This window comes from Scomber japonicus, chromosome 6, assembly GCF_027409825.1.
Source record: "Scomber japonicus isolate fScoJap1 chromosome 6, fScoJap1.pri, whole genome shotgun sequence".
Classification (NCBI taxonomy): domain Eukaryota; kingdom Metazoa; phylum Chordata; class Actinopteri; order Scombriformes; family Scombridae; genus Scomber; species Scomber japonicus.
In genome coordinates this window covers 30,881,276-31,025,454 of record NC_070583.1, presented here as the reverse complement: position 1 = coordinate 31,025,454, position 144,179 = coordinate 30,881,276, and the positions used below count along the sequence as shown (strand labels likewise).

The 144,179-nt window shown below is 40.4% G+C and overlaps 8 protein-coding genes across 11 annotated transcripts in view; 5 read left to right on the top strand and 3 right to left on the bottom strand.

Moving 5' to 3' along the window:
• The window catches only part of cwf19l2 (CWF19 like cell cycle control factor 2), a 30,263-nt gene extending 15,652 nt beyond the window's left edge, over positions 1-14,611 (bottom strand). For 2 of the 3 annotated variants that reach the window (XM_053320889.1, XM_053320891.1), the window contains exons 1-10: positions 14,515-14,611; positions 12,165-12,275; positions 11,674-11,799; positions 10,737-10,865; positions 9,761-9,880; positions 9,238-9,331; positions 6,961-7,079; positions 5,599-6,187; positions 5,181-5,424; positions 2,568-2,685 (exon numbers count right to left, since the gene is read on the bottom strand). In XM_053320889.1, the coding sequence (XP_053176864.1) occupies positions 2,568-2,685; positions 5,181-5,424; positions 5,599-6,187; positions 6,961-7,079; positions 9,238-9,331; positions 9,761-9,880; positions 10,737-10,865; positions 11,674-11,799; positions 12,165-12,275; positions 14,515-14,607 (1,743 nt within the window). In that variant the 5' untranslated portion in view covers positions 14,608-14,611. The remainder of the gene's footprint in view (positions 1-2,567; positions 2,686-5,180; positions 5,425-5,598; positions 6,188-6,960; positions 7,080-9,237; positions 9,332-9,760; positions 9,881-10,736; positions 10,866-11,673; positions 11,800-12,164; positions 12,276-14,514) is intronic. The other variant, XM_053320890.1, reaches the window with a different exon arrangement.
• Positions 14,612-16,575: 1,964 nt separating this feature from the next.
• On the top strand, positions 16,576-18,219 carry LOC128359958 (tripartite motif-containing protein 16-like). The gene is made up of 2 exons (XM_053320270.1): positions 16,576-16,587; positions 17,140-18,219. Exons 1-2 carry the CDS (start codon positions 16,576-16,578, stop codon positions 18,217-18,219), a joined length of 1,092 nt encoding a protein of 363 aa, XP_053176245.1.
• A 5,173-nt stretch (positions 18,220-23,392) lies between these two features.
• On the bottom strand, positions 23,393-40,374 carry alkbh8 (alkB homolog 8, tRNA methyltransferase). Its single transcript, XM_053320894.1, has 12 exons — positions 40,237-40,374; positions 38,351-38,484; positions 38,150-38,250; positions 37,250-37,381; positions 36,406-36,501; positions 35,570-35,674; positions 33,605-33,675; positions 29,825-29,931; positions 29,290-29,450; positions 27,850-28,130; positions 24,789-24,938; positions 23,393-24,181 (listed from the first exon to the last, which is right to left on the bottom strand). The coding sequence occupies exons 1-12, from the start codon at positions 40,372-40,374 to the stop codon at positions 23,465-23,467; spliced, it is 2,193 nt and encodes a 730-aa protein (XP_053176869.1). The 3' UTR covers positions 23,393-23,464.
• A 7,411-nt stretch (positions 40,375-47,785) lies between these two features.
• Positions 47,786-48,056, top strand: LOC128359957 (sarcolipin). Its single transcript, XM_053320269.1, has 2 exons — positions 47,786-47,869; positions 48,021-48,056. The coding sequence occupies exons 1-2, from the start codon at positions 47,786-47,788 to the stop codon at positions 48,054-48,056; spliced, it is 120 nt and encodes a 39-aa protein (XP_053176244.1).
• A 1,341-nt stretch (positions 48,057-49,397) lies between these two features.
• kbtbd3 (kelch repeat and BTB (POZ) domain containing 3) lies at positions 49,398-53,118 on the bottom strand. Its single transcript, XM_053320895.1, has 8 exons — positions 52,953-53,118; positions 52,045-52,227; positions 51,204-51,377; positions 50,799-51,089; positions 50,456-50,698; positions 50,079-50,369; positions 49,781-49,930; positions 49,398-49,520 (listed from the first exon to the last, which is right to left on the bottom strand). The coding sequence occupies exons 1-8, from the start codon at positions 53,112-53,114 to the stop codon at positions 49,398-49,400; spliced, it is 1,617 nt and encodes a 538-aa protein (XP_053176870.1). The 5' UTR covers positions 53,115-53,118.
• Positions 53,119-55,930: 2,812 nt separating this feature from the next.
• fam168a (family with sequence similarity 168 member A) lies at positions 55,931-84,778 on the top strand. 2 transcript variants are annotated; one of them, XM_053320901.1, is made up of 8 exons: positions 55,931-56,135; positions 72,752-72,859; positions 73,705-73,796; positions 78,212-78,292; positions 82,251-82,396; positions 83,056-83,242; positions 83,707-83,833; positions 84,114-84,778. In XM_053320901.1, the coding sequence occupies exons 2-7, from the start codon at positions 72,798-72,800 to the stop codon at positions 83,817-83,819; spliced, it is 681 nt and encodes a 226-aa protein (XP_053176876.1). In that variant the 5' UTR covers positions 55,931-56,135; positions 72,752-72,797; the 3' UTR covers positions 83,820-83,833; positions 84,114-84,778. The 2 variants fall into 2 exon arrangements, with proteins under 2 accessions (XP_053176876.1, XP_053176875.1); XM_053320900.1 differs by having other exon boundaries at positions 82,251-82,402.
• A 31,093-nt stretch (positions 84,779-115,871) lies between these two features.
• On the top strand, positions 115,872-118,168 carry LOC128359956 (P2Y purinoceptor 3; the record flags this gene model as incomplete). The annotated part of the gene is made up of 2 exons (XM_053320268.1): positions 115,872-116,197; positions 117,209-118,168. Coding segments are annotated over 2 exons (999 nt in total), but the record flags the coding sequence as incomplete, so codon positions are not given.
• Positions 118,169-122,289: 4,121 nt separating this feature from the next.
• LOC128360453 (rho guanine nucleotide exchange factor 17-like) overlaps positions 122,290-144,179 on the top strand; it is a 73,491-nt gene continuing 51,601 nt past the window's right edge. Inside the window, exon 1 of the mRNA XM_053320888.1 lies at positions 122,290-128,054. Within this exon, the coding sequence (XP_053176863.1) occupies positions 122,769-128,054 (5,286 nt within the window). The 5' untranslated portion in view covers positions 122,290-122,768. The remainder of the gene's footprint in view (positions 128,055-144,179) is intronic.

The following is a 144,179-nucleotide window of genomic DNA, read 5'->3' as shown; positions in this document are numbered from 1 at the left end:
CTACATCTTTGTATATATAAGCCCTTGAGTATCAGTGAGTCAACACACAAGAATAACAAAGACAAAAGAGTCAAAGGAAATATACGAATTATTAGGAAAAGGAAATAAAAAAAACACAAGATTTTTGTTTCATTTTAAAATGACATAAAAGCTAAAGACAGATACAGTATAACAAACAGCAACTTATACTAAATTACAGTTAACCGATGGACACGTATACAGTATATGTCTATGTATAGTATATTGTATCAATACACGGGCGCTAGGTATCAATCTTTTATTATAGAAATTGTAAATGAAAACTGAATATTATATTATTATAATGAATTGCACTATATCGCAGCATATCGCAATATATTTAAAATCGTAATAATATCGTACCATGACACAAGTATCGTAATAATATCTTATTGTGAAGCCTCTGCTGATTCCCAACCGTTATACAGTACAAACACATAAACCTCCTCTGCTGTGACAGATATGGTTTCCGTCATCTACTGAGCATCACATGCTTTATATACAGACCATGACTGTTAAAGGCACTTCTCACACACACACACACACACACACACACACACACACACACACACACACACACACACACACACACACACACACACACACACACACACACACACACACACACACACACACACACACACACACACACACACACACACACACACATTTGGGAATATCAGCTTGATTGCTTTGTCGTGTAGGGAGATACTGGATGTCAGGTTGATAACACTTAGTAGTATAGGTGTGTGTGTGTGTGTGTGTGTGTGTGTGTGTGTGTGTGTGTGTGTGTTTGTGTGTGTGTGTGTGTGTGTGTGTGTGTGTGTGTGTGTGTTGTAACAGACAGCCTTTTAACACTCTCCATAAGAGATCCCAGTAGGACTCTTAGCACTGACATGGGGAGGAGTGGAGCGCACAGATCAATATAAGCTATAAATGAACAGATGCTCTGACGTGCATTGAAATCAAACACTAAGGAAAGAGTTGACGCTAACCTGCTGAACCATAAAGCTCCAGCATTAAAAACATAAAGTCAGTTTAATGAGAGTCCTAATGAATAACCTAAATAAAACCAAGTTATAAAGGTGAAATTATAAATAAAACTGGAATACATTTGGAGTTATAGTATTGCCTATACAGTACATGCCACTGTGGGTAAGAGACTAAATAACACTTGTGGGATTTGGTACAGACATTTATGACACCCATGTGGTGAGCCCTTGACTCTATGGCCCTTTTATTCATTTTATTTGGACAGTAAAAAAGCTATACTTTATTTTTCCACAGTGCTTTCTATGTTGACTTAATTTTTCTCACATTATAAGTAGGGGTGGGCAATTAATCGAGAAATAATCGAAACCGACATTTAGAAACTCTAATCGACTTAATCTTGCTCGTGTCAATTAATCGTGGTGTTCACTGTTGCCATGACAGCAAAGGTTGCATATCTTTAAAGGAATTTGAAAACTTGTCTCCAGTGATCATTTTAACTCAAACCATGATCTTTAACCACAGCTTCCTTCCTCTTTTCCTTTCTTCCTTCCTCCTTCCTTCTCTCTTTCGTCCCTTCCTCTCTTTCCTCCCTTCCTTCTGTCCTCCGTCCTTCTTTCCTTCCTTCCTCTTTTCCCTTCTCCGTCCCTCCTACCTTCCTTCTTCTTCCTCCCTTCCTTCTTCTTCCTCCTTCCTTCCTTCTTCTTCCTCCCTCCCTCCTTCTCTTTCGTTCCTTCCTCTCTTTCCTCCCCTCCTTCTTTCCCTTCCCTCCTTACTTCCTTCCTTTCTTTCATCTGTCCTTCTTTCCTTCCTTCCTCCCTTCCTCTTTTCCTTTCTCCCTCCCTCCTACCTACCTTCCATCTTCCCTCTTTCCTTCCTTCATTTTAACCCAAACCATGATCTTTACATAGTTCTAATCAAGTAATCTAGACATTAACCACAGCGTCACACCTTAAAACATCATTATTTTCACTCCCTATAGATCCTCATGTGTGAGGGCAGCAGTGGAAAATACAAAACTAAAGAAACTGTGAAAATACATCATTGTTCATCAAGGGAGGAGATAATCGTTCATTAATCGTAATTGAGGTGAAATGTTCAATTAATCCTGATTTAGATTTTTGCCATAATCGCCCAGCTCTAATTATAATATAATATAATATAATATAAGGACTTTAAAGATTACATCACATATTGAATGAAGCTCAGAGCCTTAACTCTCCTGTTGTCCTCGAGTCAAGGAAAGAAGGGAGGAAGGAAGGAAGGAAGGAAGGAGGGAGGGAGGGAGGGAGTAAGGAAGGAAGGAAGGAAGGACGGAAGGAAGGAAGGAGGGATGGAGGGCACAAAGGAAGGAAGGAAGCAAGGAAGGGGGATGGAGGAAGGAAAGAAGGAGGGAGGGGGGAAGGAAGGAAGGACGGACGGAAGGGAGGAAGGCAAGAAGGAACAGTCAAAACAGACAGGGTCAATATGACCCGGGAGGACGACAGGAGGCTTAAGAACAAGTAGTATCTGAACTGAACATTGGGAGAATAACAGAAACATACTGACGGCCGACTCACCGTGTTACCCATGATCTCTGCCTTCACCAGCTTGGCTCCCAGTTTGTTCATCTCCTCGTCCGACAGCAGTGGGATCTCTTCTTCTTCCTCCTCTTCTTCCTCACTCTCACTCTCACTCCTATGTAAACATGAAGGACGAGAGTATAACCAACCAAAATGTTTCACCCTAAGCAATGTGGTGTCTTCTTGTTCAGCGCTTCTTTATATCTTCTCCTACAGATTTCACCCATAAGACACCTCACCCTAATAACAGTCCTAAACCCTCTAATGGCAAAATTATTAAGGAAGGAAGGAAGGAAGGGAGGAAGGATGGAAGGGAGGAAGAAGGAAGGAAGGATGGAAGGGAGGAAGAAGGAAGGAAAGGAGGAAGGAAAGAGCGAAGGAAGGAAGGAAGGAAAGGAGGGAGGGAGGGAGGAAAGAAAAGAAGGAAGAGAGGAAAGTAGGATGGAGGAAAGAAGGAAAGAAGGACAGAGGAAAGAAGGAACGGGGGAAGGAAAGGAAGGAAGGAAGGGAGGAAGGAAAGGAGGGGGAGGAAAGAAAAGAAGGAAGAGAGGAAGGTAGGAGGGAGGAAGGAAGGAAAGAAGGACAGAGGAAGGAAGGAAGGAAGGAAGGAAAGAAGGAAGGAAGGAAGGAAGGAAGGAAGGAAGGAAGGAAGGAAGGAAGGAAGGAAGGAAGAAAGGAAGGAACAGTCAAAACAGACAGGGTCAATTTGACCCGGGAGGACGAGACGAAGGTTAATGAAGTTTTTAATTGAACCATTCAGTTGTTTTCATCCAAGCTCTCTCAGTGTTTATCTGTTATGATTCATTTGAGTCTCTGAGCCCAACCCCCCCTCCCCTGGCCCCCCTCCGCCCCTCCCTCCTTCCCAGACTGTGAACTGCAGTCTGGGAAGCATCATTCTCGGCTATTACACCTCTCACAGCCTCATTTCATTCGACTGCGACACTGCAGACTCATTTCATGCTGCAGGGGTTCTGGGCGCTGCTTTACCCAAACAACTTAGCCTAATGAGCCAAGACACAGAACAACTAAGAAGGGCTTTACAAGGCATCCCATACCCCTGACATCTGGCCGACAACATCGCTGCACATCGGAGCGGAGCGCGGAGAGGAAGTAAGAACACATATAAGCTTGTGAATCAGCTGACTGCCAAGAGTTGCTCTACTTTTTTTGGGAGGAAGAAAAAGCGGCATCAATATAATTAGAAGGAAAAAGACTTGTGTAGGCAAAGGGAAATGAGCTATGTTACAGCAATTTGAGTATCTGTAATACTCTGATTGATATCTAATGCTTTGTAACGACTGGAAAACATTCATCCACTGGCTGACGGATGAAACTAAATAAACTGTGACGGAGACAATAAGAGGACGAAGGCAACAACAACCTTTAAAGTTCTAGGTTTACACTAAACTTTGTACTTTTAGAACATGTGACGCTATATGATTTACAGTAGGGGGGTCAAATATGCGGCACGTGGGCCAGAACCGGCCCGCCGAGTGGTCCATTCTGACCCACTTTCAATCCTTCCTTCCTTCCCTCCGTCCTTCCTTCTGTCCTTCCATATTTCCTTCCTCCCTTTCTTTCCTTCATGTCTTCTTTTCCTTCCTTCATTCTTGTCTTCTCTTCCCTTTCTTCCGTCCTTCCATCTTTCCTTCCTCCCTTTCATCCATCTTTCCTTACTGTCTTCTTTTCCTTCCTTCCTGCCTTCCATCTTGTCTTCTCTTCCTTCTCCTCCTCCTCCTTTCCTTCCTTCCTTCCTTCCTTCCTTCCACATTTCCTTCCTTCCTTCCTTCCACATTTCCTTCCATATTTCCTTCCTCCCTTCTTTTCCTTCTATCGTTCCATTTATCCTTCCTTCCATCTTTCCTTACTGTCTTCCTCATGTCATTCATTCTGTCCGTCCATCATATCTTTCTTCCCTCCTTCCTTCCTTCCTTTCATCTTTCTTTCCTGTCTCCTTTTCGTTCCTTCCTTCTTTTTTTTTTCTTCCCTCCTTCTTTTTAGTGGTCCGGCCCACATGAGATCAAGTTGGGCTGTATGTGGCCCTTGATTGAAAATGAGTTGACACCCCTGATTTATAGGCTCCAAAGTTCAGATAGGGAGAGACGGGGAGTTTTCCTGGGAATATCAAGACTAATGTTCAGAAACAGATAAGAGGTCTTGCAGATCCCTTGAAACTTATAAAGTACATTTGTGAAGACACAGTGATGTTTTATAGAAGGAATTACTGTGAGAAAGTGTCTGGTAAGGTTGTAATGTGAACTCTTATATGTATAGATATAGAGATGCTGCCGACCCAGTTAATGATTTCTTGAGTTCATGAGTTCTGAATCCCAAAGAAAAGAGGGAGAACAAGACTTTGGAGAGATTCCACTGCTTCAAGCTTTAGTCTTCTTTAAATAGAAAACAGCTAAATATTGATTTCAATGGGGTTTTTTTTTAAAAGGCAGTTACTGAGAGGTTTAGGGAACACGCTTATATGCCCATGATTGAAAAACCTGATTCTTTCTACTGCTTTCCTGAATACACCAGCATCCCAAGTAGACAACCATGACATTGAGTAATTTGGTTAATCCGCCCAAAACAACAAACACAATTGAAATATATTAAAACCTTGATGCCGTCAAAGCAGCTTTGTCACAGTGCAGACTCTCTGGAACAGCAGGTACAGTTTTCACAGCATCCCTCTCTTTCTCCTGTTGTGGTTTTTCCACAACGTCAGATTCCCGGGAAGGGTTGCTGTTCTTCTTCCAGGCCGGGACGCCGGTGTTACGTGGACCTGAGTCTTCATCATCAGAGCTGGGTTTCAGGAATCTTGCAGATGGCCGAACTGGAGGAGGAGGAGGAAGCTCTGGAGCTGCAAGGGCAAAGGAATTAAAAAGCATGTTGAGATTTCAAAATTGGGCACTGAAATTGAGCAGAAATGTGACTTATGTTGTTGCGCTTTAAAAAAATCAAGGAGCAATGATCACTAAATAACCATTTCCTGCCAAATTAGATAAAAAAATCAGTTTACTTCTGCCTAACTCACCACTGTCATCTTCTGCTGAGGGCTTGAGGAAGCGGCCTTTCATTGATGAAAGAGAACGTTGACTCCAATTTTGCCCCGGTGAAGATGATGTATCGCTGGGTCTATCTGCATCTCTGTTTCTCCCCCTATCCCTCTCTCTGTCTCTTTCTCTGTATCTGTCTCTTTCATCATCCCTATCTCTTTCTCTGTCTCTTCCTCCGTCCCTTTCCCACTCTCTTTCTCTTTCTCTATCTCTATCTCTATCTCTATCCTGGTTTCTGTTTCTATCCCTCTCACTAAACCTGTCTCTGTCTCTGTCTCTGTCTCGGCCTCGATACCCTCCCCTCTCCCTCTCTCTCTCCCTCTCATCTCCTCTCTCAGAATATCTGTCCCGGTCGGTGGGTGATGACTCTCTTTCCCTTTCACTTCTTCTCCACCGATCTCTCTCTGTCTCATCTCCCTCCTTTCTCCTCCACCTCTCCCTGGCTTCATCCTCTCCTTTCCTCCAGCCGCCTCTCATCATGCTATCCCGTCCTCTTTCTCCTCCTCTCTTCTTTTCGTACGCAGCTTCTTCGGCCTCTGATAATTTCTGCTGAAATATTTCCATCGACTAAAAAAAGAAGAAGACAATTACAGAACATATTAAAACATTTGATCAGTGAAGCAATCACTCCAAGGTTGTTACTAACAGAAAATAAACACTGAATATCTACACAATTCTGCAAAGATGGTTGCTCAGACTAGACTATCTGTGCTCAATATAGTAATACACAATCACCCAAATAGTCATGCACATATGATAAGGCACAAAGACAGTATTTAGGATGTCTCTGCTCTACTAGGAGAAACATAAATAAAGGTGCACTGCTGAGTCCTGACAAAGGAAAAAAGACACACACACACATACACAGAGATATACACACACACACGCACACACACACACACACACACACAATGTTGTGACAGTCTCTATGGAATCAACTCAAGTCACAAATGCTGACACTGCTGAAAGAGACTGAACACAAGACACTGGGCTGAAAAGAGACAGATCAATGATAGAGGGTCTCTCTCAACACACATTGCTGTTGCAGTAGTGAATGAGTGTGTGTGTGTGTGTGTGTGTGTGTGTGTGTGTGTGTGTGTGTGTGTGTGTGTGTGTGTGTGTGTGTGCTGATAAACTTTACGTTCCTTCAGAGAATATCTCAGCAGGGTAAGCATGTGTGTGTGTGTGTGTGTTACCTTGACACACTTTCTCATCCAAGTTAATGAGAAAGTGTGTCAGAATAACAGTGAATCAACATCCTTCTCTTTGACCTGGGTCTATGTGTGTGACCAGATGTGCTGTATGTATGTTAGTGTGTGAGTACTAGTGTTGGTCCTCACTCCGTATCTTTCAGCCACCACATCTTCGAGGTTGCGCTGCTCCCTCTCTGCCTGCTCCTTCATCCTCTGGAAGCTCTTCCTCAGCCAGCTCAGGCCGCCATCATTCACCACTGTATTGGCTGGATTGGAGGAGAGAGGAGAGGAGAGGAGGAAAGACAGAGTGTGAATATGACAGATTATTTGTAGGTTTCTCAACCAAAAAATATACAAAGGGAGGATAGGAAAATGGGATGCTGTTTGAATTATTTACTGGGATTATGTAGGGTTCTTGTTTTCTTACTTATATATTTTTACCTTGTTGCTTATATATTCTATTTTGTTCTTTCTTTTAACAAAACAACCACCTAAAACTAAATTTTTTTTTACTTCAGATAGACTGTAATAGTATCTTTCACACGGGTCAAAACATGTGGAATTATATAAATTCAAGTAATGTTAATAGGCATTAAATATCACTTTTCCATTGAGCTTACTGTAAATAACATGCAATTAAGTTTTCATACAGATTACAACAGAGAAGATGAGTAAAAGATGAGAGAAAAAAAGAAAGACAGTGAAGATGTAGGCACCTGAAATCCTTTTCAAGTAGAAAAAAAAGTAAGTATGGAGTTAGTAGAGAATACACTGTTTGTGGGAAAAGATAAAACAAACCTGAAACTAAATCAGCAAACAGTGATAAATGAGAAAAATGTCCAAGGGAAAAGCATGAGACAAAAAAAATGGTAAGAGAAACGGAAAAAACAGAGATCAAAATAAGGTCAAGAAATTCAGTTTTAAATTTGTGGGAAAGAAAAAATGCTCTGACGGAAACCAAATGTCTCTCTGGTTAAGGTCAACACTGCACACTGCACTGATTTTGCATGTTTAATCATTACTAGCTTTTGTCTTGACTTTAAAGTGGCCAAAAACACTGAGAAAGAGAAAGCTGCTCAGGGATGAACTTCTCAAACATTTATTTTTATGCCCACTGAGACACGACATGTGGACAGTGTGTGTGTGAGTGACTGGAAATAGTCTGTATTTCACAAGTGTGTTCTGTTTATCAAAGGATCATCTCGGGGCTTCCAGCAAACCTCTCCTTGACTCTAAAAAAAAAAGTGCATCCAGTGTTAAAAATACACAAAAAGACTCACAATCACACAGCAGTCTGTACTTCCTGTGACCCCACAGCCATAACACAACATGAGGTAAACAACATTCCCATCTGGCACACAGTTTGAAGGGGAAAAGTAAGCAAATGTGTGTGTGTGTGTGTGTGTGTGTGTGTGTGTGCGTGTGCGTGTGTGTGTGTGTGTGTGTTACTCTGTATTCTGCCTTGCTGTTAAAATTAAGCTTACAACATAAAGGCCATGCCAAGTCCAGAGGGAACTCTACTTACTGGGTAGAGATAAGAGACACATGCAGCTTAACACGGCTTACTCTCTCTCACTCTGTTTGCCTCTCTTTTCCCCAAATCCCCAACTCAGACGCTCTTGGTGCTATCTGTCCTCCCAAACACCAGCGTTGTTGACTTTTCAGCACAAATAATTGTATTCATCTCCTCTGTTTCCAAAAAAATTCAAGTCTCCTTTCAACTGCACTCTCTATCCACTATGAGACATATTAGACCTTGTTTTTTTTTTTAAACAGAGCAAAAGTCCTCAGGGGGTCGATTGTTAGTACAAGGAAGAAAGAAAGAAACTTATTCAGAATACCTGGATTACTCGTATCTGTCTAACTTTTTAAAAAACAACAACAAAATAGTGACAGATAAACAGAGAGAGGGAGACAAGAGTGAATATAAGAAAAGGAGAGGAATGGCTACTGAAAGATTAAAAGATGAGGGATGAGGATACAGTCAAGTACTTTAACCCTCCTGTTTTCCTCAAGTCAAGGAAGGAAGGAAGGGAGGAAGAAGGAAGGAAAGGAGGGAGGAAGGAAGAAAAGGAGGGAGGAAGGAAGAAAGAAAGGAAGGAGGGAGGGAGGGAGGGAGGGAGGGAGGGAGGAAAGAAGGAAGGAGGGAGGGAGAAAGGGAGAAAGGAAAAGAGGAAGGGAGGAAAGAAGGAAGAGAGGAAGGTGGGGGGAGAAAGAGAGAAGGAGGCAGGGAGAAAGGAAAAGAGGAAGGGAAGAAGGGAGGAAGGAAGGAAGGAATGAAGGGGGGAAGGAAAGAAGGACAGAAGGAAAGAAGAAAGGGGGATGGAAGAAGGAAAGAAGGAAGGGAGGAAAGCGAGAAGAAGGAAAGAAAGAGAGAAGGAGGGATTTGAGTGTGAACAGAATTTGCTCATCTTTTCTTTGTACCTTTCTTTACTGAAGTACCAGCAGTCTCCTCTGGGGGCAGACCCTTTCCTCCATCCTTCCAGTACGGGTTTAGCTCTAGTTTGTGCAGACCAGCCTGAAGAAAAGAAACAAAAATATACACACACTTGAATCATTTCTGTATATGCACAGTAGCACAACAGGGACACTGATAGTAGAAATGCAGGGGGGTGGGGGCCTGCAGAAACCAACGAGAACACTCACACACACACACACGCTGCAGTGAAATGATGTCCAAGAGGGGATAACCTCTGTTGCCTTGGTAACAGAGCAGTTGGTAAAAGGAAAAAACTGACTTCCACACTTTTTCCCCCCCATGTGGTATGCACTGCATGCACACACACCAACATGATCACTATTTATCTTACTCTTAAACACACACACGGGTCATTTTGCATTTAAATTATGTTTATAAGAGGAGGAACAACTTGACCCTCTGCAACTTCCCAAACCAGAACTGAATTACAAACAGGAGAGAAAAGGTGAAAAATCAATCCACACACACCTGTTCGATGGCCTGGGCCTTGGCTCGCTCCTCCTCCTTCAGTCGTTCTTTCTCAGCTCTCTTCTCTGCTGTGGACGTCGTTCTCATGGTCAGGAAGTCAAAGGTCATCCATTCGTCTCTCTACAGCACAGAGACAGACAGACGGAGGGTGGAGGGAAAGATAAGAGGAGATCAATGACCACTTAAAAGCAACTGAACACATAACATCACTGCTCTCTTTGGAGAATAAACACCTCTCTCAATAATGATGGATGGTGCCATGAATGAATGAGTATGTTTGGTTGTAAAGCAGAAGAAGCAAACAACATGGCTGACTATTGTTTACATTACTTCTTTGACATCGGCTCTATTTATTCATTTCGACTGTGGAAAAGAAACTTTACCATTTGGAGGAAAAGAACGGACTTTTAAAAACACTTTGGCGAAGCTGTCTTAACCCTACTGTCGTCCTCCCGGGTCAAACTGACCCAATCTCTTTTGACTGTTCCTTCCTTCCTTCCTTCCTTCATTCCTTCCTTCCTCTTTTCCTCCCTTCTCACCTTACTTCCTTCCTTCCTTCCTTCCTCCTTTCCGTCCTTCCTTCCTCCCTCCTTCTTCCTCCTTTCCGTCCTTCCTTCCTTCCTTCCTCCTTTCCGTCCTTCCTTCCTTCCTCCCTCCTTTCCGTCCTTCCTTCCTTCCTCCCTCCTTTCCTTCCTTCTTCCTCCTTTCCGTCCCTCCTTTCTTTCTTTCTTTCCTTCCTTCCTTCCTTCCTTCCTTCCTTCATCCTCCTTTCCGTCCTTCCTTCCTTCCTTCCTTCCTCCCTCCCTCCCTCCCTCCCTCCTTTCCTTCCTTCCTTCTTCCTCCCTCCCTCCCTCCCTTCCTTGACTCGAGGACAACAGGAGAGTTAACAGAAACATCTTCAGAGACAGATTACATTACATCAAACACTACTCACATTATAACTCAATATGTGTAGTAACCAGGAGGAGGGCATTACCTGGGCATTGTGAGCCGGGCTGGAGTTGCTCTCTGTGCTCTCTGTCGGCTTGTTGGGCTCATCAGAAACCTGCCAGGCTTTAACCGCCTGCTGCTGAGGTCGAGCTTCAACCCACTCGCTCTCTGAGTCCTGACACACACACACACACACACACACACACACACACACACACACACACACACACACACACACACACACACACACACACACACACACACACACACACAACACACACAACACACACAACACACACACACAAAAGAGAAGAGGGACAAAATGATGATGATGATGATCTTTTCCTCCCTTCTCTAGGAAGGGAGGGAGGATGGAAGAAATAAGGAAGGAAGGAGGAAGGAAGGTAAGAGGGAGGAAGGAAGGAAAGAAGGAAGGGAGAGAGGAGGAAAGGAGGAAAGGAGGAAAGGAAAGGAGGAAATGAAAGAAGGAAAGACGGAAGAAATAAGGAAGGAAGGAAGGAAGGAAGGAAGGTAGGAGGGAGGGAGGGAGGAAAGATGGGGGGAGGGAGGGAGAAAGGAAAAGAGTGAGGGAGGAAGGAAGGTATGAAGGAAGGGAGGAAGGTAGGGGGGAGGAAAGAAAGAGAGAAGGAGGGAGGGAGGAAATAACGAAGGGAGGAAAGAAAGGAAAGACAGAAGGAGGGAAGGAAGGAAAGAAGGAGGGAGGGAGGAAGGAGGGACAGAAGGAAGGAAGGAAAGAAAGAGAGAAGGAGGGAGGGAGGGAGGAGGGACAGAAGGAAAGAAGGAAAGAGAGAGGAAGGAAGGAAAGAAAGAGAGGAGGAGGGAGGGAGGAAGGGTAGACAGAAGGAAGGAAGAATAACTTTCACTCAGTTACAAATCAACATGAAGTCAAACCAAATCTTTACAACTTTGACTTATTCATTAACCATCGTAGCTTTAAAAAGACCCCCTAACCCTAACCCTACCTCTGAGCTCTCACTGGAGCCATCTCCTGCTTCTTTCGGCTTCTTTTCCTTCTTGGCCTTCTTCTTCTTTTCTTTTTTCTTTTTAGATTTCTTCTCTTTCTTCTTCTTGCTCTTCACTGAGCCCTCCTGTGGGAGATTCAGATTTCAACCAAAGAGTCAGTCCTCACATGAGAAGGTAACCAGGAATGCCAGATTTTGGTTTGGAGTTAATACAACTGAGAAATATTAAAGCAGCGAAGAAGATAAATAGATGTTTTATATTTTACACTGCTGCCCTCACACATGAGTATCTTTAAGGAGTGAAAGAGAAAACTCATTTCTCTTTTTTTTCAAACAATCTAGTAATAGCGTGATAGAAGTGAAGATGAAGATAAATGTTTCATAATGCTGTCATAAACAACAATGTTCAAAGTATAAAGGTGTGACATCATCATAAAACGCTGCAGATTGACAATACAACACAACTCTGAATGAATAACTTTGCATCTTACATCCTCGATCTCCTGAAGCCTCTGGTTGATCTCAGGCAGCATCCACGTATCCTCTCCTCTCTGCCTCTTCAGCTCCTTCCTCCTCTCCTCTTTCTCATACTTCTGCTTGGCCTGAACAACGGGATGGGAATGAGAGGAATAAAAAAAAAAGAGGAATAAAAACAGTGAGAGAGGGAAAAAAAAGTGCATTTTCAGACATATCCATCTCATGCCAGTCCACTTGATCTGTTGGTGAGAACTGTGACCATATCTGATAAGAGGGACATTTTTTCTCATTATGAAAGGAACACATCGCTATGGTGATAGTGCTGATAAGACTTTCAAATATTTGAGCATGTCTTTTATCTTGTGAAAGCAATAACAGCAACATTAATGAGTTGTGGAGTCATAATGAGCCTCCGGCAGAGTGTATGACGCCAGGACCCTGAAACTCAAGAACGACCTGCCAGAAGAGAGATCAGATAGACTATAAACTCTGTTTCTTCTTTCAAATGTGTTTTTACTCTGTGTTTTAATAACTAATACCTCACTTGGGCCCAACTGATTCTGATGTCGATATATCGGCCGATTATCTTATATATACACAGTATGAACATAAAAAGCACATTTTTTGTAATGTGGTTATCAAACACTTGTATCAAAGATATGTAATGGAAGAATGATATTTTACATTTTAACTGTATTATTGCAAAAAATGACTGAAACACTCAACTTCAAATATATATATATGCATTAGTACTGTGCAAAAGTCTTAGGCCACCATCATCTTACAAACTGAAAATACAGGAAATATGTACGCAAAATGTAACATTAATTATTATATAATTATCAATTGAGGCTCCATTTCATTTAGTTTTAAGAAAGCCAGGTTCCTGCTACTGCTCAAGTGTAAGGGGAGGTCTGAATACTTACACACTTCGGCCTATATTTTCTTTTCTATTACATTACAATGCTGCCTATATAACTTTTTTTTTTTTTTAAATATCAGTGCAAAACGGACATATATGCCAATAGCGATGCATCAATAATATCGGTTAACCTATATATCTGTCTTATTTTTATGTCTTTGTAAAACACTCTGTAACTCGTTTGTAAGCAGTGCTAAATAATAGGGCTGGGCGATATGGATAAAATACAATATCACATTATTTTTGACTGAATAACTCAATATCAATATCACAACAATATTGTACAGATGACTGTTGATGCTTTCACAAAATATTGACACAATGTGATTTTTGATAAATAATCATCAGTTAAGTGGATATAATGACTAGAACAGTTTAGTAAGTTCAGAAAATGACCTTTTAAAACCAGGAAAAGACTCTTATGCCACATCACATTATTACAATATGCCAAACTAACCAGTCAGTTAAACCTAAGGAGGGCAGAATGATGACAAAGTGAATAAAAGGTAAATAACAGAATAGCTAGAAGACCAGGAAAAAACACCATAGCTATTTTACAACATCCAAATTCCAAGTCGATATGTTGTCTCATATCACAATATCAATATAATATCAATATATTGCCCAGCCCTACTATATACATAAATATAATACCAGTACTAATAGTAGTAATAGTAATAATAATAGTAGTAGTTGTGGTGGTTTTAGGGGCCAAATCTTCTCCAAATTGAATCAAACCTTGGCAAGCCAGCTTTATTTATATTTATTTAGCACATTTCATACTCAGGAAGGGCAACTCAATGTGCTTTACATAAAAACAAACAATAAGAATTGGTAAATAAATAAAACCCAATTATAGTAAAACAATTGGAAACATTAAAACATACAATAAAAGCTCAATTGGTGCAATACATTTATGACAAGTGCAATATTATTAGCTGTATGCATGCTGCTGTTTTAATGTTTTTTAATGTTTTCCTCTGCTACAAAAGGGGAAACGAGCACTTTAATTTCGTTGTACTGTTGTGCAATGACAATAAAGGTATTCAATTCAGTTATTACAAACATAAAACAAAGTACAGATAAATAGAAAGAGAGGAAGACAATAAAAAGCTAGACTAAAGTAGAGCCAGTTTGAGCTAGCAGATAATGTGTTTACAGTCTCATCTCCTTTCTGTGACTCAATTTAAACAAAGCTGTGAACATGTGTGATTATTACTGTGTGTAGCTTTAACCAGGACATAAAAACACATGTATATATATATATAAAACACACATTTCAATATATATAAAACACAGTCAGACATTAGCAGCTTTATGAGAATACACCACAGATAAACTTTAGCATGTTAGCTGCTACTTGCTCTGATTTCAACCGTTTCCGCCGCCGTTAAAAATAAACTCTGACTAAATGTAGATGTGTAATTTGTTTTAGTTCATACCTTTTCTATCGCCTCTTGTCGTGCATTGCGTTTACTCTCTTTTCTGTCTTTGATGCTGCTCACACTCTCGAAGCTGATTCCGTTTGCCTCCATGACACTGTCGTCAATGTTTTTGGGTTAGTGTCGTAAAAGTGCTGCCGGTTTACGTCAACTGAGGAATTGTGGGTATTGTAGTTTTTTTGTTTTGTTGGGTTTTTTTTATCGATAGAAACTCATAAGAAAATAAACATCCCTTCATATACACGACACATTACATTAGAAAAATGAATTAAATAAATAAAACAAATATTCTGTAGAGGTCATCAAATATTTTCAGTTTACACTTTTTATAAGTCTAAGTAGCCTACTGAGATGATTGTTCATGAGGTGTTTGATTGTCTAAAATAAGCTATTCGTTTATTAGTCCCAGTTCATTTTTTCCACAGACAGGAACATCACTGTTATGAAATTATTAAGTAAATCTTCAAATCATTTATTTTAAATTACTTGGTTGTATGAAATTATATCATGTACATTTTGTTCATCTTCTATTGATAAATGTTGAATCTTTTTATATACCACGGCACAAATCATATAACTACAATACAAAACAATGAAACTATTTATTGTGTCCACAGTAAACATGAATTAATCACTCCATTCAAATGAATTAGCTCAGTTAACTGGCAAAACAGACAGGCAGGTAGAATTAGGCAATCACAAAAAGGTAGCTCAGTTTAGCCAATCACAAAAAAGTAGGTCAGATTCTGCCCAGCGACAGGTTGCCAAGGTCAGCTAAGGCCTGCGGTTGCTACGGCGATTTCAGGATCTGCTTGGAAAAAAATCTGAAAGTTCTGAAGAATTTGTCTTCTGACAAGGTCCCTAACAATTGCAAACTGTGAGAAAACCGTAACTGGACTCCAAAAACCGAAAACACCGTGAGAGACACAGAAGCCGGCAGATTCTGACAGTGTTTATTTTATTCAGATATTCCTTAAAATGAGCGAGTAAGCTCAGTGTGAACACAGAGTGAGATTCTTTTGAAAAAAGAAGACGATTACATTAGAGTCAGTGGGGAGTGAGACAGGTATTGCCGCCGGTCTCGGCCCCCCGTTTAAATTTTGTGCAGACCCTGCCTGTCAACTTCACATTTTATGAATCCCAACACCTATGTCTACATTTTGACCAAAAATTATTTGTCTCCTTTTTACGGTTTGGCCGTGAGCTCGAGTTAAAAACAAAAATTAAGCTTATTTTTTACTGCTTCTCACACTCTAGCTAACTGCCGCTTCCACTTTAACTTTGAAGAAAAAGTGATTTCCACTCCTCGTTTGACTGCTCATAGTTTGAAAAGTTTACATGTTATGTAAAAACAGTTTGGTGTTTTGGAGAGAGCACAAGTTTTCCTCCGTTTTAAAGTTTGAATGACGTTTCTACATGCACGTATGAGAGAGCTAGATGACTCTGAAAAAAGGTGAAATTTTGTATTTTTAAAAAAAACATCCCATTCATTTTCAATGGAGAAATCTCCCGGTTTTTTGGGAATAACTTTGGGGAAAATTGGAATTTCAACACCAAAAGTCATAGCACCCCTCCCCCGGGCCCCGATCGAGACGCACGTTTTGATATATATATTGTTGTGGTTTTCGCAAAGCTGTGGGAGGAGTTACGTGCCGAAAAACGGCGGAAGAATAAGAAGTACTAGAAAATTCCAGGGAAATTTTGAGTGCCACGGGGCTACTGCCGGGACGAGAACACAATTTATTTTTTCTTTATGAATGTACTTTAAATAAATAAATAAATAAAATTAAAATGTTTTTAAAAAAGTACAACTCCATCATTTGGATCACTGTGGAGCCATCTCAGATCCCAAGAACAATGTAGAATTGTATTGTATTGTAGAAAAACACAATGAACAAACTGCACCTCCTCCTGAAATGAGTCAAAGTCCATTCAACACCGCCCTCATCTCTCGCAACCACCACCACTCTGGAATCATATTTCCTTGTTCCCTCCCCCTCAGACACAAACCAGTTTCTATTACAGTGAAAACTCGGGCAGTCATTGCCACTGAGAGGTAAAATGGAGCAGCAAGTATGCCTAGCTCTGCTCGACCGAGAAAGCTTCTCTTGTTCGATCTGTCTGGATCCACTGAAGGATCCGGTGACTATTCCCTGTGGACACAGCTACTGTATGAGCTGTATTAACAACTTCTGGGATGAAGAGGATAAGAAGGAAATCTACAGCTGCCCTCAGTGCAGACAGACCTTCACACCGAGGCCTGTCCTGAAGAAGACTGGACTTCAAGCTGCTCCTGCTGATCACTGCTATGCTGGACCTGAAGATGTGGCCTGTGATGTCTGCACTGGGAGGAAGCTGAAAGCCTTCAAGTTCTGTCTGCGGTGTCTGGTCTCTTACTGTGAGAATCACCTCCAGCCTCATTACACTGTTGGTCAGTTTAAGAAACACAAGCTGGTGGAGCCCTCGGAGATGCTCCAGGAGAACATCTGCTCTCGTCATGATGAGGTGATGAAGATATTCTGCCGTACAGATAAGAAGTGTATCTGTTATCTGTGCACTATGGAGCATCATAAAGGCCATGACACAGTCTCAGCTGCAGCAGAAAGAACTGAGAGGCAGAGAGAGCTCGAGGTGAGTCGACTAAACATCCAGCAGAGAATCCAGGACAGAGAGAAAGATGTGAAGCTGCTTCAACAGGAGGTGGAGGCCGTCAGTCACTCTGCTGATAAAGCAGTGGAGGACAGTGAGAAGATCTTCACTCAGCTGATCCGTCTCCTCCAGAAAAGAAGCTCTGATGTGAAGCAGCAGATCAGATCCCAGCTGGAAACTGAAGTGAGTCGAGTCAAAGTGCTTCAGGAGATGCTGCAGCAGGACATCACTGAGCTGAAGAGGAAAGACGCTGAACTGAAGCAGCTCTCACACACAGAGGATCACAACCAGTTTCTACACAACTACCCCTCAGTGTCACAACTCAGTGAACCTGACTCACCCAGCATCAATATCCGTCCTCTGAGATACTTTGAGGATGTGACAGCAGCTGTGTCAGAGCTCAGAGATAAACTACAAGACACTCTGGGGAATGAATGGACAAACATCTCACTGACAGTGACTGAGGTGGATGTTTTACTGCCACATCCAGAACCAGATCCTAAGACCAGAGCTGGATTCTTAGAGTATTCATGTGAAATCACTCTGGATCCAAACACAGCACACGCATATGTGTCACTAACTGAGGGGAACAGAAAAGCAACATCCTCAGGTCAAAATCAGAAGTATCCTAGTCATCCAGAAAGATTCACCACATGTCTTCAGGTCCTGAGTAGAGAGAGACTGACTGGACGTTGTTACTGGGAGGTTGAGTGTAAAGGGGGTGGAGTTCATGTAGCAGTAGTATACAAGAATATCAGCAGAGCAGGTACCAGGAATAAATGTGGATTTGGATATAACAACAAATCTTGGGCTTTACATTGTCAGGGTTCTCTACATTTACATGACGGTATTACAACTACTGTCCCTCTTCTTCGGTCCTCCAGAGTCGGCGTGTACCTGGATCACAGAGCAGGTGTTCTGTCCTTCTACAACATCTCTGATCATAAAACCATGACTCTCCTCCACAGAGTGCTTACCACATTCACTCAACCTCTCTATGCTGGACTTTGGTTTTTAGATTATGGAGACACTTCTGAATTCTGCAAACTCAACTAAACAGATGCCAATTCAGATGCAATGGGTAACCTATTGTGCTGTAAAACGTTCTGTTGTTATGATGATTGAGATTTGAGATTTTTTGCAATATTTTTACCTGTCAAACCACATGGGCAGAACATCATTGACTCGTCATTTACTGTAAAATCAGCTGCTTTTGACATGTCAATAGAGTTCTGGTTTAATTTGTACCAATTTTACACTGTGCTACCAGACACTGTTCTAGAAAAGTTCACGTTGGCAATGACATGTTTTAGTTGTATTCATGGGATTGTTTTATTTCATTATGATGACTTGAAGTAAAAAATTGTTTTGACACTGATCAGTAAGAATTAAAGGCTAAAGGCTAAAGTGCGATTCCTGCTGGTTCATTGTTACAAAACTAAATATATATATAAGGATTAGGTGCACACAGACACACACACCACACACACACACACACACACACACACACACACACACACACACACACACACACACACACACGCAAATACCAGAAGAGGAGAGTGTACTGCACTGTATATGATGCTGTCACTGGCTCACTTAAAACACACAGGGAGCATAACATGATGGGAGTAGTAGTTCAGTAGGATGATATCCTTTAATGCAGGGGTCTCCAACTTTTACTTTTACAAAATGTAAATGTTTTTCTAACATTTATTCTTGTAGCTTATTTCAACCTAAACAAACTGAATAAGCTTGTTTTGCCATAACATTTACAAAATGTTGGAGTCCACAAAAAATATTTAGTTCACCTGCATGTGCATTTTGTATGCCTGTATGCATTTCATTCTGATGTATCTCACAATATTAAATCAAAACATGAATGCTGTCAAAACAAAACAATAAAATTAAATTACAAATACACAGATATTACTTATTCACTTGTCATTTCGTTATATATCTGTCCACATGTCACTGTATCACTTCACAAGAGTATTCACATGTCCAGTTGTATGTGTTATGTGTATTCAGTGAGATGACTGGCACTGTATGGAGTCAACAAGAGAGGTGTATGGTGGAGTGTAGCCACTTAGGTTCACTGTTATGGAGTCACTTAAATGTTCATCTGTCAGTCTTGTTCTGAACTTTGATTTCATGACATTCATGTCAGAAAGGGCCGACTCACAGAGGTATGTAGACCCAAACAAAGCATACATTTCCAGAGCTGTGCCTCCTGGAATGGAGTGCCTCCGAGCTGAGCACCCGTGGCACTAATAAATAACAAGTACAAGAACAATAAGAACAATACTGCTCCCATGTGCCTGACATCTAGGCCCTGCTAAGGCGGGGTTATTATAGTTAACTAAAACTAAGACTCAAACTAAAACTAGAAACTATCAGTGAAAACATAAAAAAGGGAGTTTTTTGGGGGGGGTTTTAAACCTGAAAACTAGATAAATACTACAATGCAACAATGCAAAACTAACTAAAACTAAACTGAATTGCAGATAAATCAGCTTACTTTTCTTTTCACTTTCTCATTTTTACTGTATTCTGTTCAATTTGACTTCTTGAGATAATGGGTTAATACCAGGGAGACCACAAACACAGCAACTTTTACCTCAGTATCAGGCATTATTTCATCCTTTACAGCTTCTACTAATCAATGCTTTCCTCCTAATACCTGAAAAACTAAAACTAAGACTAAAACTAAATAAAAACTGAACTAAAACTACTTAATCACTTGTTAAAGTAATTAAAACTAAACTAAACAGAATGCATTCCTTTATCAACCTGCAGAGCCTTCACCAAACTGTTGACGTAGGGTCATCTATTGTATGCTGTGTCATTAAGATTTCTTTAAATTGAAATTAAGAGGCCTCAATTAAACCAAAGGAAAGTGTCCCCAACTTTTGATCATATATAAAACACACAAACACACAGACACACACAGGATTGATCTTATACTATTACTATTATTCTCTTCAGTGAGGAAATTATTACATATTAGTTAAGTATTACTGTCACTTGCAGCCTGTCGCATCAATAGGTCAAGCCTGGGGGCAGCGCACTTTAAAAAATGTAATTATCTCTCCAAATGTCAAACAAAAAGTCAGCTGATAGACACAACACCAATACCAACGCACTACTCTCTCTCTCACACACACATACACACACACTCCAGTCTGCTTCACCTTCATCAATAATCCACTGTCAATAAAAGCCACCAAATCATCTCCTGCCTGAGCATCGCCATCGTCTATGTGTGTCCCAGAGGACTGAGGAGCCACAGACGTAATTTACCCAGAGCCCAATTACTAACCTGCCACAGACGGGCCACAACAAATAACCAGGCTCCACTCTGCCGCCATCAATACTCCATTATCCCACAATTCATTCTGTCTTTACCGCTGTCTGGTGAAACTTATCTTGTTGGGTTTGTGCGGGTGTGAGTCTGAGGAGAGAAAGACTGATGGGAGTCATACTTCAGTGTTACTTTATTACTACAATCTTAAAAACTAATATATGAAAATCAAACCTCACTTACAGTATTGATTCATCATGTGTTGATCCAACAGTAAAATGGATTGGAAACAACACAAAAAGAGCTATTTGTGTAAAAATGTCACTGATTTGAAGAACTCGTTAGTATCCTGAAACTCATGAAGCAACATTAATATTGTTACTCCAATATTTATTAACTGTGAAATATAAATTATTACATTTAACCCTCCTGTTGTCCTCCAGGCAAGGAAGGAAGGGGGGAAAGGTGGAAGGAAGGGAGGGAGAAAGGAAGGGAGGAAGGAAGGAAGGAAGGAAGGAAGGAAAGGAAAAGAGGAAGGGAGGAAAGGACAGAGGAAAGAAGGAAGGTAGGGGGGAGGAAAGACAGAGAAGGAAGAAGGGAAGGACTGAAGGAAGGAAGGAAGGGAGGGAGGAAGGAAGGGAGGGAGGGAGGAAGGAAGGAAGGAAGAAGGAAGAAGGAAGAAAAGGAGGGAGGAAGGGAGGAAAGGAAAGAAGGAAGAAAGGAAGGGAAGGAGGGGGAAGGAAGGGAGGAAAGGAAAGAAGGAAGAGAGGAAGGGGGAAGGAAGGGAGGAAAGGAAAAGAGGAAGGGAGGAAAGAAGGACAGAGGAAAGAAGGAAGGTAGGGGGGAAGGAAGGGAGGGAGGAAGGGAGGGAGGAAGGAAGGAAGGAAGGAAGGAAGGAAGAAGGAAGAAAAGGAGGGAGGAAGGGAGGAAAGGAAAGAAGGAAGAAAGGAAGGGAAGGAGGGGGAAGGAAGGGAGGAAAGGAAAGAAGGAAGAGAGGAAGGGGGAAGGAAGGGAGGAAAGGAAAAGAGGAAGGGAGGAAAGAAGGACAGAGGAAAGAAGGAAGGTAGGGGGGAGGAAAGAAAGAGAAGGAGGGAGGGAAGAAGGGAGGAAAGAAAGGAAGGAAGAAGGGAAGCACTGAAGGAAGGAAGGAAAACTGTCCTTCTATGATATGTGTAAAGTTACCTGCCTTTAAGCTTTTTAAAATCCTAATATTAGACATGTTTATAATGTTTATCCTACCTTTTCCAGACAAAACCATTCAGGAGAGAAGTAATGACGCTGGTAAAAAAAACTTTATTCTGCATCATGGAATAAAACCTGTATGGTCTTTAGAAACAAGGTCTGAGATGTTAAATCCATGAAGCAGACACATTTTATTAACAAATAAGAAAACAGAAAATCCCCCACAGCCTGAGATGCCATGTTACTCCGGGCCCTTTAACTAGAAAAGGTCAAGCACACACTGTTTATAGCTTAGTTCCAGCTCAGTGGATTCACAGCAGACACGGAGGTCAAAGACGGTGGAAAGAGTAAGATAGTGAGACAAAAACAGCAGGGTAGTTGATCTGTTACAGTAGAGGCTTTTCAGATTCCTCCTCAACACCTTCAGAGAGTGCATTTCATTTTCAGATTCCTGTTCAGGTCATTTCCAAACAGTCCACCTTTACCTCTTGCTCCCAGCATGCAAGGTTTCAACAACTGCCTTCTTTCATCTGTGTAATATTGCAAAAATTAGACATATCCTGTCTCAAAATGATGCTGAAAAACTAGTCCATGCATTTGTTACTTCTAGGCTTGACTACTGTAATTCATTATTATCCTAACAAGTCTCTAAAGACTCTCCAGCTGGTCCAGAATACAGCTGCTCATGTTCTGACAAAAACTAGAAAGAGAGATCATATTGCTCCTATTTTGGCTTCACTGCATTGGCTTATAGAATTCAAAATCCTTCTCCTAACTTCAAAGCTCTCAATGGTCAGGCTCCATCATATCTTAAAGAGCTCATAGTACCTTATGTACCTACTAGAACACTGCGCTCCCAGCATGTAGGTCTACTTGTGGTTCCTAGTATCTCTAAAAGTAGAACAGGAGGCAGAGCCTTCAGCTATCAGGCTCCTCTCCTGTGGAACCATCTTCCAGATTCGGTCCGGGGGGCAGGCACCCTCCCTACATTTAAGAGTAGGCTTAAAACTTTCCTTTTTGATAAAGCTTATAGTTAGGGCTCCTAGACCTCTTAGCTTATGCTGCTATAGGCTTAGACTGCCAGGGGACTCCCATGATGCACTGAGTTCACCTCTCCCCCTCCCTCTCTCTCTCTATCCATCCATCTATATCCATTAACATTCATGTTCTATTAATGCATTCAATAACCTAAACTTCTTCCCCGGAGTTGTCTGTGCTTTCTCTTCTCACAGGTAATATGGGCCTGGAGACGTCTGGATGACAGATTCCAGTCCCGGACCTTCTAACGTCATTGTTGATTTTCATTGTGCTTCTCTCCTCTATCCTTCCTTCCTTTCTCCCCTCTCCTTCCTCTCACCTCTATCCTTCCTTTCTCCCCTCTCTACCCCAACCGGTGGAGGCAGATGTTCTCCCACTCTGAGTCTGGTTCTGAGGGTTCTTCCTGTTAAAAGGGAGTTTTTTTCTTGCCACTGTTGCTCATGTGGGAATGTTGGGTCTCTTTAAAGTTAAAACCTGAAGAGTTTGGTTTAGAACCTGCTCTATGTGTAAAGTACCTTGAGATAACTCTGTTGTGATTTGGCGCTATACAAATAAAGATTGATTGATTGATTGATTGTAAACAAATTATGCTGGAAATAAACACACAACAATGGCAGATATTTAGTAAAAATCTTTATATTTATTTTAAGTCACTTGTATGTTCAGGTTTGTTTTGTAAAATCCTTTAATTTAGTCTTTAGTTACATAGCATTAATTGTCATGATTCATAAATTGTTCGAGCAATCATTCATAGATTCATCAGTTCATTCTTCTCCTTCAGTCTTTCTCTAATATGACGCACCAGTTTCCCTGATCGTGGTAGCTGCTCTGCACTTTGACTCCAGCTACCTGAACACACAGCTGCTCCAGCTCCCCCTGCTGGAAGACGTGGTAATAGCGGTGGAAGACCGGTGGCGGGACGCTCTCGGGCTCGGGCTCTGACTTTACACTGCAGCTGGACACCTGAGTCGTGTCGCCACTTGGACTGGGTTTAGATTTGTTGATGTCAAAACCTGGACTGGAATCAGAGTTGGAGTTGTGACCGCTTGGGTGAGATTTATCTTTCCGTTTATCCTTCTTTACACCTTCTCCTGACTCTCCCTCCTTTTTTCCTCCTCCTTTTTTCAGATGCCAGGGAACTAACAGATCCTGAGTGTTAAAGGCGGTGCGATTCGTGTGCACACTAAGTTTCCCATCAGTCACTTTGCTGACATCTGATGTGTTGTCTGCAGGCTTGTGGGTCGCTGTGTGTGTTTCGCTGTCATCTTCTAAATGTCCGTCGGCATGTTCACTTTTATTCCCATCAGGCGTCTGGCTGTCTTCTGACATGCTGTCGTTCGGGCTGCGGTTCCCAGGATGCTCTTTGTTGCAGTCTTTGAGGTACTTGGACTTCTGCTGCTTGTACTCTTGTTCAAAAGCCCAAACATATATGAGCGCTCGACCTCCAGGCTTCAAGAGTCTCAACAGCTCCCTCACTGCTGCCAGCCGACGCTCCTACAACACATTCACACAAACAGTATTTCAATCACATACTGCTTGTTAAACTCACAAATTTAAACAGGCAATATTGGACAAGACTTTGAAGTTACTAGTTATCTAAAAATACTTCCATGAATATATTTTCTAATTATTCTGTATATTTTGGGTTTTTATGAGTTGTATCTCGTCCAAGATACGTTATTCCTGTTAAGGTATAAAAATGGTCATAATGGTAAACAATTGAATGCTTTAATTCCCTGGTCATTAATATCACACATACTAGTTTCTAAACTCAGTTTTATCATTTCTATCAAAGTATAGACCCACCACAAACTTCAATTCTACCAATTCAGTCCTCACAATTTAAGGCACATCTAACTGAACAACCACCTTAACCAATCATGCTCCTAGCAGGGAGTCTGTATCTACTGGTACACCTTGACTGTTTAAGGGTTATTAAGGTGGAATTTTCTCAATTGTGGTTTTTGATCAACGTTGGAAAGAAACTGCAGAGGGAAGAGATAAATGAAGGACAAGTATGTGTGTGTGTGTGTGTGTGTGTGTGTGTGTGTGTGTGTGTGTGTGTGTGTGTGTGTGTGTGTGTGTGTTGTTCTGTACGTACCTGTGTGGAAAAGTGGTGTATGACAGCTATGGAGATACAGGCATCGCAGGAGGCTGTTCGTAGCGGGACACTGAGCGCATCCGACACAAATGCCTGGAAACCCCTCTCTGCACAGATTTGGATAAGAGCACTGCTACGATCGCAACCCACCTGAAAGAAGACAAAACACACACACACAGACATGGAGACCAAAATGTCTCAGTTAAAGAGCGGAGAAAGACGTGTGTTCATACAAAACTACAGTTGCATCAACCTTCAAACATTGTGGTAGAACAGAGGAGATGTTTTAGTTTAAGGGTAGTAAAAGAATTAAAAATAAAGAAGCTATAGGAGTATATGAGGAAGAGTAAGTAGGAATATGAATTAGATAAAATGGAAGAAGAAAAGAGAGAAGAGAAATGGTTTAAATGGAGATAAGAGAAGGGGATTGGACGGGATGTGGGAATTTCCAACACATTTTGCCTCATGGAGGAATTTCAGTCAAGCTTCATGAGTCATATGATGTCTTCCCAAAAGAGACAGAGGTGATAAGAGAAAGTGAGAAATCCTACGCACACACACACACACACACACACACACACACACACACACACACACACACACACACACACACACACACACACACACACACACACACACACACACACACACAGAGAGACACACTCAATCTGTTGCCGACATGCAAACATACAAAAGGTCAAGCTGTTTCATTTCAATTAAAGCTGTGCAGGTTAACAGTGTTAATCAGCGAGGGGAGAGAACGAGACATAGAGAGAAAATGTCAGAAGAAAGAGGGGTTAGACAAGCAGAGAGAGAGATGAAAAGAGAAAGCAGAGGTGGGGAAAGAGAAATAGAGAAAATAGAAAGAGAGAAAAAAGCAGGTTGCAGAAAGTTGGAGTGTGATCTGCATGATCACAGTGTTCTCAGTAACGATTTATCATGGTTACGGTCTGAGTCAGGATAAGCTGCTTACACGCACCTCCCAAATCCCAAACATGAATATCCCAGTGTGCATACGTAAACAGAAAATTTAGGATATTACCATGGAAACTGAGCTAATGCCAACAATGGCAGCCAGCAGAAACTGGAGAGAGAGAGAGAGAGAGAGAGAGAGAGAGAGAGAGAGAGAGAGAGAGAGAGGAACATGGGCCTCAGTACCAAGGAAATGATCCCTAAGTGTATTACTTAGCCTATTTTAAATGAGGCACAGTGTTTACATGAGTCAACTTAAAAAAAACAAACTCACTGATTAAACATATTTATCTTCATGTGAACGATAATGCTTACTGTAGTACCACAATATTATCCACATCAGCAGCCTGACTCACGCTGGGAGGTAAATAAGTAAACAGTAGCTTCTTGCTCAGGCAGAGTGTAATGATGCAAACCTCTCTTTGTCCTCTTGACTTCACTCCGGTGCAGAAAGATGTTTGGCTTAGGCAACATCTGCGACTGAGAGCCGAGGTCTTGCCACAGCTACTCTGTCACCGTTTCATTTTATATTTATGAGAATAATGAGGACAGAGGCTTTGACCTTTGCAGTGCTTTTTTGTTGTCGGTAAGCCTGAAAAGGAGGGGAGCTTTACCTGAATGTCTAAAAATACAGTATGTAAAACTGTACACCCATAAATGATGGGTTCAGATTTGGTTCGCCGATCTTAACCCTCCTGTTGTCCTCAGGTCAAGGAAGGACAGAAGGAAGGAAGGAAAGGAGGAAGGAGGAAAAGAGGAAGGAAGTAAGGAGAGAAGGAAGGGACGAAGGAAGGAAAGGAGTAAGGACGAAAAGAGGAAGGAAGTAAGGAGAGAAGGAAGGGAGGAAGGAAGGAAAGGAGTAGGGAGGGAGGAAGTAAAGGAGGAAGGAAGGAAGGAAGGATGGAAGGAGGGAAAGAAGGAAGGAAAAAATTAAAGAAAGAGGGAAGAAGGAAGGAAAGAAGGAACAGTCAAAAGAGACGGGGTCAATTTGACCCGGGAGGACGACACAAGGGTTAAAATAAGGACTGAGTGCAGGAGAAATCAGCTAGCCTAGTTCTGTCCAAAAGTTTAAAAAAATACACTAATGCCTCTAAACCTTTCTTTCTTTCAATAAACTATTCCTTAAATCTTACCGAATGTGTTTTATAACTAAGAGGAGGCTTGTGGCCTTGTCAGAGTAACATTACTTTGTAAAGTCATTAGGGCTTTGGGATAAGTAAGGCTTCCTCATACAGTACATGCACTTCAGTAACCGGGCTACAAGTCAGCTGATTTCTTAATTGTTTTATAATTGGGGTAGGTGATTAGAGAAACCTAATTTCTCTGCCATGTATATATGCAACTGGGCTTTAAATCAGCCTTTTAAAAGTATGTGTGCAACCCATGTGCATACTAAAAAAGCTCAATGCAGAGCGGCTGGATGAAAGGAGAGATCACAACACAAATTACTAAAAACTACAATTCAAAACTGACGCCTGTAGATGTCTAAAATAAGTCAGTTTCCACGTCCGTCTGTCTGTCTGTCTGCCAGTGTCTCTCTCACTGCTTTCTCAGGCGGCTCCAACACAGACACAGACACAGACACAGACACACACACACCAAAAAAACAAGAGAGAACAAAAGTCAGGAAGCTAATTATGGTTAAAATCAGTAAGCCATGCTTCCAAAATAACCAGATTACTACAGTGCATGTAAACACATTTTCCAAATTACCCATGTAACCTGGTTTTCTCTGAGTAACCTGGTTACTTACTCAGGTGCATGAAAACACACCGATATTTACAGAAGACTGGTCTAAACAATGTCCTCCTGAATTTGTTTACATGTGAGGTAGCAGCAGAGGAGGCAGAGTTTATACCTCAGATGAAGATTCATTGTTTGTTATCTCTGCCCATGAAACAGCCCTTTGCAGTTATGACATGTTCCTTCACATAAATGACCGTTATGAAGCCGTGTGGCATTTCACAATGATAGTAATCTCTCGAAGCGCTCGCAATAAAAAACTGAATGAGAAAGGAAATTTCCCTACAGGGATCGATAAAGTGACGCAGGATTACAAGACATTATTGTAATATACGACGACACTCACAGCAGTCACTTCTGGGTTGACGCCGAGGTATTTCCCATTCCCGCAGCCGACGTCAGCCAGCACACTTCCAGGTGGGAGCGAGGACAGGAAGTGGCAAACGCGAGGCCAGGGGGAGTGTCGAGTGCTGCTGAAGTGGGAGGCGATGGTGTTGTACACCCGGTGCACATACTCTTCCTCCAGACGGGCTGCGTCGGCATGGCAACCTGGAAGTGAGGGGGGAGATGGCGGAGAGGTCGACGGTACTGAGGAAGCTCCCTGACTGTCACAGGCAGAGGGGAAGGCTGGAGAGAGGGAGGAGAAGAAGATATAAATGGGATAAATGATGAGGACAGAGTGATATACAAGCCAACAATTATTACTCAGTGGAAGCATGACCATAATCACTTTGACCACACAGTGAACAAGCTGTCACTCTTTGCTTTACACATTATCCAATCCATATTAATGTTTCAAAACATAGAAAACTACAATTCATTTGATACTTGCTAGTTAGCTAAGTGGCTACAGCTAGATGAATACAGTTAGGGAAGTTAACCAAACGCTAAAATATCCGACACAAGATATAACATTTCTCTCTTCCATCAAACATGAAGTCGATAATTTAAGAAATAGTTAGGCATCAGACTGAGCTGGGCTATGTATTTCCCAGTTTTTAAATTTCATGCTAAGCTAAGCTCAGCTAAGCTAAGCTCAGCTAAGCTAAGCGGCAGCGAGCTTAGCTTAACCGCTCTCATCTAACTCTCAGCACAACAGTGAGTAGGCATATTTTATAACATTTTAAGCTTTAAATGACCATAAGTCTTTCAGAAATGGCTTTTCAGGATTACTTTCAAAACTTTTCTATAATATTTTACCCCATTTCCATGACTTAAGGGTCCTCCCCCAGAAGATTTTTTAACAGAGTAGATGTCATTTCCTGTATTCTGGTGCCTTTTAACAACTGTTTTGACATTTTGGTCTGACTATACTGTGAGAAAAATGATCAAGAGCAAATGTTTGATCACAAATTAGAAGACATTAAAAAGCTAAAAGTATAAAGATTGATGATTAGTATATTCATATTAAATGAATCTACTGATTTTTGACATGGTAAAAGTGTGGAGGGGTTCCAAGTTCATTCAGGTCATCCCTAATTCAAAACTTTCCAAAACATTCACCTACTTCCAAACCATTTCCAGTTTTTCTAATTTCCTAACTTTTCCAGGAAGTTCATGACTGTGGGAACCTTGGCTTTTATCAAGTTTTTGTTGACTGTTTGCCTTTATTTGGTCACAGTAGAGATAGAGATAAGGGTGAGCGAGAGAGGGGGATGACCGGAATTGAACACAGGGCATTGAAATCACTATATATGGTACTACGCATCTTATCCATTAGACTGCAACACATATGAACCATCAACTGGTGGTACACAAACAATCAAACAATCACTCTGAATCTCACCACAGCGGCACGGTTCATGTCTGATCCTGCGGAAAGTGAAGGAAGTGCGGGTGCCCCTCTTGCTCAGGGTGAGATTGCTGTGGATCCCAGAGTCAGATGTTGCATCAGTAGGGGATTGTGGGTTGCAGGTTGGCACCATATCAAACTTTCGAGGAGTAATCCTTTAAAAAAAATAAAAATCAAAAATCAGAAAGAAGGAAACCGTGACGCAGCAGTTGTGGATATTCATTAAGAAGCTTATAGCAGCTGATATGTGAAGTTGGTGTATTTTTGTATGAACACAGGAAGATGTGGATCTACTCATCACCAAAGCCTAAAGCCTGCCTGGTTTTATTTTTACATGAGCGGATTGAGACGTGGAGAAAAGTTGATTATACAGTTCTACTCTGCAAAAAACCCCAAAAAAGGTCTGAATATTCAGCATTCCTCCCATTTACTACAGAAAGAGAAAAGCTCTGTCTTTTTGTGAAATGACCCAAAGCTCACATCATCAAGATAAAACTGTCTCCTAGCAGCAGAGACAGTCCGAGCTCACCCATGGGTCCAGAGATATCTACTCTCTCCTTTCATCACCAGAAGGCTGCGTCCTGGCAACAACACTGGAACAACACGGCCGTCAGGATGGCGAAACTCCATCACCGTCTGTAATAACACACACACACACACACACACACACACAGCACATTTAGAAATGATCAGTCATCCAACTTACAAAAAGTGTGATGTGGAAACTTGAAGCCTCCAGTTTACATACTGTCAGAGTGGACTTGGACAGTGAATTAGGAAACATCTTGTGTCCAGTAGTTCATCTTTTTTTTTTAAACAAATAATATTAGCATTTTCATAGATTCTGGGTTTTTAGTAAGAGAGATGTAATTTAGAGAATTTTACACAGGTAGATAAACCTTGTATGTGTCAAGGTTATTATAGTTTTGAAATTTTCTTTAGTTTTTCTTTTTCTTTAGTTTTTCAGTTTGCTTTTGAATTTCAGTTTAGTTTTAGTGAGTTTAACAAGTGATTTAGTTTAGTTTTATTTTGAAGGAATTGACTAGTTTTAGTTTAGTTTTATTTTGAAGGAATTGACTAGTTTTAGTTTAGTTTTATTTTGAAGGAAATGACTAGTTTCAGTTGAGTTTTTATTTAGTTTTATTTAGTTTTAGTTTTTCAGGTATTCAGAGAAAGCCTTGACTTGTAGAAGCTGAAAAGGATGAAAGAATGTTTGACACCAAATATGGTTTATCATCAAGTCCTTTTTAATTTCATTCTTTAACCACGGCTGCTGCAGGACAGGAAGTAATCGGGGGAGAAAACGAAACATTGCTAGTTTTAGTTTTAGTCTTAGTTTTCGTTAACTATAATAACCCTAGAATGTGTTTCCAAACATGTCTCTGATCCGATACTTCCTTTACTATGTTTGTTTTATCACATTTAATTAAAATATTTGTTAGTTTGTGATGTGTAAAGACAAAAAATAGTATAAAAATGCATATATATTCAGCAAAGTGTCAATAAAAGTGTAATTTCTTGCATCAATATAAAACTCAGGACTGAAATCAGCATCATAATATTGTTAACTATGCCCCACATACAGCAAGTAATGGCTTATTTGGGCTTCTCAGTGTTTATGAGTCAGCTATGTGTCACATTATTAGTGATTTAGCTTCACTGCTGCAAACAGCTGACTGACTGTACAGCAGCAAATGTTTTCTCCTGAGCCTCGTCTTTACTACGCTACTACACGACCGTAACATCAAATATTAACAAAAGCATTAAAAAAAAAAAAAAAAAGAACAACTCCTTCCTGTCACTCAATATTTTTTGATGTTACCCAAAGACAAAAGAAACAGATAGTGCTCACTGTGTCACTTACTAAAAAGCTCTGCAGCAATGCTGTTTGATCCTTATGTTTCCTCACAAGACAGAACAGTATAAACTCTGCTGGGAAATTACATCCACACTATTTCAAACTGCTTCTCTGCAACTTCTGACAGCAGGAAAATTGGATTTTGTGAAGACGAGGCATATGTGTGTGTGTGTGTGTGTGTGTGTGTGTGTGTGTGTATAAGTGAGAGAGAGCCATATGTGTTTGTGTGTGATTGTGAGAGAGCTATGATCATGTAACATCAGCAAATTAATGAAATCATACCCTGAAAACACAACTGAAATCTATATCTTACATACACATAAACACACACACACACACACACACACACACACACACACACACTACGGACAGGAGGAGGAGTATTAGCTGATCAATGAAACTGGTGGAATGTGACTAAATCGATGGTGACGCTGGCGGCTATGCTTTACAACAAAACTATACATCATACTTACACATGTGCACCCCCCCTTTCCACACACACACACACACACACACACACACACACACACACACACACACACACACACACACACACACACACACACACACACACACACACACACACACACACACACACACACACACACACACACACACACACAGACTACAACTGGTTCTATTTAGTCAAGGAAGGAAGGGAGGGAGAAAGATGGAAGGAAAGGAGGGAGGGAGGAAGAAGGAAGGAAGGAAGGGAGGGAGGAGGAAATGAGGAAAGGAAAGAAGGAAGGACGGAAGAAATAAGGAAGTCTGTCTTTACAACTCTTATTTTATATAAGTGCCTAAAGGCAACTTTTCATTAACCCTGTGTAGGTCACACCAAGAAAATTGTATTTAAAAATATATTTCTTTGCTTCTCCGACCTGTTTGGGGCCATGACAACATAAAACACTGATTTTTTAAAGAAGTTTCTGTTTGCATTCAGTGTTTCTCATCAAAATCCCCTGTGGTCTAACAGATGTGCATTCTTCTTCTTCTTCTTCTCTGCCTTTTTTGGTGTACTGAGTGGAGACTTTTTGGTGCATTGTTCCTTTACCTCAAATAATCCAAAAAGCTCAGCCAAAAAATACACTGCACTCACGCTGTCTGCCGGTCTGTGTGTGTGTGTGTGTGTGTGTGTGTGTGTGAGGCAGATGCTATGACAGATGACAGGTGATTGCTAATAGAGCTCCTGTGTTTTCAGACAAGTAGAGACAGATGGGTGTTCCTCTACATCGATCGGTCACCCTGCGAAAACTAAAACAAGCTCGTATCACCTGGTCACACACTCAAGGACACAGCAACACACACACAGTGAGCGAGAGAGTATGATAACCAGAGAGAGAGAGAGAGAGAGAGAGAGAGAGAGAGAGAGAGAGAGAGAGACAGACAGAGGGAGCGAGAGAGAGAGACAGAGAGAGAGAAACAGAGTGAGAGAGACAGAGAGAGAGAGACAGAGAGAGAGAGAGACAGTGACAGAGAGGGAGAGAGAGAGAGAGAGAGAGAGAGACAGACAGAGAGACAGAGAGAGAGAGAGACAGTGACAGAGAGGGAGGGGGGAGAGAGAGAGAGAGAGAGAGAGAGAGAGAGATAGAGAGAGAGAGACAGAGTGAGAGTGAGAGTGAGAGTGAGAGAGAGAGACACAGAGAGAGAGAGGGAGAGAGAGAGAGAGAGAGAGAGAGACAGAGTGAGAGAAAACAATGACATGTAGCAAGCACGGTCACAAAACGTTCTCAGTATTTTGGACACACACACACACACACACACACACACACACACACACACACACACACACACACACACACACACACACACACACACACACATCTGAAGAGTCTCATGGGACCGGCGAATCACAGCAGACAGTGAAGTGCATCTGCTTTGTTTGATCCAATGCAGACAAACAAAGGTTATTATAGTTTTTCCATTTTCATTAGTTTTTCAGTTTCTTTTTATTATTTCAGTTTAGTTTTAGTTAATTTAACAAGCGATAGAGTACTTTTAGTTTTGTTTTTATTAGCTTTAATCTTAGTTTTAGTTTTCCAGCTATTAGAAGAAGTCAAACTGAACAGGAAACAGTAAAAAAGGAGAAAACGACAACAAAAATAAAGCTGATTTTATTTGCTATCAAAACTATTATTTTTATTTCAGATAACTAAATGATTTTTCCACAGCTAGTTTTATTTTAAATCTTAGTTTTAGTTAACTATAATAATGCACCTGATGCACACACACAAAAAAAAGTGAATGAAAAACACTTCAACTGCTGCTTTAACTGCTAAACTGCATGGTGTTTTTGTATTGGTGTTTTAAGATCACTACTTTGAATGTTTAACTGTCTTTTTTAATTATAGATGACTACTGAGGTCTACTGGTCGATAATGGCTCTACAAGCTGACTGATGGGTAAATTACTGATCCACATTATCCGCAGTCTGCTCCCTAGAGTTCATACCTTTGCACCCAGGCTCAGTGACATGATGGTGTCCTCGAAGGCAGAGTGGGTGTCAACATGAGGAGGAATACCTGCAAAAATAAAAAAAAACACACATATGAACAGAAAATAGTCTTCTCAGTTGAAATACAATAAATTGACCTTTGACTAGGGCTAGGCGATATATAGATAAAATCAAATATCACAATATTCTTTAACCAAATAACTCGATATCAATATAGCAATGATACTGAAGGGATGACTAGTGTAGTGATGCCTTCACAAAATACCTGCACAATGAGATTTTTAATAAATAATCATCAGTAATGAGAATATAATGACAAAGTGGGTAAAAGGCAAATAACAGAACAGCTAGAACAGCGTGGTATTTTACTGTAATGCCGCCTTTAAAACCAGGAAAAGACTAAACTTCTGCCGTATCACGATATTACGACATCCAAATATCGATATACTGCCCAGCCCTACATTTGACCCTTTTGTAATGTAAGAAACTTAATAGCATTCTTGACATTTAATAACAGAATTAAGTTTATGTGATTGAGCTAAAAATTAAAAACAAGCATAATTAATAGCAACTCCTTTATTTAAATCCTTATTTCAGGGAAATTCATCATCTTGTCAGGCTTCACTTTATGTGCTTGGGCCTTAAACGACCAGTGATTCAGACCAAAATGCTCCCTTTGAGGTGGTAAGACAATGATAGACAGGTGGTTCATCCAATCATGTGTCAAGTTTTTGGGGGGTTTCCAAGGACGACCTCTCGGATGGTTCTGATGCGTTAGGTTAAAAGGAACCGAGGACTTTCACTCATCCTTCATTTCAAGTGCATGTTGAAAGGGTTCTGCTGCCGCCTTGTGGTATAAATCAATAAAATCTACTTCTAAGTTTTTATTTAGTTTGAAATATTTGACTAAACAGCTGTAGAGACTTTTGAGTAATGTCTGAAATAATCTATCTTTACTTTTATTATCTCTACACACATACAGTCTAACTCAGAGGTGTCAAACTCATTTTCATTCAAGGGCCACATACAGACCAATTTGATCTCATGTGGGCTGGATCATTAAAAAGATGGAAGGAAGGAAGGAAGGGAGGAAGGAAATAAGATGGGAAGGAAGGAAGACAGACAAAAGGAAGGAGGGAAGAAAGGTAGGAAAGAGAGGTAGTGAAGGACGGACAGACAAGGAAGGAAGGGAGACAGGAAGAAAGGAAGGAAGGACAGAAGGAAGAATGGAAGGAAGGACAAAAGGAAGAAAGGAAGGACAGATGGAAGGAAGGACAGAAGGAAGAAAGGAAGGAAGGAAGGAAGAATGGAAGGACAGATGGAAGGAAGGACAGAAGAAAGAAAGGAAGGAAGGAAGAAAGGAAGGAAGGAAGAAAGGAAGGACAGATGGAAGGAAGGACATAAGGAAGAAAGGAAGGACAGATGGAAGAATGGAAGGAAGGACAGAAGGAAGAAAGGAAGAACAGATGGAAGAAAGGAAGGAAAAAAGGAAGGAAAAAAGGAAGGTAGGGAGGAAGGACAGATGGAAGGAAGGAAAAGAGCACTGGATGGCAAGTGGACCGGATCGCACCCCTCAGCGGGCCGTATCTGGCCTGCGGGCCGCATGTTTAAAATACTTTCATAAATAAAACAACCTCACATTAACGTTTGTATTTTTATCTTCAGACTCTAAGTGTGTTTGAAATTCCTCCACAGCCCACATGATTAAACTTTATTCAGTATTGATTAGGTATTGACTGATCATGCCAAGAATCAGCTACTCCACCAAATATTGATTGTTGAACCTCCCTCGGTGGACACATTGACATATTTGTGGATTATCATACTCTTTAATTTTTAACAGCAGCATGTTTTTAGTATTCTGACCAGCTTTCTGCATTTGTGATCAATACTCTGAGGAATATCAAAGGTTTCATTTTAAATATAAACATTACTGTTGAGAGTGTGACAGAATAACAAACCCTGTCCCGACTCGTACTGGTTGACAGTCAGTTGGTCTGGCGTGACGTCCATGTGTCCGAGCTTCACACACCGCTGCAGAATAGGCTGACACTCCTCGGGTAGACCTGGACACACACACACACACACACACACACACACACACACACACACACACACACACACACACACACACACACACACAGAGACAGACACACACACACAGAGACAGACAGACACAGACACACACACAGACACAGAGAGAGAGAGAGAGAGAGACAGAGAGAGAGACAGATAGACAGACACACACACACACACACACACACACACACACACACACACACCGAGAGAGAGAGAGAGAGAGAGAGAGAGAGAGAGAGAGAGAGAGAGAGAGAGAGAGAGAGAGAGAGAGAGAGAGAGAGAGAGAGAAAGAGAGACACACACACACACACACACACACACACACACACACACACACACACACACGTTAACCTCCTCTGTTCCTCTTTTTAATTTTATATTGATTTATTTTTTCCTCCACTGTTACAATGTCAGATCAAAGTCACAACATTTAACGACACACTAAGTTATAATTAATAAAATATCAGCCTGCAGAGATGAAAACAGAAATGTAATGTTGACAAATGGAACATTATAGTACATAACATAATATATCACTAAATAATAAGCAATATAATTTGTACTTTTTGGCACACACTGTCCCAAAGTCACACAGGAGGATTAAAATCAGTGTATAAAATATTATTAGAAGTAATAAGACTGACGGCCAATGAAACTATGAAAATCAGAAACACATAAATTCATATTTCTTAAAAAAACTGTAAATGAAGATACTGACCTGCAGGTAACGGCTTGTCTTTGTCCACGTTGTTGTTGTCATAGCGAAATTCAAATCCATAATGTTTGACTCTTCTGTGCTTCAGAGCTTTTTGAGCTAAGAGACATTATGATGATGGGTTAGTTGGAAAATCAACCAAAACAGATCAATTACTTGTACTTGTATAACAATATGATGAAAAATAAGAATTCATAACTCATTAAGACTTGAGTGCACTTTTACCACAGTTAGTATACTTTATTACTTTATTCAACCTAACTTTATATTTTAAGAAGACTTTTCTGCTACTGCCTATGTACTGTAACACGTCGTTTTAATTTAATCCCCTCTTTTCAATTTATTTGTTTATTTTTTAATTAATTATATAACTTTTTTTTATTTATTTTATTTATTTATTATTTTTTAGTATTTTTCAATTTATTTGTTTATTTTTTAATTAATTAACTTGTTTTTAATTTACTGTACTTAACTCCTTACCACTCTTATAATTATCCACCTTTATTTATTTATTTATTTTATTTCATTTCACTCATTTGTTTATCATTATGTTTTTAATATATTTTATTTATTTATTTTTACTTATTGTGTTTTTTAATTTGTTTGCTTTTTGTGGGAGAAGTGATAGATTAGTTGGGGAGGGATGGGGGTGTATTTCTCCTGTCACAAATATTGCGTAATGTCAATGTATCTGGAAAAAGTCAATAAAGATATTGTTAAAAAAAAACAAAAAGTTAAGACTACTTTCGATCAGTACTGTATAATCTATAAAACTAGCTATAGGATGAGTTCATGCATAGCAGCTTAACATGCAGCGATAAACTGATGAAAGTACGCAGACCCTCACCGGTGACATCATCATTAGCGTGCGACCAGTCTACGGCGGCTAGCAGCAGAGCCTCTTCCTCTAGAGACACGAAGTCCTCCACCAAGACCAAACCCTCTGGCAACGGGACGGACGTCTCCTCCTCACAGGTTACTGCATACACACAAGTACAGTAGAAACAATGAGACTCCCTCTACTGCAGGGAGGTCAAACTCATTTTCATTCAAGGGCCACATACAGACCACTTTGATCTCACGTGGGCCGGATCATTAAAAAGATGGAAGGAAGGAAGGAAGGAAGGAAGGAAATAAGATAGGAAGGAAGGAAAGACACGCAAAAGGAAGGAGGGAAGAAAGGAAGGACAGGTGGAAGGAAGGACAGAAGGAAGAATGGAAGGACAGATGGAAGGAAGGACAGAAGAAAGAAAGGAAGGACAGATGGAAGGAAGGACAGAAGGACAGAAGGAAGAAAGGAAGGACAGATGGAAGAAAGGAAGGAAGGACAGATGGAAGGAAGGACAGAAGAAAGGAAAAAAGGAAGGTAGGAAGGACAGATGGAAGAATGGAAGGAAGGACAAAGGAAAGAAAGAAAGGAAGGAAAGACAGATGGAAGGAAGGACAGAAGGAAGAAAGGAAGGACAGATGGAAGGAAGAAAGGAAGGAAGGAAGGAAGGAAGGACAGATGGAAGGAAGGACAGAATGAAGAAAGGAAGGAAGGACAGATGGAAGGAAGGAAAAGAGCACTGGATGGCAAGTGGACTGGATCGCACCCCTGGGGGGGGGGGGGGGGGGCGTACCTGGCCTGCGGGCCTCATGTTTGACACCCCTGGTCTACTGGCCATAAAACCATGTGGAAGACGTGATTTGTGGAGCACATGTGAGGTTAAACGCTCGTATGTGTGCAGATGTTTAAGACGAGTACCTGAGTCAACAAAAATGAGATAGAGTGTGACGCTGTTATCTCCACACTGCAGCTTTCGGCCATTAAGGTGGACGTGAGCTTTCCGAGCACTCTCCTCTGACCTGCATACAGAATAATAATAACAATATCAGGAGGCTGCAGCTGATAAGAGAAACAATCCTAAAGATGTAAGATATTGGTAATGCAACACCACCTCTCTACCTGTATGAGACAAAAGCATAAGGCTTGTGAGATGGCATAACCAGAGTCTCCACCTCTCCCATCTCTTTCAGCACGGCAGAGAGCTCCTCCCGGCTGACGCTGTTCCCCAGGCCGCCGTTAGCCACCACCAGACTCTGCAGGGGAGACAGAAAGGTAGACTTGGTGTTAGAAAAAAGTAAAGGTGGCCAAATGAACACTGAGGTAGATTTATAATGGACACAAGCCTCCTTTATTTGTATCTGCAGATTATATGAAGGTTCAGCAGTCTGAGTTAGTCCGCCTTAAAACCGCCTTAATTACATAACTGCATTACTTTATAGCACCAAATTCCCTCTTTGTGTTTCTATGTTGAGCTGTTTTGCAAGTACAGTAACAAACACAAGGACTAAAACAGGGATGTCAAACATGCAGCCTGTGGGCCAGATCCGGCCCGCCGAGGTGTCTAACCCGGCCCACTTTCCTTATTCCTCCCTTCCTTCCTTTCTGTCTTCTTTTCCTTCCTTCCTTCCTTCCTTCCGTCTTTCATTCCTGTCTACTCTTCCTTCTCCTCCTTCTTTTCCTTACTGTCTTCCTTCTATCTGTCCTTCCTCCCTTTCTTCCTTCCATCTCTCCTTCCTTCTTTCTTTCCATCCTTCCTTCCTTCCTTCTTTTTAATGATCCGGCCCACGTGAGATTAAATTGGGAATTATGTGGCCCTTGAATGAAAATGAGTTTGACACCCATGGAACGTTGACAGATATCTACTTCATTTCAGAAAGGCTTCCTTTTAAATGCATTCGACACTGAAAGCACATTTAAAAGGGATGTTTTCAGGAATGATTACAGTAAGGTTCATATGTTTAGTTTATTTGGATCCCCATTAGCTGTTACCCAGGCAACAGCTACTCTGTTCAGTGTGCATATGGGCACCTGATTGTGTATTTTAAGACAGACTTGAAAAATTGTGAACCTATCCTTTAATTTCATTGCATTAAGTCCTGCACCACCAGAACCAGCAGCTTCTTCTCCTTCCTGTCTGAGCTCTGAACACCTTACAACCTCGATCGTCACTTTACAATGTCTCATGTTTATGTCTTGGTGCTTTTTTTGTTGTTAGTCTGACGTTGATGATGACAAACTCTAAACAAATGCAGTTGATTGCAAAAATTATTATTAGTAATTATTATTATTACCCTAATATGGAGTCAATACAGTCCAAGAACATCATACTAACTTTACAGATAACATTTTGTTCAGATTCAGGTGTTATGGCAGCTGGGAAAGATTTTTTAAAATGATTATACTAGTGCTTCAACTAGCCATTATTTTTAATATTAATTCAGCTGTTGATTGTTTTCTCAATTATCCGATTAGTTGGTTGATGGTTTGATCACAAGTCTTGATCTTTAAATGTATTGCTCTGTCTAAAACCCAAACATTTTCATTTTACTGTCATAGAAGACTTAAAGAAACCACAAAAATATTCACATTTGAGAAGCTGGAATAAAAATAAATGGCAATTAATTGAATTGATTGCAACTAATCGATTGGTCACTGCAGCTATAAACTATACTCAGAATAAAACTAAAATATATATTACAATATGCAATGAAATAAAAAGAATATAATGCAGATTTTCATGCAATATTTCTTCGTTTGCTACCTTGTTTTACTTCATTAACGTGTTGTCAGATACAATTTATAGCTGATATTAAAGCAATGACTGACCGTTTGATTGTATTTTAAGCAGCTAGCTATCAGTAAACTAACACGAGTTGAAATAAACATAACTTCATCATGCATTAAGTTTAATTTCATGTGAGAAGAAGTAGCAGAAGGTGTGTATGTGAGCTATCCCTCTCCACTGACAGCTGTCTCTTTATAAACATGGTGTGTTTCTGCGTCACCTTGGTCGGCTGCGACGTCGTGCTGATGCCTTCATGTTTCAGTAAAGTGTGACTGGCTTTTATTTGTTTTCGGAGAACTTTCTTCTCCTCTTTGCTCCTCTTGACAACATCAGCCTTGTTATCCACGTTAGGATCCATGGTGCGACGTTTTATTCCGTCCGGGTGCAACAAGGACTACAGACCGGAAGTCAGGACCAGTGTTACACCGTATTTGGTGACCCATCATATCTTGTGACCTGAAGTTCGCTGTTTTAATTAAGTAAAAGTTTCCCTGTCAATACTACAATGTAAAATACTTCATTGCAGGTAAATACATATGTATATTGCATTTAAAAATCATATTTACATAAAAAATATAGCTGTATTACTAATTTAAGCTACTTAAAGTAAGATAAGATATTCCTTTATTAGTCCCACAATGGGGGTTATTACAGCAGCAAGTGGACAGTAAAAATATAAGAAGAAAAAGAAGAAGAAAAAATAATAAAGAACAACAGATTAAAGTGAAATAAATATGTATATTATATGTATATTGCACACAACTCAAATTAGTAGATTTTTTTTTTAGTTTAGCAGCTTTATTGTCATTACATTGAGGTGTAGACAACAATATAACAAAAATTTAGATAGCACTCCCTGCGCCATAAAAACATGTAAGACAATTAAAAACAATTTAAGACATACATAAAACATTGATAATCTATAAGAGCAATAAAGTGCGATATAAAAATACTACTATTGCAGAGTATTGGACATTAAAAGTGCAGTGTGTCCGATTGTCCAGGTTGGGGGTGAGAGGTGGAGGTTTACTAGGAGCAGTGCTGCAGGGTGGAAGGACCTGCGATGTCGATCCTTCACACACTGTGGATGAAGGAGTCTGTTACTGAAGGAGCTCTCCAGTGCAGTCATGGGTGCCCCTCTAAAGTAGACTTCTAAAGTAAAAAAAAAAAAAAGAAAAAATTGGGCTGTGAGTGATAAAAGGCAGTTTGTTAATTGTATTTAATATATCAGATACTTTTACTTAAGTAAAGCATCTGAGTACTTCCAACACTGCAGGTCACAGAATCTCATTAGTTATCAATAGTATAATAGTAGTATAATAGTATATAGTATAATATAGTTATCACCGGCCTTATGTTGGTGCACTAGGCAGGATTTTAGATTGGAGACCCCCCCCCCCCCCCCCCCCCCCCCCCACCAAAAAAAAGTGCAACAATAGTTTCTCCAGTGAAATGAAGTGCTGCTTCAATGGTATAATTCCTCCAGCCCAGACAATGTCCTCCCAGTCCTCTGAGAAAAAAGGAAAGTGGGGGTTGAGGTTCTGTTCAATGAGTGTTTGGTGGCCTGAGGTCACACATGACGTTTGGTGGCTGTCGGGTGAAAACTGACCCACTAATCAGGCTTTGAAAGTCAAACCAGAAGAAAACCCATGCAAGTGAACAGGGAAAAAGAAAGGAAACTAGATAACAAAGATAGATAAGACATAGGTAAGGTAACTACAGATCTTCCTCACGTCTTCCTTTGCATGAGTTAGACTTATTGTGTGATTCAGTGTATGGCCACTCCTCGCATGCAGTTTAATTGTTTATTTGTATTCCACACCTATTAAGAAAGAAAAACAAGTTCTATTTATAAAAGCTATATAAAAGCAAGCATGTCAAAAAACCTATTAAGAAGGGAAAACAAGTATAAAAGCAGTATAAAAGCAAGAATGTAAAAAGTCTAGTAGTAGTCGTAACCTAAGCAACCGTCTTGGTGACCATACCTGCTGGTAGATGAAGACTATCCTAACAAGACAGTTTGCTCTGCTTGCTTGGGTTTGGGGATTATTTTATTAGTCATACTGTTATACTTTTTATTATTGTTGCCTTATAATATTCCAGCAGGGCAGGACATATTGTTCTGCTGGTGGTATCTATCTATCTATCTATCTATCTATCTATCTATCTATCTATCTATCTATCTATCTATCTATCTATCTATCTATCTATCTATCTATCTATCTATCTATCTATCTATCTATCTACCTACCTACCTACCTACCTACCTACCTACCTACCTAGCTATCTACCTACCTACCTATCTATCTATCTATCTATCTATCTATCTATCTATCTATCTATCTATCTATCTATCTACCTCTCTATCTCTCTATCTATCTATCTATCTATCTATCTATCTATCTATCTATCTATCTATCTATCTATCTATCTATCTACCTACCTACCTATCTATCTATCTATCTATCTACAACATCAAGTTAATAATAGGATTGCTCTGGTTGTTTTTGTGTGAGTGATCCTTCTGTTTTCTGTTCTGAACTATACTCATGTAGTATCTAGCCCTTACTGACAGCCAGTGTTGTGGTCTGTGGCTTGATAATATAGGACCTAACTAAACCACAATGGCAAATCCATGGTGCATGCCTGCCTAATCTCCCAACAAAAGAGACACAAAACTGCTCCAGGGATCCCTCCATAGGCCCCGCTAATTTGATACTAAGGGATAAAATGTCACTATATAGTATGTCTATCCTGGGGAGAGCCATCCTCATCCATCCTAAGACTCCACTCAGATTTTGGCAACTGTGGATAATCTTTTTTTTTTTTATACAAGACAAGAATGAAAAAAATATTATTACAACAGGCAGATGAGAAACAGCATTTTGGCATGTTGCTGAATTATAAAACAATGTATTTGATCAGTTTGGCTTTTGGTGCAATGTCTTCTGTGGTCCCTGCACTCTGTCTGCATCCTCCCTCAAAGGAGCCAATTAGCTCAGATCCTGCATTTGAATTCCTCCACAGCCAGATTAATGACTCTCCAGCCCTCCGAGTGTGAGTGTGCGTTCCAGCAAGCGCGTGCACGTCATAATATGTGTTTGTGTGAGCATGAAGCATTTTTTTTTGTGTGTGTGTGCATCTGTATGTGTATGTGTATGCGTGCATTTATACACTAGTGTGTTGTGTAAATGAAGCCTTCACCTGTCCTCAACCATCTCGGTAATTACAGCGCCAGGCAGAGTTGGCCAGTGGGAACCCTTCGTCGTCTTAGCAGCACGCTCAGTTTAGTCTACAAAACAACAGCTGGTCAGACAAGAGAGCAGGAGACAGGCTGCCCTCGCCTCCATGATAACAACACTCTGCTCCATCTAGTTTTTCACAAGACTCTAATAAAATTGACACTCTTTTTTATGAGCGCTGGAAGATAACCTTAAAACTTGGACATGGGATGGGATGATTTAATGGGCAGTTCTACTCCTATTTTTGTCCGTGTTATGACATTGTAAATCAATTACTGCTGGCAGAGTTGCTTGCACTTTATCACCCTCAGTCGACCTGACTTGAAACATTGTTGTTGAAAAATGTCTCAGAAATATTCCAGTTAAGAAAACAATCTCACCATGTTGTCCATTTAGAAGCTGGTGAATCATTTGCTTGATTTAAAGATGCACGCCAGCTTCTCATCTGGTGTTTTCCAAAGTTAAGAATGAACTTTGAACTTAAGTCTCATCTCTTGTCACTTGTCACAGTTATGGACTGGAGATTAGGGAGATATTTCCCTTCCCTGTTGCTCAAGGGCAGCTTCACCTCACACATCAAGCTTTTGAAAAAGCAGCGTAATGGTGAGAACTGCAGTGGAACCACTCATGTACCCTGAGGCATACCATCACCCTCTGAAATGCTGGGCCAGTAGCCAGAGGCCAAACTGCTGCTGCTGTTGCTGCTGCTGGCATCTTTGTATTGCAATTAGCTGGAGGCTGCTGGATGGAGATGGGCAGATAAAGAAACCAGATCCTGGGTTTTAAAATAGTGGTTCTGATCTGTACTGCTCCCAATGGACGGTGTAAGCAGATATCCATCTGTTCTTGGAGAAAGATGAGTCTTTTAAAATTGAGGCGATGAAACAACCAGGCTAAAGTGCAGAAATGTGAAAGCCAAAACTGCAGGTGTTTTTCCATTGCAAGATGAGCATGAAATAAAATGTGCAACATGAACAAGTCAGAACAACACAGTGGGTGATTAGATAAAGCTGACGAGATACAATAAACAACATAAAATATTGTATAAGTTAAATAAAGGGACCGAAGATGCTGTTTCGATGTGGTAAGAGAGTAGGAAACTAATATATGTCTCCAATCTGCTTCCTGTTTGACAGATGTTGATAGACAAGCATGTATTTACCAAATCTCAGTATACTAATTTACTGTTCTCCTGGCATCTGCTTGACATGATGTAATTCAAAGAGGAAATAAAGTTCATCTTAAAGCTTTTATGTTATAAAACGTGTATTTATCTTGCTTTCCACGGATAGCAACGAGAGAAGACATGTTTTATTCATAGACTTGTGGGCAGCAGACACAGTGGTAGAAGTTTCTGGCAACAGATCTGATGTTCAAACAAAATATTTCAACTGGCCAAAATATCAACAGGGCTGAGATTTGTGTTTGGCAATCCTTGTATGTGTGTGTGTGTGTGTGTGTGTGTGTGTGTGTGTGTGTGTGTGTGTGTGTGTGTATCATTTCTCTTCAGGATGAGAGTCAGCTGAGGTAAATTCCTGTATCTCCTCCAATCTCTCTTGCTGTAGTGGAAAAGATTTTGACACCAAAGCTTAATAATTTTTCACTGCCAGCCATTTGAAAACTAATGTGCGGGACAACTGGTGTTAATTGAGTTAAGGGAACACATCGCTAAACGGCACATTTCGGCATCAAATCGTGCATTTTACTTATTTTTTCAATATTAGATAGAAACAATATTGTCAACGTACCTTTGAAATGTGCACTATGAAGCTATGATGTTTCTATCACTGCTATAGTAGTAGTTAGTATATGTAAACAATCACTTTTGCATAGATTGAATTCAATGTTTTAACCATACAGTCTATGGTTTTAACTTTAAGATATCATTCAGAACTTTCATAGCTTTCATAGAAACATCAGATTGAGATAACTGCTTTAAAATGATAGCAACAGTTTACATTTGGGAAATAAACTAATTCACTCTCTGAGGTTTGTTTTTTTCCAGTGGTTAAGCTAAACTAGACTAACCACCCCTCCCCCAAACACACACACATTCACACACACAGAGAGAGTGTCCCAGAATGTGTGGTATGGTGTCTCTGAGGCCTTGTTGACACCCCTCTGTCTCTCCACAGATTTAAAGGGCATCACTCTTCTATCTTAAACACACACACACACATACACACACACACACACATACACACAGCTGTCAGCATGGGCTGTGGTCCACCCCACCAGAGATGCCTGTACACCTCATCCTGCTTTATTCAATCACTCCAGCACTGGATCTCCATGACAATGAGAATCCGTTGGTCGAACAGCTATTTGCCTGACACTGGCAGAGCACACAGGGAGATGAAATGGCACCCGGTTTCATCTGTTAAATCCTCTTGGAATGACCTTAGAATCTTGTGATGGAAAGATTCAAGAGAGCCATGCTCGTACACAGTTTGTCCTACTGTGACCCCTCCGTGTGCACGATAGAAGGTGTGTGTGTGTGCAAAAGGGGGTTTAACACCCGCTCAGAGATAACACTGTTCTAAGCAGCTGTCAAGTGTGAGATGATCTGAGGTGACCTGTCAGAACCAGTTTCTTAGCACCAAGATAGATGGGATATTTGGCAAAGACTGTAAAGTTCTGTTTGAAGGCAGTTCCTATGGGCAGTGTTGACCAACAGTAGCTTTTCTCATACTCAGAGCAAGAAAAAGCTAGTGCAGTATATTATTATACAGTATCTGCCTGCCAGCACTCCACAGAGGGGAACAGAATCTGATTCTACCCCCGTGTCTGCATCTGTTAATCCATTTGAACCTGTGTAAGCCAGGCGGACAGTTCCTCTGTAACCTACACATCCTCTTGTGGTCATCCATCCAGTTGTCTTTCAGCAGTCAGGAAAAGAGGTGGAGTTAACTGAAGTGCAGCAGCAGGCGATATTTTATAATACGATATTAATTTAAGTACATTTCACTGGAAACTACTTGATGTTTGCTCAAATTTCATCATAACACCTCTATATGTTGCGTATTAGACCCAAATCAGCTGAGGACTAATTGTGATGTCACAAACTCAACCATTGAAATCAGATTTTCAATAAGCACAGAAACTTTCAGCAGATGAATGTGAAAACCTTTAGGTGTCACACTCTGCACAGTGAATATCAAACATCCATATCATGACATAACAATAAGCAAAACACAATGTGGAGTGGAGGGGGACTTAAGGATCATATTAAAGTAAACAGCATGAAGTGACAGAACAGAGTGCATGATGAATTGTGGCATCATCTGCATTTGAACCTATGTGCGTCATATGTTGCAATTTTCAAGAGGTTGCTCTGTTATTGCTCATTTGCATATTTCCCTCAAGTTACACTTTCAGTTTCCTATATCAATCAAATGAAGCAAGTATTGCAATTGGGACAACTGTAATCCACCAATAATGTTTTATAAATAGCCCCTGAGAGAGAGAGAGAGAAAGACAGAGACTCTGTTTGGTTAAAGATGGGAAACACTCCAATGGACCTGATTGTGGAAAATAACACACTCTATTGGTCATTGAGTTGGTGTGTGACATCACTGTGTGTGTATGTGAATCATGGGCGGTCCGTTGAGGTTGACTACTTTAGGAGCGGGCCCTGCCCCTGACGACCGCAGAAGCTGGGCAACGGGCTGAAAAGATCATCTGCTGATACTGTAAGATTCTGCGGAGAGGAAGTGAAGAACTGCCACAACCAAGAACATTTTCAGACTGAACACAAGCTGCTGCATCAGAGGTCAAGACTACGAGAGGCTGGACTGCTGGAGCACATAACTACATCTGCTGTCTCCTCTTGTTTATAGTGAGTTCACAGTCAACTAACTTCATCTTCATTTAGTGATCACTCTGAGAAATGTTGTCATAGTTGGGAGGATAATACTAACGCTGTCACATCCAACTAACTTTATCTTCATTTAGTGATCATCCTGGGAAATGTTATCATAGTTGGGAGAGTAATACTGATGCTGACAGCTGATCAGGAGTAAATATTTGCAACTGCCAGTCATGAACAGAAGTGAATTCAATGGATTTAAATGGATTTGGTCAATGTAACTAAAAAAACAACATTGCTCTGCAGTACTTTGTATCCTGTAAGTGTGTGTGTGCATGTGTATGTGTGTCATGTCCCATACGTGTATGCAAGGGAATATTGTGCCCCCCCCCCCCCCCCCCTGCTCCATGTTGAGTAATGGTAACTGTGAACAGATATAGTGACCCAACTGAGACGTGACCGATCCCTCCAATCTATGATAACAGCGAGGTCATACATGCACACACACACACAAACACAGCCACTGACACATATGCACACACATACTGTCAAGCCACACTTTTACATGTCTACTTACTTGCCTTGCTTAACATATTGTGGTAATCTTTTTCTCTCTCCACTTCTGCAACCTTCCTCCTCCTCTCCCCCGGCCTGCCGCAGCTCCCTCTGCTCCTCGTACACCTATTCTCTCCGGTTCCTTTCCATCTGGGGAAACAGCCATGGACCGCTCAACGCAGGAGCTGTTCCTCAACTTCATGGTGGTTTTAATCACCGTGCTGCTAATGTGGCTGCTGGTGAAAAGTTATCAGATCTGAACCATGGAGAAAACACACGCCTCTCATCTCCTGGCTCTAGAGAGGCCGAGGAGATGGAGGGAAACGTGCGGAGGGAAGCCGGCTCGGTTACTGTAGGACTGATTCTTATTGTTGTGTTTACATCTTTTCATTCTTTCAGTTTTATGATCACCTCTCTGGTCCAGAGCTGCAGTAGTAGTAGTAGTGTAATATTTAAACTGTGACAAACAAGTCTGAGATGGGTGTTTGTATTCTGAGATATTTTTAAATGTGGCCTTGACTTTCTGGCAAGAGCTGAAAGGGTAGAGATAAGACTAATATAAGAAATGAATAGGGGTCTCAAGTGTTTTCATTGAGCCTACCCTTCAAGTGAAAATGCTGTAATGTCACTAATAATAGTAATATATAGCAAATGTTTCTGCGACATCTGAACCGTGCTGTTGTCTCTCAGTCTCTAAGGTATATTGTTCTGTATTTTTCTAAGGAAATGACATTGTCAAAGCGTTGTATATTTTCTGACAAAACAGGACATCAACACATGATAAAGCATTATGTTTATGTTCACTTCTTGCCATAATACAGACTTTCATTTGTTGCATTCTTTTTTTTTCTGTTTCAAAGCACAAATACATTCTGCATTCATTCGCCATGATGGCCATCCTCATGGTTTCTGAGAGTTAATTTACTATTAATAGACTGCAGCTACAGCATGTTTCTCTGTGATACAAGTGCAAGACAAGAAAAGTCTAGATAAAGTTGTACATTTGCACTTTTCAACAGAAATGAAGAGATTCATCTTTTGGTTGCATATTGGGTTGTGTATATGATGAGAGGACAAACAGGCCATGCATAGACATGTGTCAATCTAAAACAGAAGAAAGGCAAGTAGCTTAAAGTGAGAATCCACCCAGATTATTCACATAGTATTACCATTAAAGTATTTTACTTTAACCCAGTTTAGTGTACATGCGCAGTTCTCTTTCAGCTGAACTTAAGAAGAGAAAATCAGACATTACACATTAAGCGTAAGCTGTGTACAGTAAATGGAGTCTCAAGAGCAAATTCTTCTTGTCATTATTCTTGCTGTAAGAGAGCTGATACATTTAAAGATATAGTGAATCTTCTTTGAGTGGATTCTGTATTTTAAACACATGTGTCTGACAAAAATATTCAGGTACTAAAATAGGATTTCTATAATAGTCTTAAGCTCAGCTGGGTTCCTCCATAGGAGGGACCACATTTCAATTGACACAACAAAGATCCTATGACAGGTGCTTCAAACATACAAATTTAAGGATCAGATCTTTAAATAAAAAAATAAATTATTTGGCTCAGGTGGTCTTGTGTAATGGTGATCTGTGAGAGGGGATGTGGTGTTAGCTGTTGACAAACTTGAATGACATTTTCTCTGGAGGTGTTCAGCACAGCTGTCCTTCATGCACAGGAGTTTGAAAGCCAAGGGAGGCTCATGGGTCCATGCTTACATCAGTGATTCATCCACTTGCATGTGTCCACGTTGATGTCTGTCTGCTGTGTATCATGCTGCGTCACCCCATGGATCTCTGTGTCTGTTGAAGCTGATGAGCTGGCAGTGAAATTCAGTGAGCGCTCTGGGCATAGGCGCCACTTCCTCCCATTGACTCCTGCCACTGTAGTACACCTGCACAGGTAACATGAAACACAGATAGTAAAAACAGTGTCTAAGCCAATCTTAGTCGATAAATATACTGCCCTTAAAAATAATTTTCTAGTTAGTTAGGACCACTTTACATTGCATATTTTATTTGCAACTAAATTATTTTCAATGCACTGTAAAATGCAGCCAATGTTTCCTTCAGATCAGATCACTGAAAGAGGCCTCTTGAAAGTTAGTAAATTAGTTAATAAGTTAGTTTCAATGGATAAAATGTTCTCTTGTACCTGAACTTCATCAGTGATCTCGTCAGGGGAATAGTCTCCACCCAGGATGTAGATTCTATCTCTCATACCCAATGCTCCAGCATTAAAGCCAGCACATTCAAACGATCCCTCACCCTTCCACACACAGGTTTCTGGACAAAAACTGTAGACCTGGATGGAAAATAAAGGCCAGAGAACAAGATGAATCTCCTTATGATTTCAACTGACACATCCTGCACAATATCCTATCTATTCATTACATAATTTACACACTAATTGATTAATTAATTAAGTCATTAGTGCTCATCTGATAGCTCACCTTATAAGTGGACAGGTCACAGAGGTGCAGTGTATTATGAATCGACACTGCCTTGACCAGTGTAGCATGGAAGAACTGGCCAAATTCTGCCACCAGGCGGCTCCACTGGTCCTGCTGGACATCGTAGCTAAAGAAGCAGTCCAGTGAGGGGTTGAAGGAGTCCGTGATCTCCACCTCCGATCCCAGGATATAGATAACGCTGCCACAAGCACTGGCCTCAGGGTAGAAGATGGCATTGGGCAGTGGGCTGACTGAGCACCAGATCTGGGACAGAGGGTTATAATACTCCACCTAAACATAGATAAGACAGAGTGGAGCAGAGTTTGTCCCGCACATGAAAACATTTACACCAACATACACTGCTTGTTTGTTTGTACCTCCAGCAGAGTTGGAGCACCGCCTCTGGGTCCCTTGGTTCGTCCCCCGATGACATAAATTCGGTCCAAGCAGGTCACAGCTGTGTGCATGGTTCGGGGTTTCATCATTGCTGGTACAGGTGTGCAGGTTAGAGTCACAGGACAGAAGCACCAAACCTCATCTGTAGCATCATGGAATGGCTCGGCCACATGGAGACGTACAGCTCGGCAACAGTTTCCCCGGCAACCACCAGTGACAAACATCTTGAACAGTAGAGAGGATAATGAGATGTTTCAAACTCAAAGCAAGAGCATGATTTAAAAAATGTTTTTTTTATCCCAGGATGTCTATCCCAAAATGTACCTTCTCAGCATAGCCAGTCAGGTAGGAGCCTGGCGGGTCTGGCATTGTGGCCGTCCCCTTTCCATGCACTGTCCCTAGCTCTTTCCACTTGTCTGTTTCTAGACAGTAGCAGAAGGTGTGGCAGATCTCTCCGTTCTCCTCTGTCTTGTGGATGTAAATGTAGCTCTGTGTGGTGGCGGGCCTGGCATCGGAGAGCAGGCCGCTGTACTGACTCTGTCTGCTCTGAGCCTCCGACAGCAGGTTGAGACAGGACTCATCATTGCAGAGCAGAGAGTCTGATTTACGCAGACTCTGAGAAAAAAGGTTAGAGATGATATGAGGAGGATAAGGCAAGAGCAGCAGTGTGAATGTGTATATGTATGCCTTTGTATATGTGTGTATACAGCACATTCTGCGTGTGCATACCTTTAGCATGGGCACAGGTAGATGGTGGAGTCTGGTTAGAGATAACATTTTGGGTAACAGCTTCTGTCTTGCAGGAAGATCATGGCGTATCCATTTCAGAAGTGACATCACCACAGCCTCCTCCCTGGGCACGTTTAGGGAGTCTGACTTTAGGCATGCCTCCAACACATTCGTCTGTAAGAAGCAATTAATATGGTGAATACTGAGCAAGTTCTTTTAGCAGTTCAGTCAGGCTTTTTGACGTAAGTGGGGTGAAGTACATTTCACAGATTAAAATTGTCCTTTGGAAGACCATCTCAGACATCCAGGGCCAGATTTAGTGAATATTTGTAATGATAACAAAGCTTGTTACACACTTCAGACTCAAAATCTGCATGTCTGAGAGTTGAGCCAGACATTGGAGAAAATTAGTTGTAAAAGAAGTCTGTGTTCTATCCACAAATTTGCTGAGATCATTACTTTAAAACATTTTATGAAAGAAAATATGTGTCTATCATTCATCTACTTAAAATGAATGAAATGTATTGTATTACTGTGCACTGTTCTGAGTATGTTCATGCAGAGGGAAGGTTTTCTCTGCTCTAGAGTATCATATGCTACAGACAAAATCAACAGAAGGTGAATCTTAAGTTACTATTTAGCAAACTATTTGAAATTGCCATATGAATCACTGAAAATGAGCAAAAATAGGTGTAATTGTTAGTTAGCTCAGGCAGACAGAGTGTATTCTATGCAAACACAATATACTGTACAGTCAGATTAGAAATTATTCAAAGGACTAATGGATGGTTGTTTAGTTATTTTCTTCATGCAAACAACCCTGTGTGTCCTCAACTAGCACCTGCATGTCCAGATAGTCCTGAGTTTCGGAAAGGTCGTTGAAGTTCTGAACCACAAATGTATTGGCATTTTGGAGGAGAGAGTTTGATCCATAGGCCTCAGCAATGGACAGGAGGGACAGACAGTTGCAAAGATCCATGGTTCCTATCAGGAAGTCACTGCACGCTCTGGACAGGACCGGCACCTGATGCAATGATAACGACAACAGGAAAAACAGAGTGAAATAACCGATTTTCATAAAAACAGAGTATATATAGGTTTTAGAAACTTTGCAATCCACAGATAATTTAAAACAACCTTTAACACATGCATGGAAACACAAATATTGTATTAATCTCCTTGAAATCCTTTATATGTGTTGTCCTTACAGCTTTACCACAAACTAAGCAGAATAGGAATATGTCAGTAAAGCTTCGATGTAGTAAACTCACACACTCAAAATGCTGGTTTCTTTTTGCTTTGTCATCTCAATTTTAAGGGTTGTAAAAAATCAGAGATGTGGGGTTAGGGTTAGAGGTCTGGAACCACATTAAACTAACACCAGGTTAAGAGATAAAAGGTATTATACACGAATACACAATCACACACAATGTAACTACACATGAATTTAATCAGATGTTTTGACCACCAATGACCAAGAAAATCATTTGTCAACCATGACACCCTGAAACATGGTGCTATATTGTGTTTTATCCTCTTGTGTAAGTTTTTTTTCTTTCTTTAAACCCATTTCTCTGCAACAGCTGAGCTTTTTCATGTTTTATGAGGGTGTAACCAGTTCTAAGACATAATTTTCTCCCAGAGGTGGTTTTCTCCATTTTGTCTTCACTATTGTAGACATAATATGTGCTTAAGAGAAAAGAAAAAAATCTATAGGTATTCTGTGAGTGCTATTGGTTGTATTTTTACCTGTAGAAAGGAGGCGAGCTGAAACAGCATGTCCACATTTCCATCCGTGATGAGAATCTCTCCAGAGTACGCAAAATCCAGGAAGGAAGTCACCGCCGCCAGAGACTGGTTACCCAATGTTACTGAACCATCATCACGCTCTCGCATATCCACCTCAAACATGGCCCTAAACGTAGAGCAGTTACACATTATATTTAGAAAGAGATCATTCTAAGGAAGAGATAGATAGATGGATGGATAGATGGATAGATAGATACATAGATAGATAGATAGATAGATAGATAGATAGATACCTGAAGAAATCACTGCATGCTGCAAGGACACAGCGGTGACAAGGAAAGCTGTGCTCCTGGACCTTAATGGTGAAGTCAAACATTAAACCATGCTCCCTAAACGATCTGAGCACGCCCAGCAGCTGAAGTCCATGTGACTCAGACACCCGCAAGTGGGTACGGTGCTCTGGGACCCCGTTGCATTCTGGACTGCTGCCAGCTTTACTGCTGGGAGGACGGCTGCGGGGGTTGAGGGCGTTGGTGATGCAGGAGGATGACTCTTGAAGTTCATCCATCGTGCTAAATTCTGACAAAAACATATAAAAGCAAAGGTTAAAATGCATTTTATAAAGAATGCTGTATGTCTGAGCCTGTCTTCGTGTATGAAGAGACAAAGATGAAGTTAAGTAGGGATAACAAAATGGAATACATGATTAAAGCCTTGAGCATATAGTGACATATATAGTGATATAAAGGTGTGAAATATCCATAGACTACTACTGAGAACTGTATAAATATAGTTTGGTGTGTGTCTGACACATGTTAGCATACCAATATTCCAAATTAAAATATATTACACCATACCTCAGATCACGTATCACTGTCAAAAGTCAAACATATATAAGTAACAAAAACACAAGTTATATACAGCAGTAGGTAAAGTGAAGCAGGAGCAGCTCTACTTACTGTACAGTGTCAGCACCCTGGACAGCTCTCTCTCTCTCTCTCATGCCATCCTAACTTCCGGGCGCGTGAATTCACGCGAGGTCTCGGACAGATATTTGTTTTTTTTGTGGTCACACTGGTCGCAAACTTTATCTTTGCTGAAAACACGCAATTACTAATGATGTTTTAAAAAATAATAATAATAATACGATGTTAATCTGGTTTAAAACCCTCGTATTGTGAGTGCGCATATGCAGCTCTTTGTTTGCGGTCCAGTGAGGCGCAAAGACTGCTGGGAACTGTAGTTATATGTAATTGGTTGCTTACTGATAAGTCTTGGCTAAAACAAGATGAAAGTAAGCAGTTCAGGGTCGTGTGAGGTTATAGGTTTAACCATTATCAGTTGCAAATTATATTAACACTAGTTCACAAATACCTAGCTTATTTATGTGTTTGCTGGCTGGAGCTGTTGGTGTGTACATGCTCTGTAGATAGCATAGTTTTGTTTTTTTATTTATTATTTTCTAACCAAAGTGTACTTTCAGTGGTACCTGACATAGATACATTACCAGAATCAGAATTACAGCCAATAGGTTTGCACAAACAAGCCTTGCCTTTGCCTTGGTGTTATGGTGCATAACAGTCAATAGTAGCCTATAGAAAAAAGAAAGAAAGAAATTTACAATACATGGAAATGTGAGAAAAGCTGCAACATGTTTAAATTTTAAATTTAAGAGAATAAAATAAAATTGAAATACTCTGCAGGAATGTGCAAATATACATAGTGTATACAGTATGTGCAGTCTGCTATTAATAATAATGCAACTGAACTAAATGCAGCAATCATGCCACTGGATTTTATATTTAAAAATGTGTTTTAATTAATGAGTCATATATGTTTATATAATATTATTTGAATATTTAAACAAACACTTTATATGTTTTTTATTAATGTATTTGCGTTAGTGAGAAGTGAAGAGCTCACTTAATGTCTTACAACTACTAATAAAATGGGCCATACAAACACTGTATATGTCAGTCTATTACTATTGGATGCGATGTACTTCTTCACCATTGGGTGGCGCTGTCTTGCAGTAAAACTCAATTTGTGGTTGTGGTTATGTATGAAGCGAGAGGCACTGAATCTGAATTAGTGAATTTACAGCTATGCTGCAGTACTGTTTAACCACCACAGTGCTGCTGACCAAATAACACACTTTCCTGTCTGGAAATGTTGATCACAAACATATAAAACTGCTTGCTTTTGCAGTCGTGTTACTACAGTATTACTACTACTGCAGCGTGTGTGAGTGTGTTAGTGTAACTTCTATTTAATTAATATTGATACTTACGTGCTGCTACGCCATACTGATCGATACAGGTCATTTTGTCATCTGCACAAAACAACCCCCGTGGTCTCAATCATGAATAAAGGGGCCAAAACACACACACCAAAAACAGAACAAAGACTCAGTAGTATAATTATGCAACGACATCCTAAATATCTCAGCATGTGTATGTGCATCTCCATCAATAAAATAATAAAATAATAATAATAATAGTCGATTTTCCACTGACCTTTAAACACAAATACTCCATTGCTGACTGAATGAGAGTATAATAGTATGATTATGCAACAACATCCTAAATATCTCATCGTGTATGTGTGCATCTCCATCAATAAAATAACATAATAGTCTATTTTCCACTGACCTTTAAACTCAAATGCTCCATTACAGACAGAGAGTATTTAAAAAACACCAGGAATGAGTGCAACGTTGCTCATTAACTTGTTTTAATATAAGGTTTCTATATGTAAAGAAAATTATTATATTAAAGCCCTTGCACTGTTTGTTATCGGTGGGTCATCCATGCATGCACCCCCCCCCCCCTCCCTCCTCCTCTCCTTGCATCCCTGCATCCCTCCCTCTCTCGCTCTCTCTCTCTCTTTCCCTCTCTCTAGTGCATCCCCCATCCCCCACTCACACGGTGGCCATCTCTCTCTCCCTCTCCCTCTCTCTCTCTTTGGTGGGTGAAAGCTGTCTTCCTATAACCCAACACACCACCACCACCACCATCACTGCACTGGCCCCCACGACAAAACGTTGTTGTAGCTGAGCCAGTCTGCACCGACACCGACACACACGGGACAACCGACCAGAGCAAGCACGCACACGCACGTACACACACACGCACACGCACGCACACGGGAGGAAACCTTTTGTTGTTCGACCTAGTGGCATTGGTAAGTCTCCTCTTCTGTTTATTATTATTAGTAGTGGTATTATTATTATTAATATAAAGCAAGGGGCAGGATTGTCCTTATGTAGTAGACTTTACTAGTAGTTATTTTCTATCTTTCTATCTTTCTTTTCTTTCTTTCCATTTCTTCCTCCGTGGTTGCTATGGTGGCTAAACGAGCTAGCTTTAAAAAAAATAGCCGATGCTACTTTAGTTGTCGTGTGTTTTTGTGCGTGTGTGGCTTTTTAAAACATTATAGGTAGGGTAAAATAAATAAAAAATGAAGCTGCTGTTGTTGTCTTGGTTTATATCATGGCCTGTGTGTTTTCCCCACAGTCATTTTGCTAATGTTAACCAAAGCTAGCTCGCTAATTAGCACTTTTTTTTGGAGCAGCGTGTTGCAGAAGGAGGGATGCTGTCCTTTTTTTAGGGGCTAGCAGACAAGCTAAGCTACCTTTAGTATTATGTTGACCCTTGCACAGATTCCTGCACATGCATGCTTTTAGGGGGGAGTGGGGAAGAGAGTATATCTATGCTAACAGCGGCTAATCTGACAATAATTGGCAAGATGGCATCTCGGAGTTTGTTATCTCTAGAAAAAAACGGTGGATTTTTCAAAATGGTGTCTTAAGCTTGTTTGAGTGTGTGACCATTTTTGTCCAAGCGAGGCTGTTTTTTAGCGTTGCTTTGCTATCTAAGGAATGTGGTGCAGTGCCAGTGCATGCCACACTCCTGATGGATATAAGTGCATATTAACCCAATGATGATAATGATGTTGTGGTTGTTGTAAATATAAAATGCTTGGTAAATCCAATCCCTCATCTGTTATGGGCAAAACATTTTGGATTTCAAGGGGGGAGGTGGATGGAAAGGACATGCTTGTTTTGAGTTTTGTTCTCGGGTCTGTGCACATTTTTTTTTTTAGACAACAATGAGGAGATATGTCTGCTCCTGCGTATGAAAATGCTTGAACGCTGACTTTTAGGTGGTTCGTATTCACTACATCCACGCACATCACTTATTCACAGGTTCATAACATAGCATAGTTTCAGCTCAGGCTAGAATAGTACTACAAATGCGAAATATAGCAGCAAACTAAAGGTGATTTTTTTTAATAATCAGTTTTTCTATTATTTATTATTCAGTCTAGTTAGAAATTAATGAAAAATACCCACAGTAACCATGTCAGATTAATTTGTTTTGAGTTTGGTTCTGGGTCTGTGCACATTTTATAGCCAACAATGAGGAGATATGTCTGGTCTGTGTATGAAAAGGCTTGAACACTGATTTTTAGGTGGTTCACATTTAACTACATGGTTCATAACATAGCATAGTTTCAGCTCAGGTGCCAGAGTAGTGTAACAAATGCGAAATACATTAATTTAAAATTGTCTCAATGTGTTTGATTAGACGTTAAGGCAGCAAACTAATGTCTTTCCTTTAGTTATCATTCAGTCTAGTTGGAAATTAATGAAAAATACCCACAGTAACCTTGTCTGTGTACTTCTGTGGTTAGATCAACTATCCTTAAATCCAACGATTATTCAGTTTACAGTCACATAAAACAGAGAAAAACTGAAAATCCTCACATCTCAGAAGCTGGAATTGGTGAATGTTTGGTAGTTTATCCTGATAAACAATTAAATGATGTGTAAAAAAACTCAAATCATTTTCTGTCCATCAAATCATCTCAATTGACAGAAATACAACTAACAGTCAAACCGGATATCTAAATGCACTTGCACTGAATTTGAACCTCACATAGTGCGACAGAGACAGGATTAAACAAAATGCTTAAGGCGTAGTTTTCTTTTTCTCTCCAATGACTAGTCTTATCAGTGAAATGGATCCTTGCCATCATCTTTTTTTTTTTTGGGAGGGGGGGCGGGGGGGTGGGATTACCTGCTTCTGTCATTGACTACTAATCTCATTTAATTCAAGAAGTCTTATCTGTCTAAAGGGATTTCTGAGATACTACTGTTCTTGGCCCTCTACTAGAGCAACACAGTTTACAGTTCAAATATTATATTCTGTAGAGACCATAAGAACTACTAGTAGGGTTAAGTTTAAGTTATTCTAAATTAAATAGCTTTTCTTTAATGATTTCACCAAATTTGAGGATTAAAACACAGGTTCATATTGATAAAACAGATTAAGATTAAGACTGTGCATGATATTTAAGTGTAATCGGCTGTATTAAAGGCAAGGACAATGGTCATCCTTATGAAATCCGCTCAAAAACTATTTATATTATGGCGTAAAAGTAACATTTAAAGTAGATTTAGTTTTCTGCTTATGGATATAAACTAAGATAATTGGGGGAAAAGAGCCAAGTTTTGCTTAATTGAGCTAAATGTAAGTATTTCCTGGTTTAATTTCATCTTCAGTCTAAGGTGACCCCTGCCTGCCATACTAGAGGAAGGGGAGGAGGAGGAGGAGGGGGGGGGTGACGTGGGTTTTTTGGCATGTGTTGAGAGCAGTCTCATGTGTATGAATGGTGGGCTGTACAATGCAGCCATAAAACTGTCAGACTATAGAAAGCTGGAGTCACTTAATGTTACGAGAGTCCGTGGTTCTATAACAGTCTGTTGTCTATCCAGCACTTCATTCCCATGTGGTCGAACCACTTAATGAGTTGTTCTTCATCAGAGATCAGTGAACGAAACACTTACAGACGGCAGCTCCCAGCTTCACCTTGCTCCGATACCCTGCGCCCAATACACAGCAGCATATGATAAGCCGGCTATATGACGACATGCATGGTGTACAGATGACAATGTGTTACTGTGAATCATAAATGTCAAGTCAAATATAACTGTCAATTATATCCACTTACAGTTAATTTATTAAGTGAACTGGGTAAAACTATCCATAAGCTGTTTCTTAATTAATTTTCCATTAAAATTAGTAAATCACAAGATATTTAGATTTTGTAATATAGAAATTAAACATACAGAAATGGAGAATTTTATCCATATCCACCAAGCTTTTTAAAATGCTTGGATGCATGCTTGGACAGGCTGGGAGGTCAGTCACATCAGATTAGACATTTTCCATCTTTGAAGGGTTAAAATACAGAATTTCAGCATGAAAACTTAATTATTCAAGATTTAAGATGCTTTATTTGTCAGTCATCATGTCAGACATGTGAGCGAGATATAGTACTCAGGTCTCAGATATTAAAATAAATTAAATCTAATTTAATAAAAACAAGCTAAAACATCATATACAAATAAAACATAGTTAAAGTGACTGGTATCATTGCAGTTCATTCTTCATTCACTTATCCACTTATTATAACCAGTGTACCACCAGCTACTCTTCCCCACCAGCTACTCTTCATCGAATTCAAATAAAAACAAACAATTTAACTCAGATTAAGAATATACCATACTGTTATCAGCTTTCTCTGTAATTATATAAAGTCATTTTAGTTGTACTTTCTTTGTAAGGGTGCAACACTGATGAAGGAGTACTTTAAAAACCTTGCCTTCACTGGTTCAGGCTGACTGACAATAAGCAAATTTGCACATCTTATATAGTCAGCAGAGTTTTATACTTTATCACCAGCATCTGTATTAAAGCTGAAATCTGCTTTTGTTTTAATATGTACGTTGCTCTATCGATCTGTACTGTGAGGTGTGATTGAATACTGAAAGGCTCTCCTACCGCAGCAGGAGGTGCTCTCTGTTTACTGCCATTATGAAATGTGGATCAGTTTTTCAGCTGTGTTTAATTTGAATCAGATCAATGAATCATATACTCGCCTTCACATTTACCTGGCAGGTGACATTTCCACTGCACACTAACAGTAATAAATCAAAATGATGTCACACACACAACGCTAGGATCTCCTTCTCCTCCTCCTTCTCCTCCTCCTTTCTTTACTCTAGTTGGAGCACCTGATGTCACAGATTGCATCTTTAATGACTGAAGACTGTGAAGTTTGTCTGAGCGTGATGCATTTATAGGTTGCAAACATCCAATTCATTTAAATATAATACATTGTGCAGATCTTACAGACACACACACGCTCACACACTATCCAACCATCTTAAGACCAAGCACTTTTTTGTTTTTTTAGCATCATGAATCCTCCTCCTGCAGCCTCAGGACTCTGGTGTCCAGCTTCATGAAAATAATGTGGTGTGCACTCCAGTATTGATTTAAATAGTTTGTCTATGAATGGTTCGGTTGTAGGTGGACTTCTCCATTAGTCACTTTCAGGCTTTGCTCTCCACAACAAAGGATTGAGCAAACTCTGCCATGGCTGCTGAGGTCATAGCTGCCACGATACAGTACACGTCTTTTTTTTTTATATATATATATCTTGTGTGTGTGTGTGTGTGTGTGTGTGTATATATATTGAATTCAGTCTCATATTTGGTAGTAGGTTTATTAATAGAATCTATTCTTCAAGTATAACGCTGTTTTTTGTTATTAATGTGATGTAGCAGCACTTTGTAGCATCACCAGCGTACCACACTGAATGGGATGAGCTTATTGTTTGATCAGCCCTTTTAACTTGTACCTCCACACATTCCTGACTAGCTTTGTCTGGATACGTCATTGCTTGGTGATCAATCTTTGATCTGTGTGTGTGTGTATGTGTGTGTCTGTGTGTGTGTATAATGGCAGGTAAGATATGTCACACAGTATAAACGACCAGGGGAAAAGCTTGTCTTGATCCCTGGAGGCTAAGTTGTAATACATTAATCTGTCACTCATATTAAAGGTCTGCAACTGGGTGCATATGCAAACACACACACACACACACACACACACACACACACACACACACACACACACACACACACACTGTTGTTTTCAACTGTGTTACCTACAGCTATGATCAATAGTATTTTCTCATGCTGTGGGGGCTGTAGCACTAGCAGTGTTCATAAGGGTCATAAATGGGTTTTGAAATTCACTACAAAATCATAATTTTCATCCTTTGTCCTCATCAAAGGACATTTTCTCCCATTCACACTCCCTCTATCCCAGCTCTGTTGAGTGAGGTGAAGTTACAATCGAGATCTGAAAACTGTGATGAGATGTGTTTTTGTTATAACACCCCAGACTTCACCTTTTATGGATATATACTGATTATAACCAGCAGTGGCAGGCAAATAGTGACCCGCAGGCTGAATCTGGTCCTACAACTAAAATATTTTGCCCTCCTAATAAAGGTGAAGTTTACCTTTTTTATAGACATCGAATCTTTTACATCACTTAGCAGATAACAATTTAAACACAAGGCTCATATTCCCAATTAATATGACCTGTAACATTTTAAAAAAAACAAAAAAACTGCACAACACCGGTATATAAAATAATTTGGCCTCCAGTGACATTGAGACCAATCTGTTCCAGTCAGATAATGTGTGTCTGTTATGTACCTTTTTTGTTATTTACCACCACTCTTCATTAATCTACAGCAGATAACAATGTAAACACACAAGGCTCAACTATAAATGAGTAAAGGCCGCTGTTGATTGTGTGTGAATGAGCTCTCGGTTAAATTTCTAGTCACAATGTTATTGTTCACATTTATGAGTGTTTAACGTAAGCTGCTGTGATTCTGTTAGCTTTCATTCACTGTCCTCAAGTACAACCCTATAACTCTTTTTATAGATCAGTTTTATTCTTGAATGAATCAAAAGAAATAAACAGTGCTGAAAAAAACTGGAGCATGGTTGAATCTAATTGCTGGAGCACTGATATACAGTTTTAATAGATGCTTAAAAATCTGCTGAAAAGGTGCAATTTGTTTTTTTTCCTTTTCAAACTTTTTTTTTTTGCCATTTTGTCCAAAAGTAACAACTATCTTTACAAATAAAACCATCTTTGCTTGTTTAATTTTACAAGTCTAAACATCTGACCCGCATTGAAACGTTGCTGTAATAACAATTCCTTTCATTAATTTAAGCCACATTTGGTAAAACATCTCCCAAACAAGACAGAGAAAGAAAAAAACCCAGGCGTGGTGTTATGCTATTATCTCATCTAGTTGGTTTGGCTTTTAGTAAACAGTCTGCCAATCACACACCCAGCATCAATTTATTTGGACTGGGAAAATATCTTTAAGTTAACTTTTTAGGCTTCAGTTTCTTCAGCAGCCACTGAGCTGGACGGTGAGGTAGAAAACAAAAAGCAAAGGTTCGATCTGCGTAGTGACAGCAGCGGGAAACCACAGCGAAGTTTCATGGGAGTAATTCATGGCTTAAAAAAAATGGCCATCGAGGCAAAATACATGCAAAAATTGGTGTTTATGAAAAAGCAAACACTGTTATCAAATGACGTCGTTTCAGCTACGTGTGAAGAACGCTCTCTGAGCTCTGGGCAGTTCAGGGACAAGTTTAAAAAGCTGGAAATCTCACCGCTACACCCTTGACATTGATCAGACACACTTCCAAGCCACTGCTCATTAATTACGGTCATTTCGTCAAAAGCGACAGTAAAATGTTCCAAATGACACTTTTCACTACAATATGATCTTTTCTTCGTCTCCTCTCGTATGTCTCGCCCCTCCTCCACCGCAGGCAATAATGTCTGTCTGCTGTTAATATTGCCTGAATGTATTGATTGTTTGTCATGGGTTTAACTGCCAAGTCCTGCCTCATAAAGCTGTCTGTACTCTTTGTGTCTTCTCGTTTTTATCTGCCGGGCTAAAATTACTCAGAAAAATGAACGCAGCAACACTTTCACAAAGGAAAGGGTTTTCACAATCTTTTAAACACCGGTTAGTGCGTTTTTAATTAGTTAATTATATGCTATTATCCCGGCTTTTCTTCAAGATTATGACTCCGTAGTTGAAATCAATTCTTATTGTACAGTTATGACACGTGTTACTATTTTTTTCCCCCCCTCTCAAAATCAGCGTTAAAAATGTTTGACAGGTTATTAAAATCCAGAATTAAATGAATTGCGTCCTGCCCAGAAGCTCATTATTTAACTATCCCTTCTTATTCTGGCTGATGTGGCATTTGGAAGCAATCAATAATATCTGACGCTCCTGTTTTCAGGCGGTCAGTAATTTGGGGCACCCTTTTTTTTTTTTTTTTTTTTTTTTTTAGCTTTATCCAACATGCAGAAGTAACCAAAAACAGACTGTGGAGGCACTTCTGGCTGTGATCCATCTAAAATCACATATTTACTGTTAATGAGAGTTGTGCAGTCCTGGGATTGTGGTTTCAGTTCAGACTTAAGAGTAAAATTACCTTGCGACGTGCTAAATGCTAGAATGAACATTTTAACATTTTCTCTCCACTTGAATACATACGAAACTTTTAAGCTTGTTTCCTTGACTGTTTAGCTCAACTAAATCAGGGTTGTAATGCTCTAGTTGCTGCAAGAGCTCATTAAAAGTCATATTATTTAATGCCCCCATCTTGGAAAAAGTTGGACAGAGTCTTTATTGGATCCAATTATTTATTCTGTCTAGTCACTGTCTAGTCTTTTTAAACCGTGGTGCAGGTGACTTTATATTATGACTTTCTTTCTACGTAATGATATTAAATAAGAAGCTACATCACAAGTTTGTCTCCTGGCACTACAAACAGGATCTTAACGAAGGCAGCAGCTAAAGATTATTTTCTTGTTTGTTTTATTAGGACTTCATTTCACAATACAAATCTTTTCGATATGAATATAATCATGTCCAGTTTTATATTTTTTGTAGGAAGAACAGACAACACAAGGATATAACACCCACACATGCCAAAAAAGAAGAGACAAAATAACCGAAAACCAAAATCCTCCACCCACTCCCACCACTCACTAAAGATTATTTTCATTGTTGATTAATCTCGATTAATCAATTAGTTGCTAAATCATTAAATTGTGAGAAATGTTGATTGCTGTTTCCCAAAATCCAATGTGACAGTTTAGTGTCAAAGAAGATTAAAAGAAACCAGAAGATATTCTCATTTGAGAGGCGGGAATTACAGATTTTTGGATTTTAATTAATTAAATAGGTTGCAACTAATTGATTGAGTCATTGTTGCAGCTCTAATCTTGGCCAATACTACAATTTAATGGGTCACCAATCTTAAACTTTACAGAGAGCTTCTGAAACTGGTTTAAATCCTTTTCAGACGTATTTTTCATCTCTACCAATCTCATCTGACTGTCATCAACTTTCCATTCAGCACACAAAATGATAAATGATAAATAGAGTTATAAGGAGTCAATATTTTTTGGGGTGATGTGATTTACCCATAATGCATCTCTTCTATAATGTCTCAGTTTAGTAAGTGGAGAGAACAGCAGAGGAAGAAATCACCATAGACGGATGATGTTGTATAGATACTTCACCCATGGAAAAAAAAAAATACATTTCCATTTTCAGTGTCCCAGCACATAATCCAGGGATGCAGACCCATGAGGTGTGTGACTGATGAGATGATTTTGGAAAGGAGAATAGAGGAGGAGGAGGAGGAGGAGGAGGAGGAGGAGGAGGAGGAGGAGGAGGAGGAGGAGGAGGAGGAGGAGGAGGAGGAGGAGGAGGAGGAGGAGGAGGAGGAGGAGGAGGAGGAGGAGGAGGAGGAGGAGGAGGAGGAGGAGGAGGAGGAGGAGGAGGAGGAGGAGGCCGGCACAGAAAAAAGGGAAGATGCTGTCCCAAAGTGTATAGCGCTGTCCTAGATCTAAAATAGCCCAGAGCTGTGTGCTGCTCGTTGCTTCGGGGCAGGTCTGATTATTTCTGATTCCATCACACTGCCCTTCAGTATCACAGCGAGGTGGATTTGGTCTTGGTGCTTGATTATGGATGTTTTTGATCGTGAGGGCAGGCGTTATTAGTCAGTCTGTTCCTCTGAGACTTAGGTTAGGGTTTTTTTAAGGTGCTATATTCATCTGTAACTTGATTTTGTTGGTAAATGATTGATGTTGGTTATGTTTGGGATTGGTCTAGTAGTTGTTTTGGGCAATAAAAGGTCAGAAAATGGATGAAATCAGCAGTCTGAAACCCAAAGATGTTTAGTTTCTGTAATAAAATGGAAGAAAACGACCCCAAACCATCTCCTGTTTGGTGTTTTTTGCAGTGATTTCATTGTCAAATTAATTTTTAGAGCTGAAGCGACGAGTTAATCAACAGAAAGAAGATTATTCAGTAACAATTTTTATAATCCTTTTTTTTTTTTTTAAAGCAGAAATGGCTGTCACCCACTGGTCAAGGCTGCTCGGATGTGAATATTGTCTGATTTTCTTTCTTCTGTCATAATAATTTAATTTGGATTTTTGAATTTGGCTCGTCAGCCTCTGGAAAGCTCTGAGGCATTTCTTTACTGTCTGGTGGCATTTTACAGATCATATGTTAATGATTGGAGACAATTAGGGCTGCAACTAATCATTTACCTTATTGATTAATCAATGAGGTTTGTCTTCAAAATGTCAGGAAACATTGGAAAAATGTCTCTTTGTAGATTCCCATAGCCCAAGTTGACATCTTCAGACTACAGAAAAAAAAGAAAACCATGAAATTACTCGTTTAAAAAAAAAAAAAAAAAACTGGAACCAGCAAATATTTGGTTTTAAAAAATTAGCATTTAACGATTTCTTGATTGTCTAAATAGTTGCTGAATAATTTTCTATTGATCAAGTCATTGATTAGGGGACAAATCTTTTTAGCTCTTGAATTAAGTTGGCGATCATTAGTATAATACGTATAATGAATGTAAAATAATATGCTGTGGAATTAAAATAGTCATTAAACATCACACTCATTAGTTACTTAGACTGATTGACGCATCAAGCTACACTCAGCATTTTATTGTCTTTACGATCTTTGTCTTTCTTGGTTTCCTTTCTGTTGTGACCTGAGTGAAATGCTGCCTTCTGGAGGATTAAAAAAAAAAAAAAAAAAAAGATCTGTTCATTTCTATTCTCTCCTGCGCTCAAGTGTGATAACGCCCACTGCTTTTGATTTGTTGCTTAAAGAGTAGAAGCCTGGTGAGGTATTATGTGGGAGGATAGAAACGGTGTGGGGGTTGTGTGTTGTATTGTGTTGTATTGTACATGTTCTCCAGGAATGGTAGCTCTTTGTGTGTGTGTCTCTCTATGTGTGTGTGTGTGTGTGTGTGTGTGTGTGTGTGTGTGTGTGTGTGTGGGGTTTATTCTCTCACAATCCTTCCCTCCTCCTCCTCCTCCTCCTCCTCCCCCTCCCTCATTATTACCTTTCCTGGTCCCCCTTAGGCTGCGGGAATCTCTATTTATGGAGTGAAACCAACATTATTGTTTTCAAACAGACACGTAAAACATTAACGTACACAAATTGAATATGTGGGCATAACGATCTGAAACAATACAAGACCCGACTGTCACACGGTGTGTTTACAATACAAGAGAGAGCCCAGCTGCGTTAGCATGCAGGCTAGCTAGCTAGCTGTGTTTTTTTATGCCTTAGCCTTCAGGGCTACTGCCTGGGAGTTCGACCCAAATGAAGTCCCGCTAATAGAGTTTAAGCTTAACAAAGTCCTGAAGAATGGCGCAGGTTAAGCCAGGGAGCAGGGAGGACTCCTTTTTAATAATGTCAGTCAGTAGTGAATGAGTCCGAGCTCTGTGTGTGCTTGTGTTTGAGAGAGCCAGAGCTCCAAGTTACATTTCAGTGTTAAGCTTCGTAGTTCAAGCTAAAGCAGAAGAGCAGTCGATTTATGGTGTTAGTCAATCAACAAAAAATATATCAGCTAGTTCTTTGCATCTTAAATGTTGAATATTTGCTGCCTTTCTTCTGAAAACAGTAAATGAGAGTCAGAAATGCACACATCTTCTCATTTGACAGTTTGTGTAGCCGAGTCAGTTTTCAGTGCAAATCCAATTTTCTGATAAATGTTTTCCATCCTGGCCGTGTCAGAGAAGAGGTAGCAAGGGAGGGGGGGGGGGGGGGGGGGGAATGAAGTGAGACCCAATTCCACGTTGAGAGTGGCAGGCTGCTACAGAGTCAAACGTGCTGCAACACGGTTACTGGTTTGATTGTCATAACCGAGAGAAAGGTGTAATAGCTGTCAGCGGTTAAGTGAAAAAGCCTCGGGGTCACATGTGCTGGTTCATCTCCCGTAAGACGCAACCCTCCGACACATCAGGAAATGTTACGCTGTACTGACTTTGAAGTCGGGTATGCTTGTATCAAAGAAAGACGAGAGAAAAGACAAATAAATAGATTTTTTTTGCATGTTGGGCAAACAGACGGTGACATGACATAAGCAGGAATTGTGAGGTAGACACCCATAGCACAAAGTCAAAATCTGGGTTCCTGAGTAGTTAGCTCTCAGTAGCTAACGGCTAACACATCATGTACAAGCTGCTCTTTCACAGCTTTCTGCCCATCATTATTATTATTATCATCATTATTATTATTATTATTATTATTATTATTATCATCATTATTATTATTATCATCATCATTATTATTATTATTATTATTATCATCATTATTATTATTATTACTATTATTATTATTATTTTATTATGGTGCTACTTCAGTGACAGCCTCAGTTTATCAAATTGAATGGATTGTCTTTATATCTGTATTCCTGAGCAGCTAGCTCTCAGTGGCTAACGGCTAACACATCATGTATAAGCTGCTCTATCACAGCTTTCTGCTCTCTGCCCATTATTATTATTATCATTATTATTATAGTGCTACTTCAGTGAGAGCCTCAGTTTATCAAATTGAATGGATTATCTTTATATCTGTAAACATATCACAGTTTGAAGAGATTACTCGGGCTGCGATAGCTTCGGCATTTATCATGATTTTATTTATTATCTATAGAATAACTGAGCAGAACAATCTTTCTTTATCTCTTCAGTGTCTTAATACATTTAGATGGATCATTCAAGACTCTGGTGGTCATTTGATAATAAGTAATTTAGCAAATTAAGTACTGTTAAACATTTTTGTGATGAGTAATTACAGTTCTCCAGTAACTTGTGATCGATATTTATCATTATGTTTTTACACACGTGCAGATTACTTGAAGAATCGATGCACTTAATAGATTAATCTGGAATGACGACAATCATTATTTTATCATTTGAGAATAGCTTTTTCCCAAAATGGTAGCTTGTTCCTCTGCAGGGAAAAGTGTTAGCAAAAACAAAATCAATACAAGTTTGTATTTCAGTTTGAGCACCGAATATAAAACCTCGCCATGTTCTCAAGCGCTGGTCGTCGTCTGTAAGAAAACATAGATTTCTGTTTTTGATATTTTCATGCAGCCAATAATACATTTTCATTTTTACTTCTTAGCTCTATGAGGCAGAGCTCCCCCCCCAAAAAAAAAAATCCTCCCAAAACCATGGATGAGATGTGTAGACTGGTCTCTTCTTGTTTCCCCTCTGACATACAAATAGATGTACAATCTCCGTCTTTGTGTCTGTGGCGTACGGAGAACAGGGAGAACGTCCTCCGGAGAACGGCCTCTTTCACAGTCATGGATAGTGGTGTGTCTGCTCAGAGAAAAAAAAAAGAGCTTCTTTTTTTATTTTTAGGAGTGGAGAGCCTGAAGCGCCTCATCATCACCTCCCTCTGAAAACAAAGGGAGCTGTGGTTTCGACACATGCATCTCTGCCGTCCTGTGTTCCTCCATGACTTACCTTCATTAGACACATTGTGGTACCTCTCTTGTTCTCTCCCATTCACTTTTCATCACCTTTTGCCTGCCCTCACACACACACACACACACACACACACACACACACACACACATGAACACACACTCCGTCTTTCTCTCCTCTCTATTCAGACACAGCTGTAATTGGGTTTGAGCTGTGTGTGCAGGATAGGACCTCAGGGTTAGCTTAGCCACCTGTCCATGTGTTAATGGGTAATGTTCCCTCACTCTAGTCTGGACAAGTACATGCATTACATTACAACTCACTTCATGGGAATGACATGCAATAATATTTTGATTACAGCTGCATTGATTAGCCACAAATCAATTAGTGGAATCATCGCAATCACAAATTTGATGATAGTTGGATTTTTAAAAACAGCTATTTGTGAGGAACTGCTGCTTTGTTTAGTCTTTATAAAATACTGTTGCTCTAACAACTAGATTTTAGGAAACAGACTGTTTTTTTTAGATGTTTTATAGAACCAGTGATTAACATATGAATCAAGAAATCAATCAGCAGATGAACTGATAATGAAAAAACATGATTAGTTGCAGTTTCATGATGATATGTTTGATCAGTAATGTCTGTATATCTTTAAAAATGCCACAAAACAGACATCCAAAAGAGATTTTTAAGGTTTAATCTAAGAAATTCTTATTTGGTTAATGATTATATGATGATAACTTCAGTGAGTTGACTTCATAAGGGCAGCAACTAACAAATACTTTCGTCATCAATTCATCTACTGATGGTTTTCTTCATTACGTATCGGATGCATGGTTCATATAAAATGTCATTAAATGGTGAAAAAAAGGTTCATCCCAAGTTCCCAGAGCTCATGCAGATGAAGTGATAATGAAAAAACATGATTAGTTGCAGTTTCATGATTATATGTTTGATCAGTAACGTCTGCATATCTTTAAAAATGCCACAAAAAAACATCCAAAAAAGACTTTTAAGGTTTGATCTAAGACATTCTTATTTGGTTAATGTTAAATACTTTCGTCATCAATTCATCTACTGATTGTTTTCTTCATTACGTATCGGATGCATGGTTCATATAAAATGTCATTTAAATGGTGAAAAAAGGTTCATCCTAAGTTCCCAGTGCTCATGTTCACTCTTCAAAACGTCTTATTTAGTTAAAAAAACCCACATGTACTCAGTTTATCAAAGATGAGTTGAGAAAAAGCAGAAAATATTCAAACTGCTGAATCTTTTCCATATTTGGGGAGAAAAGCATGCTGAAACGATTATTCAATCTTTGAAATTGTTGCCATCGTATTGGTAAAAACATTAAAGCTCCTGATTTCATTTCTAAGTAAATTTAGCACCAAAAAAAAAAAAAAAGTATGAGTATTACGGTTCTTAAGCAGATCAGTTGCACTGAACTTTACAAAAGCTTTGAAGACTTTTCAGGAGAATCAGGGATTTCAGTTTTTTAGGATAATCTCTACTCAAGGTATTTTTCAAATCTGTAATAATTAAAGTTTTTGCTTTAATGTTATTCCTAAAACTGCTGAAGAACAAGAGGAAAAAAAGAATGATAAATTGAAAGAAAGAAGCAGTGCTGGAGGAAAGGGATTAAAGCCACAGAAGAGATGGAATAGATTAATGAGGAATGTACGCTGAGGTGTGTTCGGTAAAGGGTTAATCAGCCCCCATGAGACGACCTGCGTCTATTGTGAGATATGAAACTGAGTAATGAACCACAGTTGACACATCGACACCTTCTTTGTTGTTTTACGCCCACGCAGGTTCTTTTTTTTCCCCTCTACATTTCTTGGGACATGTGTCAGGAATTCATTTGTAAAATAGTGTTAAAAAAAAAAAAGAAAGAAAAGTGCACCCACGTGTTTTTTTTTTTTTTGACGTCAGTGTTCTTGGACTTAATATGAAGCGTCACTGAAGCTGTCGTTTGTCATCACCTCGGTACAGTATGTGTGTGTGCTCTCTCAGGAAATGACAGAAAAATGCTGTAATTGTGGAAAAGGATTTTGTTGACTGGCTATAAAGCATCGGCTCAGGATGTTTCTGGACAGATTAGAGTTTTGGAAAAAATCGTGTGTTTGTACAATCCTCCGTTTCACCAATGCAAGAATCAGACGAATGGGGTGTCATTTTCTGGTCTTCTTGGTGAATGAGTGGGTGATGTGTTGTGTACCGAGAGCTTTCAGTCTTCTACATAAACACATGACAGAGCCGCACTTAAATCTAAAGTGCACACACACACACACACAAACACACAAACACACACAAACACACACACCTTCTCCTCTTTGTTTATTCCTCAGCTTTCCGCTTGGTGTTGTGCAGTGCTCGTGTGTGTGTGTGTGTGTGTGTGTGTATGTCTGTGTGTGTGTGTGTGTGTGTGTGTGTGCTGGATCATGCTTACACGTGGCTCGTTTGCAAGACCGAACTCTTATATTTTGTGTCCTGACCTGTTGTGTTGCTCTTTGTCACTTGCCCGCTCACTGGGTGTGTTGTTTTGGGGGGGGGGGGTTATTTTTTAATTTTTTCTTTTTTTCATCGTGTCGATGTTTGCTTCGCTGCTCATATTGGATGTTATGTACGGCACGTCGCACCAGATACACCAATCATACTCATGCTTCACTATCTCTTACACTTACACACACACACACACACACACACACACACACACACACACACACACACACACACTGTAAAGGCTTCATACACACACACACACAGAAGCTGGAGGTGGGATTTAGAGCTGGGCAATAAATCAATCTCAATACTGGATCGCAATAAAACACACGTCGATAATGATGAGAAACTTTGGATATCTTCCGCCTATCACATAGCGGGATTAAACGTGACAACAACCAATCAGCCGGCAGCACACACGCATCTCCAACCTATTGACGAGTCTACTGCCTGATGTCTAAAAAGAACATTAGCCCCGGCCCCAGAGGGAATATTTGGTTATCTTTATGATTTAATTATTTCATTCTCGGGTTTTACAAATCAATTTAGACCCGTCAATAGGAAAGTAGAAATATTTTTAGGCCCCCGTAAACTCAAGAGCCAAACCAATCAATTGTGTGTCCTTTAGTCCATTTAAATGCAGTGTGAGTTGTAACTGACAGTAAAGCTTAATGGTTTTAATGAAGGTCGTCGTCTGATGAATAGGAAGAAAAAGAAAAATCTGGAAAAGCTTTTTAATTTAAAAATTGCAATCGCTTTTATTTTGAAAGCATCTTCCAGTATGAGAAAAGAGAAATTAAAGTGTAATTTTTCTGGCCAACATCACTGGTTAAATATATTTTGTTAAAGCAGGAGTTTGTATGTGTGTGTGTGAGTGTGTTGGGGTAAATGGTGAAAAAAAAGGACCCCCCCAAAAAAGGTGAGGTACCTTTCAGAGCTGTGTGAAGTTTATTTTGTAAAATGCTGCTGTGTGTGTTGGTCAGCCTGTTGGTTAATAATTCAACTTTCAAAGGGTATTATTAAATAATTTCATCCAAAAATATGTCCAGCGCTTTCACTGAAGATGAACTATAAGATTACAACATTTGAGCTCTGCCTTCTTCATCCAGTCAATGCTATTAAATCAAATTGTTTGGCATTCGTGAGTCAAGTTAAGAATAACAGAAATTAAAAGTCAGGTCAGTGATTGAAAGGTGAATCTTTTTTTATTTTTCCATTTCCTGAATAACTACCTCAAAGCTCAAACAGTCCATTTCTCACTGTCACATTTACATAAATAGTTGTGAGGACTGTTTGTATTAGCGGTTATTGGTGGTCAAAGACACAGCAGTGACTACAAACACACACACACACACACACACACACACTCACACAATCACCGTCTCTCCCCTGCTGCTGTCACTAATCATTTGCTGTTGCACTGGTGCTTGCTTTTTTTGCTGTTTTGTTGTTGTTGTTGTTGTTTTTTAAATTAATTTTATTTTAATTTTTTTTTTTTCTCCCCCTCTTTTTTCCTGTGTTCGTTGTAATCATGACCTCTCGCTGTTTTAATTTCAGATTTGCATATCCACTTCCACTCCTTCCTCATTTGCATACAGCAAGAATGGCGAGCGGGCATCCCACAGACAAATTCAGTTTCATGTATCAACCAGACACGCACAAGAGGTACGGGGCACGCATGCACACACACTCACACTCCAACACACACACACACACACACACATACTCATGCCCATTTTCTCGTTGACCAGGTAAGTTGAAATAAGCTCGAGCAGGTCCTCAGGTCCTGTTTCATCTACACTGTGAGACCGCTGGAGAAAGATGCTTTATTGGGGGAAGTAGTCTAACCAGCCAGCAACTTAAATGCTCAGTGGCCTCTTCTCTGTTGAATCCTGTAGTCGAGATCAGGCCGGTCAGTAAACCTCGTCCCGCCTTATGTTTTTTTTTTTGGTGCAGTAGTGTAAATGACGTACCGCCACACAGGAAACCAATCCATTGTTTTCAGTGGGTCCATGCGTTCTTGTGCTTTTCTGTCAGTAGTCGTCCCCTCTTCTTTTTTTTCTTTTTTTTTTATTGCACCAGTCTGTGTTTTTAAAAAAACATGCTTATGCTGAGCTTACTTGAGGGTGAGGATTCACGGGGCTTGATTTTGTTGCATGCTGGCAAAATCCTTCAGCTGGATGTCGCCTTAAGAATCTTGAGTTTGGGATTAATGTGTGTGGCGGGTGTGTGTGTATGCTTGATAATCGTAACAATTTTCTTCCAATTTACACGGCTTACGTCTCTCTCCCCTCAATTTTTCTTCTATCTTCTCTTATCCCACCCCTTCCCCTCTCTGTCACATCTTCTCGCTCTCTCTCTCTCTCGCTCTCTCTCGCTCTCTCTCTCTCACTCACTCTCTCTCGCTCTCTCCCTCTCCCTCTCTCTCTCTCTCTCTCTCTCTCTCTCTCTCTCTCTCTCTCTCTCTCTCTCTCTCTCTCTCTCTTTCTCTTTCTCTTTCTCTCTCTCAGTAAGAACAGGTTATCTTCAGCCATGAATCCAGTCTACAGCCCTGTTCAGCCTGGCACCCCATATGGAAACCCAAAGAACATGGCCTTCACAGGTGAGATGAATTGGCACACACATCAACCATTTTCTATAGCTTAATTTCACTATTTTGAAAATGTTTCTGACAGAAGTCAAGTACAGTATCAAAGTAGAGAGGGGCATATGCTGTTAGATGTGATTGACAGCTCTCTCCAGCACTCAGCAATACTGTTTGCCACTTAGTTCTCCCACTGGAGCGCTACTCACTCCCAGCTGCCTATATTTTGACCTTCTGCTCTGATAACTAACTGAGATGCTAATGAGCAGTTTGCTCAACTCAGGCTTCAAAATGTGCTACCACAGGCTACCAGGGATTTCCTTTAAAGAGTGCAACTATGGTGTTGCACCATCTTTTCCTACTGTAACATTAAAACTTTCCACTTGCAAAACTGGGAGTTAAATGTATGTTGTTCTTGTGCAATTTTAGCATAGAAGAAACAAAACGTACCCGTATTTGGGGTTTAGCCCTTTTAAAAATAAGCTCTAATAATGGAACCAATCTAAATTTCTTGGTTGCAAAAATCTACAGTCATTAGCGAAACATTTTCAGTAGAAATTGAAGACGATGCAGGAATACAGTGAGTCAGACAGCAAGAAAGGCAGAAAGGAGATAATAGTCACACTGAGTGATGTTTGAGAGGAGCAACGTCTTCTCTCAAACATCAGTCTCCGTCTGAGGGAGCAGCAGAGTGGAGGCTCTTTGGTGGAGTCTCTAAAGGGAGGCTTTTCACCCAGGTAGAAGCAGAGCAGGTGCGTAAAGCTGGACAATGACCTACACATGTCATATCTTTTACAGTACGAAGCTTATCATTGAATAAAAGCAGCTACAGGCTTTCAGTGTGTGCTAGGTGATGAAATATACCAAAAGACTGATTAAAAAGAAACGCTGCCGCCTGTTAGAGCCCACCATCACACACCCCCTTAAAACAACTTTATAAAGAGGGAAAAGGGAAGAAACATTAAGATGAGGTATAATGCATCATCATCATCATCATCATCATCAGACGTTGTGTGTAGAGAATACATAAAAATGAAAAGATGAAAACATTACGTTATGGAAAAGCAGGATGAGTGAAAAACATTTATCTTAGCACACGCCAATAATTTGAATATTTTACCAGCTACTTTGCTTTTCGCTGATATGAACCCATCCTCCCTGCTCTTCGTGCTCTGTACATTTCCCTCTCTCTCAAACTCCCTTTTTAATATTTATTTCCAAAACACAGGGCAGAGTTTTAACTGTAGTCCAAAGTTGGCAGCAGGAATGATAAATGTTAACATTATTTATTCGCTATCAAGCCTGCACATTAATTCCCATACTTACTGTTATGCTGCATTTATTACTGTTGACATTTTTATGTGAGCTAAAATTCCTATTTGACAAAATCTGTGGAGTCTTTGCAGGATTATACCCTGGCAGAGTATCACATTTTTCCCCCATTGGTGCCAGTTAGTAAACAGTCCATCTCATGTGTGTCCACTGCTGCAGAAACACTCGATACAGACATGTTGAAATTATTAAATTGTCAGTAAAAGTAGATTTTTTTCACGTGTGAGAATATAACTGGTGGTAAATGGCCTCTTCTGGATATCAGAGAATGACCCTGATATGTATCTCTTAACTATAATTACAGTGAGTAGACACAGAGCTAATAGCAACATCCATTCAACAAAAATAATAACAAATTCATTCACATTATTTTCATCAACAAAATCACCTTCTGTGTTGAACCAGAAAAAGGCTGATTATACCTGGTTTGTTTGTCTATTTTGGTCTATAAGTTGAGTAATGATGTTTTTAATGATCAGGTTGTTTTATAACCCTGACAGACTCTCAACCATGCAAACATCAGTGTGAATACAACAAAACTGTGTACAGCAAATAAACAACAAACTGTTCTCCAGTGGATTTCCAAACCTTTGAGTTGGCACAGCCGCCAGTTTATCTTTTATCCCAGTTACCAGGTTGAGTGCAGAGGGGTTAAATGTTACTCAGGTCAACGATTTATCAGATTTCTGTCTAAAAAAAAAAAAATGGTGAAAATCAGAGGTGTCAAACTCATTTTCATTCAAGGGCCACATACAGACCAATTTGATCTCATGTGAGCCTGATCATTAAAAAGATGGAGGAAAGGAAGGAAGAAGGGAAGAAAGGTAGGAAAGAGAGACAGAAGGACAGATGGAAGAAACGGAGGAAGGAAGGGAGGAACGAAGAAAGGAAAACAGGAAGGTAGGAAGGACAGATGGCAGGAAGGAAGGAAAGAAAGAAGGAAGGTAGGAAGGACAGATGGAAGGAAAGGGAGGAAGGAAAGAAGGAAGGACAGATGGAAGAAATGAGGGAGGAAGGTAGGAAGGACAGATGGCAGGAAGGAAGGAAAGAAGGAAGGAAGGTAGGAAGGACAGATGGAAGGAAAGGGAGGAAGGAAAGAAGGAAGGACAGATGGAAGAAATGAGGGAGGAAGGTAGGAAGGACAGATGGCAGGAAGGAAGGAAAAAAGGAAGGTAGGAAGGACAGATGGAAGGAAAGGGAGGAAGGAAGGAAGGAAGGAAAGAAGGAAGAAATGGAGGGAGGAAGTAAGAAACGAAGGAACGAAGAAAGGAAAACAGGAAGGTAGGAAGGACAGATGGCAGGAAGGAAGGAAGGAAGGAAGGAAGGAACAAAGGAAGGTAGGAAGGACAGAAGGAAAGAAAGAAGAAAGGAAAAAAGGAAGGTAGGAAGGAAGGACAGATGGAAGGAAGGACAGAAGGAAGGAAGGAAAAGAACACAAAGGAAAGTGGGCCGAATTGCACCCCTTGGCAGGCCGGTTCTGGCCCACGGGCCGCATGTTTGACACCCCTGGTGAAAATGATTTGATTTCATAGAGCCCAAGGTGAAGATATTCAGGTTAATACAACATTTAAACAAATGGTTAAAATCATCACATTTGAGAAGCTGCAGACAGGATGTGTTTTGGTATTTTCCTTTAAAACAAATATTAAATGATCATAAGTCATTGTAGCTCTACGTGTGTTCATAAACATTAAAAACAGACACAACTTGGCCTCCTCTTAAACACTAATGCCAGAACTTTGAGGTAAAGACAAAGTTATTTTTATTAGGTGTAATTCAGTTCAGGCTTTTTGGTTTTCAATAAGTTTCATGAGCACATTTCTTTGCTTAGGCCATAATAGTTGAATGTGTTTTTACATAACATCTGCTGTTTGTCATTTAATACTCTGGATTAGTGCATAATTGAACAAGTCACCAGAGATTTTGTTTAAATCTTTCAACCTGTGAAGTTTCTCCAGCTGTTGAGTTGAGATGATATTGTCTGTTTTGTTTGGTTTTATTTGATACAGACTGTTTTACTTTTATTTTCCCAAGTGAGTTTCTAAAGTCTCTATGATGCGTTGTTCAGGGCTGCAGTTAAAGATGGTTTTCATCATTGAACAACGTGATCTAGATGAGATTATTTTTCAACCTAATTGTTTATTTGTTTCATCTAAACAGTTTCAAAATGGTAAAAAAGGAACATCATCAGATTGCTAGTGTTGACTGACCAATGGTCTAAAACCCAAACATGCTTGATTACAGTTAAGTAACACATCCTCAAAGTAGAGAAAACATATTGAGAGGATGTTTGCCTTTTTTATGATGAATTCTTAGTAAAATTGTATTTGAGCTAATATATAAATGAGGAAATATTGAATTGAAACTGTAGTTTTATTTACAATGTAGTCAAAGGAAACCTATTTCATCTATAATCTTCTTTTCCCTCTAACCTGTAATAAAAAATGTATTAAACTCAACTCAGTGTTGAGGTTTCACATTGCACAGCAGTGTAAATGTTAGTATATATTAAACCTGTTACATGTTACTGTAGGTCAACCTACAGCGGCCGATAGCAGCCACAGCTAGATATAGCAAAGGGCTCAAGGCTACAGAGCAGATAGTCTGAGATCAACTGCCAATAATAGAAAGCCGTGAGCAGCACTTTGCTCACCCGCATTCTTTCTTTTAGCCTCCTGCTTTTCTCCTCTCTTTCTCCCCTATCAGGAAAGCTTTTCTCAGGTCAAATCTGCTTTGTCTGCTTGGCATGTAATTGATGACGCACAAATGCAGTATGTGTGTGTGAGTGTGAGTGTGTGTGTGTGTGTGCGCTCACCCCCTTGCACGTGTCTTTGCGCATTGCTAATGTTTCTGAATTTATCTCCTCCTACACCATATTGGCAGGTGTGTCTCGTCTGCCAGATTGGTGTATGTGAGACGCATTCAGCCGACTGTGCTATTGGCGCAGACATTTTTTTTAATGAGCGCCATCTGTGCACATCCTGCTCCAAACCAAACACAGCCCTACCTGTGTGTTTGTGTGGTCCTCAGATGCCTCTTTGTTTGTTAATCTACATTTCCTGATATTTTCCTCTGTCTAACATCTGTCATGTGTCCTGCAGGCTATCCAGGGGGTTATCCTGCCACGGCTCCTACTTATACACCCAACCTCTATCAAACAGGCAGTCCTGGGTATCCACCAGGTGAGCTGTGACACACACACACACACACACACACACACACACACACACACACACACACACACACACACACACAGACAGACACATACACACACAGCTTTACAGTTGATTAGTGAGATGTTTTGTCGTCTTTCAAGGAAGAAAAATGGCAGAGAGTTCAGACATTCATTGAAGTTTTGTGGATTTGTGAGGGTTGTCACACAGATGCAGAAACAAATCATGTGTCACATTCATACTTCTGCAGTGTATGTTTTTATTCTGTCTGTCTCCCTGCCTTTTGTTTTGGGTGCTTTTTGTTGGTGGTAGAGTACTTCAGACACTACTCGTTTCTTTTGTATAATAGAAAACAAACATGGAAAAATACAGAGCAGCAGAATAATAAAGTGTTATAACATAAAGGCAGTAAAAGGCTTTCTCTTTTGAGTAGTAGATATTTCAGAAGTAAATAACCATAAACAACAACCATGCTAAAGCCGTTTGTGCAAAATCTAATTCTACAATAATGTTTGTAAATTCTGGATGTAAATGCACAATTTTTTTAATTTAGTGTTGGCAAAGAGGAAGTTGGCTAACAAAATGAATTGACTGAGCTCCCAGTTTGAGAAGCAGCATCACAAAAACACATTTTTTAATTGGGCATTTGAAGCTGAGGGACTTTTTCCTACTTTGGTAGCTTTGAATAGCGCCACAGTTGCTGAATTAATGATTAAAAATGATAAAATAATCATCTGTAAACTGTAAAACATTTGTCTCAAAATCATTGAATCCCCAATTAAACTCTGGAAATCAGTTGAGTAATGTGTTGGGGTTGTATGAAAGTTACTCAGTGTTTCAGTGTTTCGGTGTTTAGGCTGCAGCTTTGCTAACACTTAATATGCTGAATAAATTACACACTGACAGAATTTAATTTCAAGTCAAGAGGATCCATTACTGCTGCCGCGTTGTATCGCTGCATGACGATGCATTGAAAGTATGTGTTAATTAATGCATAATTATCCTAAAGCAAATGTTGTTTTCCTACATTTTTAATAAGTCACTTGTGAATATAACCAACGCAGCAGCTGAGAAAATGAATGTAAGACAAGAATCACTCGTGCTTTTCCTTCATCACCACCACAGTTTGTTTTTTGAGTGAGTCAGAAGGTCGTTTTCGGAGCCGCACACTGGTTGCATTAATGCGAAGGCAGCATGGATTAAAAGTGATCCCAGACTAAAGAGCATTGATGGTGAAGGAATGGGAAGCTAGCCAGTAACAGCTGCCAGTGGCCTTATAGCAGCAGATAGGTACTCTGCTGGGGTTCAGCGTCTGGTCCCCACAGCAGATGGGAATAACAGTTGTCTCAGTGCTTTCCAGACTCGGTGTGTCTGTATTGATATAGTTTAGTGTGACGGGGGCTTGAACTTTTTTAGCCTAAAAACCCAGATTGAGTGAACCGCACAACCTCACTCTGGGTTTCCGCCATGAAAGCTGTTATTTGGGGGCTATTCCAGAAACGGTAGGGGGAAGGGGGGAAGGAATTGATAACTGCTATTTAGTATACTGTTGTAGTTCCTGTGTGTCAGGTTTTTAAAAAGAGATTTGTTTGGTGTGTGTTCGCTCAAAGCATCATAATGAATATCTAAAGAAGTTGCTGAGGAGGTGAAAAGAAGCCAAGGAGATTCATACAAGGTCAAACTCAGTAGGAAACCATTTGAGTCGAGTATTCAACGTCGGCTATATGAGCTGAAAAGACATTATTGGTGAACTGACCATGAGAAGGACAAAAGAAACCTTGAATAATCTAAAACATTGAAACGATAAAGGAATAATAATTTGCTGCTGTCGATAAGATGTTTTTCTAAACGGCTTTTTGAAGACAATGAAGTTGACCGCACAAAAGATGCAATACTATAATAGTGAAAAGAATAAATAAAATAAAGTGAATTGAAAAATTGAAAAGGAAAATGAGTAAATATCTTGAGATTGATTTTTAAAAAATGCTTTGTTTTTGGCAAAAATGATGAATAGTAACTAGACTCTGAAAGAAATTATGCTGAATTTGAAGTATTTTACCAACGTAGGGTGGGTTTGTAGATTGGGTGGGTTTGTAGATTTCATCTGTGCTGCTTTTGAAGCCCCTCGCCTCTTGTCCCCTCCCCCCAGTGAGTGCTGTTTTATCTTTTGGGAGGGAGGAACAAATATATATCAGGTATTCTTTGGCACTCAGCTTTCCTTCCAACAGACATTGTACCTAATTATTGAGTTTAAATCAGCAGTATTGTTTCTTTTCTTGACGTATGGGTGAGATTAAAACATGTGTATCTAGACAAGAATGAGTCTGAAACAAACCAGCTGGGATCTGATTTAGAAACATGTCTTGGGTAAATGTCATTATTCCTCAAGACCATTGAATAGACAAACTGTTTTTCTATCAGCAGGGCTTTTGTGTAATTGTCACACACCATTGTCCTCTAATGCCCTGCATGCATGTTAGAGCAAAGAATGTGTGTGTGTGTGCATACTCTCTCTCTCACACACACACACACACACACACATACACACACACACAAACGCACTTTTAGACACACATAGCAGCTCCAGCATCTCTTTGTTCCCCTTGTCCTTGTGTGAGAGAAGCGCTTTCATAAGCTCCGCAGCACTAGCTAGTAGCATGTTTGACCTTCAGGCTCCTCCGAGTGGCGGCTCAGAGGAACTGCACCCGGCAGCACACATGAATGCAGATGCCTTCACTCTCCTTTTCAGTCAGTCATGTTCGGCTGGTTCAAAGGAGGACGCATTTAAATTAAGTCAGAGTTGTACGTCTCTGTGTTTCTGTTTTATAAAAAGCAGCTTTAACTGAATTTGGTGAAAATAAAGGTTGAATATACTTCTTATTCTCATACATTGACTTCACAAGTACTGTTTTAAAGCTGTAAACAGTCCAAATATGCCGTCATCATCATCATCATCATCATCAGTCGTCATGGTGAGACTGGCTGAACGAAGCTTTTTTAAAACGCACAAACTCAAACACAGCACAAAATGTTGTTTAGAGAGTCCCATGACGAGGCGGCACCAGTCCCCCATCTGGTGGATTCTGTAGGTAATGAAAATAATTAAGGGGCTGTCATGGTTTTATATATATGTGTGTTTTGTAGTTGATGCATATTGCTGACTCACATCTTCTTCTTTATATACTATATCTAAAGACACTTTTAATGTCCATTGCTGTGCAATATCAGTGTTTCATGTATAATACCAATTTCAATTCATACATTTAATATACATATATTCTTTCTTCACTTTAATCAGTGCAATAACAATATCATATCTGGTATATTAGCACTCAATACCAATATTACTGTTGTGCTGTAATTAATGTGACAATATTTTTTTTATTTATTATATATTTCTACTCTTATTGTTATTGTTTTTCGTACTTATTTATTCTTTATTCTCTCTTATTGATGCTCTTTTATTTTTTCTTTCCACTAGCTACTGTAATAATCCAAATGTGTGGCACTAATAAATTAATATCTTATCTTATTAAATCCCACCGAGGTTTAGCTCAGAAATGCCTTTACAGCTGGTAGTGACATGCTGCATTGTAATAACTATAAAAAGATGATGTGGTATGGAGTAGTGAAGTCACATATAATTAATACCTGGCTTGACAGTTTCACTCAACTTTTAAGCATCTTTTAACTTGTTTTTAGTTGTTTGGTCCACAGCTTTACTGTTTTAAGGTTTCTGCTCACAGTTCTTCTCACTCATGGGTTTTTATCTCCAGTTGCAGCAGGAAGTCGATAAAAAGCTCTGATAAACTCTAATGCACACTACCTGCCCAGCATCAAATGGCAGATAAGAGTTAGCAACTAGCTTGTGTTGTTGTAGCATTTAGCTGCTAAAGAGTTAAATCTAATCAATCTATTTATAAAACTAATTTATTTCTAACTCTTCCTCTTCTTTTCTCCCCTATAGGATATACTGCAGCAGGCACTCCATACAAAGTGCCCCCTACTCAGTCAAATGGAGCCCCTCCTCCCTACACCCCTACTCCGACCCCATACCCAACAGCTATGTACCCCATCCGCAGTGCCTACCCTCAGCAGAACATATACGCACAGGTAAGGGTACGGATACTCTCAGTCTCCTCTGATACTCACAAATATTGATCAGGATTGTTGTCTTACAGCTTTATTTTAGGAAATGCAGCTACGTTGTTTGGATAGTCGATATTTTAAGGCAATTCTTAAGCAATGTCACAGATTTCGTCTTTGCACTAGTTTCATTTTCAGCAAACCATTAGATTGTAAGGACAAGACGGTCAGCTTTGCCTTATGTGCAGCTGTGTTAAGTACCAACTGTAGTTTAATCAAGAATGAAGAATTGGTCGAGGGTCAGTGTTGTTTTGTGTTGAGAATCAAGTTTTGATTTACAAAAACTTGATATACAAACAAAGGGAATTCATGTTTGTGTTTCCACAGCATGTAAAGAGTTTCTGGTAAATTAGACTGACAGGAGATTTTCATGTTCTGGGTAATTTACTGTTGATCAGATGGTTAAAAAGGAAAGTGCAGAGGCAGGAAGTGAGATGGAAAATGCCAGAAAGGCAAGATGCTCAAGTCCAAAGTAATGATAGTGTGCTGAGTGTTTTGATTTCTACAAACTTTTTCCACTGTAGAGATGCAAAAAGTCCTTTCAAATGATCCTGCTGTGCAAAATGATGACCAATAGTAGATTTTTAAATGTAATAAACTTTATATATCATCATGTGTTTCGACAGGGAGCGTACTATACCCAACCAGTCTATGCGGCCCAGCCACACGTGATCCATCACACCACCGTGGTTCAGCCCAACAGCATCCCCTCCACAGCCCTGTACCCGGCCCCCGTCCCTGTACCTGCTCCACGCAACAACGGAATGGCTGCCATGGGGATGGTAGCCGGGACAACCATGGCCATGAGTGCAGGTATGAACTCCAAATGTTAGCTTATTTCAGGTTTTATTGGCAGTAATGTGTACTTTTTATATCATTTATTTATCCTGAAGATGGTTTGTGTCTCTTGTGCAGACATGTTTTGTTTTATTTTAAATGTTGTTCATTATTTATTTAGAGAGAGAAGCTTTCACAGGTTAGATTTAATGTGCTAGGCAAGGTCTCGTCAGCAAAACATACAGACAGTGTTATAACTTCTATAATTTCTGACATTCAGTAATTCAGCCAGCTTCTTTTAGTAGAAACTTGATGGGTACAAGGTCAGTAGGAAAGTATTTTATTGAGCATTTGATTTAAAAAAGGAGGGAAAATATACAAACACACTTAAAGAATGATGTCGATGTCCTCTCTCTGTACTCGAGCCTTAGTAGCTGTTCAGCAGATGGATTAATAAATGACTAAAGCTCATCGTTAACTGTGTCATTAACTTTGCGTAGGGACCCTGCTGACAACGCCCCAGCACGCCCAGATCGGAGGACACCCAGTTACTGTGCCAACCTACAGGCCCCAAGGGACACCTGGGTACAGCTACGTACCGCCTCACTGGTAGAGCCCACCCATCATGTGAGTGTCTGCACCTCCTGCTGCTCGCTGTCTTCTCTTTCTTGTTTGAGATGTTCACCGCCACCCCAATTCTCTCTCCTCCATCTGTTTCCTCCTGTCTCCCCACACACACACACCCCCCACCCTCCCTCCCTCTTTTCTTTTTGTTCCCGTGTTGTCTCTTTGACTTGAACAAACTGCTCTCCCTCACATTTCTTTCCCCCTCCTGCTCTTCAGAGGTCTGAGGTCCGCTCTTAAATCAATCACCAATGTGTACCTCCGCTTTTTCTTTTCCCACCAGATCTGGAGTCCACCATCGTATGCAACTGCTCAAATCTTACACGGGCTCCCTATGGTAACCATGGGAACTCGGCACCTGTCTGCAAGAACAAAACTAAAGTGCAACAGCCACTTTACCATTATTGTTATTGTTATTATGCGACATTCTCTAACGTTTTTACAAAAGCTGCTTTTGTTTTTATTTTTTTTCTCTGTTCATTTGCCAACCAGTCATTACTTTATTTTTTTACGGTTGTTATTTTCTTTTTTCTTTTTTTAAAGGATTTTTTTTTTTTTTTTTTTTCTTTCCTCATTTTCTTTTGCTGTGTCTGTCATCGGATCTCCAGAAGGACTCTTGACCAATCACGGGTGTCGGTCGCTCCTGTTTGTGTTGTGCTGGTGTGTGTGGTCCTGCCTGCTGCTCAGTTGGCTGGGAAATATCGGGCACTTATTCCTCATTATCATCTCCATCAGTCACTACAAAGACTTATTGACTTATGCTGCCAAATTTTCTAACGAGTAGATATCAGCACAGGGTTTTAACACAATTAGGATTTTTTTTTTTTTTCATTTCTTTTGCAGGTTATTTAATTTTTTTAATATTCTTTCTTTTTTTTTCCACACTCAGTTGAATGACCTTTGCTTTTTTTTTTATCCTGTAGACTTTCTCCTTACTTTTGTTCCTCTTTCTTCATCCTTTTTTTAAACTTTTTTTAAAAAAATTTTAATCCACTTTATTTCAATTTCAGTTTAATCTCAGTCGTCTTCCAGCACGTTTGCTGTCTGTCCGGCAGTAGTGAGTCCGTCATCCCTGTCGTTACGTCTCAATATAAGTGCTGTGTCGCTACGAACAGAGCACTTACCATTATCCCATCATGCTGCGTGTCCCAGTGTCCACATTAGCATAATACCCAGTGTACACTAAGGAAACGTCACCTACTTTATGCTACATACTATGCAGGCTAGTATGTTGTGACACTATCGAATCTTAATCTAGCTAGAAAAACATTTGGGGTCGTCCGGGTCATGTCAGCTTTTTATGTGGTTAGCGTTAGGTCAAAGCATTTAGAAAATGTAAAAATATTTATAATAACCGTGTCAACAGCATGGGTGGTTGTGCACACTTTTCACACACATACACAAAATACATGAACATGCACAGGGGCTCCTGTGACGTGTCGAGAAACACATGATCACTTAGTGGCACTTACTGTACAGTACCTCCAGTTATGTCGTTACTGATCAACACACACACACACACACACACATGAGCAAACACACACACACACACGAGCAAACACACACACACACACACACAACATGGATCCTAGGGGTGTGCATGGCAGACACAGCCAGCAGAGAAGGAGTTTAAAGGGATTGTGTTGGCACAGAGAGAGGAAGAGCAGGATGAGACAGAGAGAGAGGGGCAGACAAGGTAGGATGAGGAGGAGGAGGAAGAAGAGGAGGAGGAGGAAGAGGAGAAGGAGGAGACAACGTGGTCACAGTCATTTCAATTCAAGGCACAAAGATATTTGAGTTTGTGACATCTCACCTGAAAGAGACTGCACAGACACATTTGCTGTTTTGCACTACACGTGTTGAACTGTGGTTTCTCACTGTGATTATGTCGTCTCCTCCCCTCTTTCTCCCAGAAGAGGACCAATAACCAAACACTCGACAAACAATAAACCCCAGACTCTGAGCATACAATTATAAATGGACAAGTCGAATACATGAGCCCCGGCAGCTGGAAGGGGATTTAATCTCTTAGCTCTGCAGGAACATCTGGATGCTCGTTGCAGGCAGGAAATTGTGTCCAACAAGCCGGCTGCAGTGTACGTACACACACACACACACACACGGTCCATATCATAAAGTATGTTTTATTGTCACAATTTAGGTCAAAACATTTACAGTTACAGACGCTCCTGTGTGAGAGTGCAAAGAGCTAAATCGGAGTGCTGTGATCAAAACAGGGCAGCGGTGATGCAGTGTCACTCAGTCACTGGCTTTTTAAACCAGTTCAGTCCCTCTTCAGAGGATCAGAGGCTAAGCGGCATGACTCCCCAGGGACTTTTAGTAGTTTTTATGAATAAAGAATGATACATGCGTTCACTGCGCTCATTTCTGCAAGAAGCTGTTATTTACACACATCTGCTTTTACTTACTGCATGAAAACATCCTCTACTACTTTAAAAAAAATAATATCCAGCATTAACTTGATTTGAAGCAAATAGTCATTAGATGAGGATAATATTTAAGACAATGGGACCCTATAGAGCCATTTACTGTTTCTTTATTGCATTATTTCTGCTCCTACACACAGTATCATGATCCATCTTAATTGAACTCTGCAGTGAGTCTTTGTTTATTGGTTCTTGCCTTGAGAAAGGGGGCAGGGGTGACAAAGGGTGGTGACGGTAGGGGGTTTAGTCTATATAGGTGAGGCCTGTGGCATTTTTCAGGATTTACACAATAACAAATAAGACTCAAATCACAGCTTCATAATCTGTAGAGAACAGATCGGTAGAACAAGAGCATTTACTGCGCGGGTATGTAGATGACGTGGTTTGATATTGCAATAAAATAAAGAGGGAATGCCTCCAACTGTTTGACGAACAGTAATTATTTTATCAGCGTTTTGAATTGATTTTGAAAAATGCTTATTGTTGTAATCTCTAAACATGGACGACAGGCTGTGTATTGCCCTCCATTCAATAATTATTACCGCTAGGAAAGAGTAGAACATATCAGAAATTTGGGTATTGAATAACTTTGTGAGGAAATATTGCACAACATAACGACGGAGAAAAAAAACAAAACTTGATGACTATAATTTAATGCTAAGTAACAGGTACCTAGAATTTTTAGTGCAAGAGGGAGGAAGAAGCAATTTATATTGTAATTAAAAATAAAAATAAGGTCGAGTGTTTGAGGTATTCTTAGTCCAGATGTTTGTACACTAGTAGGTTAATTCTAAAGAAAATATTGCATAATGCCGCTGTCGGATGAAAACCTATTTTTAAAATATGACCCCTTGTATTTTAGAAGCCTGGATATCAAGTGGATGTTATTTAGGGTCATTAAATGCTCCCATCATTTAAGGATCTTGTACATTTTAATCCCATTTAAAAAAAATAAATGAATAAAAAATAGAGATTAAAAAAAAAACTGGATTTTCTTGCGACAGCAGTAATGTTATTTGTCATTAGGATTTATTTAACCAACCACTACTTCTGTCAGTATTTCTCAATTAAACCTTTTTTGTTTTTCTTCTTCTTCTTTCCCTCTGGTCAATTGAGCATAATGGGTATGCATAATATTCAGGTGTATTTCACTATAGCATTGGATCTCTAAGTTTAAAAAAAAAAAAATGCAGTATATTTATACAGCAAGTGGTACAGTAATGTATTTCTAGCTAAGCATGGTTGCATCAGTGTGGCAGCTACTGTTTGTGCTTTTAATATATATTTTTTTTACCTCCTCTTCTGCATAATTGTCCTTTTTACATATCTGTTGCTGACGGGGGGAGAAGTTAAGATGAGGTCTGTAAATGAAGTTAGGACGTAGGAAAGCATTTTTGGTTAGCTGAAGGGAGGATACCATTATGTTATGCTCCTTTTTTAAAAAAAACCATCTTTGCTCTCTGTTTCTGCTCTGTGGGTGCAAAGATATTTTGAATGATCAGTTGAAACCCCGAGCCTCCTCCTCCACCCCCCCCCCCCCCCACCTTTGTTCTGTGCCATATTTCACTAACTGTTGTTCAAGTAAATAACTTTCTTTTCCTAAGTAAACTGGTGAATTCTGAGTCCTTGTTAAAAATCTAGCTTCCTGTGAATCTTGTTTTCAACGTGCTGTTCTCTTTCTCACATTGTTGTTGATGCATATTGCCTGTCTCACTCTTCTCTTTCTGACTGTATCCTCCCGTGTGTATCTCCCCCCCCCCCCCCCACCCTTGTTTTCTCTCTCTCTGTGCCACGAGCCCACTCAAGAGGACATTTTGCATCCCTCCTAGCATTACAACTTTTTTTGTTTTTTATAACATTCAGGGATGCAAAATGTCAGATCATGTGTACTGCTCCCTCTGGTATCCACTCCTCTTCTTCAGCTTTTTCTTTTTTAACCCTCTGCTCTCTCTCTCTCTCTCAACCTGTCATCTTTTCTTGGCCATTACGCGCGATCAGTCTGACCTTTGCAACCCTCACCACCCTGTCTAAGTAGCAGTCATATTAAATGATATGATAAGTCATTAAATTTGAGCCAGCAATGGTTATAATAATAATAATCTGCTGTATTGCCTGTTTAAACACTAGAGGTCACCAGTGACAAAGTCTGGGATTGGCATCACAAAGATTTCAAGGCTTTAGGCCAACATGAAATATTATCTCATTTGATTTCAGTGACTATATGAGCAGCAGCTGTTTTGAGCACTGAGATATTTCCAAATTAAAAGTTTCTGTTAGATTTACAGAAATAAGACAAGATGCTAACTATTATTTTATTTGTGGTGTAAACACTTCCTAATAGGGAGGAGTCAATTATTTGAGATGGTAATAAAAAGGGGGATTTTCCCTTTTTTGTGGGCAAGTGGACCGGTGCTCCAAAAAAAAAAAAAACAGTAATTCAGTTTGTTTTTTTTTAAATGGGGAAGCTCCGCAGAGATGTTGGACCCACAGAGCATTCGGAGTAGTTTTAAAGGGAAAAACGACTCAGAGGGAGTTTGTTTTTCAGGGTGGTGAAACTACAAAATCTCCATTTCACTCCATTCCTCGCCTCTCATTTATTTAAATTTGCACTTAAGTGAAAATGGACAGTCGAACACTTCAAAGTGTTCAGGGGAGAAAAAGCAAAGTTGTCTTAATCATGGTCCTTTTTATAATTTTTTTTTTGTAACTTTCCTTTATCTACATTTCCAAGCATTTGAAAAGCGGTAACTTTAATGATAATTTCTGACTTCTTTTGGGGTTTTTTTTTTTTTTCACTATATTTTTTTACTATATTATTTCACTTTGATAGTGAAAATGCGACAGAACCATTCATAACACCTCTCTCTCCTCTCCTTCCATCATCACTCTCTCCCCCCCTCCCCCCCACCTTTCTTCTTTTTTGCCTTGCAGTTGCTAAGTCTTAGTTTTTTTTCATGAATATAAATTAAAACACTACTATCACAGTGAATAGTAGGCTCTTAAATGTCTTTGATGTTCTGCTGCAGCTTTTTAATTTCAATTTGTCAGAGATATTTCTTAGTTTAATTTGACACTAAATGTGATGCAAAAAGTGGAAATTCCTTGTCTTCCAAAAGAAAAAAGAAAAAAAAGCGTACTTGTATCCCCCCCCAACCGGATCAAGTATTAGGAACAACCCCATCTTTGGAAGTTTTAGTTTGGTACCCAGTTTGCACATGCTATGGTATATCTGTTACCGTAAGGTTGTGTTTGAAACTGAAGCCCAACGTCTGTTCAGCGTTGAGAGAAGTGAATTGTATGTTAGCTATTTGGTCCAGAGTGAAGGACCTGCGTCAGGCTTGTGATATGAAGTGTAAATCTGTTTTTAATTTGTTTTTTTATGTTATTTTTTTTTTTCTTTTTTTGTTGTTGAGGGTTTTTTTTTTTTTTTTTTTTTTTTTAAAGATCAGTTAGTGATCTTAGTACTATAACTAAGCCAAGTTTGTAATTGTATATTTACTGTAAAATGTAGAACATTGAATAACTATTAAAATTTTCCTATAAAAGGAAAGACTGTCTCTTGGGTGTGTTTATTCAGAAAGCTCTGCGGTATCGTGAGTCATTATATTTACTGTCAATCTGATTAAGAATACAAATATCTGCATGAGTCACAAATATAGCCAGAGTTTGTTGTATTAAGGTTGAATCCTGCCCTAATGTTTATAATTCACAAATGATACAGTTGTGCATCTTCGTGAGCTGAATGACAAAAAGACGTGACGGAGTGATGCAGAGACAAATCCAAGACCGGGTGATTTATTTATGTCCATTTCTTCAGATTCATAGTTTTTTACAAGCACAGAAATAAAAGAAGCAACTCTTCATGAAAGTGGAAAGTTTTACCTGATACCATCATTTAAAGTACTCATGTTTTTGATTCAGAGTGCTGCTGCCAGAGTCCTGACAAACACCAGGGTCCTTACAAACACCAGACTCTGGTGTTTGTAAGGTGCACAAGGCGGGGGGGGGGGGGGGGCTCCCTCGTGGCCCAATTGTTGAAAAACGTGCGCTAAAGTGCCCTCTTAGGAGCCAAAACATATGCGAAGGTGCCCTCTTAGGAGCCAAAACGCGTGCTAAGGTGCCCTCTTGGGAGCCAAAACGTGTGCTAAGGTGCCCTCTTTGGAGCCAAAACATATGCGAAGATGCCCTCTTGGGAGCCAAACGTGTGCTAAGGTGCCCTCTTAGGAGCCAAAACGTGTGCTAAGGTGCCCTCTTGAGAGCCAAACGTGTGCTAAGGTGCCCTCTTGAGAGCCAAACGTGTGCTAAGGTGCCCTCTTTGGAGCCAAAACGTGTGCTAAGGTGTCCTCTTAGGAGCCAAAACGTGTGCTAAGGTGCCCTCTTGAGAGCCAAACGTGTGCTAAGGTGCCCTCTTTGGAGCCAAAACGTGTGCTAAGGTGTCCTCTTAGGAGCCAAAACGTGTGCTAAGGTGCCCTCTTGAGAGCCAAACGTGTGCTAAGGTGCCCTCTTGAGAGCCAAAACATGTGCTAAGGTGCCCTCTTAGGAGCCAAACGTGTGCTAAGGTGCCCTCTTGGGAGCCAAACAAGTGCTAAGGTGCCCTCTTAGGAGCCAAAACGTGTGCTAAGGTGCCCTCTTGAGAGCCAAACGTGTGCTAAGGTGCCCTCTTGAGAGCCAAAACATGTGCTAAGGTGCCCTCTTAGGAGCCAAAACGCGTGCTAAGGTGCCCTCTTTGGAGCCAAAACGTGTGCTAAGGTGCCCTCTTAGGAGCCAAACGTGTGCTAAGGTGCCCTCTTTGGAGCCAAAACGTGTGCTAAGGTGCCCTCTTTGGAGCCAAAACGTGTGCTAAGGTGCCCTCTTGAGAGCCAGAAAGTTTGGTAAACTGCCCTCCTGGTTGGCAAAACACGTGAAACTGTGCTCTTGGGTGGCAAAAACGTGCGCTATAGTGCCCTCTTCAGTGGCGAGAACGTGCTGTATGTGCCTTTTTTTTTTTCTTTTCGTTTGTGCACGCCACTGCACCAGAGTCTTTACAAACACCAGCAAACCGGTCCTCAGATCACTACACTGGCTTCCTGTGAGTCAAAGGATAGGTTTTAAAATCTTATTGCTGGTCTACGAAACACTGAACGGTCTCTACGAAGCATCCAGGCCCCTCAGGTCATCAGGAACCGGGCTGTTGTGTGTCCCAAGAACAAGAACCAAACAAAGTGAGGCAGCATTTAGTTACTCTGCTCCTCATCTGTAGATCTGAGGTCTGCTCAAACTGTCAGCTCTTTTAAATCAGGGATAAAAACTTTATAGTTTACTCTCGCTTTCTCCTAAATTCAATACCTACCTCCTGGTTTTTATTTGGCTCCTATTTTATTTTATTTTTTATTTCTACCTTAAATCGTATCTGTTCTTATCCTGGTTTTTACTTATTAACTTGTGTATAATTCTATGTTTATTTCTCTGTCGTCAAAAGATCAAAACCAGGAACTTTAGTCCTTCTGCATTTTCCTTCCCACTTCCTACCATACTTGTGACCCTCAGCTCTAGCCTATGTCTTCCTTTGGGGGGGAGGGGGTAGGGGGTTAAAGAAGGGTCACAAATGCATAGTGTAAAAAAGGGAAGCAGCTGAGCTCTAGTTTGTATTAAATCTAACACAAACAGGAGTTAATGGTTTTTCTTGAGACTATTTTCAGCTCTGGTAGTAATACACATTTTCTGCACTATTGAGTTTTTACAGCTGCAGTAGTGTTTCTTTTTTTTTTTTTTTTTTTTTTACCCAGAATGACCTTTGGGTGATCGTGCTCTTATTTTTGGACAGGAATGAAGTTCAATGGCAGACGGAAAACATTTATCACGCTGACAGCTACATAAATTGTTAGCAGGATAAGTTCTTTTGATTTAGGTGTTTTCATAGGATTTGCTGACAAATAATAAAAATAAAGAATATCACCACAGTATCTATTAAGTAGTCAGATTTCTGTGTTTATGGGACAAAATCATTTAAATAGTTTACTTTAAGACCTCTTTTAAAATCGCTTTCCCCTTTAATGAAGGGGCAATGCTCCACAGTTAACTTCTCGACATGCCTTTCCAAGAATAGGTTGATGTGAGGACACAAACACCGGCCAGATTTGTGATACTTAAAGAAAGAAAAGAAAAAAAAGAAAAAGGAAAATAATACAGTCAGCAATTATAAAAAACATCCAGCATTGCGTCCGTTGTGGCTGAAAAAGAGCACATGCAAAGTACACTAATTCTTTCACTTCTCTCTGGATCCATCGCCAGACATCCGACTGTGTTGTGTAACGCCAACCTCCGTACACACACACACACACACACACACACACACACTGCTGCTGAACAAACACTGACACACACCTCTTTAATGCACAGTGCCCCACCAAATGCACACAGCTTCATATCTAAACCCTTTTGTACAGTGACAGTGAAGTATCTGAGGGGGGTTGCAGTGGTGAAGTGACTGATGAAGGATTGCTAGTTTGTCATTAAATACAATACATTTTATAATATTAAGTAAGAGTAAGAAAACTGTGCTTCAGGGGTTTGAATCACATCCTTATTGTCATTTCCTTCTTCTATATCCCCTTCTCTTTGTCCCAGTCAAACATCCAGTTCTTACTTCTCCAATCACTGCCACAGTATTCACCAATATACAACCTTTTATACAATAAATGCACCAAATGGCAAAAGACTTGGCACCAGAAATTCAATTGCATTATTCATGTGTACAAGTATAATAGAAAAAAGTGAATACACATAAAATCAATGCTGAAAAAAAAGATGTTTAAAAGAAACAAAATGTTTAATTTTCTACCAAATACCAAAAGAAATGTAGAGGCAAGGCAAGGCAAGGCAGTTTTATTTATATAGCGCATTTCATACACAATGGAAACTCAATGTGCTTTACATAAAACAGAAAAACATGTAATTTGAGAAACATTAAAACATACAATTACCCCCCCCCCACACACACACACTAATAATAAAAACAAAGTACAGACAAATAGAAAGAGAGAAATAAAATACTAGAATAGAGCGTTAAATATAAGATTGCAGCATAAAATAATGATTAGCTTTAAAATCATTAAATGGACATAGAGTGCAAATGAAAGATTAAAATGTAAAGTGCTTTAAAAGAGCTCAATCATAAGCACAGGAGAAGAAGAGAAATGTTTTTAACCTGGATTTAAAATGATTTCAGTTCTGCTGGTAGTTTGTTCCAGTTGTGTAAAAGCTGCTTCACCATGTTTAGTTTGAACTCTGGGCTCGACTATCTGACCTGAAAACAGTGAGACAAGAAGTGTCATAATGTAGATGATGTAATGAGTGTTAATGATAATGACAGTCGTCCCACAGGTTCATTATTGATTTAATTTGGCATGTTGCTTCCTCTGTCATCTGCTGGGATCAGGCCTGATCATATGGAAACACATGGCCTCTCAGCAGGAGATGTAACCCTTTTGTAAACCACTTTTAACGGCTTGTTGTATGAGATTGAGCTCCACAAATAAACGTTTCAAGTGGATTCATCTGAGGCTACTTCAAAAAAGGGACAGTATCTGCCTCGGATCTGTCTGCAAAGCATTTGTACATCTCCATCTTGATATTAGCATTTATTATATAGTCTGCTGTGCTCTTTTTTTAAACTGCTGATTGAAGCTGGGGTCGTTACAGCAAAGGTATTTTGTGTGTTAATCAGGTTGGTTTTTGTATTGAAATAAATGCCTGTCAACAACATACTCTAATAATAATATAATAATACATTTTATTTATACACGCTTTTACAAGTGCTCAAAGACGCTTACAAGTAAAAAAGACATAAAATGAAAAGAACAAACAATGAAGAAGGTTAAAAAGACATAAAATGGAAAGAGGATAAAAAACCATTTATAGGTTAAAAGCCAGTTTAAAAGGTGTGTTTTTAAGAGTGATTTGAAGGTATGGGGGTCTGTACAGTCTCTGATGGGTGTGGGGAGTGAATTCCAGAGGGTGGGGGCGGCAGCGGAGAAGGCTCTGTCCCCCCAAGTTCGGGGCTTGGTCCGAGGGGGTAGGGCAAGGAGATTTCCCTCTGAGGATCGGAGGGCACGGGAGGGGGTGTAATGGTGGTGTAATGGTGGATCTCTCTCTGATTCTCTGATTGAGACTCAGGTCAAAGCACAGACTTTATAAAGTAAGATATTCCTTTATTAGTCCCACAGTAGGGACATTTAAATTGTTACAGCAGCAAGTGGACAGTAAAATATATGAGCAGCAATAAGAAAAAGAATAAAGAACAATAAATGATAAGTGCAAAAACAATAAGAACAATAATAGTAAAATATGTAATAAAGATAATCATGACATTCACAAGTTATATTGCTATTGAGTGGTAATATACCAGAGGTGATATTCTTATTGCACATTAAAGTGAAATATATGTCTATCCATCCATCTATATATCCATTAACATTCATGTTCTATTAATGCATTCAATAACCTAAACTTCTTCCCCGGAGTTGTCTGTGCTTTCTGGTCTCACAGGTAATCTGGGCCTGTAGACGTCCGGATGACGGATTCCAGTCCCGGACCTTCTAGCTTCATTGTTGATTTTCAGTTTGCTTCTCTCTCCTATCCCTCCTCTCTCTCCTCTCAACCCCAACCGGTCAAGGCAGATGGCCGCCCACTCTGACCCTGGTTCTGCCTGAGGTTACTTCCTGTTAAAAGGGAGTTTTTTCTCGCCACTGTTGCTCATGTGGGAATGTTGGGTCTCTTTAAAGTTAAAAGCTGAAGAGTTCGGTTTAGAAGCTGCTCTATGTGGAAAGGGCCTTGAGATAACTCTGTTGTGATTTGGCGCTATACAAATAAAGATTGATTGATTGAATATTGCACACAATTGAAATTATTAGTTTTGTCCATATACATGAAATACCAGTGTACTGGGGGTGGGAGGTTTACTGGGAGCAGAGCTGGTTGTACAGTCTGACAGTTGCAGGGAGGAAGGAGCTGCGATATCGCTGAAAGGGTGTCTTTCATGGGGTGAGAGTTGTGGTCAGGGTCTCTTTTATGGGGTGGGAGTCATTCGTTCATCAGAGATAAGACATTGTCCTCTCTCCCACCACCTCCACTGGATCGAGGAGGAATCCCACGACAGAGCTGACCTTCTTAATGAGTTTGTTCAGTCTCCTCCTGTCTGCCGCTGTGATGCTTCTGCTCCAGCTGACCCACAAATAAAAGATGGGTGATGTCACCACAGTGTCATAAAAGGTTCTCAGGAGTTCCCCCGTACTCCAAAAGACCTCAGTCTGCTCTAGCCCTTCTCATAAAGTGCATTGGTGTTATCTGACCAGTCCAGTTTATTGTTCAGGTGAACACCCAGGTACTTATAAGATGTCACCATCTCAATGTCAGTTCCCTGGATGTTCACCAGTGTCGGAGGGGAGTGTCTCCACCTGCGGAAATCCACCACCAGCTCTTTGGTCTTCCCCGCGTTGAGATCTGGAGCTGGTTCCTCAGGCACCAGACTACGAAATCCTGAGTCAGTTCTCTGTACTCTCTGTTGTCCCCATCTGTGATGAATCAGACGATCGCAGAGTCATCAGAAAGCTTCAGCAGATGACGGGTGGATGTGTTGGGTGTGAAGTCTGCAGTGTAAAGGGTGAAGAGGAACGGAGCCAGGACTGTCCCCTGTACTGCAGACAGCCGTATCTGACACACATTCCTGAGAACTCACATACTGTGGACGGTTTGTGAAGTAGTCCAGTATCCATGAGGTGCTGGTCCAGTCCTGTGTGCTCCAGCTTGTCTCTCAGGAGCACGGGCTGTATTGTGTTGAAAGCACTGGAGAAATCAAAAAACATGATCCTCACAGTACTTCCAGGCCTCTCGAGGTGAGAAAGTGCTCTGTGTCGGAGGAAGATGGCGGCATCATCCACCCTGATGCCACGCTGGTAGGCGAACTGTTGTGGGTCCATTGATGGGCCCACCAGGAGGCGGAGATGGACAAGGACAAGCCTCTCCATGGTCTTCATCAGGTGGCATGTTAGTGCCAAAGCCCTGTAACTGCTGAGGTCCTTGGGGTGCGGAGTCTCCCCAGCGTCAAGTTCAGGTTGAAGATGTTCCCAAATACCCTACGCAGCTGGTCTACGCAGGACTTCAGGAGCATGGATCTGATGCCATCAAGACCCACCGTCTTCATCGCCTTGATCCTCCGGAGCTGGTTCCTCACCTGGAGTGTTGTGAGGGACAGGTTGGAGCAGGGGGGCTCTGTGATGAGGGTTGTGCAGATAAGAAGAACAGTGGGGGGCTGCTGTGAGCTGAGTGTTGTATAGTCAGAGGGGTTTAGGTGAGTGGTGGGATGGGGTAGCATACTGGAGGTGCCACCAAGGTGGGTTTCAGCAGTGATGACTGGACCGAGGGAGGGGCAGAAGAATGAAGAATGAGTTCTTGCAATGTAGGCAAGAATCCATAATAAAAAATAATAAAAACATTATTATTCTATTTCCCCCAATCATGCAGCTTCTTTCCAACCAGCTGCTAAAGTTTCAGCTTACTATTACCCCTTTTCCACCGAGCTGGAGCCAGTGCTGGTTCGGAGCTAGTGCAAGAGCCAGTGCTCAGTTGGTGCTAATCCAAGCACCTCTTACGAACCTTTTGCACTTCCATGATTCACCAGTGAGAGGCAGCAACATGGCGCAAGGCATGTAGCCTGCCGGAAACTAAGAAGAAGAAGAAGAAGCAGCAGCAGAAGAAGAAGACAGCTCTGGCACAAAAATGATAAGAATAGTACTTTTACCTCTGTAAATGCCACGCTAGCCTGCCAATAAACGTTAACCCCGCTAGCTGGCTAATAAACTAAATTATGACTGCCCCCAGTCCGCTGACGTAATCAGTTCTTGCTTTAGACCAGCAAAGACTTGGTGCTCGCTCTGACACCGTTCTGAGGCTTGGGGCTGGAGCTTTGGCGGTGGAAAAGCAAAGAACCGGTGCTTAGTCAGGCTCTGGCTCCAAACCAGCACCAGCTCCAGCTCGGTGGAAAAGGGGTATATATCTGATAACAGCAATACCTCATCCTGTAGATTCACACCTGATATTCTGCTGCAGGTGACACTCAAACACACACATTGGACGTACTTTAAATATTCATATAGTCACGCACTATTAGTTTTGACATCACACAGCTGCTTTAGGCGTTTTTTAAAATGTTATTGACAGTGACTGACAACCTGGAAAAACTAGTTCAGGTTGTAAAAACATTCCACCTCTCACTTCACATTATCCATGAATGCATTTACAGGACTTGAACACTGTGTGAAACATGCTAGTCAGTCACACACTTGAAAGGTTGAAATGATTTAACTCAAGTGATACACATGAACTTCAGGGTCGTCTGAGTATTTGCCAGGAAAAGTGTTCTTGTGGGAAAACTACACACAATGATTATTTGGCTTGGCTTTAGGTTGTTTGGCATAAGTGTCAGTGACATTGTAATCAACACAGTGTGAGATGTACGTTACTTAAAAACAGAATTCGGATTAAGTTTGCAAAGTTCTGTAATATCTCAGGAATGCACCGTAATACTACTGATTTAACAGCTTACTGCCCTCAGGATGTGTTATGTTAGTAAAGTATTGAGTCGCACTGTTGCAGACCAGATGCGATGTAGGGTGGAGGCCTAAAATGGTTACGTGCGGATCAGAGAGGCTATTACGATACTCGACAATTACGAAATTTGCTGAAATAGCTTTGAGCAACTTGTGTCTGAAGGGAAATGAAGTCTACTTCCCCAAACACGCACGTCTCAATTTCAACATGACATATGGGCTAATATAGAAAAGCTCATTCAGTCTGTTGGATGTTGGTCAGCTGTCAGGGTGATCTTACTGAGCGCTTTGGAAATTTAATCATCTAAGTGACTCACTGTCATTCATTCATTTTCTCAATCAGTGGCAGAGAAAAAGCAGATTTATTGTTATATTTCATGGCCGTATTTTGACTCTTATCCACTATCACTCCTCTCTGCTCTAAGCTTGCTGCAGTTGGTATTTAATCTTATTTAATCTTATTTGAACCCCCTGACTAACATCCATTTTTCTGTTTATTTTGCTCATAACATCTTTGCACCTGTGAAGGATTTTTGTGCCACATCAGCTAACAGGAATTTGTTTTGCCCAGGGTATTAATGTGTGCAGGTATTAATTAAATTTAACAACACAGACAGTTTTCATGCTGTCATATCAAGGTGTGGCCATACTGTAGGTAATAGTGGGGCAAGTTTATAGTCTAGCGTTTATTGATCCCTATAATAATCAGAGATCTTACTGTTCTCTTTTTCCCAGCAGTCCCTAATTCCTGTGGACTCGACAGTTCACTTGAGTTCAAACTCATGAATACTCATGTATTGTGTTTATTTCACACACAAACATTCGGTCACATAAGGGACTTGTCAGCTCGTAGCCTCTTAAGATTTGTTAATATGAATCCAGCCATCTGTTTGGTTCAATAAAAGAATAATTGAAGAGTGACAGTGAATGATTTTACTGCAAATAGACGACTAACGCAAGATCTAAACCACTGGCTACTGCTCATACTCTTGATTATTGACCGCTACAGTGAGCAAAGTCTATTTAAATCAATCATTCACACTCAGTCAGCCATAAATGAAAAAGAAAATCATGGGGAGTGGCTCAAAAGAAACATGACAACACCCAGTTCTCCTCTTTGATATTGACATGTATGTTAAAAATACCAGGAGTCATGACAAGGCCAGATAGTAGATAAAATCCCTGTGAGAAGCAATATATGTGGTCGTGACTCACTGACCCCAACAGTCAAGGCAAAAGCAAGAGTCCATAACATACCACAATGTTTTGAGTAAGGTTTCATGGCCAGCTTGAAAACACAGATATGGAATGACTCTTCATGTCTAGGTCAGGACCCAAAATAACGTCTTTCGTATTCTTATAAATAGAAAGTATTTATCTGGAAATGGGAGTTGGTCTACTGTATTTAGCGAAATGTCAAGTCATCCTGGCAAGTGATAAGATAATTCTGAGGAAGGGATGTCTTGTTATCGTAACTCTTGTTTCAAAAAAAGCAGTAAAAAATATCTCCAGAGCTGCATTTACAAAAATAGGTCTTACAGCTGTTCTTCCTTGTGCGTTCTGAACTGCATGACTCTGCATGACTCTGCATTGGCATTAACACAAAACCTGCTTTACATATGCAACTCTCTTGGTTTAATACAACTAATTTGTGCTTTGTGATGTTTCTAGGAGACTAATAGGTAAATATAGTTGTGTTATTCAACACTACACTGTCCTTAATTTGAGACTAAGTCTTATCAGATACGTTCTAATGGTGAAACGGATGCGGTGCAGGAAACAACTACGAGGACAAATCAAATAAGAGTGTAATAAAAGTCTCATAAAATCCCAGTGAGATAAGATGCAGTGACACACACACACACACACACACACACACACACACACACACACACACACACAAAAGCCAGTCCTGTTACTCTTATGTAAGTCTATCCAAAGTTGCCAGTGTTAAATGTTATTTAGCTGCAAACATAATCAAGGATGTTAGCATGTTGGGTAATAGGTTAAACTTATAGCAAGCATAGTTTCTTATTATTGTCTCTATAATCTGCTGAAATATACACCAAGTGGGTATTAATAAGGTTGATTACAGTAAATCTCCACCTAAATTCTCTTTCTGGCAGTTTTTAGAAAGCTTAATAGAGCATTGAAATGTTTATCTTCGTAAACTTTGCTGAAAATATTTGAAGTATTAACAGAATACACAAAAACACTGAATCTGTATTTTTGTATTGATGATGTCTGGTCAGACGTAGTATCATGACCTCAGTATTATTTAATTCCCGGTCATACTTTACCACTTGCACTAACAAACTGTCTGTAACGATATAATATTTACCCTGCCACAGTTTATGTTTAGCCATTTTAACTTGTGGTTTGGTTATTTCACCACAGTTTACTGATGTCGCCGTTTTAAACATAAATATTGTTGAATTCTTGAATTGAATTGCTGATGTTGGATTTAGATGAGTGATGAAATTGTTGACCAGAAGAATCATGAAGTCATATTTAAGTGCACCTGCAAAGTAAGGCGGTGGTGGAGCAAGTACTCAGCTCCTTTACTTAACCCTCCTGTTGTCCTCAAGTCAAGGAAGGAAGGGAGGAAAGAAGGGAGGAAGGAAGGGAAGGAAGGGGGAAGGAAGGAAAGGAAGGAAAGGAGGGAGGAAGGAAGGAAAGGAAGGGGGAAGGAAGGAAAGGAGGGAGGGAGGAAGGAAGCAGGAAGGAAAGAAGGACAGAAAAGAGGAAGGAAAGGAGGAAGAAGGAAGGAAATAAGGAAAGAGGGAAGGAAGGAAAGGAGGGAGGAAAGAAGGAAGGGGGGAAGGAAAGAAGGGAGGAAAGAAGGAAGGAAAGGAGGAAGGAAAGGAGGGCGGGAGGAAGGAAGGGAGGAAAGGAAAGAAGGAGGGAGGGAGGAAGGAAAGGAGGGAGGAAGGAAGGGAGGAAAGGAGGAAGAAGGGAAGGAAGGAATGAAGGAAGGGGGAAGGAAGGAAGGAAAGGAGGGAGGAAGGAAGGGAGGAAAGGAAAGAAGGAGGGAGGAAGGAAGGACGACACAAAGGTTAAATAAAAGTACAAAGACAGTAATGTAAAAGCACTTCATTAGCAGTAAAGCCCTGCATGAATTAAGTTAACATAAATAAGTAATAACAGTAAATTGTACTTAAAGGTATTTGTTTGGTTCCTCTGACTAATATATGATTATATATGACATCATTAGATTATTTATACTGAAGCGTGTGTGTATGCAGCATGTTACTGTTGTAGCTGCTGGAGGTCGAAATAGTTTAAACGACTTTATATACAATTACATAGCTATTTTAGTGCAGAGGTTCCCAACCTAAGGGGTCCGGCCCCTTCAAAGGGTCAGCAGATGAATGTGAGGGGTCTTGAGATGAGAGATGGGAGAGGAAAGAAGAAAAAAGGAAGCTCTGATATACAAATCTGCTTTCAGTTTTTGGACTTTTTCTCTCATCTTTGAGTTTTGGTGAAATTAGATCATCTGAATATTTATTGAAATGAAACCATGTGAGATGTTTAGCGAGAAAATTCACTATTTGGTAAAGCTGTTGACAACTCATAGACATCTGAAATGAGACCCTGACTACAGCCAAAAAGTTTGGAAATCACTAATTTCATCTTTAACAATGTATTAAACCTGAAGAGTAGGGTTTAGACCTGGGGCCTGTTTCAGGAAGCAGGTTTAACTAACTCTGAGTTAAAAGCTTAACTCAAGGTTGACCAACTCTGAGTTCTCAAACTCTGAGTTTTGGGTTTCAGAACGGGTGATAAAAGTTAGTTCAATCAACTCTGAGTCAAAGTAACTCCTACTTCTCCTCAGTGGAGTTAGAATATTAAGGAATACATGCAGATAATGAGTATATATTTAAGAAGAAAAACAATACAGTAGCAGCATTTAATAGTCATGCAGACCCCAACAGGTACAAAACATAGGCCTACTTGGCAGCAACTGAATATGAAATATAGAAATATAGCTCAACAAGTAAGTTATAATTTCATTACAAGCAATTATGATGTTGTTTAGCCTGCCCTACCTCATTAAACAGCATTCAGTGGCTACATTCAACATATGATATATATTTCAGTAGTTAGTGAAATCAGCCATCACAATACTACCAGTATTTAATAATGTGTATTTGAAAGCAACACCTATAAATGCCTTTATACATACAACACTACAAAAGTGTAAATGTTTCAGTGCAAGAGTCACATTTCTTTTTTTTCTTTTTTTTTTAAGATTTATGGGCACTTTCACCTTGATTGCACTTTCAACACTGTCACTATGACGCATGCGCAGTAACCACTTGGCTATCAATAACCTTCGAATATTACACGTCTGACAGCCCGACAGGTGGTTGCCTTGGAAACATGCTCAGCGTCACAGATGTTACATATAAAACTGCCACTGGGACACACCGCCATGTCTGACAGCTGCATCAGTCCGCAGGGTTCAACTAAAAAGGAATACATCGTAAACACAAAGTGCTTCACATATTCAAAACAAACAAACAAAACAAACAAACAAACAAAAGAAATCATTTATCATGGAAACTCATTAAAAATAGGGAACTCAGGAAACGCTATCATAACTCAGAAATCTGCGATGAGGAAGATTAAAGAAATTAAAATCCGAAAAATAAATACATAAAAGAAATAAAAACAAAATAAAATAAAGAGCTAATAAAAGATTAATGGAATATTAAAAATAGGCCTATATAAAAGGAAAGAATACTACAGAATAAAGTGAGTAAAACCGGAGATGTAAGGAGAAAAGAAGTAAAACAGATATAAAAGGTGGGTCATGAAGAAGAAACAATAAAATGGAATTAACAGAATAGTAGTAGGACAGGATACAATAGAAAATAAAAGGCAGATTAATAAATAAATAAATAAATAAAAAAAATTGAAAGCCAAATTAAAAAGGTAGACCGGAAGTATGTCAAAGAAAAGTAATTAAAGCTGCCAAATAAATGTAGTGGAGAAGAAAATAACATTTCTCTCTGTAATGTAGTGGAGTGGAAGTATAAAGTAGCACAAAATGGAAAATCGTAAAGAAAAGTACAAGTGGGCTATCTCAAAATTATTATATTATAGACTTAAATACTGTACTTGAGTAAATAGTTACTTTCTACCACTAAGCTTTCACACAACACCAGAAAGCTTTTAAAGTATCCCTCGTGTCACCATGGTTTAAAATACCTGCATATCAGGTTAATAATAGCTCCACACATACACACACACACACACACACACACATAGGCTATATACTTAGTATAATGGTTCAAGTTTAAGGCAACACTGCGCGTGCGTGGCCCCCGGGTGTTGTGGCGCGCGCAGCCACAGGAGAGACAGTATGCGAGCGTGTGTGTGTGTGAGAGGAGTGTATGCAAGCCGACAGAGCTACTTCACAGCAGGTAAGATAAACGACGAGTTGAAACCAGTCTCATATTCAGTGTTTGCAAGATAAAAGAACACAGAGTGATTTCTTCTTCTCTGGTTTCCTCCAGGCTTGAGCAGCTCTTTGTTGTTCCAGAAGAAGAAGAGGAGAGGAGAAGAAAGAAGAGAAAGGGAGAGCAGGACGAGTCTTGTGCCATGGCAGAGTCGCCAACTTCTTGATTTAGCCATTGAATTATATTGCTGTTAGTCAAGGTAAGTTTGTTTACTTTTAAGTTTTTGCATTGAGCCCTGAAGGAATGTGAAATAACCAGCTGGAGGTATTTGTAAGGAGCACATGATGATATTCCCAGTGGGAGTTTAGCGTGTTTACCTCATGTGGAGTTATTGTGATACTCTGATTGCAGCACTATCGTTTTGTTGTGACTTCTGAAACCTTCTTAAATCTATTAAAGTAGTAGTTCTCTACCTTTTTTCAGTGATGTGCCCCCTTGTGAAATATATTAAGTCACCAAGTACCCCCTAACTACCCCGTAACCAGAGCAACGCATGGTTGGTTGAGAAAAAGACGTAAAACACTGTGCCATCAGTGTCTTGATTTATTAAACGTTATAACTGTGCAAAAATAATTAGTTATAAATAAAGATGTGTGCACTTTTAAACCATTTTCAACTTAAAGTGCCCCTCTTTTAGGATTAAAGTAAAGATATGTTTATAAACTGAATTCATGAACTCAATTGTTGATAAATAAACATTTCATTTTAAAGGACTTTTTTAATTGATGCTATTTTTTTTTTTAAATATATATATATATTTAAAAATCTCAAGTACCCCCTGGGGTGCCTTCAAGTTCCCCCCCAGGGGTACTAGTACTCCCATTTGAGAACCATTGTATTAAAGTATTGCAGCTGCAAAGGAACAGCTGTAATATTTATGAAACACAACAGCACTGCCTCTGGTACTGAAATAAATGCACCATAAATCCATCAAGCATAATAAATGTCAGCTTTCTTAAGGATGAAGATTTGTGTCCTGTGCTCAGAAGGAAACAGCTTCTTTTACTGTCGTAATAAGAGCTGATAACGTAATCTTTGTTGCATCCCTTTCCTACTCCTCTCTCCAAAGGGTTTTAATCAGTCGACATGTTTTCTGTAAATCTAGAAAGTAGAATGAACAGAACCAAAGTGCTCTCCAGCAAGGCATTAATGATAAAAGCTACACATCTTGCATCAGTGCTCTTAAAGGCTTTTATTGTGTGATTCCCGCCAGGTGTGGATATGTGTGATTGTGAAGGCGTCTTCGGGAAACTCGCTGGGATTAAGTGTGAAGTTTTGCAGAACTTAATTAAAAAAGAAACCAAAAACATTTATTGTAGTGTCGAAAGTCCCAAACCACTATAACCATTATATAATTAGGCTATAAACTCTTTCTGGGAAATTACTGCAATTCATGTGAAGCTGGAGAATAAAAGGTGTTACTGCTTGATGTCAAAAAAAGAAAAGAAAAAGAATTGAAACAAAGCAGCACCAGTTAATGTTCACAAATCTTAACTAGACAAATATTTATTAGGCTTTAATCCTAACTGGGCCATTAAATACACTGTTCAGAATATATTAGGTCTCTGTGATGAAGTTTAGCATTAATTATTACTTTTTTGGGGGGTCTTTTTGACTTTAATGGACAGACAAATAGAGAGAGACAGGAAACTGGAGGCAGAGAGGGGGGAATGATGACATGCAGGATAGGACCGCTCGGTGCGGGATTCGAACCGGGGTCGCCTGCAGTGAGGCTTGATGTCAAAAATAAAAAAAAAATAAAAAATTGAAACAATGCCTTTCTTTCAGCAGTAGTTAATGTTCACAAATCTTAACTAGACAAATATTTATTAGGCTTTAATCCTAATCCATATATCATTGAACTGGCCCATTAAATGCACTGTTCAGAACATAATGGGTTTCTGTGATGAAGTTAAGCATTAATTATTACTTTTTCAATACAGAGTTTCCATTATTGTCCGAGACTTTTGACAACAAGCAGTTCACCTCTACAGTAACCATTAGTCTCCTTATCAGTATCAGCTTTCTGAGAATACACAGTTCATTGACTCACAATACTGGATTCACATCAGTATCTTAATGCATCCTGCACTGCAACAACAACAGAGCAGGTTTATATTTCACTGATGGCAATAAATGGAAAAAGACATTGTTATAGGTATCATTAAAGCAGGCAGTCACACTTAGAAGACCTCCTGAGAGTCTGAGAGTGTATAATGCAATCTACAATATTACTATTTATATCTATGGCTGCAATTATTTTCATTATTGTGCATTAATTGATTGGTTTGCTCCTTAAAATGTCAGAAAATAGTGAAAAATGTAGATTATTGTTTCCCAGAGGCCAAGCTGACGTCCTCAAACTAACAATCCATAACTAAAAATATTCAGTTTATTATCATAGAGGACTCAAGAGACCAGAAATGACTCAATATGATTAATTGATTATCAGAACAGTCTGTGATTAACTAAATAGTTGTCAGCTAATTGATTCATTGGTGCAGCTCTACATCTATGCTTATAATAACTTCCTTCTAGACATGAATATTTTCTTCTTAGACAAATATGTCACAATGTTTTCACTACACTTTTTTTTTTTATATCAGTAAAAGGAACTAAGGCCAATTCCAGTAAGAACACACATCCCGGCATTAATAACCAACAATTAGGACGGGCTGTCATGTGTAAAGGCCTGGCACACTCACCATGGGAGTTTGGCACCCTTACTGTGTTTTTAGTCAAGATTCCTTTCTGCCAGACAGCGGTCATGCTTCTGTGGGTGTTTTGTCTGTCCGACTGGGAGCACACACTGGTTTACAGACACACACACAGAGTCAGATAGGTGGTAGAGTAACATAGACGTCCAAAGTTGTTTATAGGACAAAGTTAATTGCACATCATTATCTGAGTAAATAAGCAGAAGCTCAATGTCAGCTATGCGATAAATACAGTATATCTGTCCTCTCGGGCTTAAGTAGGATTTAGAGGGAAACTCTAACAATTTGCTTTAATTGGGAACCATAGCAACCAGAGCTCATGATTAAAAAAAGAAACTACAGTACTCTCTCAGATTGTTAGAGATGTGCTGGGTGATCAGTCGGTAAAGACATTACAGTTCTGTTTGTCTCTTTTTCTTTCTTTTTTTTTTTTTAATGACGCTCTGCTTTCACCAGAGCTGCATTCACATCCCCTCTGTACTACAAACCCATGACGACAGCCACCGCAGGGCCAAAGAAAACTGCTTCTTACCAGCATGTTGAGCTTTTGATAAGCTAGTGCCTGACGAAAGGTGTATATCAAGACACATGTTATCACCATTTCGATCAACTAGTGATTATCGCCCTTCAAAACAAGCATCTAGGCAGCCACAAAAGTAAAAAAAAGGGTTAGGTTTGTGGCATATTTTTGCATAATTCTTGTGTCTCCGTGTGAAGTAATCCTAAACCACTTGCTGATTTTAAGTTCCTTTTTATGACTTTCTCACCATCAATGAAGGTCCCTAGAGCTCTGAAAGTGAATGTTGTGCTCGTGTTCATGCCATGTGGGATTGATGATAGAGAAAATGCGTCCATTCAAGAGTTGTTATTTCTGTAAGACTACTTACAACAATTTGAATATCTGTGGCAATTACATCTACACTTCAGTCACCATTTTACTGTCACTAGTTTTGATCCAAACCTCATAAACGAAGCCCGAGAAAAGGTTGTTTGTGTTAAATGCATCCAGAACAGGCGGGGAGTTCTGGTCCTCTGAAATGAAGCCAACACGAAAGTAACTTAGAGCTGCATTCTATCAAAAGGCCACCAGGGGGCGACCGTTTTGGTCTCAAAAGGACTTCCGTCTCTATACAAGTCAATGGAGAATTCACTAACTTCTCACTTGATTTCTAACCTCAGTAAACGTTTTCAAAATGTGTTTATGGTCTCAGTCGCTAGTTTAAAGCCTTCTTCAATGCAGTATGATGTTCATTTGTGAAATTTTGGCCTGCCTGATTTTATATTTGACGATAAAGCAGGGTATGCATTAGGGCGTGGCTACGTCGTGATTGACAGGTTGATTGCCCAATGTCCTCGAGATCCAGCCCTCGCAACCAATCGCAACCTCCCCGCTCCGCCCATGGCCCTGCCTCTTGCCCATATAAGTAGAATCCGTGTTTTTATTTTTCCCAGCATGCACCTGAAATTTTCAAGATGGCGCCGCCTAGATTCGAAACTATTGGCTTCCGAGCAGCAGTCCACAAACCGATGGGTGACGTCATGGATGTTACGTCCATTTCTTTTATATAGTCTATGATCCAGAATTAAGTTTCGGTGACTTTGTTACATGCACAGTAATATTTCACTATTGTTCTGACTATGACTATATCCTGAATGTGAATGTGACATGTGGGATATGCCGATTTTAGGAGCATTCTTTGGACATGTATACAATGCATTCAGAATATGCATCTCAATGGGGGTTTTTACTGCAGTTTGCAACACATGGACTCTTGCCTGTTTACCCCTGTGCAGGCAAAATGACAGATGCAGCTGTAGGAAGGAAACAGAGGAGAGGAATGAGAGGAGAGTGGAGCGCTGGAAAAACAGAGCCCATATCTCCATGACAGGGACATTTTCATATCCTGATATGCAGCCATGCACTGACGGTGACGACTCAGTGTGACGCACCGAGAAACACTCAGCAGTGTAGTAAACCTGTCCTGTAACTATAAACTTAAAGTATCGGTCATATCAGTATCACTTATAAATATCAGGCAGCAGCTCACTAATGTTTTTCACCTTGTTGGTTTGCTTCATTGCCTGCTGAGACCTTGTGATTCCTGTTCCCACTGGAGCAGAGGGCAACCCTGAAAACCCTCCACATGTTAACGGGAATATTTGTGGAGGAGTCATATAAACAGCTTAGTAGGAATATTGTTTGGGGGTTTTTTCCGTATAAGGGCAAAAATCTGGAATATTTTGTACATGTTAACAAAGTCAGTGGTCAATGGCTCACTAGCTTGTCTCCTTAATGACCCAAGACACTGAACCCAAAAGCACAAACTCAGAGGCAGTAACTTAGTGTCCAGGCATGAGGTCAAATCAGACAAAACTAAAGAGAAAGGCAAGGATCTTTTAACCAGTACTCAGGTTAGGTATCAGGTATCAGGCAGAATAAAACAGGCAGGGAATTGCTAGAGGCTGAATAGGCATAAAACTCTTCACAGTCTGGCAGACTCTGAGTAAATCTGGGCTGGTACATGAATGAGTGACCGATGAGGATAATGATATCTAGGTGTGGAGGTGGGTGGGGGAGCTTAGGAAAGGGGAATAAGGTGATTCCAGGGCAGATTTGAGGGCTGATGACAGGAGTTAGTGATGAGGCAGGTGAACACAGGGCAAAAAGCTTTTAAAAAATCCCCTTTTTTAAAAAAAGGTGAAGTCAGGACAGTGCCAAAATATACTACAAAATAAAACTCTTGAATTTCGTCAGAGCTGTGTGGCAACCGTTGGACAAGAGTCACACACATGCCTGATGAAATCCTCAGTTAAGTCATCGTGCACCAACACGTCTTTGTCTACCAGGCGAATTATTACTCATAAAGGTTGTGTGTATTGCCATCTGCAGCCGTGTGTGAGATTCACATCACATGAGTGGAGTAGATGTAACTGGTTTAACATTTTAGAACCTGTTAGAAGAGATTTACTGCACTAGATTAATGCATATGGTGCTCTGTCTAGCCATGAAATAATGCCCATATTTTTACTTAAAGCTTTTGCACTTTCTCTGCAATCGTCACTTATTCAGATAATACAAAGAAAGGAGAATTAGCTCAAATGTATGATGCTTTCTTGGCATGTGATAGATAGCCCGTGCCAGTTTGAAAGTTGTTTATTGGGACAGTTGACTGTTTGCAGTTCAACCTCATGCAACAAGCTATCGTTTTATTCAATTTAGATCCTGCTAGAAGAGATTTACTGCACTAGATGAATGCATATGGTGCTCTGTCTAGCCAGGAAATAATGCCCATATTTGTACTTTTGCACTTTCTCTGCAATCAGCAATCAGTATAAACTTCTTCAGATAATACAAAGAAAGGAGAATTAGCTCAAATGTGATATGCTTTCTTGGCATGTGATAGATAGCCCGTGCTAGTTTTAATGTTGTTGACTGTTTGCAGTTCAACCTCATGCAACAAGTTATTGTTATATTCAATAATACCCATATTTGGACTTAAAGCTTTTCCACTTTCTCTGTGTAAATGAAGCATGAAGGATAATGAGCTCAAATGTGTGCTGTTGACATCTGTGAGATGACCTGTGCTCTCTGAGGACACTTTTAAAGTTGTTCATCGGGACAGTTGACTGTTTGCAGTTCAGCGTCATGCAACAAGCTTTTGTTTTATTGACTTCTTGACCACACAGAAAGCAGTGTGCTAGTGTCAAACATCAGCCTTTCTCATCACACAAGTGTTTATTTATGATGCAGTTGATTGGTTTAATCAGCTCCATAATGACCACAAGGCCTGCGCTGGGGAGTGATAGACTCTTATTAGTGTGACCATATTGTCTAATATGATTAATAAAATGTGTTGTTGCATTGCTAATCAAGAAAAACAGCTACAGTATGATGTCTGCAGCAGGCAGTGTGTCCATGCAGCTGCATCTGTATTTGTTTGGGTAAATTAAATAATGTTTGCTGCTCAGCACAGAGGATGTTTATGTTTCCATGCTGACGTGTACAGTGCATGTATTGTAAGTGTATTTCATCATGGTGTGTGTGTGTGTGTGTGTGTGTGTGTGTGTCTGTCTGCAAACGTGATTGTACGATGCAGTCTTTCATGTGTGACACTAATTTTTGGTTAGCTTCCTTTTCATCATGTGTGTTATTTTTCAAGATTCAATTACAGCCAAAGAATGAGTGTGTATACGACGGAGTGAATGAATGAATGAATGAATGAAAGAAGAGTAGTAGGCATGAATGAAAATATTTACAGTCCTCTGCTTCTCTCCTCACCTCAGCATTTACATTCTCTGTACATTTACATTCTGCCACTCTGTGTTTATCATAGACACAGAGTCTGTGTGTGTGCAGGATACAACATTTGTCTTTATGTATCTCTAACCACCAGTCACCAGTTAGATTAGGAGTAGATTAGATTCTCTACAGGGTAACTCCAAAACCAGCCAGAGATACAGGGAGCCTGCACGGGCTAATGAAGCCAAATTGTGTGTGTGTGTGTGTGTGTGTGTGTGTGTGTGTGTGTGTGTGTGTGTGTCTACAGTGTTGCTGCATCATATTTGACTGTTTTGTATTTTTGCACAGCCATCTTTATTTTGGTTTGTGTTTAAAGTCGACACAAAACAGCTCTTGATTTGTTAATTTCTTAAGTGCTCAACCAATCAGTCATTTGAGTCTTAAACAATGAATTGATTATCAGAATTACTATTGTCAAATCATCAATATAGTACCACTTGATTAATCGACTCTAGAGCCTGGGCTCTGCTAACTGGGTGCAGATCTTGTCATACTAGTCTGAACTCTATCACGTTTCCAGTCATGACACCGTGACCTGGGTTCAATAGTCCACATGCTACTGAATCCACACACTGAATAATCATTACAAAATCATACAGTGGAGTTTGATTTACAGCTCTGTTATGCTCAGTTGTTAATCTGCTATATTTGTCCCATGTTGCTGGAACAGTCAGGCTCTCTCATTGCATTATAAATAATCTTGCGTCACCTTCAGTTGTGCTTCTTGGCAGGTCTGAGGGGCTGAGAGTATGCAGCAGTCCGTCTCTCCTGTCAGAACATGTGTGTGTGTGTGTGTGTGTGTGTGTGTGTGTGTGTGTGTGTGTGTGTGTGTGTGTGTGTGGGAGAGATAAACAGGGTGCAGAGCGTCCCTGTCAGTGAGTGGGGTAAAATTACTCCAGCAGGCAGGACTGCGGGTGTTGGCTTTTTGAACGACCTGTCATTTGGTGTGGTTTTTTTTAACTCAGAGCAGTGTGCAGGGGAATTAGCTCAAATGGTAGAGCGCTCGCTTAGCATGTGAGAGGTAGCGGGATCGATGCCCGCATTCTCCAAAGTGCAATTTTTATTTTTTTATTTGTCTGTGGACACATGAAGTCAAATGTGATTGTAGCTTTTACAGTAATACTATACAAGACATGCTCAAACAAAGAAGTGTGACTGTACTGTTGTAGAAGATTTAAGTTCTTAGGACTGAATCTGTGTCTGTTTTCCCACAGAGAGGGATTAGAGGAGAAGATGTAACAGAGGGTTGGTAGAAAAAGCTGAGTCACAGAGCAAAAGTAGATGACTCCTTCATACCTATAACGCCATAGCCAAATAACCAATGCAGAATGAATGGTCAGTGAGTAATGTTTAAATAAGTGTTTGCCTGCAGAGTCACTACGGAGTAAACAATTGACTTGAAGAGTCTAAATTACAACTTTCATTGTCGTGCACCTGTAAACCTTTGTGTTAATATCTTATCTTTATTTTTTTAATAAGATCTTTATTGACTTTTTCCAGATACGTTGACATTACGCAATATTTGTGACAGGAGAAATACAGAGATTGTCAAACCCTAACCCTCCCAAACCTAACCCCTGCCAGTCTTCACCCTTCCCGTCTCTCCCTAACCCGAACCCTAACCCACAAAAAGCAAAAAAAAATAAAAAACAGAATAAGTAAAAATGAATAAATAAAATAAAATAAAAAATAATGATAAACAAATGAGTGAAATGAAAAAAGGGTGGATAATTACAAGAGTGGTAAGGAGTTAGGTTTAGAAAACAAGTTAAGTTCATTCATTTTAATGGATTACATTATTTACATAGTTGTCAAGAGAAGAGTATTTTTTATTTTTCATTTAAGCAATGCAGGACTGATTTATTATATTCATGCATTAGCAACATTCAGGTATCTGAGACAATTCATTGTGATCTATCTCTCTATGTTTGTGTTCCTTTCCATGCATCTTTGTGTTTATCTGTTATATTGCTATTAAACTAAGAGCAAAAGCAGATTAGGAAATAGATACAGCATCTGTGAGCAAACACCATTCAGAGCTGTGATTACTGTTTGCTCTCTAGAGTGAAAATTGGAAACATATCAAACCCACACTAAAGATTTTGGAGCGTTCTTTGGCATGCATTCAGTTTTATACTCCTGTGTGTACCAGAAACATAAACTCAGCCATCATCATCAAAGCCACACAAAAGTAATATAGTGCTATTACTGAAAGTGAAGTGTGAGTCTAAGGTGTATCTGCTTTCTTTGAGTAAATATTTTAATTCAAACCCATTAAAGACAACTAATAAAAGTCAGTAGTCAACCATGATTTATTAAAGGGACAAAATCACTTTATACTGTTTTTTTTTAAAGATTTTATTGGCATAGACACTTTTATCCATCAGTAGACATGGGAGAGAGAGGGGAGGTAACATGCAGCAAAGGACCTCCGATCGGGATTCGAACCGGGGTCAGCTGTGTATATAGCATGTGCTCTAACCACTCGACCACCTGCGCTACTTTATACTGTTTTTAATGAAATGTTGCATGTGTTACAAAACATTTTAAACCTTTTAAACTGATAAAGCGTATTTCAGTTTAACGAGACGGAGCCTGTTCCATGTTTCCAAACTTTACGTGATCCTTACTTACTCTTCAATGTGCAGTAAGTTACGATAGACGAGTAGAGCTGCTCATTCGTGTCTAACATTACCATCAATTATTTAATAGATCAGAAAGAGATTCATATTTCTGTTTTGCCCCTCTCTCCTAATTTATTTAAAGAGAAACTGACACTCAACATTTTATTAAATCTTCATGAACAGTATCCTCCTCCTCCTCCTCCAGGGATATGTGATTATCGCCTCCACAGTGCCAGCAGATATTCAATATGGGACTCAGGACTGCATGATGCATACCTGTGCCTGTTTCACTTGGCAGAACTCAGCTGGAGATCAATAATTAGCTTGAAAAGGCTTTGTTTAAATCTGAATATGTGTAAAACTAGACAAAAGACCTACTAGTGTATTTTCTTATTCATTTCCTGTCTTCGTCTCGGTCTATAACATTTTCACCGCTTTCATTTTAAAAATTGCCAAAACTTTCCACAATGCACACAACAGTCACTCCTGCTGTGGTTCAAACATATGGAAAGTTACAGGTTACAGTTTTCGATTACAGCCTGCAAAAAAAAAATTACTGTTCATTACCATAAAATCTTGGAAAGTTGGGCGAGCCTGCACATGCTCCTCTTCACTCAACATCTTAAGAAACATAGCACTTTGGACAGGAAGAGTGAGCTATACACTTAATCAGGCATCACTTTTTTACAATGCAGTGCTCTCAGAAAGCTTAGCGATTTCAATGACTGTCATGACATCACTCACATCTCGATAACTGAAACACTTGTCAACAAATCAAAAATCTGAATAACGGTCAGTGAGTCAGTAGCAAATATAACACCAGTTCAGTTTTTCCATACCTTTTTATTTAATCCCTCGCTGGGTGCTGATTGGTTGGGTGTAAAAAAAATATTTCACAGGCTGTTAGCACTTGGCTCTCTTCTCCCCCACCTCCCCCCTCCTCTTCAATTACTATACTAGGAATGATGAAATCATGCGTCACTGTTGTTCATAACAAATTGTGCATACACCCACACAGAGGAGTTAACCAAAAACACACACTCTCTCTCTCAAACTGTATTTTTCCCCTAATACCACTCAAACACAGTTTTTTTTAAAGCAGTACATGCATACATGAAAGGGTTTGCAGCCAAAAGTTGTGAAACTGAATGAATCACAGTCTGACAGGATTGAATAGGAAGTGGCTTAAGCCAATCACTTACCCGCCCACATGCTGCCATGAAGGAAATGGATATGATTAATGTTGCCAGTGGAGGTGGCAATTTAAGATCTGTGTTTCTAACAGTGGGAGCTTTGAGTGGGAGAACAGACAGTCTGCAGTGGTTTTTCATTTCAAAACTTCATTGGTCCAGTTTGTACTTGTTATAAAGTGATGGAAGGACTGATGTAATGAATATAATCTGATAGGCTGGCTCTTTATTTATCGCCACACACCTCCAACCTATTTTTGCTTGTGAGCCTTTTAAAAGAAGCAACGTCTCCATGCAACCCTTCGTCATTGCTTGCAGATATCTGCTGCTTGTGACCGTCGGGTAGGTTTTCTCTCTTGTTTCAGAGGCCTGCGGTGATGAATTATTCAGTTAAAGAGAAGAAAGAAACCAACCCCTTGTGTAGAAGAAACCAGAAAGATTAGAGGAAATCCTTTTAATGACCTTGTGATTGGTATTCCTAATCCAAATAAGAGCTCACAAAGCATTGAGGCTTGACAGAAGGTAAATTACTGAATTCATGTGACTTGAGGATAAAAATGTGGACTCGGCTCACCTGGTTCTGGACTAAAACTGTGGTGCTGACAGGTGTCAAGGTGACTGGTTCAGTGGGGTGTTTGAAATATTAATGGTGTAAATCAAACAAATACTGATCTCTTACACCATCTAGTGGAGGGCGTCTTAGTGAACACTTGACACATGGCAAATATTATTTTTTTTGTTTGCTATATGTTTGCTATGCGTGCTGCATTTTGTGCCACAGCAGTCATACAAGGTTTACATGTCAATCTGAATGTCTGTCAAGTGAAATTTAATCACACACACCTACCTGGAAGCTAAAAATGACCTTCCACAGTCACATTCAGTAGTCCACATCAAGGTTATTAAAGTTTTTATTTTTATTTAGTTTTTCAGTTTGCTTTTTTATTTCAGTTTAGTTTTAGTGAGTTTCACAAGTGATTTAGTAGTTTTAGTTTAGTTTTATTTTGAAGGAATTGACTAGTTTTTAGTTTAGTTTTTATTTTGAAGGAATTTACTAGTTTTAGTTTAGTTTTATTTTGAAGGAATTGACTAGTTTTAGTTTGGTTTTATTTTGAAGGAATTGACTAGTTTTAGTTTAGTTTTATTTTGAAGGAATTGACTAGTTTTTAGTTTGGTTTTATTTTGAAGGAATTGACTAGTTTTAGTTTAGTTTTATTTTGAAGGAATTGACTAGTTTTTAGTTTAGTTTTTATTTTGAAGGAATTGACTAGTTTTAGTTTAGTTTTATTTTGAAGGAATTTACTAGTTTTAGTTTGGTTTTATTTTGAAGGAATTGACTAGTTCTGATTTAGTTTTAGTCTTAGTTTTAGTTTTTCAGGTATTGAGAGAATTGACTTGACTTGTAGAAGCTGAAAAGGATGAAAGAATGTGTGACACCAAATATGGTTTATCATCAAGTCCTTTTTAATTTCATTCTTTAACCACAGCTGCTGCATAACTATAATAACCCTGGTCCATATTCACATCATCGTTGATTTTGTCTCAGTAATAATATCAACGCTATCAAAGTAACAACCTCCTTCATGTCTCTCCTTGTCTCTCCTGCAGAATGTGAAGATGCCACATACTCTCGACTCCTTCTCTACGGAAGCTCTCATCGCCAAACCCTTTTCCTCAGACATCTTCTCCACCAGCGTCCACACAGCAGACGCTTTACTCCCCAGCATCAGCAACATCACCAACATCAGCGGGCTGGGTGTCCTCCGCTGCACCTACAAGGAGGACTTCAAACGTATCTTACTCCCTGCTGTGTATACCATCGTCTTCCTGCTTGGACTTCCTCTTAATGCTGCCGTCATACTGAAGATATGGAAGACGCGACCCAACCTGTCCCGCAACAACATCTATATGCTCAACTTGGCCATAGCCGACTTCCTGTATGTGATGTCACTTCCTTTGCTCATCTACAACTATGGCATGCGTGACTACTGGCCCTTTGGGGATTTCGCCTGTAAATTTGTCAGGTTTCAATTCTACAGGTGAGGTTGACTGATAGTTAATTATTTCTGTAAGCACCTGTGCACACGTATTCCCTTCATAACTTCTCTGGCCTAAGTATGTTTCAAAGGAAGCTCATCTTAAAGGCATAGGTTGTGCTACAGTCAATTGTGCATGTGTTAAGTTAAATGTGCCTCCTCACACCTGGTCAGTGCATGAAGTGAATGATGATTTTTGGTTTGCTAAGGTACAGTAATTCTGCCGTGGAGAAGGTGTGGAGATAAGGAGTTTAGATAGCCTACTGTTCGATGATCCGACAAACACTTATGGCGCTTTTCCATTACACAGTTCCAGCACGACTCGACTCGACTCGGTTTCCACTAGGGATAGTACCTGGTACCTGGTACCTGGTACTTTTTTAGTACCTGCTCTGCTGAGTTTACAGGAAAGCCGAGCCGATACTAAATGTGACGTCAACAGACTGCCGGCCACTGATTGGTCAGAAGAGTTGTCGCTGGAAGAGTCATGAGCCGTCCCACACAAGAATCAAACCCGCCATTTTTAAATACCAGTAACAGTGTTACAGCCATACGGCTCAATTTTCTTGCTTTGTGTGTGAAACCCACATACAGCAGCAAGTACACCACTGCCTCCATGTCCTCCATTGTTTCGCTCGGCAGTATCACTGAGCCGTGCTATGACGACCCCGCCCACGTTGATTACCTTTTTGTAATGGAAAAGGTCGTTCCTGGAACCGTGTCGAGTTGAGTCGAGCCGAGTAGTGCTGGAACTGTGTAGTGGAAAAGCTCCATTAGTTTGAAGCATATTGAAGCTGAACCCAAATCATTTATATCCATATATTCTCCATTTGTGATGATATTTCAGTGGAAGAATATTACACACCGTAACTCTTATTTTATTGTTAAGAAAGCAGTGTCTTGATTTCAATTTCAACCTGTTGTTTGATAGAGGGTAACATATGAAATGTGATATATGCAATTCAAGTGAAGAGAGTGTAATAAGATATTTTCTTTCCTGTTTTTCTGTGTTAGTAATCTTCATGGCAGTATCCTCTTCCTCACCTGCATCAGTGTTCAGCGCTATGTGGGCATTTGCCATCCTCTCGCGATGTGGCACAAGAATGGTGGCCGCAGGATGGCGTGGTCAATCTGCGGAGGCGTATGGCTTGTGGTCGTGCTCCTCTGCGCTCCGACGTTTCACTTCGCTGCAACGGGAATCCAGCGAAACCGCACAGTGTGTTACGATTTAAGCACGCCAAATCTTTCTGTGGCCTACTACCCCTACGGCATGGCTTTGACCTGCCTCGGCTTCCTGTTGCCTTTTATGGGCGTGATGGTGTGCTACTGCAGGATGGCCCACATCCTCTGCCGCCCGGTGGTCTACCAGGGTGTCACCATAGCGACTGGGGAGAAACGGGACAAAGCGGTGAGGATGATCATCGTGGTGGCGACGGTTTTCTGCATAAGCTTTCTGCCGTTTCACCTCACCAAGACTATGTACCTGGTGATACGCACGTTGCCCGGGGCACCCTGCGAGGTGAGGAACTTGTTCTCAATCATCTACAAGAGCACCAGGCCGTTTGCCAGTATGAACAGCTTTCTGGATCCTATTCTGTTCTACTTCACACAGCCACGCTACCGGCAGAGCACCCGAAGGTTTATGCTCAAAGTCACCACCCGTAGAGACAAAGGTACCAGTGTGTGAGCGAGCAAGAATCTTCTACACTGCAACAGTATTTCCTTAAAGCCTTGATGCTGCATCAGTGGTGGATCCCATAATGTTGAGTAGTGATAGATGGATTTGTTGCTGATGCCTTTCAGGTTTGACCTTTGACCCTATTCACTGCAAGAGAGGCATTGGCATCAGACAGCCTACTGAAATGCTGTTATCTGGTTACCTAGACTTCGAGAAATATCCCAAACTGAAATGAAAATCAACTTGAATAATCTTGAATTGGCGTTAACTATCACAGACTATGGGTGTAATTTATATCAAGGGAATTCAGGCATTTTAGTCACTGTTGTCTTGGTGATATAATTATTGTGGCTATTAACACTGTAAACACTGATGATACAGTCAAAGGACCAGGGCTTTCTGATATATTCTGCATTGTCCCTTTTATCTGATAAATGGTAATTTCAGTTAAATTTGTGCACTGGGTAATAATGTAGAAGCTTCCCCTCATCTCACTCCCCCTTTTTTGTAAATACATTTGTTTTTTTCCCCATTTTCATCTCTGTCATTAAGCACTGTGAACTGTATAGTTAAATATAAAGCTGTACTATAAGGCCTCCATGGTTGTCGTATGCATGTAAGATCATTATAAATGACCTTACGTATGATATGGAAGTGGAGACATTCAGGAGTGAGAGAGGGGACAGGATACTTTATGGAATAATATGTTTTTGACTACATATTAAATTACATGAAGTTGCTTGGGTCGCAAAAACATGGCAGTGAATGTAGTAAGAACAAGACTGAAACTGTAAAAAAACGTGCCTTTTTATATTATACTTTCATCATATGAAGGTTTATGCTGAAAAGTCAGACTATATATATATTTTTAAACTTCCTTTTCCAGCCACAGGGCTTGTTAATGCATGTTTTCACCGATGGATGGTGTATGCACGACAACTACCCTCGCTGTGCTGAAGTGCTTGCTCTGCTATTTCGAACAAAAAAATGTGTTTTTAATTAAAACAGTATCCAGAAAGGATTACAGCTCGACCACTGCAATTAAAGACAAACAGGTGCCAGCAAAAAACTAGAGAAGTAATCCTGCTCTTACCATGTAAAAATAGCCCATAAGTTTCCCCTCCCCCCACACCACATCTGTAAAATCTTAATTTAAAGGTTTGTGCCAATGTTAATATATTTTTTTATATATCAAAATCCTTATCAGATGCAGTTGATTTTAGAAGGAAGGAGAAGTGCAATTTGCAGACCTTAGGGTAGGATCTAAATTAAGGCTCGTCTTCCTGTGAGTGTGTGAACCCTTCGTTGATACAAGTGTAGAAAATACTGTAACGAATAGAGAGTACAGACATCAGTGAGAAGGGACAGTGTACTCGTTTAAGGTACTCTATGAACTGTACATAATGTAATATTGTACTTTGTATAATACGGTCGATATTGTGGCTTCCACGTGATAAAAACTTGTTATATATTGTCCGATGAAGTGACAGAATATATTAAATAGTGGATATTTTTGAACGCCTGCTGAAAGTAAAAAGTGACTGTGACATCACATTTTAAAATAACTCTTAATATCTCTTAACTTGATCCTAAAGAGTCTATTCAATAGAAAAAAAAATTCTTGTCAACTTTTTTCTGCTGTTTTTTATTGAGTAACCGAGTTACTGAGTTTTTGATTTTGTACATGTAATGTTCATAAAATGAACACAGATTGCCTTGTGTTTGCATTTTACTGTTGTTCATGTTAATTTAACAAACACTTGAATGTCGTCCTGGTAGTAATGTTTAATTTTGCATTGTCATCCTCGAGATGCATAACGATGCTGTGTTTGATTTAGATTTCTATCTTTTCAGCATTGAGTCCTTATCGCTGTTTGAAAATGTGCCTCATGACGTCTGACGCTGCTGAAGTCTTATAAGTAGATGTACGATTAATGCATTCAAATATAAAGGTAAGGTATTAATTAGTCCATAACTTAGACCAGAGTCCATATGGATTACACTGATTTTAAAATGTCTAAATCATGCTGAAATGACTAAATTAATCTGCAGCTTTTACAACATAAAAATCTGCTGAGTGAAAAGCTTTTAATAATAATAATGAGTTCTGCACTTATGAGAGGGAAAACTATGTATATTGGTTTAATGTGAATATTCAATTTTGACCCCAATGTGAGGTCATGTGCTTAAAGATGTTAGGAATGTCTTAATGTACATGTGAGTGTATGTGCAGTATGCATAATAAGTAATGTGGTAAAATGAACTGTATGTTCTTTAAGCTTCAGCAAAAAGAAGCATTTATGTGTTGTTGTGATTTTCTATGTGTGGGTGCTTATTTTAGACATTTCAGAGGTCTGTGTACTGTGCCAATCAGTATTATTTAGATGAATTCTTATTTTTGTAAAATACTGTAACATGGAGTAGTATCAGATATAGAATTATATTTTTGTTACATAATTATGTTAATGAAAAAGTAACTTTTATGTTCTCTTTATTTTTGTTGTACAGCTCTCTTGTGTTGTCATAAGTCATAATGTAAAACTAATAGTGATTAAAAAAAGTCTTGCAGCTCATCATGAATGCATTTAATTTATTCAGATAAAACTAATTTTGTATGTTCCCTCGAGAACCTTTACACCAGAGGTGTCAAACTCATTTTCATTGAAGGACCACATACAGACCAATTTGATCTCATGTGGGACGGATCATTAAAAAGATGGAGGGAAGAAGGGAAGAAAGAAAGAAGGAAGGAAAGACAGACAAAAGGAAAGAGTGAAGAAAGGTAGGAAGGAAAGAAGGAAGGACAGATGGAAGAAACAGAGGAAGGAAGGAAGGAAGAACAGAAGGAAGAAAGGGAGGAAGGACAGATGGAAGAAAGAAAGAAAGGATAAAAGGAAGGTAGGGAGGAAGGACAGATGGAAGGAAGGACAGAAGGAAGAAAGGAAGGAAGGAAAAGAACACAGAAAGGAAAGTGGGCCGGATCACACCCCTCAGCGGGCCGGTTCTGGCCCACGGGCCACATGTTTGACACCCCTGCTTTACACACTCTCTTGTCTACCAGAGTTACAACTAACGACTATCTTCATTATCGATGAATCTGGTGATTATATTAGTAGTAGTACGATCCATAAAATGTCAGCCCAAAGATATTCAGTGTACTATCAGAGAAGACCAAAGAAAATAGAAAATGTTTAATTAACTGGAACCTTTTAAAAAATGACTCAAAACAATGAATGAATTAATAATTGGCAACTAAATGATAAACTAATCTATGCAACTCAAATCAGAACTCACTCTGAAGCTTTATTATCAGAAGCCAGAAGATTCAGAAACAACATTGACATTGCTTGTTGATGCAGGTGGTTGTGTTCTTTTCTCTCTTTTTCCTGGACTGCAACCTTCAACTTTCAACAACATGAAAGTGTGTCTGCTTCAGATTTAGTTGGAAATAGTCAAACTCAAATCATAATATCCCCCAAATTTAAACACACAAGCAAAACTGTCAGACTTGGGCTTGAACAAGTATCAAAACCTGAGTGTCCATTTGGAATGCATTAAACTACCCCCCTAACCCCCCCCCCCCCCCCCATTTAGTCCTTAAAACTGAATCCTGCTCAAGTCTTGCACAATTAAAGGCAGATTGTGAGAACTCATTACATTTAACCCTCTCAAAACCACCAGCTAAAGACAGATTGATTGCACTGTCAAAGATATATCCATTATCTCCCATCAATGACATTTTACAGGTCGGCCTGTGGAGGGCGCTGCAGTCAATAAATCTGCTCTCCTCTGAGGGGAAGGTAACACAGAAAATCCCCCTCTGGAACAAAAGGACCTGTTAACCAGACAGCCACATGGGAAGCACCACAGAAGGGTTATTGTGCATGAGTAAAAACTTTTCTCTTTGTTTTCTTTTCTCTCTCTCTCTCCCTTCTCTGAATGCTGACACTGTAATTCACTAACACCAACACACCAACACACACACACACACACGTGGTGATAAAGATGCTGCAGAATATATTAATGTAGTGTGATGCAAGAAGGTAAATTAAATTGGCTTCAAAATCAAAAAATGAGAAAATTAGAAAAATTCAGCTGCATCTGTGGATATAATCTCTTTCCTATTGATATTTATTTTTATTTAACTGTTACAAAAGTACAGCAGGTAAAGTTTTGTTGTAAAATGTGTCGTTTTGAGAATAAAACTCCTGAAACACAGCTGCTGTCTTTTTCTTACGGGAAAGAGCTATAATTATACACAGTTTGTCCACAGTATCTGTCTTCTCCTATCAAAAAAGAAAAAGCTTTTCCTCTCAATCCCCTAGGGAGCTATGACAGCCCCTATACCCCCAGTCCCGCCCACCCCCCTCTGCCCTATCTCAGGCATTAACATGCAAAAAAAACAACATAAGTCACGGAAAACCAAATCGTGCCAAAATAAGGAATCCACAAACAGTTTAGGAATTAACGGTGACTGATGCGTCGGGCCCTTGCAGGCATGCTGACCTGGCGATGGGCAGAAGTTTGGCAACAGGAGGGGACAACAATGGAAAAGTTGTGTTTGTGAACAGGTTGGGAAAGTTTTGGCCAAAAAAGAAAAACTTATGGCGCTTTCCCTGCACGGATGCGTTTCGGGGATCGACAACATGTAAGTTTTGATAACAGAAGGAGCACTCACCTACTTCCAATCTGAACACTTTAATGCCTAATCTGTTGTTTGAGGGTTTGCCAACTTTTTTTTTTTTTTTTTTTTTTTTTTAAAGAGTGATTATTGTTGGGTTTTCATGCCTTTAGACTGCGGGGGGGAAATGGACCACAATTCAAAAAGCTGCTTGGATCTTTGATATCCGTGAGGTTAAAGATGTGTGTGCGTAAAATCTAACAAAGAAAAAAGACATGGCAGAAAGAGAGAAGAAGAATGTGTATCGCAGCGTCTCTTTCAGAAAGTTGGGGTCTTTGAGCGCCAGCAACAGGAATGAAGACCAGCAACACAATTCAGAGGATTTGGAGGCAGCTGGCGTCGCCCTTCCCCCGGAGCCCAGCAAAGCAGAACAGCCCTTGGCGACGCGTAATGTCAGTGTGTCAAGAAAAGTTTCCAAAATCTCTGCCACTACCACCACCACCACCGCCACCACCGCCGGCCTCCCAACCACAGATCTAAAGAGAGGCTCCTCCACTCCTCTCTCCTCTATTTCTCCATCCATCCGCCAGCTCACTGAGAAGTTTAGCAGCAGCAGTGGCAACACCGACAGGACGCACAGAGCCTCGTCGGGAAACGGTGCACCAGCAACCCGGGGGAGCAGCACTCTTCCCCGGGCAAGAAGCTGCAGGAGAGACGGGTCGCCTTCTCGTAAATCATTTCATGAGGACAGCGGTGGTGGATATTTCCAGGATAGTAATACTACTACTACTGCAGAGTCTCCCACGGACAAAGTGCAAAAGTTTCACTCTGGCACTGATTCTGTGTCAGGGTCGGACTCAGAGAGGAAAAGTGGGATTTTTGCACTGTTACCAACCGACAGCAGCAACTCTGGTAAGAGAGATTACTCACAGATCAATGCATGTACCTCTGATCCCAAAAAGACTTTGACTACAGATGAGGAAGAGGATGTTACTAGTAGAGGTGTTCCCCCGCCCTGTAAATCTCACAGAAATTATCTTGCCACACACCACACTGACTTTATTCCTCTGAACCCTGACAAGTGGCCCAGTGTGACCAAAATTAGACAAATTTTTGATGAGAGACAAGGCAGAGCTACACAGCAGCAAAAGACTGACAATTGTGAGAATTTAAAACAGGCAGACAGAGGGCATCCGGACCAGCTCAGCCCCACTGAGTGTGCTCCTCTGTCGGATAGATGTGACAAGCTCCCACCTTGCAACTCTGCTACTCAAGCCAGAAACCCGTCTTTGCAGGAGAGATGCATACATGGAGCACAAAACAGAGAAAGTGGTACTGCTAAAGACACATTTTATTATGGCATAGACTATAATTCCAAAGCTGACCACCACCAGCAGTACTCAAATGATGAGGAGGCAGATGTAGAGACGCTCAGTTTGAATAACAACAACGTTTCTGGTAGAAATACTTTACAAAGCAGTAGCAGCATTCGTAGGATTAACTCATCTCCATACAGATCTCGCAGTCCCAGCATCGAGCCAGAGGCTTTCTGTAAAAGCCCCAGGACGACAGGGTTGACATCTGACCCCAACCCTGACCTTCAACCCCCTGCTACTTCTTCTTGGAGCAGTTCGGTGAGCCTAGACACCTCCTCCTGCTCCTCCTCTCTTCAGCAGCCGACAGTGAGGGAGAGAAGGGATAGACAGGGGGTCGGGCTGCCCAGGGATAGTTTACATTCCTCACATAGCTCCTCTAGAGTGCAGGCCCCCACCTCCTCCTCCCCCTTCTCTGCTCCAGCTCCAGATAAAGCCATTACCTCCTCCTCCTCTACTGTAGCTCCCTCCACGGAGCTAAGAGCCTCGGCAAGAGCTACCGCTCCCCTCAGCTCCCTCTGGAAGTTTAGCTCTGGGGACGAAGAGGAGGAGCACACCAGGAGAAGAAGAGGAGGAGGAGGAGGAGGAGGAGGTTGGAGTGCTCTCTCTGGCCCTCTTCCTTCCATCTCCTACAGAGGAGGAGAGAGGGGCAACACAGAGCGAGGGGGCAGTTATTTATCGCGCAGTAAAAATGGCTGGTGGGGTGCTAAGGGCATTGGCAGGTCTTCAGGCAGTGAAGAAGACAGCCCTGGTTCTTTAGGGCCCCCCAGTAGAGAGGCAGTGCGCCGCCGCTCACTGAGAAAGAAGAAAAAGGTCAGTGGTGTTGCTCTAGCAACAGGCCGTGATGATTATGATGATCATGATGGCGAATCAGAAGACAGCGACAGTGACACGGGCTTGACCATGGAGCACTTAGAGAGGCACCATCAGCAGAACACAGGAGGAGAGTTTGTGGGTACAGCATCTAGGAGTCACTTGGCAAGAGAGCCCAGCAGTAATAGAGCCAGAGTGCAGCAATGGGAGCGCATCTCCTCACCTGTGGCATCCACAACACTCCCAGGTGTATCACGTGTCTCAAAGGTTAACATCCCCCCTTTTGTTTCCAGTCCTGGTGATTCCCATTGTAGCAGCCGATACTCCAGCACTGAGACTCTGAAGGAGGAGGACCAGGCTGGCCATGGCAACCGTTCAGGAAATGTGTTTTTGAACAGTAGTGGAGCAGGAGGCAGCAGAACTGCATCCTCATCCATGCTGAGTAAAACTTACCATGGTAATTTTACCATGTACCGCTCCCCTAGTTTTGGTCATGGAGACAACTTCTCCCGTAACCCTGTGCGGGTGCGCCCAAAGATTGTTCCTGCAGTTACTTCCTCCTCCAGTGTACTTGCCAGAGAAGGTGGGGTAGCTCAAGGGTTTAGGGGTGGTGAGACAGTGGCATCAAGGAGGACAAAAGGCGGGGAGAGCGCAGGTGAAAAAGATAAGAATCGGATATCAATGTCCAACCCTGATATCGCATCAGAAACAATGACACTCTTAAGCTTCCTAAAATCTGACCTGTCAGAGCTCAGGGTGCGGAAAACAAGTGAGGGGGACAGATCTGGGGCTGCAGAAGGGTCATCAGTGTACAGGATGGGCTCACGGAGTCATGGTAGCACCCTCTTGCCTTCTGGTCGCCGTCCTTCACTGAAAGACCTGACCGCCACCTTGCGGCGTGCAAAATCTTTCACTTATTCAGATAAACCCACACCACCAGTGAGGTGTTATTTGACAGTAGGTGCCACCAAGAGAAGCTCCTCTGAGCAACAACTTGACTTGGATGGAGAAGGAGACGGAGGGAGGGTGTCTGTGCCAGATAGGGAAGTAGAAAGTGATGGAGGTGGTTCTAGGATCAGAAGAGGACAAAGGCTGAGGGATTATGGATATGATGATGATGAGATGATGCCAACTCCACTGCAGGAGAGGTATGTGCAGGAAGCCAGGCAGGTTATTCGAGATATCTGCCAAATGAGCACTAGAGATGATGATGATGTTGATATAAGGAGAACTGTGGATGACTTGGAGGATGAATGTTTCCAGGTCAAGAAAACAAACGAGGAGAGGGAAAAAGCCAGAGTGAGAGTTAAGGATGAGGCGAAGACAGATCAAGAGTCTGAGTTTAAAAACACAAAGGATAGGGATAAACATGAGAGGGAGAGAGAGAACAGAGAGAGCGAGAGGGATGGACAAAGTATGCAGTTGGAAAAGCTAAACAGCAGGGGCACAGAGTACAGGGAGAAGGCAAAGAGGCAGAGCAGAGAGACTGAGAGAGCCTTACTGAAGGGCGACTCGGAAGAAAGCATGTTCTACGACCGCTCTGTGGATGAACTTTCAGGCCATGAGTCTAGCTTAACGGATGAAGGGATTGTGACAGAGCCAGAAACAGGCCCCAGTGACCCCTCTGAGAGGTCCTTTTTGGGGTCAGCAGGGGTTAATTTGGGGTCACGAATTGCTAGGGATGTGCTGGGGCAGCCTGTCACCGTATGGAAGCAGTCGGCTCTCCATGAGGTGGAAGGGTTTAAGCAGGAAAGACAGGAGATGAAGGAGAACAGCGTGAGTTGTGCAAATCGTCTGAATGAAGTCAGCGCACCTCCCTCCTTGCCTCATGCTGCCTGTATGGCTGCGAGTGATAGCATTATCATGGACTTGAGCACCACCGCCGGTATCAACAGTGTCAACGCTACCAACGAGGAGATCAACACCAACAACGCTGTGTCACAGGGGTCAACAGGCACTGTAGGAGGAGCCGAAGCCCCTGCAACCCCCAGTGCAATGCGTCGAAGGCGAAAGTTCTCTCCTTCTGGTAATAACAACACAGGCTCTGATTCCAGTAATGGCAGTAATGCAGAGTCACCGATGGTATCAGTTGGAAATGGAGAGTCCACAGTCTACCGCTCCCTCAGTGACCCCATGCCTCAGCGGCGCTGTTCTGCAGCAGAGGAAAGGAACAGCAATTTTTCCTCTGTAGACAGCAACCTATTAGGATCTCTGTCAGTCAAAGGAGGAGGAGGCGGTGCCCCAGAGTCCTCTGCTGTGGCCACCCTGTCAGAATATAAAGGTAGTGTGGCCAGTGACTTGTCGGTATACAGTGATGGTGGACTCCGTGATGATGTTGTAAGTGACTACAGTGGGGTGATCAGGAGCATTGTCGCTGAGCCAGGTGCAATGGACAGACTGATGACTGATGACCATAGCAACGGCAAAGCTCCCAAGAAGAAATCATTCAGTGACCCCAGTCGTCGTAGCGATGCCCCTTTACTTTCCCAGAATGACCCTCAGTTCAAAGGTCAGTCCGGCAGTGCTGAGCCAATCGTTGAGCTGGATCAGCTGGGCCAGATTCCTCCTTCCAGCAGTGAGCCAATCCTGAGCGAGCAGAGAGAGAAACTGTGGCAGGTGGAAAGTGAGCCAAAACATGCGTTGCCAACACAGTCGCATCACTATCATCACGGAAATAGCAACACTAAAGTTAGGAAGCCTCGCTCCACATCCGAATGCACCTCTGATAATCATGATGATGAAGATGATGATGTAATAGACCAAGGTGCAGCAGAGAAAGAAGAAGAGGAGAATAAGTTTAACTTTGACCTTAAGCTTGCTGAGGTTCTGTCTCCCAGAATGGTTCGTCGGCCCTCCAGAAAGCGTCCAAACAGGTTGGCTCAGTTTTACCCTCACGAGGACCCATTTGATCCCCCAGAACAGGGTTCAGAGGAGCAGGGAGATCTCAGGGAGTCGACCGACCTCACACCTCCTCTTCCTCCTCCCCAATCCCAGTCCAAACCCAAAACCAGATCCAAGCACGTCCGCCATGCCAGTGAACCTGCCACCTTTATACCTATCTCCCCACCTCCACATCTGCAGCCAGTGAAGGAAGGAGACTGTCTCGCAGAGCTTCCAAGTAAACTTCCAGCAGACGAGGCCCCGTCTCTGGAGGATGTGACCCAGAAATATATTCTCGAACTGAGCGCCCCTGAGAGAGACTCTGAGGGCCCAGTGCCTCTGCCAGGTGCCAGGGATGGAGCTGAAATTACGGTGTCGGCATCGGAGGGGCCCAGTGAGACCGGCACAAGTGGAATTACACAAGCTGGACCACAAAAGAAGAGTACAGAAGATACACCATCCACACCTATCCCGCAGAGGACCAAGCCCAGAGTGGTGAGTCTATATTTCTTCTCTTTTTCAGTCACGTTAAGAATGATTTTTAATATGATGTATGCAAGGCCAAAGCTCTGCTGCCGGTAATGCTTTATTGTTGCATCATGTCATGTGAGTTCAGATGATTTGGTGTTATTTGTAATCTGTCATTGATGGGTAACAAAAAGAAGTACTGAACATATTAATAGTATTAACACCACACACACTACTACACATATTTTGAATTTGGTTTGTGTGGAGTTGAAAGGATTTTTTTCTCTCAAGGGGAAGATTAGAGTCAAGGCTTTTCCATTATTCATTAATGGGAGACAGTGAAAGAATGGTTTTATGAATATAAACAAAAGAGTGGTTTTACAAAAGCTTTTTCATCAGTTTCATCTTATGGTGAATATAGCTTTTTATTATTTAAAGGAAGTTGAATGTAGTTTGATATAACACAAGTTGTCTTAGAAACAGCCTTTTATGTTGTCTTGTACAGTTGACTCGTTCCTATGGTTTCATACCTACAACTTAAAAGTGCACATGTGCATCTGTGCTTTTTTACGAAGTGCTGGGAATCAGAACTCGCATGGTTATTTTCAGAGTGCATTTGCGAGTGCGACTATAGTACAGAAGCCATTAAAGGCTGAGCAGTGTTAAACAAACATCAGAGGATGTTAGTGGTTTGATTAAACAAATCTCAGACAAAGGGCATTAAAGAGTGAACTAAGGCCTGCCAAATGTGTGTTTCTGTTTTCATTTATTTGTTTCATCCATTATCAATTGTCTTAGTGTCATAGAGAGTGGGTATAATAAACAGGTCACCTAAACACAGTACGTGAAGCTACAGCTGTGTCTAAACATTGGGTTATATTTTTCATTTATTATATTACAGCCATACAAAAAGCTAACTGACAGGGATGAATGCTATATGCTATCAAAATTCAATGTCATGCTAATTAAACAGAACAATATATTGACATTAAATTCAATATATGTCACCAGTATTTTATGACTTAAACTTATGTTATAGCCACCTGTGAGGTTTTTACATGTGCAAGACTGGAGAGCTGGAGACAGAGCCAGAGTCAAAGTTATTGTACAGTCATTGATGTGGCTCTGAACAGGCACGGAGAAAGTAAAACCAACACAGGGATTACCATTCCCACTGAGCTCAGGACAGAAGGTTGTAGACACAACTTTCAGGGTTTTGTTTTCATGACATCATAATTAGTTATTTTATTGCAATAACCATTTTGCAGGCCTGAAATCACTCAGTTTTGGTCAGGTGGCCAAATGGTACTTGTGGTTACATATGATTTGACACTGTGTATATTTCAGTAATCCGGACCATATTATTTTCATTTGTTAAAAACTATCCCACTATAAAAAATGTCCCCTTTTTTTCTCCTCTTGACTTTTGATGTTCTCTCACAAAGCTTGCCTTACTGCCTCTTGATGTTATTTACATATACGGCTCTGGCCTTCATTAGTTGTCGATTGTTTCACTCCCTTGTCCATTCATAGTCCTTTTGTTGTTGCCATAGCGACAGTAGTGGTAGCTGGCAAGTGACCTCACCAGGCAGGAAATGGGTTTAGGGAAACGGGAAGTTGTTGTGGTTACTGAAGTGTTTGATGATATCCAGCACCACCGGCTGGCGTGTGCATATGCGCACTCTATTGTGTTGGAGTATGTTTTTGTGACTCGTCTGTGTGTGTGTGTGTGTGTGTGTGTGTGTGTGTGTGTGTGTGTGTGTGTGTGTTATAAACTAGTTTCCTCTGTATTTTCCTTTCTGTTAAAGTGTGTGTGTGTGTGCATATTGTTTGTCTGGAATATATCAGTGCTTTGTTCCTATGTTTGGAGGCCAGAGTTTTGCCAACACGTTGTGTTTAGAGCACTGCCCTGCAGCTCTGGTGCACCGTGACAGTGTGTGTGATTTGGACTGAATGTAACAATAACTGTGCCAAGCCAAAATGGGGCACAGACAAGTTCTGAGAAAGAAAGGGAGACAGAAGGCAAAAGAGAGAGAGGGAGAGAAAAGGAGTTTTTCCTTTTCTGGAGACTGGAGTGTGGTTTATATTGCCCATAGTGCAGTGCATGCTGTCTCACACCAAAATGTGCCATTAATTTCACTTTTTCCCCCTATATTTCTTTTCTTTTCTTCCCTTTTCTCATCTCCATCAGTCCCTTATTCCTCATCCAGATGTGTTGGTCAGAGTCTGCAGTGTGCAAATGTGAAATATCTGTGTATTGCATTTTCATTATATCTTTCACACCAATCTCCATTTGTCTTTTTTTATTTTTTAGAACCAACATTCCTTCTTTTGTCGTCTTATTCTTCTTTTTTTGCTGTCTTTCTCCCCTCTCTCTCTCTGTGTCTCTGGAACATTGCAGTGAAGTGAGGTCATAAAGTTTGGCAGACCCCAGCCAAATATCAGGTAGAGAGAAAGAAAGAAAGAAAGACGAAGGCGAAAAAAAAAAGAAGAGAGCTGGAAAGGAAAGACTTGCTGGCTGAAAAAAGTTTGGGTTAGGATTAAAATAGAACTGAGAGAGAGCTGAAGAATGAAACAGTGACGGAGGGAGGGAGGCAAGGAGGGAGGGAGGGGGAGTTGATGGGAGAGGATGGTAGAAAAAGGCTAGATTTGTACTTGAAGTAGAGGTGGGTCATCTGTACTAAATTAATATGTTGATACATTTTGATATATTGCTTTGTTGTGAATTACTGAAGTATCCAAAACCACAGACACATATTTATATAACAAACTGGGACAGATCTTAATAAAAAATAGTAATTCATTTAGACATTTAAAACCTTTGATCTTAGGCATCTGTCTATGAGGAATATTTTCAGATTATGATTATATATGGAGACACAGTAATTGATGTGGCAGTATTACTCTAATTTGAACATAAAAACAATGGAAGAAAAAGAGTTATACAGGCTCTGTTCAGCTTTTTTTCTCTTCTTTTTTCTCAAGTAGCTCATCAAATATGATGTTAGTCTAAAATACATCTCAGGTATAGAATAGCTCGTCCTTCACAGCAGCTGAACAGACAGTTTGGAGGTGTAATCAGTTGTTTGTTAAAGGAAGTTAAATAAGATGCATCGTCTTTTTCTTCGACTTGATGAATTATGATTCCTCTTTTGAATCATTGTGTGTGCGTGCTTCCTCTTCTGTTTGAGTACTTTTCACTTTAGCAGGCAGCAGGAATGCAGCCCATCTTCCCCATCTCCTCCTGTTGCATAACAAGTCTTCAACTCTCCAAAAGAGACTGCCAGAGATTCATGTGTGTCAAGTATTTGTGGCTATATATAGAGCTGGGTATTGTTCAAAGTTTCAATAGTGATAGCTTAAAAATATGTTTGACATTTTACTTTTTTTCTGTATAAAAAGCTATAGCTCACAAGTCACAACACACATCAGTGAAGAGAACTTAGCTTAATAAAACAGTCTAAAATTAGAAACATTATGAGTTAAATTAGGAAATATCTGATGCAGGAATAAGTAAACAAGACTAGAAATCTGACTAAGTGTTGTTGCCAGCTTTCGGTACTTCTATGATATATTTAGGACACATTCGGACAGTTGGATCCCATCGATGAGGACAGTACAGGTGCAAAGAAGATGCTGGTTGCACTGTTAATGGGTGAAAGGGCGAAGAAAGGAGAAAGCCAAAAAAAGAAGAGACACAAAGAGCGGTTAGTGCTCCACTCAACAAGGATTAGGTCTAAAAGCACAGTGTTTATAGCTTCAGATTTATGACTGACTTTGTTTTATCAGGCCACCCACATGGAATCAAATACTTTCCTTCTGCCCATTATTTTTTCTTTCACTCCCCTGTAGCTCTCCTCCAAATGTTCGCTGTGTTGTAAAGGAACAGTAAAGGTGGAATTTTACTTTTGGCTCAGAGGTTTAACTTGAATTTATTATGAAATGTGGACAATTTTTAGTCATTTTAATTCTATATCTGATATGTTATTGTCAATGCTGTAGAGAGAGGAAAAATGTATTTGCATCTCCGTGTTTATCACAGATGGTGTGGGAGTTTCCGAATAAATATTTGGATGTTTTAAAGAGTCAGTCAACACCCATAATTCTATTCCAAGGAACTTTTGGAATAGAAAAACATGGACAGCGTTGTACAGGTTGTCATTTTCTAAGGCACATCTCACTCAGTGATGTCACAGCAATGTTGAAGAGGTTTTGTGACATCATCGTTTGAGTCATGGTCACAGGGGCAAATAGAGTTGGGAAATGGGAGGAGCTATTCCAGGTGCCATTGGTTCCCTTTCAGTTTCCCCAGAGACGACGTCATAGTTAGAGCATTGTGCTTCGATTGGAGTACAAAAGAAAAAGAACAAATGTGTTAGAAGATATCTGGCTGTTTGATTAAAAAGAACAAGAAATCAATGTTGAGGTAGGTAGTACCCCTCAGGGGGTAACTGCAACCCCCTGAGGTGCATTTAGGCAAGAAACATCCAATCACCAAGCTTAAAAGCCTGTGACGAGCACCGCTAACAGCAGGTGGGCGCTAAAGATTATGATAGTGAGAAGATTGAAGTTCACTTTTAACCCTCCTGTTGTCCTCAGGTCAAGGGAGGAAGGGAGGAAGGAAGGAGGGAGGAAGGAAGGAAGGAAGGAAGGAAGGAAGGAAGGAAGGAAGGGAGGAAGGGAGGAAGGGAGGAAGGAAAGAAGTGAGGGAGCAAAGAAAGAGCGAAGGAGGAGATGAACAAAGGAAAAATTAAAGAAAGAGGAAGGAAGGAAGGAAAGAAGGAACAGTCAAAAGAGACGGGGTCAATTTGACCCGGGAGGACGACACAAGGGTTAAATTGTGGTTCAACTGTGCATTAATTCACCAGCTACAGTGTTTTGTTCTCAACTGCAACAACAAAATACTTTGACTTACCTGCAGTTCTGATTCACGCCACTGACTGGCCTTTATCTCCATTGTAATGTTGCTGAGGCTCATGGGTATTGTAGTATTTTGAGCTGCCCAACATACCAAAACATTTATATTGATGCAGCAACCATAACCCTTTTTTTGGTCATAAATGGCTGTGATTTCACATTACTGATTGAAGTAACTGGTTTAACAGTAAATATTGTGATGAAATTGAATATATTTTCTTTCAAAATGTGCCAGTTTATCTTGATTGTGGTATTTACATGAGGCGTTTGCAGTCTGATTAGGCTATTATTCTCATTATTAGTAGAAAAAAAAGGTCAGAGTCAGAGAAATTCTGTCCAACACAACTAACATGGTAGTTCTGTTACACAATCAAGAAAATGTTACCTTCAAACCTGCAATGAAGAGGAAGGAGCTGATCTAGTAAACATCCTGTTCCTTTGAAAGTAGACTTTAAAGTGAAAGGTCACCATATACACACACACACACACACACACAGACACACACACACACACACACACACACACACACATATATATATATATACAGGATACTGTGTGGGTGCGAGATATTCTTTTTTAACATGTAAAGGTCAACAAAGGTTTAGTGAAGTCCATTGAGTGAAGGATGCTACGGGAGGTAAAAGGGAAAGAGAGGATAAAAGGACGAGGATGTGGTTTGTTCTCTGTGCATGTCTCCAGCAGATGTGAGGGAAGAGGTGGGATGAATCAGAAGATGGAAAGGTCGCAGTGAAGATACCTGCAGTGTCAGTGACATACAGGTGGCCCTCTAATGATAGACATTTTGAGTTTACTGATGCTGGCGGAGGAGGACAAAAAGTTCTAACTGCACATTGAAGGATGCATCACTGTGCTGAGAGACTCACATGACCTTGTTGTGGCTCCATTTTAGAGAAGGTGAGGCATCGATGGAGATTTCACCGGTTGAATAGATTTATTATAACATGCAGTTCACTTTAAACTGACAACAGAAAATAACAGAAGGACTCAGTTGGTTGCTTGATGTTTGCTGTGGTTTCTGTTCCTATGTAGTTAAGGTCCCAAGAGAGGAGAGAATTATAGAGCGCAAACGTCCCCCTACCTCCGGCCATCATGTCTCACACACACACACACACACACACACACACACACACACACACACACACACAGACACACACACACAGACACACACACATACACACACAGACAAAGTGTTTCCATCACTTCAGAGAACTTAAATTTATTTCTTGGAGACTTAACCATAGCCAATACTTGCCTAACCTCCTTACCTTAACTTTAAACCAAGTCATCCTAAAAATTGATGATTTACATTAAGGGGAGTTGCTTTTTGTCCCCATAAGACAGGTGATCCCCCACAACATGAGGAATACCTGACACACACACACACACACACGCACACACGCACACACACAAACATGTCTGCCTGTCTCCCATGTACACACAGCCTGGTGTGTTTCTTTTGGATCAGGCACAACAAAAATGTTTTTTTGTTCCACTGAGTAAGACTGGGGGGGAGGGATGGGGTGATTTAATGAAGGACGTATTTAGTTTGAAAGGGGCAGATTTTAGGGATACTGCTGCAATTTTAAAGGTAACTAACTTTAGAGAAATATGTGTGCGGACATCAAAGTCCACTATCATGTTTCTTCTGATCTAAATATGTGACTTAGACAAGAATAAGAAGGTATATTTTTTCAGTTAAAGGAATAGTTTGACATTTTGATCCTTCACTCTTGCCTAGAATTAGAGGAGAAGATCTCAAGGGTATATCAGGCCAAATGTAGCAGCCTGTTAGCTTAGCATGGCACAGGGGGGGAACAGTTCTCTGTCCAAAGGTATCAAACTCTTCCCATCAGCACCTCTGAAGGTGTGTTCAGACAGAAGATGAATGCCAGCCTCTGACTGGACTCACTAGAGCTCTTTATTCCCCTCCAGTCTCCTTTTTTTCTTCTAGTCTGTGAACATTGAAGGAATGAAGGAAGACATACACGTGAATTTTGTTCCAGTTGAAACATTTTCAACTCACATGGATGTTTATATAAACACTTTAACTTCTTTAATTAGCATGATATATCTATTTCATCTGTTTAATCTGCACCATAATGTCCTTCAGTCCTGTTTTCTCCTCCTTAGCAATGCTGAATATCAAGTTGCTGCAAGTTCTTTGAGAAATTTACAATATAGTACAAAGTCATCAGGTTGTGATTTATGTAGCACAGGCTAGCTAAGCAGTGTAATGACGCTTTTCCACTACACAGTTCCAGCACTACTCGGCTCGACACGGTTCCAGGAACGACCTTTTCCATTACAAAAAAGTACCTACTCAACGTGGGCGGGTTCGTCATAGCAACGGCTCCGCGAAACTGCCGTGACTTTGTTTTATACGCGACACAAACACATAAACAATGGAGGACATGGAGGCGATGGTGTACTTGCTGCTGTATGTGGCTTTCTGTCACACACAAAGCAAGAACATTGAGCCGTATGACTGTTGCGCTGTTGCTGGTATTTACAAAGGCCGGGTTTGATTCTTGTGTTGGATGTCACATGACTCGTCTGACCAATCAGTGGCCGGCAGGCTGTTGACGTCACATTTAGTATCGGCTCGGCTCACTTGGAACCTCAGCAGAGCAGGTACTAAAGAAGTAGCAGTTACCATGTACTATCCCTAGTGGGAACGCAAAAAAAGTTGAGTCGAGCTGGAACTATGTAGTGGAAAAGCGCCATAAAGCTCTCAGCGCTCAGTGGCGTCTGCTGTACAAGGAACTGCTCTCCTGAGAGTGAAAATGTGATCGCTATTATTAGTCTGTGGAGACGATTTTCAAACAAACTATGTTAACCATTGTCTTTGGGGCGTATAGGAACACGTCACGCAGGGCAGCGGTGTGGCTCATTGACATGTTTTATGGCACAGATGAATACAATCAGGCTTTGGATACACTATATATACTATAATACTTGGAAGGAGGATAGATTCAGTTGGATTTGCCCCGCAGTTGAGATTTAATTGACAGTGAAAAAAATTGAAGAAATGAAATGCACTCCACATTTAGATTAAAATCCTATAGCGATAGTAAGTGTAAGAAGAAGTAATAGTATTAGTATTAGTATTTGTGAGAGCTTCTGAGTGTCTTTATAAAAAAAAAAAAAAAAAAAGTCACTGCAAACAAATCACAACATGAGTCTCCATCTGGTTTCTCACAGTGGGGGAAAAACGTCTGTGGGAAAACCATTCTGGATGTCCTTGCCCCTTTACTTGGTGACAGTTGCAATATGCTTTGAAAATCTTTAACTTTCCCTTTTAAGGAGAGTGCTTAGATTTTTTTTTTTTCCTCCCTGTACTCCAGCTCTCCAGTGGAAAGTCATGACTGCGTTAGACCTGAATAGTAGCTATACGAGTTCTTGTTCTTTCTTCTGTTCCTCTTTTGTTATCCTCATTTTTCTGTCTGTCCCAGTAGCTTTCCTCCTGACTCTCTCCTCTCAGTCTGTGTGGATCCACCCAGTGTAATTACAGAGCACTTTGCTTATGTAAGGAAAGCCTCCTCTGAAACAGCACTTTCTAGCAGAGCTGCTATTTCAGCTTTTTTTGTGAGCGCAAGCAGATTTCTACTAAAACGTGTGTGAAGTCAATTTCAGTTTCACCTGGTTCTTTTACACTTAGAGGGAAAATGGGGTCATGTGTCAAGGACTGCGTGCCTTTAGACTTATCGTATATCTCTGGCAGGGTTTCCCTCAGACATGTTAGTCTCCCCTGTAGTTTTCTGTCTGACTCATACATCTGCCGTCCACGTGGCCACAAAGATGTGAGCGTGTAGGTGTGCACTGTGCAGTTTGTTGATGATTCACCTAATTTGTTTCAACTGTTGTAGTGCAGCTTCATTTAACGGCTGCACTGTGTGCTGCCGGGGGTCCAGGTGGATTCACCTAATATTTACATTTTTACAGCTACGGGCCAAAAATGTGTTCCAGATAGAGAGAGTAGAAGAGATCACAACATGCAGGTCTTTCTTGTACAGCGGCACACAACAATGAACAATGCACTTGCCGACCAGAAGCTCAGTTTTTCTTTTTTTTGTAGTACAGCGCAGCTTAGCACTACACACACTGCACACTGGATGTTAACCTTTGTGTCGTCCTCCCGGGTCAAATTGACCCCGTATGTTTTGACTGTTTCCTCCCTTCCTCCCTTCCTTCCTTTCTTGCCTTTCCTTCCTTCCTTCCTTCCTTCCTTCCTTCCTTCCTTCCTTCCTTCCCTCTTTCCTTCCTTCCTTCTTTCCTCCATCCTTCCTTCCTTCATTCCTCCCTTCCTTCCTTCCTTCCTTCCTTCTCTCCTTTCCTTCCTCCCTCCTTCTTTCCTCCCTCCTTTCCTTCCTTCCTTCCTTCCTTGAGTAGAGTACAACAGGAGGGTTAAACATGAACCTAACTGAAATATGAACCTACAGTTGGTCCCATTTGTTCTTCAAATTTGTCATTGAACATTTGCTGGCTCCTTTTTTCTTATAGTAAATGTGAGGGTTTGATACCTTCTCTGTGTTCATTATTGTAAATTATCTCACTAGTTTTAGATGAAAATTCAACTTTTTCACTCTCAAGTTGTGTTTGGCAAGGCACTAAGAGCGTTTCAGACAGTTCCTACGAATTTATACCATTTACTTGAGTAACTGATACACTCTTATGTTAAAAAACCCCAAAACAATTAGCTAATGCTGAACCCAAGGCTGCCAACTTCTGACTTCAGCCTGGAGTGAGTTCCCAAGAGGGTATTTTAGTATTACTTATTATTGTTCATTATAAAATAAGCATTATTTGTGGTAAATTGACCCATCCAACCTCACTCTGGCCTTAGGAACCAACACATTTTTCATAAGACTTTTTTCTTTTTGCTAATTTGTGTTTATTGGGCTGCATGTTTGATATACCGTACTCTCCAGATATACATAACCCTAACCCTTTTGTACAAAACAGGCTAAGAAAGGTCTATGCTCCTTTCCAGGTTGCTCCTATCATCCGACACTCCCTACTTTAGTTTCTCAGGTTCATTCAAATAAGAAGCAATATCTGAACAAATGAATCTAAATACTGACTCAGAACCAGATAAAATAATGGTAGATTATATACTTACTTACTTACTCTCAATCATACAGAAATACAATACGAATACAATATTGATGAGTGACAACAAGTTTTGCTTTATTTATTATTATTATTTTCAGTAGTTGACAGCAAATCAACTGTGTCTGAAATCACTTCCTGTTTAAAACCACTTAACACACGCCCCTGTTTTTTATGTTGTGAGCCTAAACGACATGCCCAAGTTGTGAGCAGCACAGATCCCACATAGTTTGAGACTCAGAGATGTGTCTGGTATCATTGGAAAGGAAACACTCTCAGGATTCTTGTAAAAGTGTCTGTGTGATTCTGTGACTTACTGACAAAGAGTGGCAGAGGTTACAATGATGGGGTTGTTTACTCGTCCATAGGTTTGCCTTTACAATGACATGTGTACAGACATTCAGGGACCTCTCAGCAGGATATAGACACAATGAGGCCACAGCCACAGGTCTTGGCTTCATGCAGTCCAAATTTGGAGTCAAAAGACCAAAAGATGAATTTTTCAGAATTATTTTTCAACAGGTATGTCCATGCGTTTTCCTCAGGTCCTTTTTGGAGACTCCAAATGGACACTTGGTTACCAAAGCTGTATAACCGCAATCAAACACCTATAACTTCACATCCCCTTTGCCTACAATCAAAATCTTGGTCTCTAATGAAAGCTGACGCCATATTATTATTATTATTATTATTATTATTACATATAACCATATTGTTTTGTTTGGCCATATCTATCTATCTATCTATCTGTTTATTTTGGTATAAGTCATATGTCAAGTCGAAGAAGAACCAACCGTGTACCAAAATGCCGAGTGCGTAATGATATATGGTTCAATTCTTTTACGCACCGGGCGCACGCCGGTTACGCTTGGAGTTTGTTTATGGACAGCCAAACTAATAGCTTAGTGTCATACACCGTTGGAAACCTCAGACTATTGGCTAAAAGGTTATCAACTTCATTTCACCGAATATTTCCATAGGCTAGAACAGCAGTCAATCAAAGCCATGTCGTCATTGTTGTCGGTCACATGTCCTCATTGGCTTTGGAGACATGTACTGCCTAATCCTAAACACCGATTGGCTTGTGTGTGGTGTCGTCAGAAGCAGAAGAGGCTCACGGTCGTAAACATCTAGTCACGTGTACTCTGAGATGGACGTGCAGGTCAGGAAATGACGTAAACGGACCGTATATGGTTTGTTATTTGTGTTATTACGTTACGTGTTGGACTAAATACATGTTGACATATTGAGGAAAGTATTTCGGTTTTATGGAAACGGATTTCATATTTCACAAGAATGGATATTTGGCGAGCTGTTCAAAAAGTCCTGAGTCATAAGATGATCGTTGTGGATAAAGGGAAGACTTTGAAGGTATGTAGCATTATAGCTTTTCTCACTTAGCTGAGTGGCTAGCCGAGCTAATCGCTAATACTATTACGGCTGTGAGCAACCATATAAGTCGTGAGTGGTCTTGAATGAATCAGGACAATCAAAGCTTTCCAACGATGTACGGCATGAGTATATATGTTTAAGGGTTGGTGTTTAAAACATTCAGAAGAACTTGTGGCTACCTCCTAACATCCGTCCCGTCCCGTAGACGGAACAGCGTGCGTTAAGAGGTTAATGATCACATTTAATTTTTAAGCATTTTTTGGATGATTCACACGATTTAACTAAAAAGAACAGTATTCATCCTGGTTGCTTTTGCTAGATGTAAATATTGTAATTATACAACAACACACCTGTCAGTTATGGCTCAAAATGATGATGGAAGCATCTTCAATCTCAATTTACTGCTCACTACAGAGTCAACAATTGAGTGTTCATTATTTAGAGCCAAATGCATTTCTGTAAATCTGACCACCCGGAAACCAATTAGCTGCTGCAGGATTTTGTCATTCAGCCAAGCCATACACTTAAATCTGTATATAGTATTTTGTATGGTTCATAATGGAAAGGAAATGCTGTATGGCAGGGGTGTCAAACATGCGGCCCGTGGGCCAGAACCGGCCCGCCGAGGTATCCAATCCGGCCCACTTTCCTTCCTGTCTGTTTTCCTTCCTTCCTTCCATCTGTCCTTCTTCCCTTTCTTTCTTCCTTTCTTTTTTCCTTCTTTCCTTCCTGTCTGTTTTCCTTCCTTCCATCTGTCCTTCTTCCCTTTCTTTCTTTTCTCCTTCTTTCCTTCCTGTCTTGTTTTCCTTCCTCCCTTTCTTTCTTTCTTTTTTCCTTCCTTCGTTCCTTCCCTCCCTCCCTCCCTCCATCTCTTTAATGGTCCGGCTCATATGAGATCAAATTGGGCTGTATGTGGCCCTTGAATGAAAATGAGTTTGACATCCCTGCTGTATGGGATATCCACCATTGATGGTTTTTTGAGAACCAAAGAAGAGTTGTTAATCAAATGATTCATACTCTACATAGACTCAAGAAGCAGAGAATGTGGACTGTGTTTGGTTACAGTATTATGCATCTATATACAAGTATGCGTTTGTACATATGTATCCGTTAACTTTGACTGATTTGTCATAGATGTGTTCACTGTGTCTCTCCCAGTCACTCACACAATGGTACAACTGTGACACCAGTAGCATAGCATAGTTTACAGCGTGGTCGGACACACACACACATACAGGGTTTAGGCTTCTGTCGAACTTGTGGGCTGACTTGGCCATTCAGTCCGATTCTCTCACTTGTCTTTTGTCATCTAGTGAAACATGACAGTACAAATACTTGGCTTCTTCTTCCTTCCTTCCTTCCCTTGTACATCTGCCCCTATCTTCCTCTCACCCTCGTCTTTGTCCATCTTATGGCATCATTGCGCCGGTTTGGATCATGCTCTAGCTGCCAGTTGAGAAACGCTCATCATAATGGGAATGGGAGACGCTGGAAATCTAGGAGTGCTGCTCCTGAATGGCTGCTCGGGTCTCGGATTAAGGCACAGGGAGAGGAGGATGATTGGAAAAGAGAGACAGGAGCAGCTAAGGCTAAAGCAGCCTCACAGGCAGGTGGTGTCTGTCCTCTGTGTGCTTATGTGTGTGTGTGTGCTTGTGTGTGTGTGTGTGTGTGTGTGTGTGTGTGTGTGTGTGTGTGTGTGTGTGTGTGTGTGTGGGAATTGAAAGCCCTCAGGTGAAGAGTGACATTCATTTTTTCTGAAGGTAGGGTTGATTTAAGAGCATGCAGGTGTGTGTGTGACAAAAAAAGACTCACTAAAATGTGTAGATGTATTGTGTATTTTTGCCTTCACGTTTGTATCTCTATCAGAATTATTTCCCTATTTGGCTCTATTCAGTTGTCGTAATTTTAGTAACATCACCCCCCCCCCCCCATCACATGGATTGAATCCAAAAGTGTGACCCGTTTCCCTACCCCCTACCCCCTACCCCCCTCTCAGGTGAGCACTGAGAGGCTTGATCTTTCTGGCCGTTGCCAACCTTTGTACTTAAGTAAAACATTTTGTCCCAAGATGAGTTTTCACAAAACTCTGAGTCAGCCTGAAAGTATGTTGACCTTACCTCAACCGAGAAAACTTGGACGTGTGTGTTTTGTGTGTTGGAGTGTGAATGAGAGAGCAAGAGGCATGGGGGTAGTGTGTGTGTGTGTGTGTGTGTCTGTGTGTGTAACTTTGATGTTAAATAACACTTCTTCTAGCTCTCATTTTGTCTTTCTTTTTCCATGTCTCTGTCTTCACTGACTTTTCTTCCACTTTGCCTCCATCACTCCTCGTGGCTGTGTTGTGGCTTGCTAATTGATATGGATCTAGGAATTTGAGGCTAATTGCAAGTTTTAAGCACAACAAGCTCGTGCAGACACTCAACTATCAGCATCCATATCAGACTAGTCAGTGGCTCCTCATGAGTTGTGAGTCATTCAGACAGAGTGATGTTCCCTTCTTAGTTTATTTCAATTTAATAGTTACAGAGGCCTGAGGAGCCAAAAAAGAAGAAATAAAGAAAAATAAGACATCATTTTAAAGTGAAATATGTTGTTTTTTTTCTCTTATCCTTTCAATGTAGCCCACAAATTTATCTTCTGACTTCAGCTGGGAACCACTACTTGAGTATACAACACAACCTTACACAACAGAATGGCAGAAATAAAGAGAGATCAATCACTGCTTGTGTGACTGTGAGAAAATAATTTTTTCCAAGCGATAACAAGTCATTAAATTCACTTGCCACACATAATAGTTCCCTGCTTTTCACTGTGATTGCGGAGTATTGTTTGCATATGGTAAAGAGCAAACGAGTGTGAGAAAGGCTTAATGGAAAGGGTTTATAGTTATGTCACTTGACTTAAACAGGGTGTGTTTTTAAAGGTGTCGGTCAGATGATGTTAAGGGTTTTGAAGACATTGTAAATTAATCGAGTGTATTCAGCTCAAGATTGTGCTTTTTAAGGTCCCATATTGAAAGTCAGTGGCTTCCAATCTGAAGATAAGAGTCACGAGATTGATGATGTTTGACATTTTGTGATTTATTCCCCTTCCTTTTTCCTAAAATTAGATGACAACATCAATACCATGCTCAAATCTGTCTTTTTCAATGTGTAGCTTGAGCCAGCAGCCACTTAGCTTAGCTTAGCTTAGCTTAGCATAAAGACAGAGGAACTGGAAATAGCCTGGCTCTATCCAAAAGTGACAGCATCCACCCATCAGCACCTCTAAAGCTCATTTGTAGGGTTTTTCCATGGTGTTGAGGTTAGTCGTGCTGAGCCATGCTGTGAACAGCCTAGAGCGTGTTTTTATCACTGCACGGCTTGGCAATGTAAAAGATGTGATGACGTGTTGGAGGTGTGCTGGTCTGCTGAAAATGCAGTAAAAGTTTCTGCTCGTGTTACTTTTTTCGATGCAACATTTAAAACTAATCCACGGACTAATTGGCGTGAAACACATCCTCCATATCCTGTCGTGTAGAAATGTTTTTATTTCACTAAACTCCAAAGTAGGCAGATATTCAATTGGAAGGTAAAAAAGCACTGAGCAACACAGCTAAGGAGATATAACTTTTATATCAGTGAACTCTAGAGGTAGCTGATGTAAGCTTCATATTTACTGTACAGACATGAGATTGATATTGATCTTCTTAATGTGATTTCCCAAAATGTTAAATATTCTGTAAAAAAAAAAATCTTTTTCTTTAATCTTTAGAGAGTTTTATGTCATCAAGAACTTAAGTTAAGCTGGTCGCAACTTATACAACCTGCGGCAAATGGTCAAAGGTCACGAGCCTTATCTGTCTTGTCAAGCTTTACCTTCTGAACTATGATGTTTGAGTCCTGTGTGTGTGTGTGTGTGTGTGTGTGTGTGTGTGTGTGTGTGTGTGTGCTGACCCGCTGTCCCTTGGCTGTCTCTCTCACATTCGTCCAGCGATGTGGACATTTTGCCAAATAAAACAGCGGTAATGATCGCCATGGCAGTGATGATGGTTAATGATGATGACTGCCATTTATCTGCAGATTTGTGGGTGTATGTGTCCGTCCAAAGGTATGTTTGAAGGGCTCACACAAAGCTCCCGTCACCCAGTGACAGCCAGGGGGGTTGTGGGTAATCGGGTCAGTCTTTACTGAAACAATGTAGGCCTTCTTCACCCCTCAATGGGCTTCTTAGTTTCAACCAGGCCTTGACTTTTTTTTTTCTCCCTATAAAACATTTTATTCACCGGTTGGCATTTCGATTGTGTGGTTCTGAAATGTTATTGTGAAAGGAGGAGAGAAATTATTTAGGGCTTGCACAGTGTCCTACAGTACAGAGATGCCATTCACATTTAAACATCACCATCTTCTCAAGAATGTCAGGACAGGATTCAATCTTGGCTCTCCAGTGTAGTATAAACTGCAAGATTTTGGCCATGTATGGACGTGAAATAATACGCCTGTGATAAGATTGGGGTCTGAGCCCGTAGTTAAGCAACCACAGTTGAAATGGGAACAAACATCACTGTGTCTAAAACTTGCATTGTTGCATTTATATCTTGTCCCGCTGCTGTATCATGTACAGATGTAGTCGTCTAGCGGATTTCCAGCATTTCAGTGCAGCTACAACTCTGTTCATGAGATTGTGAATGAAGGCTGAGCAGACAAAACCTCCATGATAAGAAGATGTCAATTTCCT

Bases quoted from the DNA above. Each gene is read 5' to 3' on its own strand.
- fam168a (XM_053320900.1), top strand. From the start codon at position 72,798: ATGGCGAGCGGGCATCCCACAGACAAATTCAGTTTCATGTATCAACCA. The intron at 72,860-73,704 runs GTACGGGGCACG...TCTCTCTCTCAG, and splicing joins CAACCAGACACGCACAAGAG to TAAGAACAGGTTATCTTCAG. The intron at 82,403-83,055 runs GTACGGATACTC...GTGTTTCGACAG, and splicing joins ACATATACGCACAGGTAAGG to GGAGCGTACTATACCCAACC.
- LOC128359957 (XM_053320269.1), top strand. From the start codon at position 47,786: ATGGACCGCTCAACGCAGGAGCTGTTCCTCAACTTCATGGTGGTTTTA. The intron at 47,870-48,020 runs TATCAGATCTGA...TCATTCTTTCAG, and splicing joins TGTGGCTGCTGGTGAAAAGT to TTTTATGATCACCTCTCTGG.
- alkbh8 (XM_053320894.1), bottom strand. From the start codon at position 40,374: ATGGATCCTAACGTGGATAACAAGGCTGATGTTGTCAAGAGGAGCAAA. The intron at 37,382-38,149 runs GTACTCGTCTTA...GTGTGTATGCAG, and splicing joins TCTCATTTTTGTTGACTCAG to TAACCTGTGAGGAGGAGACG. The intron at 36,502-37,249 runs GTGAGGGTCTGC...AATGTCTCTTAG, and splicing joins CGCTAATGATGATGTCACCG to CTCAAAAAGCTCTGAAGCAC.
- kbtbd3 (XM_053320895.1), bottom strand. From the start codon at position 53,114: ATGTTTGAGGTGGATATGCGAGAGCGTGATGATGGTTCAGTAACATTG. The intron at 52,228-52,952 runs GTAAAAATACAA...TCATTGCATCAG, and splicing joins AGCTCGCCTCCTTTCTACAG to GTGCCGGTCCTGTCCAGAGC. The intron at 50,370-50,455 runs GTACAAACAAAC...ATCTATGTTTAG, and splicing joins GTGCTCCAACTCTGCTGGAG to GTGGAGTATTATAACCCTCT.